Consider the following 142,233-nt stretch of genomic DNA (forward strand, 5'->3'; position numbering starts at 1 on the left):
CCAACGCATTCCGTTTCCTGAATACCCGGTTTTGCTATCTCCTGGTAGAGGAGAGAAAATTATGGTAGTATTAGCCCACTGCAGGTTTTGAGGGGGTTGGGTTCAGAGCACAGCTATTCTTTCTCACCTTCTAATGCAAACCCAGGTTCCCAAGGAGGCAATGGAAGAGCCCGCTCAGGGGCTCCTAATGCGTGTGGAGGCTCACGCATCCTACACACCGCTGTCACGCAGCTAGAACGTCCCTAGATGCCAACGAAACATTAAAGCCTAAACTGAGGTAATTCCTCACCAGCAGGGGGCTTCCTCGGTAGGCACTGCCTCCCCGCGCGCTGTCCAATCTCTGGGGGTGTCACACTAGGCGGTGGTGATGTCACACTGGCGGGGATGACATTTGAAAGCTGGACCGCCACACCGCCACCAAGCACCTTTCAGTCACCGCGGAGTCGGCCGTGAGGAGGGGGCGGGGAGCCGATCCCCGCACTCGATCCACGCTGGCTCCCCACGGAGGCCCACCCACTCCCACTCCCACTCCCCCTCCCCCTCCCACCAGTACTATGAAGTCATCCTAACCCGCCCGCTCTCCGACACTTCCGCCTCAGTAGGTGTCATGGCGCGGGGCTGGGGACTAGTTCCCGCGAGGAGGGGCCGGCCGGATGGGGGCGGCCGCTCGGCGCTCAGCTCGTCGAGTCTGGCGACAACGGCGGCTGCGGAGCCAGGGGCCCGGCGGTGGCCCCGGACGGCAGCGGGAGGCTGAGGCGGGAGCGCGCGGTGCTGAAGCGGCGGCGGTGGCGGCGGCGGCGAGAGGCCGGGCGGCGGAGCGGGGGGGAGGCTGAGGGGGCTCCCCCCGTGGGACGGGCGCGGGGACGGCTCCGGGGGGCGGGGGCCGGGGCCCGGGCCGGCTCGCGCGAGGGGTATGATGATCCGGCGGCGGGGCCCCGGATCTCGTCTCCTCCGCCGCCTCCTCACGGCAGCCCCAGCTCGCGGCTGAGAACCAGACACACCGGCGGTGAGTCGAGGCGGGGGGGCAGTGGCCTTGGCAGGGAGCGACCTCCCATCGGCTTACCGCGGCGGGGCCGGGCCGGCCACCGGCTCTCCGGGGCGCCCGGCCTGCGGGGGGCGCCTCCCTCAGCGGCCCCCACCCGGGACCCGGGGCCGAGCCCTGCGGCGCGGCCGGTGACGGCCGCGGAGGGGATAACGTTCCCAGGAAAGTGGGGAGGCTGCGGGCTTGTTTTCGGGGCAACTCCCCCGTGTCCTGCCACTTCTCTCCTGGGCGTGTTGTTGTCCTCAGATGACAGGGGGCCGCCTGGCGTCTTCTCACCCGGCCGGTTTTTTCTCGGCTGTCGTGGCCGGTTCCCAGTGTGTGGCTTGTGCGTGTGAATTTCACAGCTCTGCTTAGTGCCGTGGTTTGGGGTTGTTTGTGCTGTTGGGGACGTTTGTGCTGTTGGGGACCAGGAAGCGGTGTCTGGAACGGACGGCCGCGGGGAGGTGGGTGTGGGAGCCCTCCTATCCTCTCCGCTGCTGTTCTTTAATCGTTAGGTTGGTAAATTGTAATGATGGTGGAGACTGCGTGGGACCGGCCCACCTAATGTGTATCTGTGCAAGGCAGATCTGGATGTCTGGCTCAAAGGGAAACTTTTGCTGTGTGACGCCACTTTCCCAAAGCTTTCGTTTAAAAAAAAAAAAAGGGAGGGGGGCGGGGAAACAACCAAAACTCTTGGTAAGGCCCCCCCGCTGTTCACAGGTCTGTGGGAAAGAGGCCGTTTTTTGTGCCTAGCAACCAAGACCTGGGGCTCGGTCTCCAAGAGCGCTGGTCTAACCTCCAATTTGTTGTGGTGACAAACCGTGAGCTCTGGCCTGTGTTTACGCTCGGCGCGCTTTCTTTCCTGTTTAGGTGGGGGAAGGGAGGAGGGGCTAGAGAAGGGGAAAAAAAACCACCCCAAGCTCCAGTGTCTTTCCTCCACTTAACCCCCTGACTCAGTTGTAGATACTCTTTGAGGCAGCCCTAGATGTTTTTTCTTAGTGACACTTTGGGAATTTTCAGTCATTGCATCAAAATATTAATTTCAGCTATAGACTCTTCTGCCCAATCTGTCCTTTATCTTACTTGTTTCCTAGTAACTGATGAAAACAGCAGCATGGCTTCCTTCTTCTGATGAAGTGGGGTTAAATTAAGGGGCTGATGCCCTCAGCAGAACCTACAATTTTGCTCTTGTTTGTGTAAAGCTATTTTTGATTCCTGGTCTGTAGTGGGTTCTTTTTTTTTTTTTTTTAAGATTATAGAGAATGCAAATCTTTACTAGCTCTTTTTCATATGTAGGTCTAAAGCTTTCTGTAAAACATCTAAAAATCTACTAACGAGTCATATAATAGTTGTTAATTCAGCTGGTGATTTTGGAGATACCTGTAATCATCTCAGGGTTCTGTGTTATAAAACTGGTATGATGAAAGATATCATTGACTTTAAGACACTGTTCCAGGCTTGAAGGATATTTTGGTAAAGTACTTGTGGCTGGAACTGGAGGCAGCCACGCCAGTAAAACATCTTACCAGTAAAATGGTGAATGAGATGTTGTAAACATACTGAGTCTGATTAGTAAGTAGGACTTTTGAGGGCGATATCTTCATGAATAGTTTATCCTATCTTTGGACATTGTAGTTTTATGGATTGCAGAGCAAGTTGGTTGGTAACTTGAGATTGAAAACCAAGTCAGAATTCTCTCCTAAAAGAAAAAAAGATTATCTCAACATTCACAATTCTCTGGAAAATAGAATTCTTTTATTCTCTGGTTTTGTTTTCATAAGCACAGCTTAGTCAGTGGTTGTGTTGGTAGAAATCAGTGAGCCAAACCTGCCTTATAAACTTCTTACAGTTGGAACTTGTGCAGCTTGTTGTTAGTTATATATCGTAACTGGTTCTTTTGTAATTTGAAGTAATTTTGCAAACATGAACTTCCTGATCGGCCCTTTTATTTTCATTTTCATGACTATATAAAGCAATCCATTTTTTTAAAAGTTACAGTTATTAATTTCTCCCCAGTTTCTTCCCTTAAATTTTATGCCATTCTGAACACAAGTCATCAAAATAATTTTTCTCTCAAGTACAACTTCAATAATCACTGATTTGCTTTTCGCTTCCTTTTTTGTTTTTAATTTTTTGTTCCTAATCTCCCATCTCCCTAAATGCCTTATGTATTTTTGTAGAGCATAATTTGGCACTTAAAAAATTTTTACATCCTGTTGTTATATTTTTCTTTTTTATGTGTCATATCACCTAAGCAACATTTTAAGTTCTTTGAAGATAGGGAAACTTAGGTGTATTTCTTTGGATTTTTTAAGAGCGCCTTGTACAGTGCTTACCCACCATACTTAATGAAAAAGAATCAGAAAACCTGAATTCTTTGCCAGCATTGCTACTCATTAGCTCTGTGTAAAACTTGTTTGGCTTTCTTGGGTCTACTTTTTCTAATCTTGGAATTACAGGGTTTTAGAAAGTCTTTTAAGGTCCATTTTAGCCGTAAGAATCCCTGTACTTTTTTTGCCAGTGTCTTCTGCTCCAATCAAATGCATTACTCTAAATGGTTTTTCATTTTTCTATATCCCCTGGCATACTGGCAAAAGTTATCTCATTCATCTAAGACCTCCTTCTACCTTCTGTCTGCCAAACTGTCGTTACCTTAGTTGAGTACTATTTTCCTTAGGCCTTTTCTGGCTGATCTAAACAGGGTCGTGTTTATGTTTCATATTGATTTGCTAATTTGTCATTTTTGTTAATTTGTCATTTTTCTTATGATAGAAACTCCGAGGTATAGTTTTCTTTATTCTAAACTTTATAGACGTTATAGACTGTCCTGTGCACATACTAAGATAGTACCATTTTCCCAAATACGAAAAACACTTTTCTTTTGTTCTGTTGCTATAGATTCGTCATTCCAAATAAATCTAAGAGAGCAATTGAAATTCAGGAAAAAATATCCTGCCTAGAAGGAAAACGCCACTCAGCCAGTTTACCAAAATATTACAAAATTAGTTTAAATGGCTGTAAATTACATAGAATTGTAGAGCTCCTTCTTTGTCAGCTACCACCTTCCACACCCTATTTTTGCATACTAGTTGAGGAACTGGCTCTTTCACATGGTTCCATGTGAAGGAAGTGCTACAGGAAAGGGGGTGGGGAACTTTGATTCAAATGCTGTCCTCAGGGTTTCAAGCTTATTTTTTCCTTCTGTATCACTATACTTAGAATAAGTATTCTCTTGTAGACAACAGACTATAATTTCTATCTCATGTGAGTATTTCTCTAATTTAGTCAGAATGACTTCTGAGATCCTCTTACATTTATATATGGAGCAGTAATGTGATCTCTTTATAGTCATTCATTTAGCAAACATTTGACACACGCTGTATGCCAGCCATTGTGATTGATGCCGGTGGTACAAAAGAAGAAGATACCTACTCAGCTGTTGGGAATTGCCCTCATGGAACTTGCAGTTTAGAAGAGAAGTCAACTTTTAAATAAGTAGTTACAAATAGTCATACTTAGAATAAAAATCCAGAGTGACCGCAAGTCAGTATGTATTCTGGCCCTTGTCTGCCTTTTTTGGGTTCTGCTTCTACTATTTTTTCCCTTGTTCCGTTCCATCCATTCTGGTCTCTTCTTCAAATAGGCCAAGAATGTATCTTGGCACTAACTGTTCTCTCACTGGGATGGCTTCTTCTTGTCAATTAGGTCTCAGCTTTACGTGCCACCATCCTACAGTGCCTTCCCTGACCACCAAAGAGTATCTCTCCCCCTCCCACCATCTCTGTCATGTCATTGTGTTTGTTTTCATCATAACATTTATCACTAGCTGCCATTTTCTTGGGGGAGAGGTGTTTATCTCCCCAGTAGAAAGTAAACTCCAGGAGATAAGGGATCTTGTCCATCTGGAACCACTGTTATCCCTGGGATCTAGAACAGTGCCAGCAGACATACTAGATGCTCAAAATACGTTTGTTCAATGAATAAATGAAATAAATAAGTACAAGTGTGGTGAGTGCTACTACTTCTGTAGTAGAGGATGCTGTGGGAGCCTTTATCAGGAAATCTAACCTAGTGGTCTGGAGACGGCTATCCTGAATGTATTTGTCAGCGCGTAGGGCTGACTAAACAATCTTGCTGAAGGAAATTTGTTTTTCTCTCATGTAACAACCTAAAGTAAATGTTCCAGGTTGAAGTGAGCATTCCTGCTGGGCAGGTTGCTCTGCTCTACATGATCATTCAGGTACCCATGTTCTTTCCATCTTGCTGCTCTCCCAACCCTTGAGTGTTGTCTCAGGGCAGAAACTGGATCTCCATGGGTTCCTCCTGGTGGAAAGGGAATAGAACACTAAAGGCTCATACGTCACTTTTTATTGGAGGGAGGGACTGGTAAATGTAGTCTAGCCTTGTGCCTGGGATGAAGGAGAAAGTAGATTGTGGTCCAGACCAACAGCCTATGCCACATTGAAAAAGTGAGCTTTAAGTAAAGGCTAAAAGGATAAGTAGTAGTTAAAAGAAGAGAAGACAGGGTAAAATGAAGTTCAGAGAGAGAATGTTATGTATGAAGGAACTGGGGCAGGAGAAATAAAGGCCTACTCTAGACCCAGAAACATTTCGAATTACTGGAAAAGAGAGTGCCTGAGGGAAAGAGTCAGTGAAACGAGGCTACAAAAATAATCAGGGTCCAGATCTTATAAAGCCTGACGATCCAAAGTAGAGATTTTGGACTTTATCCTAAAGTTTTTATTTTATTTTGTTATTTTATTTTATTTTTTAATTTATTTTTGGCTGCGTCGGGTCTTCGTTGCTGCACGCGGGCTTTCTCTAGTTGCGGCGAGCGAGGGCTACTCTTTGTTGTGGTGCACGGGCTTCTCATCACGGTGGCTTCTCCTTGTTATGGAGCACGGGCTCTAGGTGTTGGGCTTCAGGAGTTGTGGCTCGTGGGCTCTAGAGCGCAGGCTCAGTAGTTGTGGTGCAGGGGCTTAGTTGCTCTGTGGCATGTCGGATCTTCCTGGACCAGGGCTCAAACCCGTGTCCCCTACATTGGCAGGCGGATTCTTAACCACTGCGCCACCAGGGAAGTCCCTATCCTAAAGTTTTAAATGAGGGATAGATATGCATTTTTAAAAGCTTCAGTTGTAAGGAGAATGAATTGAGAAGGGACCTTAAAAAGAGGGCTAGAGAGTACCATTTGGGGAAAGTTAGGCTGTTGAACTAAGTGGTGCAGGATTGTGCAGTAGGTGGGAGATACTTGGTGTTCCAGTGAAAGAGTTTTCTTCCCAATCTTATCTTTTTCCAGAACGTGTATTCTTATTTACCCACTTTAATGATATGAATACTCTTTATATATCAGTGTGCTGGAGGATATGTACATCTGTGTACATGTCAGCTGAGGACAAGTGCTAGAGGAAGAAATCAATATGCAGTACTGATGGTAGGTTATTTAGATCACCAATTGTTAAATTGTATCAAAAAGACAAAGATGACTCCAAGCAAAAGCATTAGGAATTTATTATTGGTATGTCTGGGAAAAGGTGGAAGTTAGTCAAGACTAAGGACAAAACACATAAATGATTACCTCCATTGTCATACTCAACTATTTCATTCATAGTTATAATATTTGAATTCTTTATGGTAAGATTATCTAACTGTAGTGCCCAGAGGGTGGGGCACCCAGTAAATGTTGTGAAATAGATGTGCCCATGGCAGGGAGTGGGGAAGCTGTTAATTTGACTGTTTTTGAAAGCCTTGGAGTCTAGCAAGACTCAGTTCTCTTTTTAGCAATAAGTACCAGTACCAGTAGCCTTTTGCCTTTTGTTCTAGTTTGGGATTAATGCAGTGGGGAAGTTTGTCATTATTTTTAGATGGTTAAATCCTTGGAAAGTCAGGTTTGAAATGAAAAGACTTGTTTATTGCTAGAGTCAAGAGGGGAAACATTTTCTGGAAGTTAGCTTTTAATTTATTGGGAGCTGTTCTCATGTGAATTGAAAATAGTGTAATGTGCTTAACGGAGTGTGGTACATTGTAAATTTTCCACAGATGTTAATTCTATTCCATGGTTTTGTTTGGGAAGTCTCAGCCTAGGGAGAAAACTGCCTCTCACCGCCCCCCACCACCCCCTGCAAAAAAAAAAAAAGAAAAGCAAATTTTGTGGGACATAGTATCTTTATTTTGTGTTTTAGAAATGGCTGTTTTTAGCTGAATTTCAGAGTGTTATATAAATGAGTATAGATTTTTCTAGGCAATTTTGATTCTGTATTTTGTTCTCACCTAGTGCTTGTTGAGGTCAGGCTGAGTCTCAGCCACACTGTAAGAGTCCTGGTGGCATGACATTGACTTCAGTACCACACACCCTTGCTGCGGGGAAGGCCAGTGAAATTCTGGGTTGTTACTTCGCTATGGGTGGACTTAAGTTTGTCTTACTGAGTAAGAATTATTATATTTATTTATATACTTAAACTGTTGGAACAATTTCCTAGAACTTGTGCTTTTTGCAGTGCTCAGTGTGAATTTGAAGCCATCAGTATCTGTTATTTTGTTCATTGGGTGAAAGGTTGTCATTAACATTCCTCTGGTAAACAGAGTACTTTTGAAAAGTGTCCAGTTATGATCATCATACTTTTAAAAACTTGGAGTTCCATTTCATGAATTCTTTTCAGTATTATTACTTTAAGCCCCCATATTCCTATACATAGCTACAAACTGCAAATTTTGTATAGTATTCAAATTTTTTACTAAATACTTTTAGGTACGTGAAGGTTGTGCTTATGTATTTTGATAGATTGTTAAAAGTAGGAACTCAACAAATATACGATGGAAAACAAATTTCAAAAATTTGCTTCCTTTTCGTTGTTCAGAAATTGGTTTGGTATTATGACAAGAAATATTTTTGCATATGTTAATACGTAAATTTTGTAAAGGCACTACTTGATTTCAGTTTTTCTCTTATTATAGTTTGGTATTATGTCAGTGATATAGGTAGAATAAGATGATTTGTAAATTTGTAACCTAGGAGTTAAATTGCAATGACATTCTTTTTTGTTTTTTTAATATTTATTTATTTATTTTGGTTGCTCCGGGTCTTAGTTGCGGCTCCAGAGCTCCTTAGTTGCGGCACGTGGGCTTCTTAGTTGTGGCATGTGAACTCTTAGTTGTGGCATGCATGTGGGATCTAGTTCCCTGACCAGGGATCGAACCCGGGTCCCCTGCATTGGGAGCGCTTCGTCTTATCCACTGCGCCACCAGTGAAGTCCCGCAATAACATTCTTTTAATTTATACTTTTTTTTCTCTTCAAGGTTCATATAAATTATAGAAACTCTTGTTTAAAGTAAATCCAGACAGCATTTTAGAAATTGAAGGTTGAGGGTTTGTTCTTCCTTCCAGCTATCTGGTCCAGTGCAGATGGTTTTTAGTTGCATTCAAGCACAAAGAAATGTATACTTTGTTTTTTTATGTTCTGTAACATCCCTTGTCATGTTTCCTTCCTTTCTAGTTGTGTGTGTTTATTCTCTTATGACTAATAAAATTACACTGTGAGTACTAGAGTGGAGACTTCCCCCATATCTCAAGGACTGCACAGATAAAAGAGAGGGACATCAAAAAACCAAAACAAAAGAAGCATTTGAGAATCCTGCAGTTTAACACGAGTAGTAGGGAGTAGAAATGAAGTTGGTAGGCAGTGGTCAAATCACCCAGCAAATACTGAGTGTCTGTATATTGCCAGAGTCTGTGGTAGGTTCTGGTGATATAAGCAAAAGAACAAGACAGATATGGTACCTGCTCTCATGGAACTTTTACAGTATCCGGGAATATAACATTAAATAAATAATGTTATAAGGTAGGTACAGGGTGTTGTGGGAATGCAGTGGTGGTGGTGATTGTGGGGAGTGTGTGTGTGTGTGTGAGTGTGTGAGTGTGAGAGAGAAGAAACAGTTTTCCTAGCAGAAAGTCTCCAACATAGAGGGCCTCCCAAGAACTGAAAGAAGGGGCAGTATGGCTGGAGTGGTGGAGGAATCGAGGTGGGGAGATTTTGGAAGACAGCAACCAGATTTTGGGGGAGCTTTTTAAGGCAAGTTGAGGATTTTGGATTTTATCCCTAAAGCAGTGAAAGACCCTGGAGGCAGAACGAGGGAGATGGTTAACAAAGAGCATTCTTCCAATATATAATACATAGTTTAAAAGCAAAGGTACCCTGAGTGCATTCAGGATGAGTTTGGAGGCCCCTGGCAATTTGAACTAGAAAGGTTCCAATAAGGGTAGAGAAAAAATGGCTGATCTGAAATATGCTTAGGAAGTAGATAAGATTTATTTTAGGTTAGATATGGGGATTAAGGGACGGAAACAAGGGAGGGGAATGAGTCAGGATAATAATATTAAGTGAGTTTTTGGCACTAAGCACGTTGTGTGTATTAAATCATTTAAATCACCATTTTATAGATGAGGAAACTGAGACTCATTGCCTCCCTGATTTTTTGGCTTGAGGTGTTAGATGCATGGTGGTGTCTCATAATTGAGGTAAAAAACTGGGCGTGGGGTGGAGGCCCAGAAGTTTAATTCTGGACATCTTGAATTTGAGATGTCTCTAAGACATCCAAGTTGAAGTGTGGAGTGGTTATTTGAAAATAAGGATTTGGAGTTCAAGAGAGAAGTCTGGGTTAGAGAGGGAAATTTGTTATTTTTTCGCAGATGACTAATGCTGGGAAGTAGTGAAAAGAGGGAATGCGGAGCAAGAGAAGCGGGATTAGTGTGGAGCCCCGAGGCATCTGAGGGTTATGTGATTCAGAAGGAAGAAGATAAATGTGAAATGGCTTGTATGCTAGGTCAAATGTTTGGACTTTATTCTGAAAATATTAGCTTTGGGATTAGTCTTTGGGCTTATTGAGCTTGAGGTGTCTATGGGACATTCAGGGACAGAAAGGTGGGCAGTTCTTATTACCTTTCCCCATATTTTTCTAAGGGTGACTTCCCGAGGTTCTTCAGGAGATCCCGTCTGGTCTTTGCCTCATCCTGATTACTTTCTTCTGGTCAGTTTCTGCTGGTCAGTTTACATTGTAAATGGTCCTTTTACAATGTAGTGGACAGAGCTAGACACTTTTGTGATCTGAGTAGAGTGGGTTGCCTTCACTTTGCCACATTCTGGACACTACTTTTTCTGTGAATATGGTTTAAGATTGAATTAGCTTTTGAGGGGAGGGGAACATTATTACATAGTGTTTCTCTTGCTAACAAAGTGTTTTTCATATATGATCCTGCGAAACCTTGTATCTCTTATCCTTGTGCTTTGTGCTAGCCAGATTTTGGACCTAAGTAGGAAGTCAATATTTGTGTTAAATGTCATCAGCTAGATTTACCTTATGGTTTCTGCTCTTTGTGATCTTTTTGGACCCGTTACTTAGCAATATTGAGTATCCTGCCCAAATTTGGTTCATCTATGAATTTTATAAGCATGTCATCTATGTCTACATTTAAATAATTGATTAAAAAGCTAAGCAGGGCAGGAATGAAGACAGCTGTGGAATGAACTCTGGGGCCAAAGAGCTTGGGTTTGAATTCTAGTGCTGCCACTTAAGAGCTTTGTTATTTTGGGCAAATTATTTTAACCAGTCTGTGTCTTAGTTTCCTCATCTGTAGAATGGAAATAATGATAGTATGTTTTTCAAAAGGTTGTGGTGAGAATTAAGCGAGTTATGTGTATGAAGTGCTTAGACTACCACTTGGCACATACTAAGTGATCAATCATCTAAACTATTGTTGTTGTTGTTTTTATTTTATAAACCATCTTAGATGTTCATACTCTTTTAACAATATGTCCTATTATTGCTGAGTCTCAAAAAAGTGATTCAGGATGTGTAATTAGACCAAAAAGTTTATCTTTCTATAATAGGAAACATGTTTTGGAAAATGTATAAAATAAAACCTCAGCCAGATACACGTTTACTTGTTTTTTCTAAACTGAAAGTTTTCCAATATACTAATTGAGGGGTTGTATAAAATTGAGGGCCTAATTCTTCCTCTTTCTTGATGTAGGTATGGCATCACAGCTGCAGGTGTTTTCCCCCCCATCAGTGTCGTCGAGTGCCTTCTGCAGTGCAAAGAAACTGAAAATAGAGCCTTCTGGTTGGGATGTTTCTGGACAGAGCAGCAACGACAAATACTATACCCACAGCAAAACCCTCCCAGCCACACAAGGGCAAGCCAACTCTTCTCACCAGGTAGCAAATTTCAACATCCCTGCTTACGACCAGGGCCTCCTCCTCCCAGCTCCTGCAGTGGAGCATATTGTTGTAACAGCTGCTGATAGCTCTGCCAGTGCTGCTACATCCACCTTCCAAAGCAGCCAGACCCTGACTCACAGAAGCAACGTTTCTTTGCTTGAGCCATATCAAAAATGTGGATTGAAAAGAAAAAGTGAGGAAGTTGACAGCAACGGTAGCGTGCAAATCATAGAAGAACATCCCCCTCTCATGCTGCAAAACAGGACTGTGGTGGGTGCCGCTGCCACGACCACCACTGTGACCACGAAGAGTAGCAGTTCCAGTGGAGAAGGGGATTACCAGCTGGTCCAGCATGAGATCCTTTGCTCTATGACAAACAGCTATGAAGTCTTGGAGTTCTTAGGCCGGGGAACATTTGGACAGGTGGCTAAATGCTGGAAGCGGAGCACCAAGGAAATTGTGGCTATTAAAATCTTGAAGAACCACCCCTCCTATGCCAGACAAGGACAGATTGAAGTGAGCATCCTTTCCCGCCTAAGCAGTGAAAATGCCGATGAGTATAATTTTGTTCGTTCTTATGAGTGCTTTCAGCATAAGAATCATACCTGCCTTGTGTTCGAGATGCTGGAGCAGAACTTATATGATTTTCTAAAGCAGAATAAGTTTAGCCCACTGCCACTCAAGTACATCAGACCAATCTTGCAGCAGGTGGCCACAGCCCTGATGAAGCTCAAGAGCCTTGGTCTAATTCACGCTGACCTTAAGCCTGAAAACATAATGCTGGTCGATCCAGTGCGCCAACCCTACCGAGTGAAGGTCATTGACTTTGGTTCTGCTAGTCACGTTTCCAAAGCTGTGTGCTCAACCTACTTACAGTCACGTTACTACAGGCAAGTGGCAAATGCTAAAAAGCATGTCTTCGACTAGAGATCTGTCTTTATATTTAACATACATTACAAAGGGCTACGTATAACAATGAATTTATTTACAGATTTCAACACAGAATAGGATAATATATTTTAGTATTATCCTAAATATATTTAGTATTTAATATTCCATGTGTGTGGCATTCCTATATGTAACATTATTTTATTTCTGAAATATTAACTCTAGAAAGATTAATTCAGTCTGATTCTGAAGGTTGTTCCTAGTTGAATTATAGTAGCATCTGGTTCCTTCTTTACTACCATTATACCTAATTTTCCCATTTTAAAGTGTTTTAAATATATAAGATGTTTACTTATATATGAGGAATTTGGGCATATGCTGCTATTTTTCCCAGGTTCCTATCTTGGCAGGTAAGATGCCTTGGGAATAATTCCAAGTTTAACTCTAGCAACGTTTTATTATTTTACATTTTCTTTCTTGCATAATAGAGAGAATTGGATTAGATGATTGCTAAGGTCTCTTCTCGTTTTAATATTCTCCATAGTCCTTTGAACTTATTTGCATATGAACTTATTTGGTTATCCTAAAATGGCCTTGACCCAAACACCTTATACTTTAGTGATTTATATTTCCATATTGATACTTCTAATAAAGCTATCTTTTCAATATATAATAATTATTGGGACAGAACTTAAATGCTGGTATATAGAATTTTGTCTGTACTGTAACCAAGGAACATTACTGAAAGAGAGAAGACGGGAAAGTCTTTAAATGAGCTTTTATTTCTCAGTATGTCATTTATCTGTCTAGTTATTAATTTTAAGGAATCTTATATTTATTTTAATGGTCATGCATTAAACACAGATTGTACACTCACCCAATCACGAAGTGAAACAATAAAAAAAGATAACCCACAAAATAAGTTTTATCAAGAGATGTGTCCAACATACCAAATGCCTATAATAAATTTTGAGGAAATAGAAATTCTGAACTAAGAATTTTATATTATGTGTGAAAATAATGTAAGGACATTTTAACCTGTATAGGGACTCAGAAAATATGCCATCTACATATTTTTGTTTTTCTAATTGTGATAAAACCTACCTAACATGAAGTTTACCATTTTAACATGTACCATTCAGTGTCGTGAAGTATCTTCATAGTGTTGTATAGCCTTCACCACTATCTATTTCCAAATTTTTTTTATCACCCAAAACAGAAACTCTGTAACCATTAAGCAGTAACTACTCCACCCTCCTACCCCCTACCCCTGTTACCTCTATTTGACTTTCTGTCTTTATGAAATTGCCTGTTCTAGATATTGCATATAAGTGGAGTCATACAATATTTCTCCTTTTGGGTCTGACTTACTTCACTTAGCATGATGTTTTCAAGGTTAATCTCTGAAATTCTGTAGCATGTATCAGAATTTCATTCCTTTTCAGGACTGAATAATATTCTATTGCATGTATATACCACATTTTATTTATCTGTTCATCTGTTGATGGACACTTGGGTTGTTTCCACATTTTTGGCTATTGTGAATAATGATGTAATGAACATTGGCATTCAAGTGTTTGAGTCCCTGTTTTCAATTCTTTTGGGTATAAAACTAGAAGTAGAGTTTCTGGGTCATATGGTAATTCTTTAACTTTTTGAGGAACCACCAAACTGTTTTTCTCAGCCACTGCACGACTTTATATTCCCACCAGCAATGCATGAGGATTCCAATTTCTCCATATCCTCACCAATACACCAACACTTGTTATTTTCTTTCTCTCTCTCTCTCTCTCTTTTTTTTTTGGATAATAGCCATCCTTATGTATGTGAAATGATATATAGTTTTGATTTGCATTTCCCTAATGATTAGTGATGGTGAGCATCATTTCATGTGCTTATTGGCTATCTGTATGTCTTCTCTGGAGAAATGTCTTAAGTCCTTTGTCCATCTTTGAATTGGATTGTTTTTTGTTGTTGCTGAGTTGTAGGAGTTATTTATATATTCTGAGTATTAATCCCTGGTCAGATATATGATTTGCAGATATTTTCTCCCATTCCGTGGGGTTGTCTTTTCACTATATTGATAGTGTTGTTTGCACAAAAGTTTTAAATTTTCATGAAGTCTTATTTGTCTTTTTTGTTGTTGCTTATACTTTTGGTATATTCAAGAAATCGTCAAACCAATGTCATGAAGCTTTCCCCCATGTTTTCTTCAAATAGCTTTAGCTCTTATATTTAGGTTTTTGATCCATTTTGAGTTAATTTTTGTATGGTATAAAGTATGGGTCCAATTTCATTCTTTTGCATGTGGATATTCAGTTTTCCCAGCACCATTTGCTGAAAAGACTGTCCTTTCTCCATTGAATGGTCTTGACACTCTTGTCAGAACCCTTTGGCCATATATATGAGGGTTCATTTCTGGGCTCTCCCTTCTGTTCCATTGTTCTAAATGTCTGTCTTTATGCCAGTGCCATGCTTTTTTGATTACTTGTAGCTTTGTAATAAGTTTTGAAATCAGGAAGTGTGAGACCTCTAGTTTTATTTTCTTTCAAGATTGTTTTGGCTTTTTTGGAGTCTCCTGAAATTCTATATGAGTTTTAGGATGGACTTTTCTATTTCTGAAAAAAACCTCATTGGTGTTTATAGGGATTGCACTGAGTCTGCAAATCACTTTGCGCAGTATTGACGTCTTAACAACATTGTCTTCCAATCCACCCTAATCTATTTTTATCTTTTCTTTTTATAGTTTTCTAAAACTCTGTCACAGTAATACTTGATGATGAGCCTAAGGCAAGTGGAATAGCAGCTCAGGCATTACTTCTTTATATAAATTTTATCCACAGTGGTCCTGTGCATGTTGCATTGTTGCTTTATTAGAGTCCATTAAATCCTCACCCTCTTGTCTTTCAGAAAACCTTTCTGAAATCCTTTTGACCATTGCAGCGTTCTGGCTCCAGAGCCAGCCTTCCTCTTACCCTCCTTTTTACATTGCATTGTTTACATTGCTTCATCTTGCTGATAACATGCCAAAGTACTATCAGTTGACATAAATTTTTGCCACCATGCTGTCTCTGTTGGCCATGGGCATGGCTAAATGACTCAGGCAGTAAAAATAAAGTACTTTATTTCCTAGCCCACTGTAAATGTAAATGTAGACTAATTCCAAGAAAAGTTGCTGTCTTTGGGGCTTGAGTTTTAGGCACAAAGATTTGTCGTGCTTATAAGCTCAGTGCTTTTCCATTCTGAACAGGCTAGCTGGCCTTAAAGCTGAGATCACTTTGTTATGTACGGAAGGACAAGATCTAGATAAGGAAAACATATTTTCAGTTTATCCTAGACAAACAAACAATCCAGTTTCATCTGACACTGAAACCACAGTTAACACCTAAGCCGCAGATGTAGGAAGTTAGACTTTATGTAACATCTCTTATTTGGTTTGATGCCTCTGAGATGGATGGGAAGAAACAAGAGTGTTCATGAAGATGAGAAGAGAATGATTTGTGCTATTAAGTGATTCCAACCTCAGCTTGCTCTGGGTTCCAGTGAAATAGAGCTTTATGACTTAGGTGGAATTTTTCAATTTAAAGGAGTTTGAAGTTGGGAAATCAAAACGCAAGGATTGCTATTTCTACCTCCTGGTTATAGCAATGAAAGCCTGTTTAGCATTTGTTCTCGAAGGATGGGATGTATCTTCAAAGAGGAGAGTCACCATGTCCAAAGTACAATTAATGCCATTTTCCTACTAAAGGGAAGACTGCTAGTTCTGTTTTCCTTTTTCCTGTGCTTTAATAGGTAATCTTTTTTACTGCCCAGTTGTTAGGATGTCAGAGCTGGAAAGGGACCTAGAAGAGTAATTAACTTATTATATAGATGAAGTAGAACAAGAATTTCAGTGTATAGTTTATATTGAGGGATTGAGAAATATTGGAGGCCAAGGGGAAAGATGATATAGTAATGAAAATATTATCAAGAATTTTGATCTGAATTCAGAGGTTAAAACATTCAGTCTTTAGAGGTGAACCTGCTCTAAATGATGTTCAGTAAAAGAAGATAACTTAAGTCTTTTTGCTTCCTGGAGTTTACGTAAGTCTAACATTTTTAGGCTCTAATGAAAGTGAGAAGTCCTCAATAGACTGAGCAGCCTTATTTTATTTTACTTTATTTTTACTGCTTACCTTTTTTTCTTTTGATACTTAACCTTTTTGCATGGTAGATGTGGTAGAGTTAACTGTTTTGGGTGAGCTTTTACTTGAAATACTTAGCTGCTTTTGTTACTCCAGAAGCTGAGCAAGACCAAATGGAAAAACTGATTGCAGTCAGTCTTCAGGGCTTTTTTGTTTAGTGGGGCTTGGGGGATGGAATTGGTGTTTTTCTTAATTTCCCTTAAACTTTCAGCCTTAGAAGCCTAACAGTTATCACATCTTATGGCTACCTTTTTAAAGAAGTAAGTTATTGGGTGGCCTGGCCCCTCCCTGTGACCTGCCTTTTGGATTTTAAAATGTATTCCTGGTATAGTGGGAATGGCAAAATCAATCTGCTGCTCTTCAGTTGATGTTTAGGAATGTTCTAAGCCCAGTTTTTATTTTGGCACAAAGCCATTTGCATTCTCCCTGCCAGCTATTTTTGGCACTGTCATGAACTTAGAAATTAATCAGTCTGCTCAGTGAAAGTAAAAATTTTGTTCCGTTTCAATTTTAGAAAGGCTTTTATGTTTCTGGGTACTCTTACCCTCTAGTTTATTAATGCTATCAAACATGCCACAGTGGTTGTATTTAATTGAACTCTGAAATTCCATCAGTAATATGGGGCTCTAGTCACCTGCAACAGGAATATCACTTTTTTGTTTTCTTTGGCTAACAAAACCACAGTTCACATCAAATAGCCCAAAAACTGATGGTATTAGTGGTTCCACCCTTAGCTGTCAAATAGTGTTAAGTCCCAGCAGGCCTGGATCTTCTGCTGTTTTTGTGCAAGGATCAGGGAAGTTTTTAGACCCTATGGAGTCCTCTAATTTACCATTTTCTAGGGGCTACTTAGAAAATTACTCTGGGAGGATATTCTTATTTAGGGAAATATCTTTATACCCTCCCCACTCAGCCTTTGTCTGCCCCCCCCTCCCCCATACACACAATGCAACAATAAGCACATACTGCTTAAGAATAAAATTTGGGAAACCTAGGCACTTCGTGAGGAGACATGGCCTATTAGATGGTTCCTAATGGAGAGATCTGCTTTTCCATTTAGCTCCTGATTAATGAGGGATCTGGATCTGGAGTGTCCTTACAGATTCAAATTCTGTGACTTGTAAGAAGGAAAGGAAATTATTTGGAGATGATAAAGTGTTTCAGAGCTCAGACCTTGGATCCAGACTGCCTGGGCTCCAGCCTTGGGCAAGTTACTTAACCTGCCAGTGCCCAGTTTCTCCATCTGTAAAATGGAAATAATACTTTCTTACGTAGAATCTAAGGTGCCATTGATTATAAGATGAAATATAATATTATTTATGTACCAATAAGAAAGTAAAGACACTGCCATTAAACTAAAATATACCATTATTTGCAGGAATCTTCTTAATTTCAGAGATGTTAAAATGTGAAAAATGTGTATCTTATAATTGATTACTTAGTAGTGATAATATCTGCTTTCATAGGATTGTTGTAAAAATTAAGTGAACCCCATATTTATAAAGAACTCAGTGCATGACACATACTAAGTACTATGTAATTGTCATCTATTATTATCAATATATTACCTATTATTATCATCCCCCTTTTGAATCCATTTATCTCTTAATTTTAGTTACAATTTGAAAAATACCATGTATACCACCATGCCAAATAGATGAGTATAGATGGGTATGTATTTAACTTTTACTTATTTAGAGACAGTATAATGTACTCAACTTCAGAGGTAGGCTACCAGGATTCAAATTCTAGCTCTGCCACTTATTAACTGTGTGATTTTGGGCAAATTACTTAATCTATTTGCCTCTGTTTCCTCCTCTATAAGTATAATATAGAGGGGATAATAATTTTGCCTTGGATATATTCATATATAGAGAGCTCTTAGGTTATAGTATTACCATAGTTTTCTCTTTAAGGTTTCGTAGGGTTGGGTTTCTCACGTGGAGCATTAGTGGAAATGAATATTTCTGAAAGCACACAGAGAGTTCAAAGTTTTAAAAGAATGATGGTATAATAATAATAGTCATTGTTTTATCTAACACTTACATAATGCTAACCATGTGCCAAGCGCTGTTCAAGAGCTTTAATATTTGAATGACATCATTGTCATCATCATCATTATTTTTTACTTATTTATTTTAACCTTACCACAACGTTATGTAGTAGGAGGTACTCATCTCCATTTTATGAATGAAGAACCTGAGGCTCATAGTGGGAATCAGCCGCATAGCACAGGGAGATCAGCTCAGTGCTTTGTGACCACCTAGAGGGGTGGGATAGGGAGGGCGGGAGGGAGATGCAAGAGGGAGGAGATATGGGAATATATGTATATGTATAGCTGATTCACTTTGTTATACAGCAGAAACTAGCACATCATTGTAAAGCAATTATACTCCAATAAAGATGTTAAAAAAAAAAAAAGAACCTGAGGCTCAGAAAGATTAATTGCCTACAGCTGTTAAATAATGGAATTAGGATGTGAACCACTGTCTCTACAGAAGGCATTTCTGTCATAAAGGGGTATTTATTGATCAGGCCATTTAATTGATTTTTCTGTAATTAAAAAGTTTCTAAGAATAAAAAGAATAAGTCCATAATCCCTTATCTGTAATTTCTAAATTCAGAAAGCTTTCAAAGCTAAAAATCTTTTTCTAAGTTTGGTATAAACTTATTTATTGGCAAGACCTGACTTGAATCAATGTAAGGCTGTTTAAAGTATTTGTCTGGCTTAGTGTGATTGCTCATATGTTTTGTTGCAGAAGCATTAATGTGTTTGATTATGGGATGCTTCCCTAAACTCCATTGGGATTATTATGAAGTATGTAGTTTATGCATGGGTAGTACCTTTCTGAAATTAAAAAAGCTCTGAATTTCAAAACACATCTGGGGCCAAGAGTTTCGAATTATGGATTTTATACCAAAGGTTGTTTTCAGTTTCATTAAATCAATGTACCTTTACCTGATACTAAAACAAGACTTAATCGACATAGTTAGTTTCCCAAAATAATGTGTAATTTTTTTAATCTGCTATTTTTGTTTTTGCTAGAGCCCCTGAAATTATTCTCGGATTACCATTTTGTGAAGCTATTGATATGTGGTCATTGGGCTGTGTGATAGCTGAGCTGTTCCTGGGGTGGCCTCTTTATCCTGGTGCTTCAGAATATGATCAGGTAAGAGTGTTTATTTGGATGGCAATAGAAAGCAAGTAGTTCCTGGTGAAAGATTCTAGAGGAATAGAAGTACTAGTGAAGTATTTAGATTGTAGGGAAAGAATAGTCCAATTAAAAATAATTTTTTAAAGAATGGAATTTTCTCTACCTGCTTCTTAGTCTGAAGTTATATTTGCAATTCTAAACTTTAAAAAGGATTTTATTTTATATTACTTTAGATTGCTACTTTTCCAGATCTGTAATGATTTATTAGAGACTTAGCTTGTCAGCCAATGTGTCTTGTGAATTAGGATATGAAAGTAGAGTAAGGATGTGAAGTTGGAATTTTAAGAGCAAACTTTGGCTCATTCAGTGCTATTTATTCCTTTTTATACATGACACACACCGAAGTAATTATTCTCTGCATACTGAAACACATTGGACCCTAGAAGTTGTGATGTGTATTAGGTCTCTGTAACATAGGATTTAGGAGGGAAATCTTATGAGTTGAAAAGTACTGTAACAAATTATCTATGTTTCAAAACAGACAAGCTTTAGAAGATATGCTACCACTTCCTAAGAAACTGGTCCTAAGGAAAAAAGTTTTGCCATGGAAGTAAATTGTGAATTCTCATTTTTTGTTCTTTCAAAAAAATGGTTCTAACTACTATGCTGTAAGCTCTTTGAGGGCAGAGACTGTTTGATTCTACCAGTGTATCCTCAGCTACTGACATTGCATCTGGGACACAGTAGGTACATCAGGTTTTTTTTTTTAGTTTTTTTGAGAAATGAATGGTTATTTTGAACCATTAAAAGAGAAAAGAGCAAAATAGTGTTTTTCCCTATTCAACCTGGAATTTTGACTCCTCAGTCCATTTTAGAGTAGATGTAACATTTACCAACTTCCAAAAATTTGACTCTTTGGATTTGTCTCTGAGTGAGACATAAAAAATGATTTGTTCGTATGATAAGTAACCAGTTACATTGAGCTCTGTAATTTTTCAGTCTTTCATTCACCTTGTGAGACATGAACCACCTTCCTTATTTTAACAACAACCACAAAAAAGTGTGAGGGAGATTAAATGATGCAAAACCACAGTTACTTGAACCAATCCATTGATTCTCCTCTTTGGGTTTTAGACTCTTGAGAATCTGATGAAGCTATGGATCTTCTCAGAAAAATATGCTCACAATGTTTTATATACAAAGTTAGGGAATTCGTGGACCCCCTGATTAAGAAACCTTGCTCCGAGCAATTATAGCCTGTAAAGTGCCATTCCTAGGCCAACTGTTTTGTGGCATCTCTTCAACCTTAGAAAACAGATTGCATTGTAAATATTCCTAGGAAGTGGAACCAAATAAAATGAGATTTAGAAGCTAAGGTACAATGGGAGGTTACCTTGTAAAGAAATGATATGGTAGTTTTGAGAATTTTTGCCTGGTGCACAGATGCGAAACTGGGTTGTAGGAGAAAGTTGTTTTTTTCCCATGCTTAATAATGAATAAATAGGGTGTTGCTGTTGTAGAGCAGGATTGGGAATACTTTATCTTGATGCATCTTTGCTTATACAAAAAGATTCCTGTGGCAGGATCCTTGTTCTTACAGCTGAGTTTTTTAAAAACTTTATTGAGATATAATTCACATACCGTATAATTCAGCCATTTAAAGTGTGCAAATCAGTGGTCTTTAGTATGTTCACAGGGTTGTGAACCATAGCCACAATCAGTTTAGAACATTTTCATGACTCTAAAATGAAACCCAGTACTTACTAGCAGTCAGTACCCATTCTTCCCTAACCACCCCACCACCACGCTGGGAGCCAGTTATCTACTTTCTGTCTGTATAGATTTGCCTATTCTAGCATAGCATATTCATCACATACAATATGTGGTCTTTTGTGCTGGGCTTCTTTTACTTAGCATGATGTTTTTCATCCATGCTGTTGCCTGTATCACCACTTTTTATGGCTGATCAATGTTTCATTGTGTGTATGTATATATGTATACGTGTGTGTGTGTGTGTGTGTGTGTGTGTATATATGTATGCCACGTTTTTTTATGTGCTCATCTGTTGATGGACACTTGGGGTGTTACCACCTTTTGGCTGTCGTGAATAATGGTGCTATGAATATTGGTGTACCAGGGTTTAAGTCCCTGTTTTCCGTTCCTTTGGGTATAAAGCTAGAAGTAGAATTGCTGGGTCATATGCTAATTCTATGTTTAACTTTCTGAGGAACCAACAAACTGTTTTCCACAGTGGTTATACCATTTTACATTCCTACCAACAATGTACAAGGGTTGCAGTTTCCCTACATCCTTCATCCTTGCCAACGCTGGTTATTTTCTTTCTTTTTAAAAAAAAATGATAGCCATCCTTATGGATATGTAGTGATAGCTCATTGTGGTTTTGATTTGTATTTCTCTAATGATTAGTGATGTTGAGCATCGTTTTATGTGCTTATTGGGCATCTGTATATCTTCTTTGGAGAAGTCTATTCAAGTCCACTGCCTGTTTTTGAATTTTTTTGTTGTTGTTGTTGTTGTTGAGTTGTAGGAGTTCTTTCTGTATTCTTATTATTAATCCCTTATCAGGTAAGTGATTTGCAGATACTCTCTCCCATTCCATGGGGTTCCCTTTTCACTTGGTTTAGAGTATTTGCACAAAAGTTTTAAATTTTGATGAAGTCCAATTTGCTTATTTTTTCTTTTGTTGCTTATACTTGTATCATATCCAAGAAATCATTGCCAAATCAAGTGTCATGAAGCTTTTCTCCTATGTTTTCTTCTAAGAGTTTTATAGTTTTAGCTCTTACATTTAGGTTTTTGAGTCATTTTAAGTTAATTTTTGAATATGTTGTAAGGAAAGGGTCCAGTTTCTATCTTTTGCATGTGGGTATTTAGTTATCCCAGTACTATTTGCTAAAAGACTGTTCTTTCCCCAAGAATTGTCTTGGCATCCTTGTCAAAAATCAGTTGACCATAAGTAAGTATAATGATTTATGTCTGGATTGTCAATTCTGTCCCATTGATCTATATCCTATATCTATACTTATGCCAGTGCCACACTGTTTTGATTACTATAGTTTGGTAGTAAGTTTTTTTCTTTCTTTTTTTTTTCAATTGAAGTATAGTTGATTTACAGTGTTGTGTTAGTTTCAGGTATACAGCAAAGTGATTCCGGTGTGTGTGTGTGTGTGTGTATTCTTTTTTCAGATTCTTTTCCATTATAGGTTATTATAAGATAATGAATATAGTTACCTGTAGTGTGTATCTGTTAATCCCAGACTCCTAATTTATCCCTCCCCTCCCATTCCCCTTTGGTAACCATAAGTTTGTTTTCTATGTCAATGAGTCTATTTCTGTTTGTTTTTTTTTTTTTAATGTATTTATTTAATTTATTTATTTTTGGCTGTGTTGGGTCTTCATTGCTGCACACGGGCTTTCTCTAGTTGCAGTGAGCGGGGGCTACTCTTCGTTGTGGTGTGTGGGCTTCCCATTGCGGTGGCTTCTCTTGTTGCGGAGCATGGGCTCTAGGCACGCGGGTTCAGTAGTTGTGGTGCACGGGCTTAGTTGCTCCACGGCATGTGGGATCTTCCCGGACCAGGGCTCGAACCCGTGTCCCCTGTATTGGCAGGCGGATTCTTAACCACTGTGCCACCAGGGAAGCCCTCTATTTCTGTTTTGTAAATAAGTTTATTTGTATCATATTTTAGATTCCACATATAAGTGATATCATATGTATTTGTCTTTCTCTGGTGGTAGTCAGTTTTGAAACCAGGACTTTATTCTTTTTCAAGATTGTTCTGGCTATTTGGGGTCCCTTGAAATTCCATATAAATTTTAGGGATTTTTCTGTTTCTGCCCCCAAAAAGTTATTGATTTTTTTTTAATAGGGATTGCTTGAACCTGTAGATCACTTTAGGAAGTATTGCCATCTTAACAATATTGGCTTCTGATCCATAAACATGATCAGATTTATTTAGGTTTTCTTTAGCAGTGTTTTATAATTTTCAGAGTTCAAGTTTTATACTTCTTTTGTTAATTTTATTTCTAAGTATTTTTTTTTGATGCTATAGTGAGTAGAATTATTTTCTTAATTTTATTTTAAAGATCCTTCTTTTTAAAATTTATTTATTTATTTATCTCTGCAATGGGTCTTCGTTGCTGTGCATGGGCTTTCTCTAGTTGCGGCGAGTGGGGGCTACTCTTTGTTGCAGTGTGCGGGCTTCTCATTGTGGTGGCTTCTCTTGTTGCGGAGTACGAGCTCTAGGCATGCGGTCTTCAGTAGTTGTGGCACGCGGGCTCAGGAGTTGTGGCTTGCACGCTCTAGAGCACAGGCTCAGTAGTTGAGGTACACGGGCTTCGTTGCTCTGCGGCATGTGGGATCTTCCCGGACCACAGCTCAAACCCATGTCCCCTGCATTGGCAGGTGGATTCTTAACCACTGTGCCACCAGGGAAATCCCTTAATTTTACTTTCAGTTGTTCTTTACTAGTGTATAGAAATGCAGTGAGTTTTGTAATCTTGTATTCTGCACCCTTCTTGAACTCTTTTTCTGATAGTTTTCTAATTGAACTCTAGTTCTAATAGTTTTGGATTCCTTATAATTTTCTAACTACAAGATCATGTCATCTACAAATAAAGATAATTTTACATCTTCCTTTCCAATCTGGATTCCTTTTTTTCCCCTTGCCTAACTGCTTTGCATTGAACCATACTAGTACAGTGCTGGAAAGAAATAGCAAGAGTGGATGTTCTCGTCTTGCTTGTGATTTTAGGGGGAAAGCAGTCTTTCACTATTAAGTATGGTATCAGCTGTGGATTTTTTGTAGATGCGATAGCTGAGATTTTACAGCAGATGTTTGTGAGTCTTGAAGTCAAATGTGTATACCCTCTCTAGATATTAGTTAATGGCTTCAACTTTGTTGGAAACATTTCAATTGTTTAAAATAACAAATGACAATAATACTTTGTTTGCATAAAGGTGGGTCCTTTGTTGTTGCTTTATTTTAAGCTATGTGAAAAGCAGTATCTGTATGATAGTTCCAATTCTACTTTCACAGTTTAACTCTTTTCATTCTATAATATTAAAATTTTTTAATGTTTTAATTTTATAAGTGCATTATTGTAGAGAAATTAGAAAAGATGCAGTAAGCCAAGAGACAAAAATTTCAACCTTTAGTGGTTCTACCCCTCAAAGGTAACCTGTTATGTTTTGGTATATTTTGTATTTATTTATATATTTAATTTGTTAATTTTCTTTATGTATTTATTGACTACTGTCATAGGTACTCTGGTTACTGGGGATACAGTGCTGAATAAAACATTGTCCTTGTCCTCATGGAGGCTATAGTTTGGTGGTGGGAAATAGACATTAAGTAAATAATCACACAAATAATTATATAGTACAATTGAGATAAATTCTATGAAGGGAAATGTAGTTTTGCAGTGTGTGTGTGTGAGAGAGAGAGAGAGCGCACACACGCACGCAGATGCATGTATGGACATGCATGTATCTCCTGACCATGTATGTCCTAATGCCTCTTGATTATACTCATTTTTTCCTATTGCTATTACCCTCATCCAGGCTGTCTTCATCACTTACATGGGCTACTAGACAACCTCCCTTTTATCTACTCTGGCCTCCCTCTAGTATTTTTTCCAGAGCGATTTTTTTTCAGAACACAAATTTGATCATGCCACTCCCCTGCTCTTTAGTGGTTTCCCATGATTTAGAATTAAGGGCTAAATCCTTAATATGGCCTCTGAGCCTCTACCTGGGTTGTTCTCCTCTTCCTCTCTTCCTTTCTAGATTTGATCTTACACCATTTCTTCTTGCTTTTCTTGCACTAGCCCCACCGGCATCATTTCAGCCCTCGTTAAGAATGTTTCCTTCTAGCACAGGCCCTCACACATACTGTTCTCTTAATCTCGAATGCTTCTCTATCACCCATTCATTTCGTTTAGTCAGTCCCTACTCATTAATTAGCTAACGTGTCACTTCTTCAAGGATGTTTTCCTCACCAGTCCCCAGTCTAGGTCAGGTTCCTTTGTTATGTATTTGTATAGAAGCCTATTTATTTTCTTCAGGATGCCAATTCAGTTTGAATTATGCATTCAGTGTCTGTTTCCCTCACTTGACTGCAAGGTCTATGAGAGCAAGAACCATGTCTATTTTAACAATCACCACTGCCTGGCTCAATAAGTACTTACTGAAAGAATGAATGAATACGTGCTACATATAGTTATGTTTCATATATAAACTTACAGACATAGAGGAATACATATACTGTGTTTCATCAAATCTAAGGCACCGTTGATTGAGAGATGCACTACTTTTCTGTACCTCTAAGAAAGAATGCTTCCAATTAAACCATGATTTATCATGGCTATCAGTTTTAAGACATATCCTAATTTCAAAGATGTTAATGTGAAAAAATGTGCCTCTTAGAATCAGTGAAGTGTAATTTTTTTTAAGTGAGGTCATATTTAATTTGTAATCTGCTTTTTCACTTAGTATATTATGAAATATCTTTCTTTACAATGTCGATAAATATACTTTTACCCTATCATTTAAAATGTCTGCATAGTATTTCATTGTACAGATTTTATCCTGGATTTTAAATGTTTCACCCTTTGTGTATGGAAAAGAAGTTCACATTTAAAATGTTCTCATCCACAATTAATTTTTTTTTTCTATTCTGCCAATGCTGTATTTTGGCTTCCAGTTAGGTAGCTCCCACAGATTCAGAGTAATATCCTGCTATTTTCTAAAATTGTCTTGTGACGGCAGGCCAGATTTGGCCTGTAGGCCATAGTTTGCTGACCTCTGCTTTACACTTTTAAAAAATTGTTGAGGACCCCAAAGAGCCCTGTTTATATAGCTTATATCTATTAATATATATTGCATTAGAAATTAAAACTGAAATTTTTTGGGAGGAGAGGTGAGAAGTAAGATTTCCTTGCTTAAAAGTTTCTTTCTAATTTCGTCATTAAATATAGCCATTCTTATGTGGAGGGGGGATGGTTAAAAAAATTACCTCTTGTTTTACTTTCAGTAGGTCAGGAAAGAAGCAAATTGCTTTTTTGGATAGGGAGAATTGTGAAAGCAAACAAATGTGAACAATAAAACTGGGAAACTTATTTTTATTTTTTAAAATATTTATTTATTTATTTGGTTGTACTGGGTCTTGGTTGCGGCAGGCGGGCTCCTTAGTTGCGGCACGTGGGCTCCTTAGTTGCAGCAGGCGGGCTCCTTAGTTGTGGCACGCGGGCTCCTTAGTTGTGACACATGGGCTCCTTAGTTGTGGTATGCAAACTCTGAGTTGTGGCATGCATGTGGGATCTAGTTCCCTGACCAGGGGTCAAACCTGGGCCCCCTGCATTGGGAGTGCAGAGTATTATCCACTGTGCCACCAGGGAAGTCCCAAAACTGGGAAACTTTTAAAACACAAGAATATACAGGCACATGTCTCATTAGCCATCAGAGCAATGACATTATCACACATCACCTCTGGAAATCTCTATACCCATGAGAAAGAAATGAAAAAGGCAAATAACTTCTTAGTATTATTATGAAAATAGTTTATATTTCATAGACTCCCTAAAAGGATCTTGGGGACCCCTCAGTGTTCCCCAGACCACACTTTGAGAACTGCTGCTCTAGTTCAAAGTAGGTGTTCAATAAATATTGAATGGGGACTTCCCTGGTGGCACAGTGGTTAAGAATCGCCTGCCAATACAGGGGACACGGGTTCAATCCCTGGTCCGGGAAGGTCCCACATTTCTCTAGGCCACAGAGAAACTAAGCCCACGAGCCACAACTACTGAGCCTGCGTGCTACAGCTAGTGAAGTCTGTGTGCCTAGAGCCTGTGCTCCACAACAAGAGAAACCACCACAATGAGAAGCCCGTGCACCGCAGCAAAGAGTAGCCCCTGCTTGCCACAACTAGAGAAAGCCTGTGCACAGCAATGAAGACCTAATACAACTAAAAATAAAAATAAAAATTGAATGAATGAACATAGTACCTGCCCTTTATTGATGTGGGGATAGAGAAACTAAATTGCTTAATTTTATGGTATGAGCAATTTAGAGTGGGGACAATTGACAAGAGCTAGGGTAGCCAAGGAAGGAAGAGGTTTATGGAAATTTTTTCCTAATCTCTTAAATTTGATAATGTATCAACAAACAAACAAAACCTTGGTAATCCATGAAACAGTTTGTTGGAAACTATTCTGTCCTAGAAATCTCTTAAAGTTTTTTGAACTCTGTATCAGAAATCTACAAAAAACCAAAAAAGATCACATAGAAAATTTTCAAAACTGAGTTTTCCTTGTAAATAACAGGTATAGTAACAAGGAAGTTACTGAATAAATATTTGGGAATTATCTGTGAGTGGGTTAGCATATATATTTATCTAGATAAATTTCATTTGTATTGATCAAATAGTTAATTTCTTTGCAGTACCTTTCTTTTTTTTTGACTAGAGCTAATATTTATAATATTTTAGTGTAAAAGTTTTTAATAATTTACCTTTTCACTCCAAATCAATGTTTTGATGGTTTTGACATTTCAGATTCGTTACATTTCACAAACACAAGGCCTGCCAGCTGAATATCTTCTCAGTGCCGGAACAAAAACAACCAGGTTTTTCAACAGAGATCCTAATTTGGGGTACCCACTGTGGAGGCTTAAGGTCTGACTCCCTTGCTATACTATACTATTCATTCCTGTACTCCTTAATTCCAATTTGAATTCAAAGTTTAGTTATTAAATTCTTGAGGTGGAGGGGGGCAAAGGGAGGGACAGTGGGAATGTTCATTTGCAGGAGCAAATACTTTGAAAAATTATATCATTGTACCCATATGGCCTTATCCTTAGTTAAAAAAACAAAACATTAAATGCCAGTTCAATTGGCTGAGGTTATTTTATATATTTGAATCAGTAGCTAAGAAGGGGGTATGGAGAGTAGTGCTTATCATTAAGTGATAGGAAGAACTAGAGTAATTTAGTAGTGGCTGTTTTTTAGAGAATTCTCAGAAATATGACAAAACAACACAATTTTATAACTGCCCATATTAAGACCTTACATATTTTCTTAAAACAAATAGATGTCTGAGTAATTTGATTAACCCAGTGACTCTGTCTCTGAGCCTATTGAATAGTTAGTATTTGAAATATTGTTTCATTTGAAAGTAGCTTTTAGAGAAAAATGGTAATGTCTCTTCTTAACTGACATTCTTCAGGAACTGTGCTACATCATTGCTTGCACATTTATTTTATCATTGTTGAAAGGGTGGCCAGGTATCAAGGTCCCATCTCTCTACCGGAAGATTTTCTTGTTGTAAATTACTTTCACGTTTGTGATCTCTGGTTGGCAAGGTGACAACACTTGTATCTCTGTATTCTGACTTTAATTTAGAATAAAAGGTGAAAACATACAGATGGAATTTTTTAAAAATCTGTATTTTGTAGACACCTGAAGAACATGAATTGGAGACTGGGATCAAATCAAAAGAAGCTCGAAAGTACATTTTTAATTGTTTAGATGATATGGCTCAGGTAAGTATGGAAAGTTTCAGAAAGCCAGACATTTATGTATCTCTTTAATCAGAGATACACTTCCATTGGTTATATCAAGGATAGATTCAATTTGTTATCGTCTAATATATGTTTTCATTTTTTACATAAATACATTAATATTCTTCCACATATTAAAAGAATGTTTGAATCCTAGCAAAGGATATTTTTAGAATTATATATTTTTCCTTTGCTTTTGCTTAACTAGTCTTTTGCATGTCAGTATTTTGAAATATTATTTACGAAGGTTCCTTTCTTGTCCAGTTTTTCTACTAAATAAATACTTACATAAGAGCTAACATTTATTTAGTGCTTTTGTTCCAAACTCTGTTTAAACACATACTATGTCATTTAATCTTTTCAGCAATAGAAACTATATTTAAGTAATACCAATCATTTTTGCTTAACTTCTTTGATCTGGATTTTGAATGAAAAGAGCTTATTCAGCTTTATTCTACCAACAAATTGTACCAAATTGAAGATTTTAATTAGACAGTATAAGAAGAGCTTCCATTTGTGAAAAAATTTCCTCAGGTTTCTCTCTTGAGCTATATATATATATATATATATATATATATATATATATATACACACACACACACACACACACACACACACATATATATTATACATATGAATATTATATATATAAATATGTGTACATAGTGCACATGTTAAATGTCAACATTAAAGGTTGAGTGATGAAGTATATCATATTTCTAAATTTTCCTTATAAGGTGAACATGTCCACAGACTTAGAGGGGACAGATATGTTGGCAGAGAAGGCGGATCGAAGAGAATACATTGATCTGTTAAAAAAAATGCTAACAATTGATGCGGATAAGAGAATTACTCCTCTGAAAACTCTTAACCATCAGTTTGTGACAATGACTCATCTTCTGGATTTTCCACATAGCAATCAGTGAGTATAGTATGGTCTGGGGCATTTTGCCATGATGTGGTTTTCTGTTGAGTTACCATCTTACAGCTGAATGGAAGTATCACAAGAGCAGTGGCTTTGATACTTGCATATTTGGCTTAGTGATGCTTTTCCTTCTCATTGAAAAATCATGAGATTAAAAATTAGATGTGTAAAAAAAAAATTAGATGTGTATTTTTCCTTTTTATGGTTATAAAAACTCTTGGTTCATTTTCTCTGAAAGTACTCAGGGGGATAAAACCATTGATCTGTATTTATCTTGAGTTATTTGCTATCTGTTTAAATCTCAGCATTTATTTCATTGAATTTTTAATCTCTTTTTTCAGTGTTAAGTCTTGTTTTCAGAACATGGAGATCTGCAAACGGAGGGTTCACATGTATGATACAGTGAGTCAGATCAAGAGTCCCTTCACCACGCATGTTGCCCCAAATACAAGCACAAATCTAACCATGAGCTTCAGCAACCAACTTAATACAGTGCACAATCAGGTATTCAGTAAATGATTTTGGAAACTCAGACCTAAGTGGGATAAAAACTAGTAAGAGTACAGGGTGAGGTAAAGAAACCAGTCTTTGCTTTGGTGGTCTTGTTGCTTCGTAAGAATTTTCAGACTGATAATACCTACACATCATGTGCTGACAAAAATTAAATACAAAGGCCTAATCCATGCCGTCATAGTCTTAGCATAGCCAAATAAGTGGAACCTGGCTTCTGTACTACTTACTGCTGTTGATTGTACTGACTTCAGCCAAATGACTCTCTTTTTGTTAGATAGGTCTCATTACATGTATCGAAAGGTGTTTCCAATCATTTTTTTCTATGCTGTATATTAGGTCCTCAGAACTTACTCATCTGATAACTGGAAGTTTGTACCCTTTGACCACCTCCCCAGCCATCTCCTACCCTGCCCCACCAACTACTGATCTACTCTTTGTTTCTATGAATTCCAATAATTAACTTTAAGAGTGGTTTTGCATTTGTTTGCCAAACAGTGATATTTACATTTAAGTTTGTTTCTGAAGATGTAAGTTTCCTAATTTCTTAGCTAGGTCTACTTTCTAAATGGAAGATCATATGAGATTTGGTGGGATCTCACATCCTGTAACTTTTTGCAAAGAAAGAAGAGGTAGGGGTTTATTTATATAGCCTCAACCAGAGCAGGACTGTTTTTTTATTCTTTGTTTTCTTTTTCAGCTTTATAATCTACCTTAAATTTAAGAGATAGGAAGAATTTCTTAAGCAGAGAGTTATTTCAAAGACAGTTAACATTACATTTTAAAACTTAGTTCTTAGTTTTTCTGGATAGAATCTATGTATGTAAAAATGTTTATACCAGTATCCTTTTGTTTTTAGGCCAGTGTTCTAGCTTCCAGTTCTACTGCAGCAGCTGCTACTCTTTCTCTGGCTAATTCAGATGTCTCACTGCTAAACTACCAGTCGGCTTTGTACCCATCATCTGCAGCACCAGTTCCTGGAGTTGCCCAGCAGGGTGTTTCCTTGCAGCCTGGAACCACCCAGATTTGCACTCAGACAGATCCATTCCAACAAACATTTATAGTATGTCCACCTGCTTTTCAAAGTAAGTGGGGAAACTCCTATATCATATGGTATATATCAGATCTACCTGCTTTAGGCAGATCCTAAGTAAGTATCTAGTTGTTTAGTTTTGATCTTTGACAAGTTTAAACTCAGTCTTTGATTATGAAGATAACTGAAGTAGGTTGACCTTTTTTACGTTGGTTATTTGTCTAATTATGATGCTGTCTGACACATAGGCATTCAATTAATGTTTCCTTATTTGAACTGCTTGATAACCAGTTTTCTTGCCCATTGAGACCTTGTACTGATGTCCTATATCTAGCATAAACACGTATCTCTCAATGTGCAGAGTATATACATCTTGAAAAAACTTGTTGGAAACAGAACTGCTATATATTGAATATTATTCCCTGTATCATTCCATTATAAAATAAAATTAGTATTCCAAATAAAAGGTAATTTTATTAAAAAATGTAAAAATCATGTTTAAGAATGTAGAAACGTCTTAAGTTACATTCAAAAGTAAAGATCATTATTGAACTGAAAAATTCTACAAGCTGAGGTATTTGTGTGGGTGAGCCATTAAGATTATCTGCTTCAGCTTATGAATTATATTGTTCCTGCAAATTCCTATCAATAGAGGAATAGAATAGCTGAAGAAGGGGGCTCTCACCTGATGTGTTGCGATAAGATTTTAATTTTCACATTTCCTTCCTTCCTCATTTTCTCATTGTTGTTCCGTGTTTATTGATCTGGTGAGCTATTTAAAAGGTTAAATAAATTATTTTAAGGATATATTCTGATGACATCTTGACTTTCCCAATAGAAAGTCAATGTCAGTGCCCTCTGGGAATAAACCAGGATTCAGGCTTCTCATAGCAGTTCACATAGAAGCAGTTAGCATTTTTATCTTTTTACTTCAGTTACTTATTGACTGTGACTCTTTTGTTTCTTTGGTTTCTGACAGAGTCAGAGCAAGCAGAAGGAAAAGAGGGGCTTGGGGAGACTGAGAGATTACTGGGAGGACAGGAGAGCGATAGCAATGTAAATCAGGGAGAAACCACAGGGAGAGCGGAGGAGCAGATTCAAAACGCGTAAATGCAAATTTAGCCTAATTTACCCAATCATTTTTTGCGTATGCTTCATAATAGTAAATTCTATACTTTGGGTTGTCATATGTTGAGTGATTCTTCTACTGAACTTAGCAAATAGCCACCCCTCTCCCCTTCACCTTTCCCAAAGTGAGTTTCATTGGAACAGTTTTCAGATGTGCGACTGAAGTTTTCTGCTTCTTCTCAGATGATATTTAAGAGATGAGGCAGAAGAACTTTTAGTTCCTTTAACAAAACAAAATGTAAGGAGAAGAGGTAGAGGGAAAAAGTGGTTTAACCCCTTTTGATATAATTAGGTAAGTATAAGCTTTGGAAATTTTTTTCCTATTTAGGAAGTCTAAATAACCTGAGGAGCTAGATAGAGCAAATTTTAAAATTTACAAATGAAAGGGAGTTTTTAAAATTAAAGTGATGACAGTAATGAAAACTGATATGTATTACTTACTATATGCCAGATAATGTTCTAAGTGCTTTTACATGTATTAATTCATACTCACCAACAACCCTGGGAAGTGGGTAATGCCATTATGCCCAATTTATAGGTGAGAAAACTGATCGTGATTCCCTCATTTGCCCAGTTTTTATGCCCAGTCAGCGGTAGGGCCATGATTTGAACCCAGACAGTGGGCCCATAGCTTATACATCTTGAAGTGTTATACTCTGTACTGCCTTTCAGTGTCTAAACTCAAAGAGCTGTAGGGAGTTGTCAGTTCATTTGCCAACCACAGCCATATGCTGGTTTCTGCCCAGCAGGCCTCTGTACCAGGTTGCCTACTTTTCTTTCACCATCTGCTCTTTCACAAGATGCCTGCGCTTAGAGGAGAATAGACCCTCATCCATTTGACAGCTTTTACTCTTCTTGCCATACTTTCATGGTTTTTTTAATTTAAAGGGCTATGTTCAACAAAAACAAAACAAATAAAAACAAAACTTTAATCCTTTTAGTTCAGGGTTCAGGGAGAACCTTCCCAAAGTGTTGCCTTTTGTTAATTCTTTGTTTCCACTTGGGGTTCCCTGAAAAAGCTAGTTTTAAACTAGCTTGACTGCTGTGGCTTAGCCTAAATTACTATAGCAATCTAATACTTATTTAGAGTCACATTTGTGGGTCAGTATATAAATACTACTTTCTATAGTATTCCAGTTGAACAAAATAGATAGACATTTTGCTCAGTGGAAACTATAATTCTGTAATTTTGTCCTCTTTTATTTCATCATCCTGGGACACTAAGATGAGCTTCTGTAGTGAACATTTCTTCCTAAATTTTGCCGTAGGAGGCTATTGCAATAATGTTGTCTTGTAATTAGCCATGGAAATATAGACAAGAATCCTTGATGTTACTTAGCTTTCTGATTAGATAGCATTGCCTTAGGAAGAATGGCTGGCAATTTTTTTTTTTTTTTTTTAATCTGGATACCTGGATTTGTTTCCTTTTCTTTTTATGTAAGTAGCACTTTTAAAAAAGTTATTATTAGAGTGTTGTAATTCTGATTTTACTCGTCTCGTTTACTTTGTACATTTCTGGATTATGTTTTCCTATGTGACAATTAGTTACTAAATTACTTAAATTACTGAAATGCAAAATTGGAAGACTTAACTTGCTGAAAACAACAATATTAGAGTTTATGAGTTATGCTCATTTGATACCTCCATAGTAATATTCAGAGAAATTAGTTGGTGATAGCCTAGAAAGTGTCACTGAAGGAATATTCTAATTAAAATGGCTGTATCCTCACTTAACAAAACGCAGGCATCAGTGAATCAGAGGCATTATAGAAACTTAAATTCTTTACGTTGAAAGCTTTGATAGGGTAGGTTTAAACGAAAGCTTTGAAGGTTCTCTTCTCAAGTCTTGGCAAAAGGGAGAACTATCTTGAGCCCCTCTTTTCCCCAGAATGAGATTGTAGGAAACAATCTCCTGATTGTAGGAAACATTTATTCAACATTTGTGCCCAGAGGATAATGAATAAAATGATAAAGAGACGTGGTCACTGTTCTAAAGGCAGCAAAAAGTTCTTAATTTTCCTAGCTTTCCATTAGCTAGAGAAGAGTCTTAGAAAGCTGTCAGTGACGAGAGCAGATTTCTAAAATAAGTACAAAAAAGTGTTTCTGTAAACCACAATGTCTACTTTTAAAATATTTTTATCCTAGGTATAATTCCTTCAGTTCACATACTGGTTAAAGATAAAATATATGACTAATTTGTGAACTAGGTTATATATTTTTGAGGAGTTGGGTGAAAACATCCCCTTAAAATATTCTAAACAAAAGGGTAACTAAGATAATAAATTATTGAACTTTTCATAATGTTTCTTATCTAATTAACCAAAAGTTATAAAGTCTTTGCTTTTAATAGATTACACTTTTTAAATGCTTAAGGTTTTTTTTCCCCTCTAGGATTAAAAGCTGAACATAACTTACTAAGTGAAGGTTTTTTGTTTGTTTGTTTTTGCCTCTCCTGTTAATGGGAGTGGGATGAGTGTTGTGTTTTAAGCTTTGTTGGATAAAAAAAAAAAATTTTGAATTTCCTGAAGCCAGCCCTCCTTCTGTCAGGCATCTTTCCATTAATCCAACCTGAGGGGAATCAAGTCTCCCTTTTCTTAACTTCGCAGACTTCGGTGAAACGCCTTTGTCTTAAGTGTCTAGAACGAAAACCTTGGGTGGTGGATTTTTCGAACCGAAAAACTAAAACAAACCAAAAAACCCCCAAACAAGCAGTACCCCCAGACCTAGCAAAGCAATATAACTGTGATGTTACTTTTTACAGCTGGACTACAAGCAACAACAAAGCATTCTGGATTCCCTGTGAGGATGGATAATGCTGTGCCGATTGTACCCCAGGCACCAGCTGCTCAGCCACTACAGATACAGTCGGGAGTTCTTACACAGGTAAAAGACAGAGCAGCTTGGATACTCAATAGTGCTGAAGTTCTCTGAAGCACTGTTGAGAATCAGATATTTTGTCCTAGAAAATGGTATTTGCTTTGACTGTAAGATCTTTCTTGGTCACGATTCAGTGGACATAAAATGAAACATCTATAATGGAATGACATACTCATTCCTAACACTACTGCAACTCTGCCAGTGACTTCCTTAGACTTGGAGACATAAATATCCAGACTTTGAGAAATTGTCTACTGAGTAAATTTAATTTTGTGGGATGAAGTTAATTTTTTATCTTGATGCTCTTAAAGGTATAGTACACATATAACAACACTTTGATTCTAAAAGTAAAAGGTTCCCCTTTTGCTCTCTTAGTGTCCCCATTACTCACTCTTTGAGAATTTCATCACAGTTGAGAGGCTGGGTTATATCAGGATGCCTGTTCGAGTATTACATTCCTTCATTCCTTGTGTTTAACTAGGCTGTAGAAAGGTTTAAAACTTTATCCCTGCCATGCAAAATGCAGCTAAGATGGTCAAGAAACTCATGAAATATTCATATAAGCAACAAATACTATATTTTTAATTCTGTGTATAAATGTTTGTGGCCCATGACACACAGCAAATCTGAAATCCAAAACCCTGATTTTGTGAGTAGGAAGAGGAAGAATTCTTAATACATGCCTTTGTTAACTGAGTTTTTTAGAACTGATCCTCTGAATCCGGCCCAAGAAGGATTCCTATACTTTTTTGCTTTAGGCCATTGACATTTGACCTAGTGGGCCAGTGCTGTGCGGAGTTGAAGGGGAAAGTTGTGTTTGGTACATGCATTTTAAGTGATATGAAATTACTGCTTATTGTTGGTAATAACTTGGGGGGAATGAAAACCCTTCTGAATCCAGATAACCTGCCTCCGTGTTTGTTTCACTCACCTGCCTAATCTACATTTCAGGGAAGCTGTACACCACTAATGGTAGCAACTCTCCACCCTCAAGTAGCCACCATCACACCGCAGTATGCGGTGCCCTTTACTCTGAGCTGCGCAGCCGGCCGGCCGGCGCTGGTTGAACAGACTGCCGCTGTACTGGTAATTGCCCTCACTTGATTGTGTTACTAACGGAGTTTCTTTGGTTTCTTTCTTTTTTTTTACTTTTTCCTGTTTGTTTTTGTTCTGTTTTCTTCTGGTTTTCTCATTTTTTCAAAAAAAATTTTTTTAACTTAGTCTTTGCAGAGGGCATGGAAGCATGTGCCATCTTGTGGCTGTGTTCTTGCTACATCTTTAATGTCTCATTGTTTTCCTCCCCAACCTTTGCTGAAACACTGTTTGACTCTGATGTTCAGTGTGGCTCTGAAAGGGGTCAGACCCCTTGATTCTTCTTTGCCAGCCTAGTGTGATAAAAGCTCTTGGTGTAGCCTCAGAAGAGCTTCAACACTGTTATCTGTTTCTCTGCCCTGTCTTTTACCCTCTGAACCTTGAGAATGAAGGAAATGGCCTTTAGTTTGGCTCTGCTACAGGTACCGGATGGCCAAAATTGGAACTCCTTGGCAAGTTAGCTTCCTTCTTTACTGACTGTTTTAAGCTTCTAAAACTTTTGTGTATGTAGAAATGTTTAAGATGCTCTTACTTTATTTCCTTATTAGTTGACATTAACTTTCCCTCTATGAACACATGAAGATAACTCTTTGCCACTTATGATCAGTGGCAGCTAATATCTTCCATTTAAACATCTTCCCTTTAGAGCCTTTTTAGATCATATTTCATTTGTTGGTTGAAATCAAAGGTGAACTCGTTTATAGGGGTTTTGGAGAAATTAACTATTTTACAAATAGGTCTTTATACAAAGGTGAGAATATGACTGAAAAACTTTATGCAAGAATATCTTTGTTATCAAAAGTCATGGGGAAAATTTATTAAATATAGCAGCAAATGTAGTATGGATTTTAGAGATAGGAAAACAAACAAATAGGACTTTGAGGTATATTTCAGCATTTGTAACCTTAATAGTGATTTTTGGACGTGTTTGGTTTATTTGGGGGAGTTAGAATTATTTATTTGACATCCAGCATTTTATCATTTAAAATTTAAAATTAGATAAGCATTCGAAAACCTAATCGATACTGTTGACCCCTGATATTTCTCCATCTTTCAGAGTGGCTTTAAATTTATTTTGTTGTTTCTCAAGGACTCGTGTGAGTGAAAAACACTTTCAGAATACATACTTTAGTTGCTGGAATTTCTTTGGTTTTCAATTTAAGAGTCTTTGTCACCACCCAATTAATTACATCATAAGCATAAGCCCTGAGTGTGAGGGAGTCAGATATATTTCCAACTTGATTGTTCCAAGCCACTGGTTTTAACTTGCACACCTATAGTTTTGAGGTTGGGAATGTTAGTTGACACTTCTCCTTTGCTGCTTCTCTTAAGTTTGCACTAGCCATTTGCTAAGCTTTGCATATTTTTGTTCTTCCTCTGTCAAAACAGTTCGTCGCTTGGAACGCCAGATTTCTGCCTCACGTTGAAATGTTATTTCTTGCTTTGTATTAAACTACATGCTTTGTCTTGTGCAGGTGTTGGCTTATGGAAAGACGCATGGTGTGACTTAACATACTTCTCTTATTTTTTGTTTTGTTTTGTTTTGTTTTGTTTTGAATTCTGCTTATGGTAGCAGACATGTTTGCAGTTTCTCTGATTTGAAGGCTTCTTGTTTGGAACCGGTATTTGTAACAAGTGGATCTGTTACTTGCAGAAATATTTTTAAAACAGTGTGTTGATGGCCTTGCAGTTTGGAATTCAAGAAGCAGAACCATATGTACCCAAGCATTGTAGGTGATTGTACTGTGGAATTCAGGTTTAAAAAGCAGACTTTCAAATCTGTTCCCAGTTTTCTAGGAAATGCCACAATTTCCGTAAGAAGTACAGAAAACATATTTGTTGCTATTTATTGCAAGTGGCATGGCTTGTTAAAAACTACAAACAATGTATTTTCCTTTAGTGATTAGTTTTTATGTCGAGTTATGTTTCTACAAATGATGCATATTTAGGAAACTACTAAAAACAAAATATGGTACTCTCTGCATCTATTTCTTAAATATTTTTCTTATTGCATTTTTAAAAAATGCTATCATATGGCTATAAATGATGAAGTTAGCTTTCTCTTACTGGCATTAAGCTTGTTTGCCAAAGGATTTTGGCCTTTGGTCATCCACATCTGGCTCCATTTTCCAAGTACTACCCTTTTAAAAAGGAACAGTTCTCCTCTTTGTTTTACGGGTTGAATTGACCTGATGATGTCTTTTATCTGATTGGCACTCAAATTTTTAAATTCCTATTTTTAATCTCAAGGGAGTTGTCTTAACTCTTTCTTGGGATGTTTTAAGACTCTTTGCAAAAATGTTACTCCAGCATTTAACTAGAGCTTACTTCTGAACTTTCAGACTCCTTTACTCTGCAGTATAATAGAAACTCTTAACCACAGGGATCTTCTTTTCTTTAATACCCTGGTGGTCAGGTGATGGAGGTGGCCAAGAGAAAGCAACATGTTCTTTTTCCCTGTTCATAAGACTTGTAACCTTGAGCCCCTCTGACCTTTCTTTTTTTAATCTCTGCAAGTTAACAATCTACAAGAAACTTCTTTTAAGATATGAATTTTTCTTTCATCTAAAAAACAGAAGAAAAAGCCAAGAATGAGTCAAGTCTGGATCTTTTTGTGTTTGTTTCCTTACAGCAGGCTTGGCCTGGAGGAACCCAACAAATTCTCCTGCCTTCAACTTGGCAACAGTTGCCTGGGGTAGCTCTACACAACTCAGTCCAGCCCACTGCAGTGATTCCCGAGGCCATGGGCAGTGGCCAGCAGCTCACAGACTGGAGGCAAGTGCCCTGTGTTCCTCTCTGGGAGAATTTGCAAGGGCAGATCCCTTAGGGAAGGAGCACTTGAGGATTTGGTGAGACAGGAAGAAGGTCAAGGAAAGGAGAGATTTATCTCTGTGTGAAATCCTTAAAGAAAAGAATCCATATTGGGCTAGGAGACGGAGTTATAAGAAAACTTTGAATACAGGAAAACAGTAGGTTCTAAGTTCAGGAATTATTTACTTCAGATTTAAAGAAAGTCTTATGCAATAAGAAACTATACAGTGAAAACCCCTAAAGCCTTATAATCCAGGTGCCCAACTATAAAAATAAAACACAGCTTTATTTGGTTTTTTTTGTTTGTTTGTTTGTTTTAATTTATTTATTTTTATTTATTTATGGCTGTGTTGGTCTTCGTTTCTGTGCGAGGGCTTTCTCCAGTTGCGGCAAGCGGGGGCCACTCTTCATCGTGGTGTGGGGGCCTCCCACTATCGCAGCCTCTCCCGCTGCGGAGCACAGGCTCCAGACGCGCAGGCTCAGCAATTGTGGCTCGTGGGCCCAGTTGCTCCGCGGCATGTGGGATCCCCCCAGACCAGGGCTCGAACCCGCGCTCCCTGCACCGGCAGGCAGACTCCCAACCACTGCGCCACCAGGGAAGCCCCTGGTTGTTTTAATTGCTTTTATTATCTATTTGGTCCTGACTTCCCAGTGTTTTCAGCATTCGTGCTTCTCTTTCTGATGATACAGGAATGCCCACTCTCATGGCAACCAGTACAGCACTATTATGCAGCAGCCATCCTTGCTGACTAACCATGTGACATTGGCCACTGCTCAGCCCCTTAATGTTGGCGTTGCCCATGTTGTCAGACAACAACAATCCAGTTCCCTCCCTTCAAAGAAGAATAAGCAGTCTGCTCCAGTCTCTTCTAAGTAAGTCTCTGTTAGGGCTGATAATTAAAACTGCCGGTTTGAAAGGCATGTCACCTGGCATTTAGAGTGTTGGAGTATAGACACTTTTGGTATGAAGCAGCAAGAAGCTGCCAAATTGAAAAGAGCTAACCTTCGGGCATGCATACAGAGGTGTTCTGGTTATGCTAATCCTTTCTCTCTGCTGCCACTTTGAATCCAGCCTTCTTTTGGCTGATGTTTTTACTTTTCTGCCCACTTCACAGAGTGAAATTTAACCATGGGGTAAAGGGCATACAAAAATAAAATCTATATTCTAATTTTGGTGTTCTTGTCCTGGAAACCCTGGCTAGAGTGGTTAGTTTATTTTTTATTGGTACTTTTATAGTTAAGTGTATTGGCTTAATGATTCGGTAAGAAGGAATCAAAGAACAAATTGGAAAGAGTTCTGGGGAAAAGATACCTAGTTTTGGGGACCAAGCACTGAATGATCTTTCTTGTGACCTTTTCCTACAGGTCCTCTCTGGATGTTCTGCCTTCTCAAGTCTATTCTCTGGTTGGGAGCAGCCCCCTCCGTACCACATCTTCTTATAATTCCCTAGTCCCTGTACAAGATCAGCATCAGCCAATCATCATTCCAGATACTCCCAGCCCTCCTGTGAGTGTCATCACTATCCGCAGTGACACTGATGAGGAAGAGGACAACAAATATAAGCCCAATAGGTAAGACAGGTGAATGGTTCCCTAGCTCTGTGGCTCCTGCCCTTGGTCTTAGTCTGTTGGCTTCACACAAGTGGCTCAATTTTGGCTATGAAAGGAAGGACTAAAAAGGGGTATTTAGGAAGCATGGCCTTGGATGAGTGAGCCAGAACACTCAAGTTTCCATAACTGAGCATTGTCAAGTTTTCTGTAATATTATACATGTTCATCAGTTAAATTAGTCGTTCATACGTTGTCAGGCTATTCTGGCTTGGAATGCACATTATATACTACAGACATGATCCCCTGCCTTTAAGGAACTTCAGAGTCTGAAAACAGATACTGTAACGGAAGCATGTAAAAAACAATTAATTGGAACAAGTTGGTAGATATGAGATTATATGAAATTCATGTAATTTTTTAATCTGAACAGACCTCTTTGGAAGAGGTAGAACTTTAAGTAGGGCTACCTTCTTTTCCCCCCTCTGCTATATGGTCATTCAGCTTAAGAATTTAAGTACCAGATTATTTCCTCTTATCCCAGCACCTTAATCTAAGTCCTTAATTGGGCAGTTAACTAAGAGAGATTGGATACATTGAACAACTGTGATACACACCTCTCTTGGTGTGAACATAGTCAGTTGCCTTGATCATCCTGTGTTCATCTTCATTGCGTTTTTGGTGTTAGGCATATAGAAGAGGCAATAACTCTACTTTTACCTGAGGAGGAAGGATTCACGCATGAAAGTAACTTAGGAGACTTAACAGAGTCACATGTAAATGAAGTTTAAATGAACTTGAAAGAGTAAATTTAGAATGAAATACTTCAAAAGGGCTATTTACAAATGGTATTTACAAATGGCTATTTACAAATGGTAAATAGACTTGAAACTAAGTTTTGAAAGTGGTCATTGAACTGATTTGGGGAAGAAAAAAGTAAACTTTCCAGTGAAGAAAAGTGGCCTAGTACTGACAAAAATTATATAACCAGCAGGATTGCTTTGACCGGAGGCAAGCCTAGTAAAAATTAAGGAAAAGGTAAAGTTAGTAAGGTAGGGATCAGTTTGTGAAGAAACGTTTTTTGAAAACACCTATAGTGAGAAGTTTGATTAGATACAGTAAGGAACCATTTATAGTCTAGTAGGGTGATATGAAAATAAAGTGGTGTTTGAAGAATACTGTTGAAATAACTGCGAATGGGAATGGCTAAGAGGCAACATAGAATAGTTGCTAGAGGTGTGTACTTTGGAGTCATTCTGTCCTGGATCTGAATCCTGTCTTCACCACTTATCACTTGTGTGACCTTGGTCAAGTTTCTTAATCTCCATCTCCCTCTGCCTCAGTTGCCTTATCTGCAAAACAGGGATAAAGTACCTACTTCATGGAAGTGTTGTGAGGATTCAGTGAGATATGTGTAGAGTGTAAGAATAGTGCCTGATGCATAATAAGCACTCAGAAATTTGTTGCTGCTACTGTTGTTATTATTACTATCATCATGATTATCATCATTTTTATTATGGGAAGACCAGAGACCAGCAAAGAAACATTGCTAAAAGAGGGTTGAATTTTCATGTATTTTTTTCTCCTCAGCTCTGGCCTGAAGGCAAGGTCTAATGTCATCAGTTATGTCACTGTCAATGATTCTCCGGACTCTGACTCTTCCTTGAGCAGCCCATATTCCACTGATACCCTGAGTGCTCTCCGGGGCAATAGTGGACCCCTTCCGGAGGGTCCCGGCAGAGTCGTGGGGGATGGCACTGGCACCCGCACCATCATTGTACCTCCACTGAAAACTCAGCTTGGTGACTGCACTGTAGCAACCCAGGCCTCAGGTGAGTTTCTTCACAGCTGGAGTTGAATTCTCCTTTGATGTGTGTATCTTTAGTATTTTGCTATAATCTACTTTTGCCAATGGTACAGACCAGTGGCGTAGATTTTCCTAAAAATTACCTAGTTCAGAAATCAGTTCCTTGTGATGTGAAATTATTTTTGGCCATCAGTTTATCTTCCTGTGTTTATTTTGCTTGGATCAATATAAAAGTGAGTTTGTAGTCTCAGTAATACACTCACTGTTGATGGGAGAAGGTAGATACGACTTACGTTAGATGACAGGGAGAATTAACAGGCAGGTTTTTTTTGCCACAGGTGATTCAGCTTTGACAATCCAGAAATGAACGGGAACTGATAATGTTAAAAGTGATTGCAAACGTTTTTTTGGAAAACAATATGTACTTTAGATCTTTTCTCGCCCAGTGGCAAAGCAGTGATGCTTTTGTGGGTTGTATTATCAACCAAATTACCTCCATCTGTTTTGCTCTGTGAGCTGCTGGGTTTAGGTTCCCTGGTTCAGTTATTGGGTAATGAAATGCTAACTGCAGTAACAAGCCCCAGTTTTCGTGGCTAAACATAATAGAAATTTATTTCTGAGTCACATGAGTTCCCAGTGCAAGTGCTCTCGGTTGGTAGGCCTGGCAGCGAGGTTAGGATCAGAGCCTTGGAATCCTCGGCATCCAGTCGGAAGGAGAAGTAAAGTATGGAGGAGGCGCACACAGTTTTTAACCTCTTTAGCCCGGGAAATAGTGAAAACTCATCACATGGCCCCACCTAGAGGCAAGGGGGCCCAGAAAAACGTAGCCCCTGTCTAGGCAGCTCTTTTCCAGTGGCAACTCTATACACCAAAGGCGAGGACTGTGCAATTTTGGCATCGATATAGCCATCTCTTCGTACTTTTATAAATTAGTGTTTTACCATGAATTATAATACTGCTGAAGACATAAACAGTGTTCTAGTTTGAGGGTGACGTGTGGTTCTCCTCCTGAGAAGTAGACAACTGTCCATTGCAGACAGGGCAAAACTTCCTGATGCCAGGCTACTGAGAAAGATTATTAGGAGCTCTGTCCACTATTGGGTCCAAAGAAAATAGGTTGCTCCACAAGTCACTGAATAAATGCTCCAGTTTTCCTAGTGGGACCACAGAAGGAAGCAAAATTTTGAAAATTGATCGTGCTTATATTCAGCTGCACTTTCTGCAGTTTCTTAGAATTTGAAGACAGTGAATGCCCAACAAGATATAATCTTGTCTTTCTTTAAACCCCTTGGACACCTAAATGTTCCTAAATATTACCAAGATCTTACTGAGCTTCACATTGTCATTTCTGTACTTGTTTAATCCCTTCCTACGTAAACTCTAGGCTCCTTGAGAGCAGGGACTGTGTCTTACTTGTGTTTATATTTCTAATAGTACCTTTCACATTACTGGAGATTAGATAATATTTACTGAAGTGAACCTTTTGAAGATCCTTTATGGAGCTTTGTAGAAAGACAGAAAAGAAATGGATAATACAGTTTTTGTTCTTCTAGTGTAAATGTAATTGAGGAAATAAGATACACATGAAACCTTAACTCTTGGAAACCTCATACAAACATGGACTGATTAAGATGATGCCATCTGAGGTTTAGCTCAGTGATACTGAGTCCATGTCTGCTCGTAACTAGAGCCTGACCCTTTCTTAGGTCTCCTGAGCAGTAAGAGCAAGCCGGTGGCTTCAGTGAGCGGGCAGTCGTCTGGATGCTGTGCCACCCCCACAGGATATCGGGCTCAGCGCGGGGGGGCCAGCGCAGCACAGCCACTCAACCTTAGCCAGGTAAGCACGAGGCGCTGCTGCCTTCTGTTTGGGGCCCCCGCTGTTGTTACTCTCTGGAGAACCCTGCTTCTGGCTGGACTGCTGAATAAAGCCAAATGAAGCCCCTTCTGTGTCAAACAATTTGGTGTCCGTGGCCTGTGTCATATCTGTATGTGCTGTGTCTCTTCATTCCCTCTGTAAATGGGTTCAGAATGTACGTTCCACGTTTTCCATCAGACCTCCCTAGTCTATCCTGGAAGATAAGAGAAATGTGTGGAATTTAGAAAGTGCCTAGGATGCTTTAGTTCTTGCCTGGTTCTGCACCACCACATGCATTGAGACCAGATTCTCTTCCTTTATCTCCTGGGTCATAAATAACCTGAGCCTTATTACACTGTTTACTTGAAGCAAGAGACAGTGAAAAAGCTTTCTGGATACTTAATCAACTGGTTCTAGTCTTACATGGTGCTTGAGTCTGGGATTTGGGGCTTTTTTCTCCCCATCTGATCCTCTGATGGGGTGGGGAGGGTCACTATTCTCTTTGTGTTCACTTTTTCCTCAGCTGAAATTCTGGTGCTTGTATGATGTCTACTAGTAGTGAGAAAGTGTAAATATGAGGGTGTAACTGTGGTTGTGTGTGTAGAGAGAGAGAGAGCACATGCAAGTGCAAATGTAAGTTCGAGTTAGTGCATGTGTCTTGGGCTCCACAATTCAAGAGGGATAGGAAGAACTTAGAGGAGAGCAAAAGAAAACAATGGCAAGGAAGAAAGGTTAGGAAAAATTCAAAGTCACTGACGCCAGAATAGGGTGAGTTGAGTCGACAGTTATTTACTTGCAGGAGTGAGTAACCCTATGAACTCTTGATTTCCCCCTTTCCTCTGTCATACTTGAGAGCAAACTGCTGCTGTCTGGGCTGGGTTAGGATCTGTTCTGCCAGGAGGCAGAGGGATGGATGGCTGACTTCTGACAGCATTGCCAGTCTGGGAGATTCTGTGCTATGGCAGCCCAGAAGCAGTATGCGTTAGAACCTCAACTCTCAAATTGGCCTTTGGTGCCCTGAACCAGAGTGACCTCAAGATTCCTCACTCCCTTCTTCCTCCTTCCAGAACCAGCAGTCATCGTCAGCTCCAACCTCGCAGGAGAGAAGCAGCAACCCTGCCCCCCGCAGGCAGCAGGCGTTTGTGGCCCCGCTCTCCCAAGCCTCTTACGCCTTCCAGCATGGCAGCCCACTACATTCGACCGGGCACCCACACCTGGCCCCAGCCCCTGCTCACCTGCCAAGCCAGCCTCACCTGTATACGTATGCTGCCCCCACTTCTGCTGCTGCATTGGGCTCCACCAGCTCCATCGCTCATCTCTTCTCCCCGCAGGGCTCCTCAAGGCATGCTGCAGCGTATACCACCCACCCTAGCACTCTGGTGCACCAGGTCCCTGTCAGTGTTGGGCCCAGTCTCCTCACTTCTGCCAGCGTGGCCCCTGCTCAGTACCAACACCAATTTGCCACCCAGTCTTACATTGGGTCTTCCCGAGGCTCAACCATTTACACTGGATACCCACTGAGCCCTACCAAGATCAGCCAGTATTCTTACTTGTAGTTGGTGAGTATGAGGGAGGAGGGGTCAGCGTTCTTAATGGGCTGTGATGAGCTCCTCCCTCACCCTCTCCTGAAACTCCTTAGCCAGCAACTTGCTCTGCAGGGGCCCACTGAAGCAGAAGGCTTTTCTCTGGGGAACCTGTCTCAGTGTTGACTGCATTGTTGTAGTCTCCCAAAGTCTGCCCTATTTTTTAATTCTTTATTTTTGTGACAGCATTTTTGGTATTTGGAAGAGTTCAGATGCCCATCGTCTGCAGTTACCAAGGAAGAGAGATCATTCTGAAGTTAACCTTTGAAAAATATTTTCTCTCTCTGACTTGATTTCTATAAATGCTTTTAAAAACACATGAAGTTCCTCTTTATTTAACTTTATTTTATTGTAATTGCTGGTCAGAGGAAAAATGCTGATAGAAGGACTTGAAATCTGGTAACAAGAAAAGAAAAATCATTACTTTCTGCTTGTTTAAAAACCAAGACTTAATTAATTGCTTATCTTAAGAGCAGCTTGCACAAGTCTGTATTTTACTATCTCGCATTTCTCCTCAAAATTTTACCTTTGCTAATGGGACATTTAAGCTTACAGTGTTTTAATTTTGTTTTCATGTCATGTTATATTTAGTGGGAAATTGTTATTTTTGCAAAGCTGGTTACATACTACTCTCTGTTACTGTTGGGATTCTCTCAGTTGCTCCTGTGTTTATTATTAAAGTAGTGTTAAAAAGGCAGCTCACCATTTGCTGGTAACTTAGTGTGAGAGAATCCATACCTACCGTGAAAGCACCAGGTATTCTTTCTAAATGAAGCCCTGTGCATTCTTTTTAAATTATTTTTAAAAAGTCCTTCTCTCTCTGATTTAGCTTAAATTTTATTATTGGAAAAGCCATTAAGGTGGTTATTATTGTATGGTGGTAGTTGTTTTATTATATGCAAAATCTCTTTGTATTATGCGATACTGGCATTGATGAGCTTTGCCTAAAGGTTGTTGGCATTGATGAGCTTTGCCTGAGTATTAGTATGAATTTTCAGTAATACACCTCTTTCTCTCTTTGCCTCAGCTCTCCCTTCATTCTATGTGATTTATTTGGGGAGAAAGCTAAAGGATCTGAAACCAGATAAGAAACGTTGTGTATAGCTTTTATACTTTAAAGTAGCTTTCTTTGTATGCCAGCAGCAAATTGAATGCTCTCTTATTAAGACTTATATAATAAGTGCATGTAGGAATTGCAAAAAATATTTTAAAAATTTATTACTGAATTTAAAAATATTTTAGAAGTTTTGTAATGGTGGTGTTTTAATATTTTGCATAATTAAATATGTACATATTGATTAGAAGAATATAACAAGCAATTTTTCCTGCTAACCCAAAATGTTATTTGTAATCAGATGTGTAGTGATTACACTTGAATTGTGTATTTAGTGTGTTTCTGATCCTCCAGTGTTACCCCGGAGATAGAATTGATGTCTCCATTGTATTTAAACCAAAATGAACTGATACTTGTTGGAATGTATGTGAACTAATTGCAATTATATTAGAGCATATTACTGTAGTGCTGAGTGAGCAGGGGCATTGCCTGCAAGGAGAGGAGACCCTTGGAATTGTTTTGCACAGGTGTGTCTGGTGAGGAGTTGTTCAGTGTGTGTCTCTTCCTTCCCTTTCTCCTCCTTCCCTTATTGTAGTGCCTTATATGATAATGTAGTGGTTAATAGAGTTTACAGTGAGCTTGCCTTAGGACGGACCAGCAAGCCCCCGTGGACCCTAAGCTGTTCACTGGGATTTATCAGAACAGGATTAATAGCTGTGTTGTGTATATGCATTGTTCTCAGTTTCCCTGCCGACACTGAAAAATAAAAACAGCAGCTTCTCTTTTTTACCGCCACCTCTACCCCTTTCCATTTTGGATTCTCAGCCGAGTTCTCACAGAAGCATTTTCCCCATGTGGCTCTCTCACTGTGCATTGCTACCTTGCTTCTGTGAGAATTCGGGAAGCAGGTGAGAGGAGTCAAGCCAATATTAAATATGCATTTTTTTTCTTTTTTCTTTCTTTTTTTTTTTTTAAGTATGTGCAATCACTTTTAGATGAGATTTATTTTTTCCTTTTCCCATGTGGCAGTCCTTCCTGCAAATAGTTGATATTCCTAGTAAAATGTTTGCTTGTTGAAAAAAACATGTAACAGATGTGTTTATACCAAAGAGCCTGTTGTATTGCTTCCCGCGTCCCCAATACTACGAGGAGGAGTTTTGTGAAGCCGCTGGTGACAGGGAACTCAAAGAAAGGTTTCTTAGCCGGTGAAGAATATTTAGAAGGAACCAAAGCCTGTTGAGCCATCGGCCTTTTGAGGTTTCTTTTTAACAACTTATTCTTGGGGCCCTTCAAACTGTGAAATTGTCCTTGTACTCTCAGCTCCTACACGGATCTGGGTCAAGTAGAGAGTACTGGGGATGGCAAAGTTCCTGCCCATTAAAGATTTGCGGGAAGAAGGATAACCCTAAGATGTAGACATGTTCCATCTGAACTGAAGCTTACGTATTTGAGGGATAAGTCTAGGACTGGTTCTTTGTAGAGATGGTGTCAAGGAGGTGCAGGATGGAGATGGGAGATTTCATGGAGCCTGGTCGGCAAGCTCTGTACCAGGTTGAACACCGAGGAGCTGTCAGGGTATTTGGAATTTCTTCATTGTAAGGAGGAAGGGCTTTCAGGATGGGGCAGATAGTCAGTACAGCCTACCAGGAACATGTTGGTGTTTTCTACTTTTTTTTTTTTTTATCATTATTTTGTGTTTTCAGCACTGTATTGATCAAGATACCCAAGCAGTTTGTATAGTTTCTGTCACTAGTGTTATACAGTTTTCTGGTCACTGCGTGCAATCTTTGTGTCTCTTTTTGCCAAGCGCATTCTCATTTTCTTGCTCAAAGGCAGATCTAGTTTCTAATGGAAATATTTTTTGTTCCTTATCTTTACAAGGGATAAGATTTGTTGTTTTTGTAAGAAATGAGATGCAGGAAAAAAACACTCCACTCCTGCGCACCCTACCCCCCACCCCCAGTCCAGTAAGTGGATACCACTTAAGATAGGAGTCTTCACGGGGAGAAGACAATACCAAGAGCTTATACTGTTAACCATAATCACCTTACTAGCAGTGTGTGGCTTTAAGAATTTTAGAGATCTTCAGTCTTAGTTTTGCAAATTGGCATTTCAGATTTACCAAGATAAAAATCCACCTGTGTCTGCTGAATGTGTATGTGCTCAGTGTGGCTTTAGATTCTGTCTCTGGGGCTTAACATTGCTGGCCCTGACAGGATGGGGGAAGCTCCAGGAATAAAGTGAGCAGCTGGCCCAGGTCACAGTGGCCTGACCTCAGACCAGCTTAAGGCTTTAAGTCCTCTCAGAACTTGTATTTCCAGCTTCTCCCCTTCAGGGTGAGAGAGAAAATGGGAAGGGTTAGGTATAGCCACTCTAGGCTCATCAGGACACTTGATCACTCCAGAGTTTTAAATATCTTCCAGGAAGTGATACTATGGTCAGTGCTCAGCTAAAATCCCAGCCCCAGGAATGAGAACTCCATTTAAACAGTTCTGACCATCCATCGTCCTCCACTAGAGGGGCTAAACTTGACTGCCCTTAGCCAGGCAAGCGCAGTAGTGTGTGTTTTATTCAGCATTATTATGCAAAAACCCACTGGTTAGGATGGTTTGTTTTAGGATAGGAAATGAAATTGCCTCTCAGTGACAGGAATGACCCAAGCCTGCTTCCTGTTTCAATTTTTTTTTTTTTTTAACTGATGGATGGTGCAGCATGTCTACATGGTTGTTTGTTGCTAAACTTTATATAATATGTGGTTTTGATTCAGCTTGAAAAATAATCTCACTACATGTAGCAGTACATTTTATGTACATTATATGTAACGTTAGTATTTCTGCTTTGAATCCTTGATATTGCAATGGAATTCCAAGTTTATTAAATGTATTTGATATGCTAGTTATTGTGTGCGATTTAAACTTTTTTTGCTTTCTCCCTTTTCTGGTTGTGCGCTTCCTTTTATGACAAGCCTCTAGAAACAGTTTCTGAGAATTACTGAGCTATGTTTGTAATGCAGATGTACTTAGGGAGTATGTAAAATAATCATTTTAACAAAAAGAAATAGATATTTAAAATTTAATACTAACTACGGGAAAAGGGTCCATTGTGTAAAACATAGTTTATCTTTGGATTCAATGTTTGTCTTTGGTTTTACAAAGTAGCTTGTATTTTCAGTATTTTCTACATAATATGGTAAAATGTAGAGCAATTGCAATGCATCAATAAAATGGGTAAATTTTCTGATTCATGTGGCTGTTTTTGACTTCTCTTATAGGGGTACAAAGGGGATCAACAATTGGCATCTTTGGAGTGGCTAAATACATTGCATCTGAATGCCAGTAGAGTGTTAGAGACAACTTCATTCTTCATACAAGTCTCCACACCAGAAATAAATAGGGGTCGGTAGGGAATACTTCCCAAGAATGGAGTGTCCAGGGCCCTAACTTAAGATCATCTGGATCTGGCCCTTTGAAAGATGCAGAAACTTCTGACACAGGCTAATTAAACCTTGCTTCCTAGCATGTTCCACCAAACATCTAAAGTACCAGAATGCAAATAAGGATAACCACAAGATGATGCTATTTTCCCCTCCTTTCAGAAAGCTGCACTGTTAGAAGAATCTTTTTTTTTTCTTTTTATAACATCTTTATTGGAATATAATTGCTTTACAATGGTGTGTTAGTTTCTGCTTTATAACAAAGTGAATCAGCTATACATATACATATATCCCCATATCTCCTCCCTCTTGCGTCTCCCTCCTACCCTTCCTATCCCACCCCTCTAGGTGGTCACATCTCCCTGTGCTATGCGGCTGCTTCCCACTAGCTAGCTATTTTACATTTGGTAGTGTATATGTCCACGCCACTCTCGCACTTCATCCCAGCTTACCCTTCCCCCTCCCCATGTCCTCAAGTCGAAGGAATAGTTTTTTTTGTTTTTTGTTTTTTTAGAGCAGGACTTTGGCTCAGATTTCTCTTAAGTGAGTGATTAGAGTAAAATTTCTCCTGATAAAGAATTAGAGATTTGTCTAGATTCATCACTGCGGGGCTCTGAATAAATGCTATGCTCATTTGACTCCTTTTGACGCATGTGTTTCAGGACAAGTCTATCTTACAGTGGCCATTAATTCATTTTGGGCCCCTGTAGTCATAGTTGGGATATGGAAATGAGAAACATTTAGAAACACCCTTTTGGGCCATAACCAAGAGAAGTTATCAATAGTCTGTTCTCTCCCATCAGTAGGGAAGTCAGAGTACATTTATTTTGATTTAGACTGCAACATATATATTTTTCAGATTTTTTTTTTCCTAAATAAATGAATGTAAAATTAGTGTGAACACTCCCCAGTTTGGGTAAGAGAATATGCCTAGAAGCTTTCAGGCCAAGGAAGACTGTATATAGAAAGACTGCAGTCAGTCTCACTTCCAGATAATCAAGAATTAATTTACTAATTTCTCAATGACCTGTTCTGGGTTTTTTGGTTTTTGTTTTTTAGTTTTAATCTCAGATACATTCTCTTTCTTAGGCTAAATCGTAGAGAGATTGGGATAGCCCCATAAGTAATTGGATAGTCCGTGGGGAAAGCTGCATTTTAATCATGAAAACCCCTGTAAACTCAACCTACTTGGCTTGCTTTGCGGCACATTTTCCACTGGAGGTGAACTTGGTTTCCCTGTTAATTCTGAGATGACACCAGGTGCTTAGCACAAGATGGCGCCAGTGAGCCGCAGAAGAAGGTACTACAGACTTGACCCCTGGGGCCTTTTTTCCCACCCCTTCCCCTCAAACCTCATCTCCCCTGCTTCCAGCTTCCACTAAAGGCAGAAAACAATCCATGCTGTTATTGCTGGGAAAGGAAAGGATTAACGAAGGATGGTTCTTAAGTCAGCATTAGAAGCATTCTAAAGCAGAAAATAGAGTTTGCTGAGTTTCCTCCGGGGCCTCTGCCTCCCCCTGCTAGCTCCTTTTCCTGAGTGACTGCCCAGAAGGCCTTTGCCCTAGGGTTTCCAATCTCCTTCTCCTCTCCTGGCGAGCCCACGGCCTAGGCGGGAGGTGGTTAAGCCTTCTGGCTGCTCTGCACTAGGACCATCTGTGTTTGATCAATCCAGGCGGAAAGGAGGGGGTGGGGCCCGTAAAGAGACTGTGAAAGCATTCCAGAGTAGTGAGAGAGCCCCCGAGATCCTGCAAGAGAGAAGGCACCGCCCCCAGCCCGGCCTCCAAAGCTAACCCGCCAGCTTGAGTGGAAGAGGCCGTGTGCACACGACTACACACTTGGTCTACCCTGGCCCTACTCTCCCGCAGCCATGGGGCCCCGCACCCCGCTCCTTATCTTGTTCCTTTTGTCTTGGTCGGGACCCCTTCAAGGACAGCAGCACCACCTTGTGGAGTACATGGAACGCCGACTAGCTGCCTTAGAGGTAGGTGTCTCCTTTCTCTTCTGGCCCAGCCTGGAAGGATTCCACATCTCCTGTTGATTCACCCAGTTTGTCAGGGATGTGGGGATGACAAATTAGGGCTCTTGTAAGAACCTACAGAAAACTCCGTCTTTTAATAAGAGGATCCTCAAAATTGCAAGTCCTCCTCTTTTCCCACATACATAAAGCAATTCCAAAGCAAAGAGACCTTTGTGTTTCACCCCTGGGATTAGATGGGATAAGGGAAGAGAGTGGAAATGAGAGCTAGAATTGTGGGGATGCATCTCAGGACGAGCTGATGATTCTATTGAAAGTTGGAAGTTCTCAGAGGATCTGCAACTTTCTGCCTTTTTAACAGCTTGGAGTCTGTAACATCCTAATTCCCAAGAGGAGGATCGTATAATGGAGCAGAGATCCCTTCTCACCCTCATGCACTTAGACTGCCCTAGAGGCTCGGAGAACTCAGTGGCACTGCTCACAGCACGGCTGGAGGATGCAAAGTCGGGACTGGGGCCTAGATGGATCTTAGCTGAGCTCTTTGCACATTCAGCATCTTGAACATTTGGTTTTCTCTCTGTGGAGGTTGAAGGGGACGCTGATGCCTGGCTGAGTTTTGCTTTTTCCCATTCCTAACTCCCTGGTTGGGCCTCTCCCTGCCTGGGAGTTGTAACCCTTCGGCCCTCCTTCCTGCTGCCCCATCCCTTTAGGAACGGCTGGCCCAGTGCCAGGACCAGAGTAGTCGGCACGCTGCTGAGCTGCGGGATTTCAAGAACAAGATGCTGCCGCTGTTGGAGGTGGCCGAGAAGGAGCGGGAGGCACTCAGAACTGAGGCTGACACCATGTCGGGGAGAGTGGACCGTCTGGAGCGGGAGGTGGACTATCTAGAGACCCAGAACCCAGCCCTACCCTGTGTAGAGGTTGATGAGAAGGTGACTGGAGGCCCTGGGGCCAAAGGCAAGGGCAGAAGAAACGAGAAGTACGATATGGTGACAGGTAAGTGATCTGAAACAGACCCCTGTATTCTTCCTTGGTTCTTTCCCTTTTTTCTCCTTATTCCAGTCCATTTGGCTCTATCTTCTAGAATCTGTTTTAGGGAAATCACTGTAATATCAGGTTCATTGAGGAGAGTTTCTGGGGACCCAGGCCTCTGTGGTGCTCTTTTTCCCAATCCTCCATAAGAGTGGAGGCGTCCACTGGGCAAAGGCCCACTGTTCTCCAAATAGCCCACCCTGGGGGGTTCCTGCAGTGAGCATCTAACTCTCGCCTGTTTTTCCTTGTCCTGTGCTTTTCTCCTTTCCCACCAGACTGTGGCTACACAATCTCTCAGGTGAGATCAATGAAGATCCTGAAGCGGTTTGGTGGCCCAGCTGGTCTGTGGACCAAGGATCCACTGGGGCCAGCAGAGAAGATCTACGTGTTAGATGGGACCCAGAATGACACAGCCTTTGTCTTCCCAAGGCTGCGTGACTTCACTCTTGCCATGGCTGCCCGGAAAGCTTCCCGAGTCCGGGTGCCCTTCCCCTGGGTAGGCACGGGCCAGCTGGTATATGGTGGCTTTCTTTACTATGCCCGGAGGCCCCCTGGGAGACCTGGAGGGGGCGGTGAGTTGGAGAACACTTTGCAGCTCATCAAGTTCCACCTGGCAAACCGAACAGTGGTGGACAGTTCAGTATTCCCAGCAGAGGGTTTGATCCCCCCGTACGGGCTGACGGCAGACACGTACATAGACCTGGCGGCTGATGAGGAGGGCCTTTGGGCTGTCTATGCCACCCAGGAGGACGAGAGGCACTTGTGTCTGGCCAAGTTAGACCCACAGACGCTGGACACAGAGCAGCAGTGGGACACACCATGTCCCAGAGAGAACGCTGAGGCTGCCTTTGTCATCTGTGGGACGCTATACGTTGTTTATAATACCCGCCCTGCCAGTCGGGCCCGCATCCAGTGCTCCTTTGATGCCAGTGGCACCCTGACCCCCGAAAGGGCAGCACTCCCTTATTTCCCCCGTCGATATGGTGCCCACGCCAGCCTCCGCTATAACCCCCGCGAGCGCCAGCTTTACGCCTGGGATGATGGCTACCAGATTGTCTATAAGCTGGAGATGAGGAAGAAAGAGGAAGAAGTTTGAGGGAGCTAGTCTTGTTTTCTGAATCTCTTTCACCTCCATACATTTATATCCCGACTAAATTTCCTGCTCCTCATTCCGGGCAAGTTGTGATTCACATCTCATATTTTCAGCCAATGGAAGCCAAATTCTCATTGCCCCTTCATTTCACATGGGACTCCAGATCTCGAGGAATCCTTTTAGAGATAAAAGAGAGACAGCCCTAAATGTTCATTCCTCTCTTGCCCCATGTCAACAGATTTCAGGCCGGTGAAAGATGAGCCAGCTCCAGAGCTCTGACCCTTATACGTATGGGGGCGACCCCAGTGAACAGGCAACAGAATATTTCTTGCCTCAGTGCGAGTCAGGGGAGAGAGGGCTAGGAGGACATGACGTTAGACTCTGCCCTCTCTCCCTTCTCCCTTCAGTGCCCTAGAGGATGGGACTCGTTCTGTACTGCAGCGTTTTGCATTAAAAGGAAAATCCACTGCTCCTTGCCTGTGTTTGTTTGGGGTAGCCCTCAGATCAGATTTCTCCCCGTGATCGTCCATCTTCTCCTCTGCCCCATCCCCGCTCCTTAAGCCGCATTAGGGACTTGTCTGGGCTCCCTTGCCGAGCGAGAGGGGCTTCTCCAGTTACAGACTTCACTGGGAGGTGCCTGGGGAGGCGGCAGAATCCCAGCACTTCCAGAGGCTGGGCAAAAGCCCCCGGGGTGCCCACCGTCCTCCGCAGCAGCCCTCCCAGAACCACCAGCGGCACCGCGCCTCCGGCCGCGAGACTGGGGCCCAGGGGCACAGCTTCCAATTCCAATTCTCCGAGGTTTTGATGCAGACAATGGGTTTTAGTCACACTGAAGTCGAATGCGGAAACCAGAGCCCTGAATGAGTGTGGGTTCTGTAAGAACTTTAAGTCTCACCTCTGAAGTGGCCTCTGCCCCCAGGACCGAACCCCACTCCCATCTCCAGCATCAAGCTCATCGCCAGGACCAGGTTGCACAATCGCGCTTGGTCTGAACCGCTCTGATTTTCCTGCTGCCACGGCGTCTGCGGTTGGGGCGAGGAGGAGGGGCAGTGACCACGTCCCAGATGTTAGTCTTCCCAGTTTCCCAACACATCTCTCTCGCCACCCTCCTCACCCCCACGTACCTACCCCAGTCCTGGAACCTGGCTGAAGTCTGTCCAGAAGTCCCGGAAACTTAACCCTTTCCTGCCTAGCACTCTGGCCTCTGGGCTGCAATTGCAGAAGGCCATCTGGGGAAGGGAGAAGGGAGAAAGGACAGGAGGAGGGGACCCCGGTTTTGGACTCCAGTCTCTAGGCATCTGCTGAGCTCTGTACCAGGCCCCGCTCCAGCCTCATCCTCATGTCCAACACTCTGGAGCAAGGCCATCTGAGGGACAAGATCCACTGCTTGGACTGTGAAGTTGACCTCAAGCAGCCCTGGGAGTCCTCCTGGTTATTTACCCCTTGGCAGGGAGAGGAAAGGGACCCGGTCTTCTCCCCCCACCCTCTCCCCCACCCCCAGGGTAGGGTGGACCAGTCAGGGCCCTGTGATCCTCCTTTTGTCTTCTTTTCTTCCCTCCCCAGGCGGAGCTGCTCCTGACGTAGGTTGGCGAGGCAGGGGAAATGAAAGGCAGTGAAGCACCTCACAAAGGCGCTATTGTGGGGAGCCTGGGCGGGTGGAGGCTCGCTCCCATTCAGTTCTCTCTAATATGGGGCTGGCAGCAGTAATCACCGCCTGTCAGCCCACAGAGGGGTCTGCCCACGGAACATCTGGCTCTAGCAGCGCGTGGTTCGCTGAGGAGGGCGTGGAGGAGGGAGGGAGCTCTCGGTGGAGGCCCGGGCAAGAGGGGGCCAGGCCCCGAGGAGGGGTGTGTGGGCGCGTGCACACATGGGGGGAGCTCGTCTCCTTAGTGTGACACCACTGGGTGAGAGGGTGAGGGCCCGTCTGTAGAGGCATCTTGATCCAGCACCAGTTGCCAGAAACGGCTTTTTGACGACCCTGAGGAGGGAATAGCTCCGGAGACTCTGTGTGTAGATGACATCAGTGTGAGGAGTGAGTGCTAACACCGGGTCCTTCCACCTCACAACGTGTGTGCCTGTCTTTGTGGCATCTTTTTTTCCCTGGTTCCTCAATGAGGGAAAACGCAGGTTTTTTTTGTTTTGTTTTTGTTTTTTTCTTGCTTAAAATTTCTTTGGAAAAGTTCACTCAGACTTTTCTGAAAGGGCAGAAATCTCTGAGGCCTTGTCACTTACTACTTTTTCCTTTTTGTTTTTCTTTTTGGCTTGTGTACAATAGCTAGTGCTATTTTGGAAGCGTTTTAGAAGGTGAGTGGAACTGTGTGGGCAGATCCAGTGAACTGTCCAAATTCATTAAGCTTAATTATCTGCTGCTCAAGGAGAGAGCCTCCGTGGCTGAATCCTATCATCAAAAAGCAGCCTCACTGCTCCTTCTCAGACCCTCCATAACATGTCACTTGACAGAAACAGGTTATGACCTCTGGTTTGAGTTGACAGTGGTCGGACAGTGGGAAGCAGAGGCCCTATGGGGTAAAAAGGCGCTAAGAGTCCAAAGAGAAGTTCCACGTCTGCCCGCAACACCCGGCCCTAAGACAGTAAACAGCCAGGGATGGGGTTGTAGGGAATAGCGTCAAGAAGCAGGAAGGGCCGCTGCTGTGGGGACAGCTGTCTGCCAGATCTTTGGTCCAGGCATTGCCTCTCTAGCACAAGGCAGGGTTCAGAGGGCTCCCTTTACTCTGCCCTCAGAATTTCCCACCCTAACTTCCCAGCTCTCCTCCTTGTTCTCAATAGCCTTTCCTCCCTGGTGCTGGCCTTTGTGTCTGCCCATGAGAGAAACGAACGTGTTCACCTTGTCATTTTCATCAAGGAACCTGAGCCAAGGTTGTCAGAGCCCCAGATGGTGGTGGAGGGAGAGGGCAGAGATATATAAGGAATGAAGTTGTTGATTCAGCTGTCAGTGCTTCCTCTGGAATCAGGCTCTGAGCTAAACAGGAACCAGAGGCCTTTCCCTCTTCCTCCTCCTCCAGTCTCAGATTTTCTGGATTGCATCTCATCCCTCTCCTTGTGCAGGCGCCCTTCCCCGAGACGCCTGGAAGCATCCCCTTCCACTGCTCCTCATTTTTCTCCCTGCTGTAGGTCAAAACACGCCCATTTTGAGAGCTCTTGAGACTGTTCTGGTATTTCTCCCAGCCTGCAGGATCGGTCTCTTTAGCCTCTCTGAGGCTGCCTCGGCAATGCGGTCTCTGCTCCAGGAGGGCCTCTTTCGTCCTTCAGCCAGAGGGCAGGGGCCGTCCTTCCGCCCTTAGCCCCTCTCTGCAGCTGCAGCCTCTCCTGCTCCTCTGCCCCAGCAGCTTGGACGTGTCTTCCTCTGCTACCCCCGGCCACCAAGGCTGGTAAGCTTTCCTCTGCCTTCCCTTTAACTTCTGCTCTCAACAATGCAGAGCTTAAAAGATTAAATCTTTATTTATGGATTTAATAACTCCACAGAAGAATTATAAATGTGGAAGCCAGTGTGTTACTTTAAAGGGCAGAAGGAGGAAGTAAAAACGAAGACCTCTCAGTACCGTCTCTCCACAACATGGTCTGACGATATCTGGAGTTGGACACATCTCCAGAACACTCCAGCCTGACCTCTGGGGTCATGACCTCCAGCCTCCCCAGCTCCACCTTCTCTGAGAATGGACACCCTTCCTTCCCATCCATAGCCGTGTGGCCCAAGGGGAACAAATCAGATTCTCTCTCCTGGGGATTTAGAATTGCAGATCAGAGATGTTAGGTCTGAGAGAGTGTCTGGAAGCATCTTTTGCCCTGCTACGGAGACAGAGTGAGAGCCAGACTGCAGAGGGAAAAGGATGAGGAGACACCAGACAGAAGCAGAGACAGGAGAGGAGTGAGGGGTGACTGATCAGGGCCAGTGTGCATGTCTGATCTCAAACCAGCTCTCCTGTGGTCCCAATACATTGCTAGCCCTTGGGTTCTACAAAATGCCTGAATCCTTAAACTAAATACTTCCTTTTCTTGTTTGTGTTTATTTTTTTGCTCAAGTTAATATGAGTAGGTTTCTGTTTCCTACAACCCAAATGCAACTCCTCATCTACACCTTACCTTCCCACCAAAAAAATCACCCCATCCGCTGGACGGTTGGGCACATGGCCTTCAGCCTTTAGAGTGTTCCTCCCTGCCCATGACCTAGAGGACTCACTAGAATAATGAAGTATCTGTGCAGGCCTGTCCTGAATCATTGTAACACGGCCCGCCACACCATTCATCCTCCACGACACCTCACAGACGGCAGCTCGGTTACCCTCTCCTGTTCTGGCCCCTCGTGGTGTGGTGTTTCTTTCTCCATTGCAGCTTGTAGCACACTGTTCTCTGAGGCAACCTGACATAACTTTAGGGTCTGGCAAGCTTGGAGTCAGAGCTCCTGGGGTGAGAGTCTGCCTCTGCTACTTACTGCTCTGATACCTTGAGCAAGTTACTTAATACCTTATCTATAAGGTAATAATATCTGCCAAACAGGATTGTTGCTGTGAGGATTAGAGATGGTATATGCCAACTCTTTAGCAGTGCAGACAATCAGAATGTAGCTCTCAAGCCCCACTCCCTTTGGGAGGCTTTTCTGGCTGTTCTCAATCCCACCTGGCAGGGTCAGGGGCCTTTCCTCTGGGCCCTGATTTACCCTGTGTGCATCCCAGTTGGAGCCGGTACCACAGTGTGTTGTGTCTTGCTCATCTGTGTGTCCCCAGAGCCTAACCCAGAGCCTGGCTCAGAGACGGGACTCAATAAATACTTGTATCGTGCTCCCCCAGGAGACTGTGAGCCCTTGGAACTCTGGGCAGATTTGTCTCCTAACTCAGGGCCTAATTCAGACCAGCAAGCAGTAAATGTTCTTGGTGGCATTTTTCAATTCAGCTGGACAAAGACAAGCTACAGATAAAAACAGAAAGCAGTCTCTCTTCAACTGCAGAACGTGTTGGCCTTCCCACAGTGACCATTTCTAGCTCTTACATCTAAGGGGAACGTCTCAAAGTAGGCCAGCACAGCTAAGCCCTGTGGCCATGGGGGAGGAAGGCAATAAAACTATGGAAGGAAGGCAGTGGGAAGACATTTGTTGTTCAGCATCTGGTTCACAGCAGGGGTTGTGGAGTAGTTAAGTCTGTTCCCACCCTGGCCCTGCCACTTGCTACCAAGTTACTTCTCTGTGAGCCTCGGTTTCTTCATCTATGTATGATGTAGAGAATACCAATTCCACAGATTGCTGTGAGAATTAAGCGAGGTAATCCCTGTAAAGCAGTAAACTGGTGTCTGGCACATAGTAGGTGCTCAGTAAGTATTATTATTGTTATTGTTATCAATATCATCTTGATTGTAGGAGTCTTTTCAGATTAAGAAATGCTCATGCTTTTTTTCTCCTCGGATCCTTACAACAATTCTGTGAGACAGGCAATTCTCAGGAACCCGAGGATTATAAGAGATTTAATGATTCGTCTAAGGTTGCAGAGCTAATAAGTGTAGTGGGGCCAGAACCTAGTCTTGGAGGCTGTGTGGAGGAGCGGGAAGAGCTGGAGCTCTGAACACAAGCTGAGTTCACATCGTTGCTCAGCCACTCGCTGGCCAGGTAATCCCGGGCAAACCAATTCTCTGAGAGTCTGAGCGTCAAAGACTTGTTGTGAGGGATGGGTGCACTAGTGTGTATAAAATACCTAGCAGAGCATCCAGAGCAATAAAGTTGCTCACTACACGCTCACTCCCAGGACTGTGATTGCTGTCTCCTACTGGACAGTACGCTGCTGATCATCTCTGTTTGGTGATCAACCCTCTGTCTTGATCCACTGGCTCTCTGGCAGCCTTCTCTCTCCACTTGTACATTGTCTACAAGAAGGCAGGACACCTGTTTCCCACCATAATCTGTATATTATCAGTAACGGCGGGGTTGACAGGTGTCCTGTGCCGGGGGTGAGGGAAGAAAGCAGGCTGGGTGGGAACATCCCCACCTTTTCTCTGTGCCTGTACCAACTCCACCAGCAGTGATGTGTATGTTTGGTGTTTGGTTTCCTTTCTTTCCTTTTTTTTTTTAAAATATAGTGCTCCCAAGCTGCCTTTTTCCTTCTACCACGTTTTCTCTCTCAGAGATATTCTAGTTGCTCAGCATGTGTCCCTAGTAGCCATCGCTACTGGCTTTTTGGATTTATCTTGCTGTTGATCTTGCTGTTGACTTTGCCAGATCCTTCGATGCTGTTTTGGTTGCACTTGGTCTTACAGATATTTATTACTGTCCAATTGCACATGATTTTTGTTTTGTGGCTTCTGAATATTGTATTCCAGGCCTGTACATCCAGGCAGCTGTCAAGTGCATGAGCTGTTCTCCATCTAGTCTGCTTGCCCTTTTGGAGGAAGGAAGACAGTATGGAGAGAGCACAGGGGTGGGAGGAAGAAGACCTTTCTATTTCAGTGTGAGTGGTTCATGTGGCTGAGTGTCCCGGCTTTGCTCCTCATTAACTGTGTGACTTTGAGTCAGAGGCTAACCTCTCTGAGCCTCAGTGCTCATTTGCAACATAGGATTATGTCACCTGGATTACCATCTCGTAGGACTGTGGAAGTTCAAGTCGTAATGCATAAAGCTTTTAGGACCTCCAGGAAGGAATCTGAGGAGTCACTGAGTTTAGCTCCCTCATTTTACAATTGAAGAAAGTGAAGTCCAGAGAGCCTTTTGAGGGCAGGGGCCATACCTTATTCATCTTTCTATCCTGGGGATACAGACAGAGTTAGGCACATACTGGGTGTCCAACAGATATTTTGTGAATGAGCTGAGCAGTCAGCTCGCAGTGACATGTCTTTGATTTAACCTCTCGATGACTCAGGGTTATCAACATCAATTACTGTACTGTGCCTCTGTGCCCTGATGCCTTCAGAACCAATTATGCCGTGTAGGATGTGGCTATGGTGCTTTTCTTCTTCGTGTGTCTCCTCTCTCCTCCCGCACTGTCACCTGTCAGTTTACCTTGTAGCCTTTGGATCCACTCTGAGAAATCTCCCTCACTGTTTCTAATTGGCTGTCCACTCAGGCTGGGACAGAACAAGAGTTAAAGGGCTTTGAAAGATGTAAAGCTGGCACACAGGCCAGGTGCCTTTACTGGCATCACAAAGAGTGTGGCAGAGTATTCCACAGACTAGAAGCATAGCCTATTTTAATCTGGAAGAGGCCTTAATGTCATCTGGTCTAGGACCCTCAAGTCATGCAAGTATTTTCTAACTCACCGTACACTTCCAGAGCCTTCTAGCATGGTGTGATCAGTTTACTCAGTGACTTGTGAAGCAGGTGCATGTTTTATGCTGGCAGTGACTGAGGATTCAATGCTTTCTACCCCCTGGAATCTCTACCCAATGACTTGGATTCTTGAGCATTTTTCCCTCCCAGCAGAGGGGAGGTAAACACACAGATGTAGATTTCTCCTCTCATTCCTGATTATGACCTAGAAATTCCCTTCTCTTCCTCTCTTTGTCCTTTCCAGCCCTCCTTAGTCCTGATGGAGGTGAAATACTTTTTACTGTTGTATACTGTTTAGCTATCTAGGGGAAGCTTTAAAGATGTAAACTAGAAACACTAGCTTAATAATTAGGTAGGGGGAGACATAGGGGAAATGTTTGTTTTATCAGTGGATTTTTTTTTTTTTTTTTTTGGCCGCACCTCGCAGCTTGCAGAATCTTAGTTCCCGATCAGGGATTGAACTTGGGCCCACAGCAGCGAAAGCGCAGAGTCCTAACCACTGGACCGCCAGGAAAGGCCCTATCACTGGATTTTTTTTTTTTTTTTTTAAAGGATTTTCTTATTTATTTATTTATTTATTTATTTATTTTTGGCTGTGTTGGGTCTTCGGTTCGTGCGAGGGCTTTCTCCAGTTGCGGCAAGCGGGGGCCACTCTTCATCGCGGTGCGGGGACTGCTCTTCATCGCGGTGCGCGGGCCTTTCTCTATCGCGGCCCCTCCCGTCGCGGGGCACAGGCTCCAGACGCGCAGGCTCAGCAATTGTGGCTCACGGGCCCAGCTGCTCCGTGGCATGTGGGATCTTCCCAGACCAGGGCTCGAACCCGTGTCCCCTGCATTAGCAGGCAGATTCTCAACCACTGCGCCACCAGGGAAGCCCCTATCACTGGATTTTAAATTGAGGTAGGAGTAATCTCATTTAAACAGACTTCAGTATTCATTTGAAAGCCTGTAAACTGCAGACAAATTATCAGCCACAAATTGGGATTTTATGTTCTGTGAGGTTTTTTTTTTTTTTTTTTTAAATAAATTTATTTATTTATTATTTATTTTTGGTTGTGTTGGGTCTTCGTTTCTGTGCGAGGGCTTTCTCTAGTTGCGGCAAGTGGGGGCCACTCTTCATCGCGGGGCGCGGGCCTCTCACCATCGCGGCCTCTCTTGTTGCGGAGCACAGGCTCCAGACACGCAGGCTCAGTAGTTGTGGCTCACGGGCCCAGTTGCTCCGCGGCATGTGGGATCTTCCCAGACCAGGGCTCGAACCCGTGTCCCCTGCATTGGCAGGCAGATTCTCAACCACTGCACCACAAGGGAAGCCCGTTCTGTGAGTTTTTAACGAGGGCAAGGGAGGCAGCTCCACACTTACTGATTCATGGTCTGGAAAAGATCAGCCTGGCTTACCCGCTCCCTGAGGACAGGGCAGTGGCAGGGCACAGAGCAGACATCTGAGGTTCAAGTTGTAGTTCAGCTCTTTTCTGCCTGTGTGATCTCAGTTTCCTCATCTGTAAGAGAACAACAATATTCATATCTTCCTCACAGGGGCAGTGTGATGACTAAAATGAGATAATGCACGTGAAAGTGTTTTGTAAATCACAAAGCCACACAAGTACTCACTGCTCAGATCACTCAGTTAAGAGTCAATGTAGAGCGTCTTGTGTATGTGCTGGGTTTCGGGCAGCCAAGGAATGGGACAGGCTGAGGAGCCCGTCCAACAAGAAGGAGCAAAGCGATGCTGCACAAATGAAAAGTCATCATTAGGAAAGTAGATGATTACAAACAAAAGGAACTTGTAGGTATATCAGACTCAAAAAGGGGATATGACGCCTATGGAACCTGGACCCTGTTATGGGATTGAATCGCTGTGATGGTCATCAGCAGGCAGAAAATGCAAAGTCAGAGATGGTGTTCAGACTGCAAAGTCAGAACACCATGACTGTGTAGAATGAGACCCAATGCCTAGTTATAGAGCAGGAAGCACATCTGGGGGTGAGACGCACATCCGCGTCTGGGAAGGTCACTGAGGGATGTTGAAGTCTGAAAGGAGCCCATGTGAGAGGCAGCATCTGTGGGGACCCTTCAATGTCAAAGCCAACTTGGACAGACAATTGATTAATGAAAAATATAATGGATATTGGTGAAGTATTTACTATGTGCTAAGTGTTTCTTCACAACAGTGAATAAGACAGTCATGCACATGTCTTCACAGCTCCTGGACTGGTGGTTTAAAAAGATGAATCAATAGGAACCACACTGCAGTGCAGTAGGGCTTGTGCTATAGGAGGACCTTCTACCCAAGCCTTTCCTGCAGTGGGGGATGATCAACTTCTGGAGGGTCCTCAGCCTGGCTGGAGGGACACCCATCAGGACCGCTCTGCACACCATTGCCACCGCTGTCATCATCACTCAGCTGGACCACTGCAGGAGGCTCCCAACTGACCTCCTTGCCCCAGGGTCTCTCCCGGCTCCAGCACCCATGTCATTATGTCTCGCTCTATGTCATTGTTTGTTAATGGACCCATCTCCCCAGACTAGATTGTGAAACTCTCCCTTTCTGGGGGGATTCAGCCCCTTGAGAACGGAGACAGTGACTTCCTCTTTATAGCTTTGGTACCTACTTCTCGGGTTCAGTGGATGTTTGAGGAGAACAGGGAGAGGTAAAGGCAGGAAGGCACAAAGGGAGGAAGGAGGGTCCAGGGCTGTCCTCTCCTTCCAAGCTCGTTCTCCATGAGCTTGAGAGGCGAGTGCCCCGGACACTGGGAGTTTGCACAGGTGTAAGCTCTCCCCGAAGCAGCAGCTTCCCTCATGGGACGGCCAGCCACCAGAACCCAGGTCAGTTCTCCTTTTTTTTGCACACAGTTTTCTTTGCAAGTCTCCTGGGCACAGGACCTTGTTGCCAGCTTTGCGTGCCCTGGAGCAAGTCTCACTGGATTCTCCCTCGAATTCACCTTCGCCTTGGGCTGCAGCCTCTGCAGGGCACTCACCTCCGGGCCCTGCTACCCACAGAAATAATAAACAGCAGCACTGTTTACGGAGCCTTTGGCACTCACCCTACACGGCACAAATGCAGCAGTTTCAGCCTTCAAAACAATGATTCCCAACGCATTTAATGAGAGCCAGGCTTTGTGCTGGGGGCTGAGAAGACATGGTAATGACTTCTGTGCCTCAGAAACTGGCTACTTAGTTGGGGTGGGGCAGTGGAAGGCGGCCAAGGGTAGGGTGATAAGACAGGCATGCGTTTCCCTCTACTACCCACTGCCTGAGGAGTTTAGGATAAGTGCCTTAAGAGAGGGGTGCTTCATGAGAATTCCAAGGAGGAAGCGGTCATACTCCAAGGAGGGGGCTTTGAAGAGGCACCATCAAGTGGTAGCATTTGAGGTGGCCTCAGAGGAAGGGCTGGACTGAGAGGGTGCTCCAGGAGGGGGACTGGCACGACCCCAGGTGTGGAGATGGTCAGGTACAAGTGCATTCAGGAAAGAGATACTAGGTTAGTTTCATGAGAATATAAATTGCTTCTAAGGGTGCACAGGGAAATAAAAGTTAAAAAACCCCGATCAGGCCATATTGCTGAGGGAGCTCTTTTGAGTCGAGGTAAACTTGTTGAAGCTGTGCAAGTAATTGCTAACATTTATTGAGCTAACAGGACAACAACCCTGCAGATTAGGACTGATGTCTCCATTTTACAGATGAGGAAACTGAGGTTGAAATACACAATTTGTCCAAGGTCACACACCTAGAAAGCGGTAGAGCCAGAACTTGTACCAAAGTCTGTCTGGCTCTTGTACCAAAGGTCATGCCCTTGACCTTTGTCACTGAGGTGATGGCATGAAAGTGGATGAGCCTGATGAGGGAGACAGCACAGATGGAAAAGGTCTGAGGTTCAAGGCGGCATCACCGCACACTCAGGGGCTGGGAGAATGAAGAGAAGCCAGTGTAGGAGAGAGACTGAGTAGAACTAGGAAAAGTCCTCGTCTCTAAATCCAAGAGAGGAGGATGGACCAAGAAGGAGGGGGTAGGCAGGACCCTCAAACATGCAGAGAGGTCAGGAAGAGGAGGGAAAGAGCTGGAGCGGGGCTGGGAGGCTTTCGCCGTGGAGCACAAGTCAGCGAGGGGAGGGGAGGCCATGAAACAAAGCTGCTCACTGAAGAAACTGGGTGCTCAACAGGCAGCCGGGGTGGGCAGGAGGCGGGAGGGAGAAAGAAGCAGGGTGGAGGGAAGGTTTTTTTTTTTTAATGTATTTTTAATTATGAAATATTTTGAATGTACAGAAAATAATATAATTGGCAACCATGAACCACTGCTCAGACTTAAAATGTTAACATCTCTGATGCTTGCTGTAGATCTTTCTTTCTTTCTTTAAAGAAAAAAAAAAGAGGACATATAAGCTTACAGATTTGGCTAACCCTCCCCTTTCCCATCCTCACTGGCCTCTTTCCCTCCTCACAGGTAATTACCATCCTTCAGTAGGATCATCCCCTTGCGTTTAAAACAACATGTTTATTGCACATATCTGTACCAATGCAGCTTGTAGAATTCTTCTGTATGGTTTAAAATTCACCTAAAAGGTATCTCCTATAAATACATGTATGCAATCTTTTTAAACCCCAGCATTATTTTGGAGACTGCCCAGGATGATCATAGAGCTCTGGTTCCTTCATTTTAACTACCGCTGGATTCATAAGCCATGACCCTCCCCTCCTGCGGGTTGTTTCCACTTCTCACTCTTACAGCGTGGGGGCATCCTTGCTCAGGCCTCCCTGTGCCCACGCGCGAGGGTCCTCGACAGAGCCCGGAAGCGGGGCAAGCTGTGCGTCACGGTACGTCCGTCTTCAGCTTCACCGGGCGCTAGGACTCCTCAAAGTGAGCAGTGTGTGTGGTGTAGCTGCTCCATTCCTCATTCTCCTCAGTGTTTGTTTCCAGAAGGGGAAAGATAGGCGTCCTGGCAGAGGCTGACGGTGTGATGGAGAGAGAGAACCAGCCTATTTAGGATGAGGACAGAAGTGTGGGGAGGAGAAGGGACAAGGCTTCTCGGAGAGGAGCAAGGAGACGAGATACCGAGTGACATGGAGAGAGTTGGCTTTAGAAAGGATCCCCGTCTTGTTGGGAAGGTGAGGGTGACGGGCTGGGAAGCAGCCCCGAGTTTGAGAAGGAAGAAGAGGGGAAACAGCCAGCGCTAAAGGGAATTTGGCATGAAGGCAGCAAGAGATGGCGGAGATCTATGGCTGGGAAGTGAGGGCCAGCTGAAACCGCCGGGGTCCACAGCGGGTCGCCTCATGGCCGGCATTCCCTTATCCTCCTCCTCCTGGACGATGTTTGTCCACTGATAACAGCTCACAGCTCCTCACTTTTTTTGACCCCTTACTATGTGCACTTGACAGGCATCTTCCTATTTCATACCACCTTTTTAAAAAATAATTAATTAATTAATTAATTAATTTTTGGCTGTGTTGGGTCTTCGTTTCTGTGCGAGGGCTTTCTCCAGTTGCGGCGAGCGGGGGCCACTCTTCATCGTGGTGCGCGGGCCTCTCACTATCACGGCCTCTCTTGTTGCGGAGCACAGGCTCCAGACGCGCAGGCTCAGTAGTTGTGGCTCACGGGCCCAGTTGCTCTGTGGCATGTGGGATCTTCCCAGACCAGGGCTCGAACCCGTGTGCCCTGCATTGGCAGGCAGATTCTCAACCACTGCGCCACCAGGGAAGCCCCACAACCACCTTTAATTGCATGATAGGCTTAAAGCAAAAAGACTTCAGGGTTTTGGTTGATATAAGGTTTATGTTAGTAGGTGCTGTGTGTATGGTATGGCTGCCCATGAAGATGATACTCCTTAGGCCGAATGAATAGAAGCACAGCGTTAGCAGGAGAGGAGAGGAAACAGTCCGGCCGCTCTGCTGTGGTCAGGTCCGAGAAGCAATGTTCTTTTCGGTCCTAGGTGAAGAGGATAATTAGAGCTGCTACTATTAGGCACTTACTGTGTGCTAGCCTCCTGTGAGATGCTTTGCATGCATTCTTTTTTAATCCCAACCACAATCCTGAAAAGTTGATGTTATTATCTCCATTTTACAAGCAAAAAAATTGAGCCTCCAAGAGGCTGTCACAGGCCAAGATCAGTGGGAACTGGTGTAGTTAACACCCACGGAAAAGAAGACCTATGGGAAGTAAGAACACTCTCTTCAAATATCAGAAAGGTCATCATAATAGTTGTTTTATCTGGCCCAAAAATGTAGAACAAGGCTCTCAATAGAGGTGAGGTAAGTTACACAAAGAGAGGGAGCTCCACTTAACAAAGGGAAGAACAGTCAGCCCTGTGCCAAAATGTTTTGCGTTACCTGTGATGGTAGTGAGCTCCCCGTTTATGTAGGTGTTCAAGCAAAGTCTGGATGAATGCTGGGTGGGGTTTTACAGAGGATGCAAGTGTTAGAGGAGTGGAATACATGCCCCTCATAATATTTTCCAACATTCAGATTTTGTTCCAGTTTTCAGCAAGATAAAAAAGAAGAAAAGTTATGAGGGAAGAGGTTCAAAGGCCTTGGAATGGCTGGCCATGGGTCAAAGCTCCACGTGCCATATCTTAGAAAATGAGAGGGGTTCTTCTGGCCGCTGGGGCGAGGGGTAGAACTGAAGCCCTGCCCCACCCACCTCTGACCTGGTGAAGTTTTCTGGAGAAGTTAGAGGAAGAAGTTAGTGTGTGCTTTTCTGCCTGAGCAGCTCCCCATCCATTTTTCACAAGCTCTGTCTCAGGCAGGTGTCTGGTTGTGGTTTGAATCTGATTTGTTTGCATTTCTGCAGCAGGCGGCTGCTGCAACTGACTGCAGAGGGAGAGATTTGCTTTGCACGTAATTTAATCCAATGAGTTTGCCCGCCGCCCGCCCCCCCACACCCCCCCGCCCCAGAAGGGGAATCAACATGCTTTCTTCCAACCTTGCCTTCGCTTGGTCATTAGCAGGGATGCTGCTCTGTGCACCTCGTTAGATTCATGGGATCACAACTCAGGGGTGATTTACTGTAACTCCTGTTATTAGAAACCTCTGAGTGAGACATGTGGAATGAATAATGCTCTGTAGTGAATTTGTTAATGAATTTCCTCTCTGCTCTCAAAATAAAGGGTTGGGAAAAAAAAGGGGGGGACTTGGACCAGAAAAAGACCATGAAACTGTGCAAATAGGGGTTCTTGATGATTCTGGAGAGAAAACAATCAAAAATTGCTGTTTTAAAAAATTCCACTTTCGGGCTTCCCTGGTGGCGCAGTGGTTGAGAATCTGCCTGCTAATGCAGGGGACACGGGTTCGAGCCCTGGTCTGGGAAGATCCCACATGCCACGGAGCGGCTGGGCCCGTGAGCCACAATTGCTGAGCCTGCGCGTCTGGAGCCTGTGCCCCGCGACGGGAGGGGCCGCGATGGAGAGAGGCCCGCGCACCGCGATGAAGAGCGGTCCCCGCACCGCGATGAAGAGTGGCCCCCGCTTGCCGCAACTGGAGAAAGCCCTCGCACGAACCGAAGACCCAACACAGCCAAAAATAAATAAATAAATAAATAAATAAATAAGAAAATCCTTTAAAAAAAAAAAATGCTATAAAAAATTCCACTTTCTATTCTCAGTAGGGACTGTCATTAATTTCAGGGTAGAAGACGGCTTGGCATCTTTCTGGTATGCTTTTTTTTTTAAATGAATTTATTTATTTATATTTTATTTTTGACTGCGTTGGGTCTTCGTTGCTGTGCGGGTCTTTCTCTAGTTGAGGTGAGCGAGGGCTGCTCTCTGTTGTGGTGTGCAGGCTTCTCGTTGTGGTGGCTTCTCATTGTGTTGGCTTCTCTTGTTGCGGAGCACAGGCACTAGGTGCGCTGGCTTCAGTAGTTGTGGCACGTGGGCTCAGTAGTTGTGGCACACAGCCTCCGTAGTTGTGGCTCACGGGCTTTAGAGCGCAGGCTCAGTAGTTGTGGCGCATGCGCTTAGTTGCCCTGTGGCATGTGGAATCTTTCCGGACCAGGGCTCGAACCTGTGTCCCCTGCATTGGCAGTCGGATTCTTAACCGGATTCTTAACCACTGTGCCACCAGGGAAGTCCCTCTGGTATCCTTAAAATGGAATAAATAAGCAGTTACCTTCAAAAAAAAAAAAAAAAAAAGAAGAAGAAGAGGTTATGATCCAGGGTTCAAGTCATCTTCGCTGGCTTCTGATTTGCATGTATGTGATGAAGTATGCCACTGTTCCAGAGGTTGATCGCTGAGAAGCTGGACTCATGAAGAATGAAATCCGTTCAGCAACAGGTGAGGAAGCAGTGGGACCTTCTGGCAACTCCTCCTGGCTTGCTGCCCACCTGCAAGCCCTCACCTGCTGGGCCATTGTGTCCTGCTCCAGGCTAATGACTGGGGCCAGTTTCCTGGGCGTGTGACCCCTGCAGTCACACAGGGCCCCATGTTTGCTTTAAGGCTCTGCTATTGCTGTCTTGAAATTCTTAATTTTGAAAAAGGAGCCCCCTCGCTTTCATTTTGTACTGGGCCCTACAAATTATGTAGCCAGACCGACCGACCAGTAATTCTTTCATTGATCCATCACCTGCCCTGTGTCTTCTGCCCTTTCCAACTCTGGCTTTTCTCAGAGGACAAAACGATAAGATGTTTGCTCTACAAATATGTGTATTAGGTAAAACTATGTGTCTGTGTTTTAGAAAGATGGACAATTTATTGCTTTTTACTCCTGATTAAAATATAATACATGTTAATTGTGGAGAAATTGAGAAGTACAAAGAAGAAAAAAAAATTATCTATATACCTACCACACGACAACATAACTCTCCAGTCCTCTTTTGTACATATTTTTGTTTTCCTCTATCTTTATATCATTGACAATATGTGGAAATAATGTTTTGGAAAATGCTTTTAAAAAATTCCCAACATAGCAGGGGTTTTCCCCATATTTTTTCCCCCAGATTTTATGGTACTCTAGTGTACAAGGATACTGTCATTTACTCAGTCCCTTACTGTTGGGTCATTTTATGTTTATTATAAATAACACTCCAAAGAGAACACACAGATATAAACAAAACAAAACAGATCATTTTCTTGGGATAGTTCCTAGAAATCAGACTTCGACCTCTGGCACACATCACAAATAGGCCTCTGGAAAACTGTTCTAATTTCCAGTGGGGAAGGGAGGAGGGAGAGGGTTAAAGGAGGGGTAGAAGAAAATAGAAGGCAAGGGAACTCTGCTTGGGCCTTTGGGCTCTGGGCCAACAGTGGAGTTTCTCTTTCAGGTTCAGATGGTGGTCTACACTACAGTGATTTGGAACAGAGCTAGTTTTCCACTAATCCAGAACATTGCCAGCGTTCTGATCCTGGTATTTCCTGCCTCTGCCAGTGCTGTCACGGGCGATCTGACAGCTGGCGGAAGGAGGGCTCCCAGGATCTGTGTCACATTCGGTTGCTGTAGGACAAGGGCACCGTCTGCCCCTGCAGGGTTGCTACTGGGGACGTTTTAGGGAGCTAGGCTTGGCTTCACCTCTGTACTCCTTCCAAAGTCTCCTGAGCGGAGGAAAAAAGCATTCCAAACTTGATAGCCTCTTCTGATTGAGAAAAGAGAGCCTGGAGAGGCCTCGGCCCTCTGCAGATTCATTCCGAATGTAAAATGATCTCTGTTTGCATTCGCAGAATGAGTCTGCCAGTCGCTGTCTTGATCATTTAGACTTTTATTTAGGTTTTGGGGAGGGGGAATGGTGCGTGGTTGGTCTGTTTACTACAGAGGCCGAGGCCTGTCTGACTGTGTGGGAGAAGCTGCCATAGGTTGCTGGTGGGGAGGGAGCTCTTGAGATCTCTTTGAAATGCAAGTTGAGAATCTCTCGATGTTTCCACGCTGGGTCTGTGGCCAGGGTAAGTCCCGGAAACCGGCTTCTGCTCGGGGAGGGGGGAGGGAAGGAGTGTGTCCTGGGCGGCGTGGGGTTGAGAAGTGCCTTTAGCGACCAGCAGTGCAGCAGACCCTAAAAGCTCCTCAGCCCCTGCCTGGTCTGGGGCCAGGAAGGAGTGGGGACAGGGGTCTGGCTTTATATTTAGTTGCCGTGGTTCTTCTTGGCTTGGATGACCCTCTATTGACTAGGTGATTTTTCCCATCTGCTGCAGATAAAAGATTTCTGAGTTAAATCATTTTCCCTGGACTTTCTGACTCTGTCCACAGTTCATCTCCACTCAGTCTTCTGCAAGGTGCTGCTGGCTCCAGGGCTCTGGTGGGAGGTCACTCACTCCCACTGGCCAGCCCCACAGCCGGCTACAGTCGCCAAGGACAAACCACTGGCCTTTTGGCTCCTCCTCCCTAGTCTCCCCCCTCCCCCCACGGGAAGAACAAAGGGCTCCCAGCTCTGCAGACCAACAGGATGAATGCCTTCTGGAGGGAAACTGCTCCGCCTGCCTCTGCCTTTGGTTCTGCCCCAAGGCCACTTAGTAAACAAAGGCTCCTCCATTAGAGTCTGTGGACACAGTCTGAGCTTCTGCAAGTTCTCCAACAATTGCTTGAATTTTGACTTTTCAATCGTATGGTAAGCTTTACAAAAGTTCTGACACCATTTATAAAGATACAACTTATTTTTAAGTCGATGTCTTTGCACATGTGTTCTAAGGGATCTTAGGAAAAATTTTGTCCTTTAAAAGGGACAGAACTTCACACAAATTTGAGAAATTCTGCACAGGGCCTCTAATGATCACAGCTGCTTTTTGTTGAGCCCTTGATCAGCGGCAAGCCCTGTGCTCATTTAACTCCTTCAATAGCGCTATGAAACAGGCATCCCTATCCTCATCCCCGTTTTCCAAAAAAGGAGAAAAAAGCTTAGAGGTAAAATGGCTGGACGAGGCCACACAGGCCTGGAAGCCAAGAATCAAATGCCAGTCCGATCCCAAAGCCTGTGCTCTTAATTCTATTAGAATCTCCCTGTGAGAGGCATCATTCTAGGTAGTGTGGGGATGAGGGTGGAATGTTTAATTAATTAAACAAAAATTAGTTCCAGTGTTCCTGAACAGTTAGTTTATAACCCAGGAGGGGCTATAACAGCTGTACACATATAACTAATGAAGGTTGGATTGTGATAACAGCTAAAAATCAAATGCAAGAAAGTGGTGACGAGCAGAGGAAAGATTAATTCTAGCTTAATGGGTTGGGATTGAAGAGGGTAGGAAAGAGATCACTCATTTTAAAACTAAAATTTAATTGAGCCGCTACTACGTGCAAGGAATTGTACCAAGAACTAGAGACACTGAGTTGAAAAAGACACTGTTTAGTCTTCAGAGCATCTCTAGGGCAGACAGATGAATGACCAATGAGAAAACAATGGAACAGCGCTACTGTAGAGATACACACAAGATGGGAACCTACTGGCCCCTCCCCACCCCGAGGCTGGTTAGGGAGGCACTTGGTGGGTAGAGAAGGAAGGGAAAGGGGTTGAACACTTCAAGCAGAGGGAGCAGCTGGAACAAATACAGGGTGAGAGGCTCGGCCCACACAGGGAATTAGAATAGGTTTCATATTGTTGAGGGCAGGGCATGCTCCTTGGGCAGCGATGAGTCACAAAGTTTTAAATTTCCTCAATGAGGAAATTGACATTTTCTGGCAACAACAGGGACCTGTTGAAGGTGTTAAGAATGGGAGTGATGAGAGACCTTCAAGATGGCAGAGGAGTAAGACGTGGAGGTCAGATCCCAGGGAGAGGACTGAGGTTGGCTGTGTGAACACAGCCTGAAGGGGGCTAGTGCACCACAGGTAGCCGGGAGGAAGTCCGGGAAAATGTCTCGACCTGCCTAAGAGGCAAGAGACCATTGTTTTGGGGTGCGTGAGGAGAGGGGATTCCTTCCCTGTCTGCCACAGAAGGCAGAGCACCGCCTAAATGAGCTCCAGAGACGGGCGTGAGCTGCGGCTATCAGCTCGGACCCCAGAGATGGGCATGAAACGCTAAGGCTGCTGCTGCAGCCAAGAAGCCTGTGTGCAAGCACAGGTCACTATCCACACCTCCCCTCCCAGGAGCCTCTACAGCCCACCACTGCCAGGGTCCCGTGATCCAGGGACAACTTCCCCGGGAGAACACACGGCGCCCCTCAGGCTGGTGCAACGTCACGCCGGCCTCTGCCGCCACAGGCTCACCCTGCATTCCAATTATAACTACCGTATCCTTCCCTCCCCCGGGCCTGAGTGAGCCAGAGCCCCCTAATCAGCTGCTGCTTTAAGCCCATCCTGTCTGGGCGGGAACACATGCCTGAGGGTGACATACATGCAGAGGCGGGGCCAAAACCAAAGCTGAACCCCAGGAGCTGTGCGAACAAACAAGAGAAGGGAAATTTCTCCCAGTAGCCTCAGGAGCAGCAGATTAAATCCCCACAATCAACTTGATGTACCCTGCATCTGTGGAATACTGGAATAGACAATGAATCATCCCAAAATTGAGGTGGTGGACTTTGGGAGCAACTGTAGACTTGGGGTTTTTACTGCTTGTTATCATTGGTGGATTTGTTTATTGGTTTGGTTGCTCTCTCCTTTTTTTTTTACTATTATTATTTTATTTAATTTTAATAATTTAATTTATTTTTTATTATTATTATTTTTCTTTCTTTTTTTCTCCCTTTTCTTCTGAGCCGTGTGGCTGACAGGGTCTTTGTGCTCTGGCCTGGTGTCAGGCCTGAGCCTCTGAGGTGGGAGAGCTGAGTTCAGGATATTGGACCACCAGAGACTTCCCGGCCCCATGTAATATCAATCAGCAAGAACTCTTCCAGAGATCTCCATCTCAATGCTAAGACCCAGCTCCACCCAATGGCCAGCAAGCTCCAGTGCTGGACGGCCCATGCCAAACAACTAGTAAGACAAGAACACAACCCCACCCATTAGCAGAGAGGCTGCCTAAAATCATAATAAGGTCACAGACACCCCAAAACACACCACCAGATGCGGCCCTGCCCACCAGAAAGACAAGATCCAGTCCCACCCACCAGAACACGGGCACAGTCCCCTCCACCAGGAAGCCTACAAAAGCCACTGAACCAACCTCACCCACTGGGGGCAGACACCAAAAACAATGGGAACTACAAACCTGCAGCCTGTGAAAAGGAGACCCCAAACACAGTAAGTTAAACAAAATGACAAGACAGAGAAATATGCAACAGATGAAGGAGCAAGGTAAAAACCCACCAGACCAAACAAATGAAGAGGAAATAGGCAGTCTACCTGAAAAAGAATTCAGAGTAATGATAGTAAAGATGATCCCAAATCTTGGAAATATAATGGAGAAATTACAAGAAATGTTTAACAAGGACCTAGAAGAACTAAAGAGCAAACAAACAATGATGAACAACACGATAAATGAAATTAAAAATTCACTAGAAGGGATAATAGCAGAATAACTGAGGCATAATAATGGATAAGTGACCTGGAAGATAAAGAGTGGAAATAACTACCACAGAGCAGACTGAAGAAAAAAAATGAAAAGAATTAAAGACAATCTCAGAGACCCCTGGGACAACATTAAACACACCAACATTTGAATTATAGGGGTCCCGGAAGAGAAAGAGTGTCTGAGAAAATATATGAAGAGATTATAGTTGAAAACTTTCCTAACATGGGAAAGGAAATAGTCAATCAAGTCCAGGAGGCACAGAGAGTCCCATACAGGATAAATCCAAGGAGAAACATGCCAAGACACATATTAATCAAACTGTCAAAAATTAAACACAAAGAAAAAATATTAAAAGCAGCAAGGGAAAAGCAACAACTAATCCACAAAGGAATCCCCATAAGGTTAACAGCTGATCTTTCAGCAGAAACTCTGCAAGTGAGAAGAGAGTGGCAGGACATATTTAAAGTGGTGAAAGGGGAAAACCTGCAACCAAGATTACCCGACTCAGCAAAAATCTCATTCAGATTCGACAGAGAAATTAAAACCTTTACAGAGCGAAAGTTAAGAGAATTCAGCCCACCAAATCAGCTTTACAACTAATGCTAAAGGAACTTCTCTAGGCAGGAAATACAAGAGAAGGAAAAGACCTACAATAACCAACCCAAAACAATCAAGAAAAAAGTAATAGGAACATACATATTGAAAATTACCTTAAATGTAAGTGAATTAAATGCTCCAACCAAAAGACATAAACTGGCTGAATGGACACAAAAACAAGACCCATATATATGCTGTCTACAAGAGACCCACTTCAGACCTAGGGACACATACAAACTGAAAATGAGAGGATGGAAAAAGATATTCCATGCAAATGGAAACCAAAAGAAAGCGGGAGTAGCAATTCTCATATCAGACAAAATAGACTTTAAAATAAACACTATTACAAGGAACAAAGAAGGACACTACACAATGATCAAGGGATCAATCCAAGAAGAAGAAATAACAGTTGTAAATATTTATGCACCCAACATAGGAGCACCTCAATACATAAGGCAAATGCTAACAGCCATAAAAGGGGAAATTGACAGTAACACAATCATAGTAGGGGACTTTAACAACTCACTTTCACCAATGGACATATCATCCAAAATGAAAATAAATGAGGAAACACAAGCTTTAAATGACACTTTAGACAAGATGGACTTAATTGATATTTATAGGACATTCCATCCAAAAACAACAGAATACACTTTCTTCTCAAGTGCTCATGGAACATCCTCCAGGATAGATCATATCTTGGGTCACAAATCAAGCCTTGGTAAATTTAAGAAAATTGAAATCTTATCAAGTAAATTTTCTGACCACAATGCTATGAGACTAGATATCAATTACAGGAAAAAAAAGTGTAAAAAATACAGACACATGGAGACTAAATAATACATTACTAAATAACCAAGAGATCACTGAAGAAATCAAAGAGGAAATCAAAAAAATACCTAGAAACAAATGACAATGAAAACACGACGACCCAAAACCTATGGAATGCAGCAAAAACAGTTCTAAGAGGGAAGTTTATAGCAATACAATCCTACCTCAAGAAACAAAAAAAATCTCAAATAAACAACCTAACTTACACCTACAACAATTAGAGAAAGAAGAACAAAAAGCCCCCAAAGTTAGCAGAAGGAAAGAAATCATAAAGATCAGATCAGAAATAAATGAAAAAGAAATGAAGGAAACAATAGCAAAGATCAATAAAACTAAAAGGAAGATAAACAAAATTGATAAACCATTAGCCAGACTCATCAAGAAAAAAAGGGAGAAGACTCAAATCAATAGAATTAGAAATGAAAAAGGAGAAGTAACAACTGACACTGCAGAAATACAAAGGATCATGAGAGACTACTACAACCAACTATATGCCAATAAAATGGACAACCTGGAAGTAATGGACAAATTCTTAGAAAAGCACAACCTTCCGAGACTGAACCAGGAAGAAATAGAAAATATAAACAGAACAATCACAAGCACTGAAATTGAAACTGTGATTAAAAATCTTCCAACAAACAAAAGCCCAGGACCAGATGGCTTCACAGGCGAATTCTATCAAACATTTAGAGAAGAGCTAACACCTATCCTTCTCAAACTCTTCCAAAATACAGCAGAAGGAGGAACACTCGCAAACTTATTCTACGAGGCCACCATCAACAACCTGATACCAAAACCAGATAAAGATGTCACACAAAAAAAGAAAACTGCAGGCCCATTTCACTGATGAACATAGATGCAAAAATCTTGAACAAAATATTAGCAAGCAGAAACCAACAGCACATTAAAAGGATCATACACCATGATCAAGTGGGGTTTATCCCAGGAATGCAAGGATTCTTCAATATACACAAATCAAACAATGTGATACACCATATTAACAAATTGAAGGATAAAAACCATATGATAATCTCAATAGATGCAGAAAAAGCTTTTGACAAAATTCAACACCCATTTATGATAAAAACTCTCCAGAAAGTAGGCATAAACATAATAAAGGCCATATATGACAAACCTACAGCCAACATTGTTCTCAATGGTGAAAAACTGAAACCATTTCCACTAAGATTAGGAAGAAGACAAGGTTGCTCACTCTCATCACTATTATTCAACATAGTTTTGGACATTTGTTTTAGCCACAGCAATCAGAGAAGAAAAAGAAATAAAAGGAATCCAAATCGGAAAAGAAGTAAAACTGCCACTGTTTGTAGATGACATGATACTATACATAGAGAATCCTAAAAATGCTACCAGAAAACCACAAGAGCTAACCAATGAATTTGGTAAAGTAGCAGGATACAAAATTAATGCACAGAAATCTCTTGCATTCCTATACACTAATGATGAAAAACCTGAATGAGAAAGTAAGGTAATACTCCCATTTACCACTGCAACAAAAAGAATAAAATACCTAGGTATAAACCTACCTAAGGAGACAAAGACCTGCATGCAGAAAACTATAAGACACTGATGAAAGAAATTAAAGATGATACCAACAGATGGAGAGATATACCATGTTCTTGGATTGGAAGAATCAACATTGTGAAAATGACTATACTACCCAAAGCAATCTACAGATTCAATGCAATCCCTATCAAATTACCAATGGCATTTTTCACAGAACTAGATCAAAAAATTTCACAATTTGTATGGAAACACAAAAGACTCCGAATAGCCCAAGCAATCTTGAGAAGGAAAAATGGAGCTGGAGGAATCAGGCTCCCTGACTTCAGACTATACTACAAAGCTACAGTAATCAAGACAGTATGGTACTGGCACAAAAACAGAAATATAGATCAATGGAACAGGATAGAAGCCCAGAGATAAACCTACGCACATATGGTCACCTTATTTTTGATAAAGGAGTCAAGAATATACAGTGGAGAAAAGACAGCCTCTTCAATAAGCGGTGCTGGGAAAACTGGACAGCTACATGTAAAAGAATGAAATTAGAACAATTCCTAACACCGTACACAAAAATAAACTCAAAATAGATTAAAGACCTAAATGTAAGGCCAGACATTATGAAACTCTTAGAGGAAAACATAGGAAGAACACTCTATGACATAAATCACGGCAAGATCCTTTTTGACCCACCTCCTAGAGAAATGGAAAAAATAATTTAAAAAATGGGACCTAATGAAACTTAAAAGCTTTTGCACAGCAAAGGAAACCATAAACCAGACGAAAACACAACACTCAGAATGGGAGAAAATATTTGCAAACAAAGCAACTGTCAAAGGATTTATCTCCAAAATATACAAGCAGCCCACGCAGCTCAATATCAGAAAAACAAACAACCCCATCCAAAAATGGGCAGAAGACCAAAATAGACATTTCTCCAAAGAAGGTATACAGATTGCCAACAAACACATGAAAGGTTGCTCAACATCACTAATCATTAGAGAAATGCAAATCAAAACTACAATGAGGTATCACCTCACACCAGTCAGAATGGCCATCAGCCAAACATCTACAAACAATAAATGCTGGAGAGGGTGTGGAGAAAAGGGGAACCCTCTTTCACTGTTGGTGGGAATGTAAAGTGATACAGCCACTATGGAGAACAGTATGGAGGTTCCTTAAATAACTAAAAATAGAACTACCATATGACCCAGCAATCCCACTACTGGGCATATACCCCGAGAAAACCATTACTCAAAAAGAGTCACGTACCACAATGTTCATTGCAGCACTATTTACAATAGACAGGACATGGAAGCAACCTAAGTGTCCATCGACAGATGAATGTATAAAGAAGATGTGGTACATACATACAATGGAATATTATTCAGCCATAAAAAGAAATGAAATTGAGTTATTTGTAGTGAGGTGGATGGACCTAGAGTCTGTCATACATAGTGAAGTAAGTCAGAAAGAGAAAAATAAATACTGTATGCTAACACATATATATGGAATCTAAAAAAAAAAAAAGGTTCTGAAGAACCTAAGGGCAGGACAGGAATAAAGACACAGACGTAGAGAATGGACTTGAGGACGTGGGGAGGGGGAAGGGTAAGCTGGGACGAAGTGAGAGAGTGGTATGGACATATATACACTACCAAATGTAATTTAGATAGCTAGTGGGAAGCAGCCGCATAGCACAGGGAGATCAGCTCGGTGCTTTGTGACCACCTAGAGGGGTGGGATAGGGAGGGTGGGAGGGAGACGCAAGAGGGAGGAGATATGGGGATATATGTATACGTATAGCTGATACACTTTGTTATACAGCAGAAACTAACACACCATTGTAAAATAATTATACTCCAATAAAGATGGTTTAAAAAAAAAAGAATGGTAGTGATGAGTCTTAGAACGCTGACCCTGGCAGCACTGACCGGTGGGGCAGACGGGGTGAAGACTGGAGTCAGGGAGGCCAGACAGGAAGCCATTGCAGTAATGCAGGTGAAAAATGGGGAGTCTCAGTTAAGGTTTCCCATTGCACTCTGAGTAAAGACCAAAACCATTACAATGAAGCACCAGTCCCCCCAGACTGACCTGTTATCTCTGTGACCTCATCTCCCACTCAGTCTTTCCTGGCTCAGCCACACCGACCACTCAAGCTGATCCTTGAACATGCCTGTCACACTGACCTCAGGGCATTGCCACCTTCTCTTTCCTCTCTCTGGAATGGTCTTCCTCCAGATGTTCACATGGTTCACTCCCTTATCTCCTCAAGCCTTTGGTTAAAGTCTCCTTTTCAATGAAACCTTCCTAGTCAGTTTACTTAAGGTAGTACTCCCACCCTCAACTCCATGTCCCACTTCCATGGTTGTTTGTTTCTTTCCATCCACCACACTATATCTTTTACTTACCTGCTTATGTTTTGTCTTCTTCCAGGAGAATGGAAGTACCTTGAGGGCAGGGATGTGCCTGTTTTGATCACTGCTATATCCATAGTATTTACTGCAGTGCCTAGCATATAGTAGGTATCAATAAGTATTTGCTAGGACTTCCCTGGTGGCACAGTGGTAAAGAATCCACCTGCTAATGCATGGGACATGGGTTCAAGCCCTGGTCTGGGAAGATCCCACATGCTGCAGAGCAACTAAGCCTGTGAGCCACAACTACTGAGCCTGTGTGCCACAACTACTGAAGCCCGTGTGCCTAGAGCCCGTGCTCTGCAACAGGAGAAGCCACCGCAATGAGAAGCCTGCGCACCGCAACAAAGAGTAGTCCCCACTCACCGCAACTAGAGAAAGCCCATGTGCCGCCAAAAATAAATAAATAAATTTATTAAAAAGAAAAAAGTATTTGCTAAATGGGTGAATTATTGAGTTAATGGATGAAAGAAAATTCATGAAGACAGGGGTAGTAGCAGTGTGGTTGAGAAAAGGAGAGAGGTGGGGGGAAATTTAGGAGGGATTGCCAACAGGACCTGACATTGCTGAATTTGGGGAGTAGGGGAGAAAGGAATCTAGGGCAACTTTCAGGTGTCTGACTCCAGCGCTAGGTTGGTGGAGAGCATTCAAGCAGCTGGAAAAATCTTTTTTTTTTTTTAAGGGCTTTGCAAAAAAAATTTTTCTTTTGCTCTAAGTACATTTTTTTATTGAAGTATAGTTGATTTACAATGTTGTGTTAACTTCTGCTGTATAGCAAAGTGACTCAGTTATACGTATATATATATACTTTCTTTTTCATATTCTTTTCCATTATGGTTTATCCAGGACATTGAATGTAGTTCCTTGTGCTATATAGTACGACCTTGTTGTCCATCCATTCTATATGTAATAGTTTGCACTTACTAACCCCGAATTCCCAGTCCATCCCTCCCCCACACCCCTCCCCTTTGGCAACCACGAGTCTGTTCTCTATGTCTGTGAATCTCTTTCCACTTTGTAGATAGGTTCATTTGTGTCATATTTTAGATCCCACATATAAGTGATATCATATGGTATTTGTCTTTCTATTTCTGACTTACTTCACTTAGCATGATAATCCCTAGTTGCATCCATGTTGCTGTAAATGGCATTATTTTATTCTTTTTTATGGCTGAGTAGTATTCCACTGTACAATATACCCAATATATACGTACCACATCTTCTTTATCCATTCATTCATCAATGGATAATAGGTTGTTTCCATGTCTTGGCTATTGTGAATAGTGCTGCTATGAACATAGGGGTGCATATATTTTTATGAATTATAGTTTTGTGTGGATATATGCGCAGGAGTGGGATTGCTAGATAATACAGTAATTCTATTTTTAGTTTTCTGAGGAAGCTCCATACTGTTTTCCATAGTGGCTGCACGAACTTACATTCCCACCAACAGTGTAGGAGGGTTCCCTTTTCTACACACACTCTGAGCATTTGTTATTTGTAGACTTACTTTTTTTCTTGAATTTTTGAATTTTATTTTATTTATTTTTTTATACAGCAGGTTCTTATTAGTTATCAATTTTATACACATCAGTGTATACATGTCAATCCCAATCACCCAATTCATCATACCACCACCCCCACCCCTCTGCAGCTTTCCCCCCTTGGTGTCCATACGTTTGTTCTCTACATCTGTGTCTCTATTTCTGACCTGCAAACCAGTTCATCTGTACCATTTTTCTAGGTTCCACATATATGTGTTAATATACGTATTTGTTTTTCTCTTTCTGACTTACTTCACTCTGTATGACAGTCTCTAGATCCATCTACGTCTTAACAAATGACCCAATTTCGTTCCTTTTTATGGCTGAGTAATATTCCATTGTATATATGTACCACATCTTCTTTATCCATTCGTCTGTCGATGGGCATTTAGGTTGTTTCCATGACCTGGCTATTGTAAATAGTGCTGCAATGAACATTGGGGTGCATGCGTCTTTTTCAATTATGGTTTTCTCTGGGTATATGCCCAGTAGTGGGATTGCTGGATCATATGGTAATTCTATTTTTAATTCTTTAAGGAACCTCCATACTGTTCTCCATACTGGCTGTATCAATTTACATTTCCACCAACAGTGCAAGAGGGTTCCCCTTTTCTCCACACCCTCTCCAGCATTTGTTGTTTGTAGATTTTTCTGATGATGCCCATTCTAACTGGTGTGAGGAGATACCTCATTGTAGTTTTGATTTGCATTTCTCTAATAATTAGTGATGTTGAGCAGCTTTTCATGTGTTTCTTGGCCATCTGTATGTCTTCTTTGGAGAAATGTCTATTTAGGTCTTCTGCCCATTTTTGGATTGGGGTGTTTGTTTTTTTAATATTGAGCTGCATGAGCTGTTTATATAGTTTGGAGATTAATCCTTTGTCTGTTGATTCATTTGCAAATATTTTCTCCCATTCTGAGGGTTGTTTTTTTGGTTTTGTTTATGGTTCCCTTTGCTGTGCAAAAGCTTTTAAGTTTCATTAGGTCCCATTTGTTTATTTTTGTTTTTATATCCATTACTCTAGGAGGTGGATCAAAAAAGATCTTGCTGTGATTTATGTCAAAGAGTGTTCTTCCTATGTTTTCCTCTAAGAGTTTTATAGTGTCTGGTCTTATATTTAGGTCTCTAATCCATTTTGAGTTTATTTTTGTGTATGGTGTTAGGGAGTGTTCTAATTTCATTCTTTTACCTGTAGCTGTCCAGTTTTCCCAGCACCACTTATTGAAGAGACTGTCTTTTCTCCATTGTATATTCTTGCCTCCTTTGTCATAGATTAGTTGACCATAGGTGCGTCGGTTTATCTCTGGACTTTCTGTCTTGTTCCATTGATCTATGTTTCTGTTTTTGTGCCAGTACCATATTGTCTTGATTACTGTAGCTTTGTAGTATAGTCTGAAGTCAGGGAGTCTGATTCCTCCAGCTCCGTTTTTTCCCCCTCAAGACTGCTTTGGCTATTTGGGGTCTTTTGTGTCTCCATACAAATTTTAAGATTTTTTGTTCTAGTTCTGTAAAAAATGCCATTGGTAATTTGATAGGGATTGCATTGAATCTGTAGATTGCTTTGGGTAGTATAGTCATTTTCACAATATTGATTCTTCCAATCCAAGAACATGGTATATCTCTCCATTTGCTTGTATCATCTTTGATTTCTTTCATCAGTGTTTTATAGTTTTCTGCATGCAGATCTTTGTCCAGGTCTCTTGTCTCCCTAGGTAGGTTTATTCCTAGGTATTTTATTCTTTTTGTTGCAATGGTAAATGGGAGTGTTTCGTTAATTTCTCTTTCAGATTTTTCATCATTAGTGTATAGGAATGCAAGAGATTTCTGTGCATTAATTTTGTATCCTGCAACTTTACCAAATTCATTGATTAGCTCTAGTAGTTTTCTGGTGGCATCTTTAGGATTCTCTATGTATAGTATCATGTCATCTGCAAACAGTGACAGTTTTACTTCTTCTTTTCCGATTTGGATTCCTTTTATTTCTTTTTCTTCTCTGATTGCCGTGGCTAGGACTTCCAAAACTGTGTTGAATAATAGTGGTGAGAGTGGACATCCTTGTCTTGTTCCTGATCTAAGAGGAAATGCTTTCAGTTTTTCACCATTGAGAATGATGTTTGCTGTGGGTTTGTTGTATATGGCCTTTATTATGTTGAGGTAGGTTCCCTCTATGCCCACTTTCTGGAGAGTTTTTATCAGAAATGGGTGTTGAATTTTGTCAAAAGGTTTTTCTGCATCTATTGAGATGATCATATGGTTTTTCTTCTTCAATTTGTTAATATGGTGTATCACATTGATTGATTTGCATATACTGAATAATCCTTGCATCCCTGGGATAAATCCCACTTGATCATGGTGTATGATCCTTTTAATGTGTTGTTGGATTCTGTTTGCTAGTATTTTGTTGAGGATTTTTGCATCTATATTCATCAGTGATATTGGTCTGTAATTTTCTTTTTTTGTAGTATCTTTATCTGCTTTTGGTATCAGGGTGATGGTGGCCTCATAGAATGAGTTTGGGAGTGTTCCTTCCTCCGTAATTTTTTGGAAGAGTTTGAGAAGGATAGGTGTTAGCTCTTCTCTAAATATTTGATAGAATTCACCTGTGAAGCCATCTGGTCCTGGACTTTTGTTTGTTGGAAGATTTTTAATCACAGTTTCAATTTCATTACTTGTGATTGGTCTGTTCATAGTTTCTATTTCTTCCTGGTTCAGTCTTGGAAGGTTATACCTTTCTAAGCATTTATCCATTTCTTCCAGGTTGTCCATTTTATTGGCATAGAGTTGCTTGTAGTAGTCTCTTAGGATGCTTTGTATTTCTGCGGTGTCTGTTGTAACTTCTCCTTTTTCATTTCTACTTTTATTGATTTGAGTCCTCTCCCTTTTCTTCTTGATGAGTCTGGCTAATGGTTTATCAATTTTGTTTATCTTCTCAAAGAACCAGCTTTTAGTTTTATTGATTTTTGCTATTGTTTTCTTTGTTTCTATTTCATTTATTTCTGCTCTGATCTTTATGATTTCTTTCCTTCTGCTAACTTTGGCTTTTGTTTGTTCTTCTTTCTCTATTTGTTTTAGGTGTAAGGTTAGATTGTTTATTTGAGATTTTTCTTGTTTCTTTAGGTAGGATTGTATTGCTATAAACTTCCCTCTTAGAACTGCTTTTGCTGCATCCCATAGGTTTTGGATCATCGTGTTTTCATTGTCATTTGTCGCTAGGTATTTTTTGATTTCCTCTTTGATTTCTTCAGTGATCTCTTGGTTATTTAGTAACATATTGTTTAGCTTCTATGTGTTCGTGTTTTTTACGTCTTTTCCCCTGTAATTCATTTGTATTCTCATAGGGTTGTGGTCAGAAAAGATGCTTGATATGATTTCAGTTTTCTTGAATTTACTGAGGCTTGATTTGTGACCCAAGACATGATCTATCCTGGAGAGTGTTCCGTGCGCACTTGAGAAGAAAGTGTAATCTTCTGTTCCTGGATGGAATGTCCTATAAATATCAATTAAATCTATCTGGTCTATTGTGTCATTTAAAGCTTCTGTTTCCTTATTAATTTTCTGTTTGGATGATTTGTCCATTGGTGTAAGTGAGGTGTTAAAGTCCCCCACTATTATTTTGTTACAGTCGATTTCCTCTTTCATAGCTGTTAGCAGTTGCCTTATGTATTGAGGTGCTCCTATGTTGGGTGCATATATATTTATCATTGTTATATCTTCTTCTTGGATTGATCTCTTGATCATTATGTAGTGTCCTTCCTTGTCTCTTGTAACATTCTTTATTTTAAAGTCTATTTTATCCAATATGAGTATTGCTACTCCAGCTTTCTTTTGATTTCCATTTGCATGGAATATCTTTTTCCATCCCCTCACTTTCAGTCTGTGTGTGTCCCTAGGTCTGAAGTGGGTCTCTTGTAGACAGCATATATATGGGTCTTGTTTTTGTATCCATTCAGCAAGCCTGTGTCTTTTGGTTGGAGCATGTAATCCATTCACGTTTAAGGTAATTATCGATATGAATGTTCCTATGACCATTTTCTTAATTGTTTTGGGTTTTTTTTTTTAATTATTTATTTATTTATTTATTTTTTTGGTTGTGTTTGGTTGGGTCTTCGTTTCTGTGCGAGGGCTCTCTCCAGCTGTGGCAAGCGGGGGCCACTCTTCATCGCGGTGCGCGGGCCTCTCACTATCGCGGCCTCTCCTGTTGCGGAGCACAGGCTCCAGACGCGCAGGCTCAGCAGTTGTGGCTCATGGGCCCCGTTGCTCCGCGGCATGTGGGATCTTCCCAGACCAGGGCTCGAACCCGTGTCCCCTGCATTGGCAGGCAGACTCTCAACCACTGCGCCACCAGGGAAGCCCTTGGGTTTGTTTTTGTAGGTCCTTTTCTTCTCTTGTCTTTCCCACTTAGAGAAGTTCCTTTAGCATTTGTTGTAGAGCTGGTTTGGTGGTGCTGAATTCCCTTAGCTTTTGCTTGTCTGTAAAGTTTTTTATTTCTCCACCAAATCTGAATGAGATCCTTGCCAGGTAGAGTAATCTTGATTGTAGGTTCTTCCCTTTCATCACTTTAAGTATATCATGCCACTCCCTTCTGGCTTGTAGAGTTTCTGCTGAGAAATCAGCTGTTACCCTTATGGGAGTTCCCTTGTATGTTATTTGTCGTCTTTCCCTTGCTGCTTTCAATAATTTTTCTCTGTCTTTAATTTTTGCCAAATTGATTACTATCTCAGCATGTTTCTCCTTCAGTTTATACTGTATGGGACTCTCTGTGTTTCCTGGACTTGGGTGGCTATCTCCTTTCCCACGTTAGGGAAGTTTTCAACTATAATCTCTTCAAATATTTTCTCAGGTCCCTTCTCTCTCTCTTCTCCTTCTGGGACCCCTATAATGTGAATGTTGTTGTGTTTAATGTTGTCCCAGAGGTCTCTTTGTAGACTTTTTAATGATGGCCATTCTGACTATTGTGAGGCGATACCTCATTGTAGTTTTCATTTGCATTTCTCTAATAATTAGCAATGTTGAGCATTTTTCATGTGTCTATTTGCCGTCTATATGTCTTCTTTGGAGAAATGTCTACTTAGGTTTTCTGCCCTTTTTTTTTTTTTTTTAATTTTTATTTATTTATTTATTTATTCATTCATTCATTTATGGCTGTGTTGGGTCTTCGTTTCTGTGCGAGGGCTCTCTCTAGTTGTGGCAAGCGGGGGCCACTCTTCATCGCCGTGCGTGGGCCTCTCACTATCACGGCCTCTCTTGTTGCGGAGCACAGGCTCCAGATGCGCAGGCTCAGCAACTGTGGCTCACGGGCCTAGTTGCTCCGCGGCATGTGGGATCTTCCCAGACCAGGGCTCGAACCCGTGTCCCCTGCATTGGCAGGCAGATTCCCAACCACTGCGCCACCAGGGAAGCCCTGCCCTTTTTTTTTTTAAATTTTTTACTTTATTTTTGGCTATGTTGGTTCTTTGTTGCTGTGCGTGGGCTTTCTCTAGTTGCGGCGAGCGGGGCCTACTCTTCGTTTTGGAGTACGGGCTTCTCATTGCAGTGGCTTCTCTTGTTGCACAGCACGGGCTCTAGGCGTGTGGGCTTCAGTACTTGTGGCTCACGTGCTGTAGAGCGCAGGCTCAGTAGTGGTGCATGGGCTTAGTAGCTCTGCGGCATGTGGGATCTTCCCGGACCAGGGCTTGAACCTGTGTCCCCTCCATTGGCAGGCAGATTCTTAACCACTGCACCATCAGGGAAGCCCTCTGCCCATTTTTTGATTGGGTTGTTTGTTTTTTTTTGTTGTTGAGTGAGCTATTTGTATATTTTGGAAATGAAGACCTTGTTGGTCGTAAATATTTTCTTGCATTCCATAGGTTGTCTTTTTGTTTTGTTTATGGTTTCCTTTGCTGTGCAAAAGCTTATAAGTTTGATTAGGTCCCATCTGTTTATTTTTGTTTTTATTTCTATTGCCTTAGGATACTGACCTAAGAAAACATCAGTACGACTTACTTCAGAGAATGCTTTGCCTGTGTTCTCTTCTAGGAGTTTTTGGTGTCTTGTCTTAAAGTCTTTAAGCCATTTTGAGTTTATTATTGTGTATTGTGTGAGGGTGTGTTCTGACTTCATTGATTTACATGTGGCTGTCCAAATTTCCCAGCACCACTAGCTGAAAAGACTGTGCCCTTTTATTTTATATTTTTACGTCCTTTGTTGAGGATTGTAGGTATATGTAGGTATATGGGTTTATATCTGGGCTCTCTATTCTTTTTTACAATTAATTAATTAATTAATTTTTGGCTGTGTTGGGTCTTCGTTGCTACACATGGGCTTTCTTTAGTTGCGGCGAGCGGGGACTACTTCTTTTTGTGGTGCATGGGATTCTCATTGTGGTAGCTTCTCTTGTTGTGAAGCATGGGCTCTAGGCACATGGGCTTCAGTAGTTGCAACACATGGGCTCAGTGGTTGTGGCTCTTGGGCTCTAGAGCGCAGGCTCAGTAGTTGTGGTGCATGGGCTTAGTTGCTCTGTGGCATGTGGGATCTTCCCGGACCAGTGTTCGAACCCATTTTCTCTGCATTGGCAGGTGGATTCTTAAACACTGTGCCATCAGGAAAGCCCGAATTATTTTAATTTTAAAACAAGTGATGGCAGGTGCTAATGGTGCAGTATTATCCTAAATTATACTCTACTTCTAGAATCTTGGGCTGTTCCAGAAACACAGTCACACTCCTCTTTTCTGCAGAGTCCACCATTCTCAGAGCTTCTATTCCTACATCTCTCTTCCAAAGTGAGGAATAAGCACAGGTGTGGTCCTTCTTCAAGAAGGTGGCAGCTGGCCTGCAGGTAGCCCAGACTGCCACTGCCACGGTCGCAGGCACTCCAGTCTTCCTCTCTCTTCCCTCCTCCTCCTCTGCCTCCTCCTTGCAGACTTCTCCTGCTGCATCCCTCCAAGTCCGTGCGGGAGTGCGGGGTCCCGGCCCACCCTGTGCTGCCACCCCGGCGCCCCACCACCCAGCCCGAGGTGGCAAGCTGTGTGTGGTCTCCCACAGCAGCTGCAGGCAGGTGCCCAACGCCAGACAGTGGAGTGCCTTCTGAGCTCTCTATTCTGTTCCATTGATCTGTATGTCTGTTTTTGTGCCCATACCACACTGTTTTGATTACTGTAGCTTTGTAGTACAGTCGGAAGAAGAAAAGTGGTTTTAAACTAAGTTTGGAGGACCCCTGAGGGTGAATCCCTTGGGATTTCCTGGAATCACTTCAGAGGCCATTGAAAGGAGGAAGGGGAGTGCTCCAACCAGAGAAAATCTACATTTCTCTATTTTGTTTTTGGTTTTCTTGTTTTTGTTTGGTTTAATTTTTAAGTCATGAGATCAGAAATTATAATAGATTACAGTTACTGAGTTCTTACTATGTTCTGAATATTAGGCTAAGTAGGCATTAAAAACTGGATTATCTCATGTAGTCTTCACAACACCTCAATGAGGGTGACACTAGTCTTATCCTCTTTCTACAGACCAGGAAACTGAGGGAGAAGAGAGATTAAGTGATTTGCCCAAGGTCACGGAGCTAGTAAGTATAGAGCAGTGTGATTCCTGAATCCATGGTCTAAAGAGAAAATAGACAACTGTGTAGACTGATGGAGAACAAAGTATCACCTTTATTAACGATTAAACTTCTCATATCTAGAGCAAAATGGGGTCGTTAACATTCTTCCCTCTGACATATGTCCACAAGGCCGGAAGACACCCAAGCAAACATTCGCTTGGTAGGTGGGAGGTTTGGGCCAGAGGAGAAGGAGGAAGGACCGCATCGCCAGGTTTCTCCCAGCCTGCCCTCCAATCAGGAATGGGGAGTGGAGTCAGGCAGGAGGGTCCGCTCAAGTAGGTCCCTTCCTGGGTAAGGAAATGTCAGCAATGGGAAGAAGAGCATGCATGAGGGTGAGCTCCCTTGTGAGAGGGGGCGCTGGGTGGAGAGAGTTCCTAAAATGGCAAGCAGTGGCCTGAAACCAGTAAAACCAACTGCTGGCAGAGAAGCATTCACCAGTTTTTGAAGGTCTAAAACAAAGAACCTAAACCAGGGTCAAGAAGGCAGAATCATCAAAAAGAAATTGGTCTTGTGGGGACTGTGGGGAGCCTGTGCTCCATCTGAAGGGCTGCTGATGCCCCAGTCAAGCCAATTCTTGCCAACAGGGAGTGTGGGCTTGGGGTTGCCTCATTTTCCTTTTTTTTTTTTTTAAAGCTAGAAATCTTTATTTTTGTATAAAATGCTCTGACCTTTAAATATTGCAACCCTCCCTCCCCCAAACTCTGTGTGGTCCAAACCAATAACCTTAGAAGGCTGCATCTGGCCTGCATGCCCTGATTTGTGTCTTCTGACAAGGATTCTTAACCTCTTTGGGCCTTGAGAATCTGATGAAAACTGGTCTTTTCCTTAGGGGGAAAAAAAATGTCTGAACAAACACACAAAATCGTGGATGTCCTTTGTGGGCGTCCCTGTGCCCCTGGAATCATCCTGTTCTAAAGGCACACTTTGTAGATGCAAAAGTGACAAGGGCTTCTTGTGAACAGACCTGAGGTCTAGGAAGGTACAAGCCTGGATGTAGTGCGTCATGTACCTGAATGAGACAGTGGAGTTTATTGGGGTCACTACGTCCACCCTGTTAACCATACTTTGTACAGGGAAAGGTCCAAGAGGCCTGGACACTGGTCTGGAGGAAGTAGAAGAGCAGGTATGGAGGGAGTGAAGGAGCCTTGATGGGCAGGGAGATTTTGAGCTGGACTTTGAGGGTCGACAGAACTATAAAAGAGGGAATTTTAGAAGATGGAATGAATCCTTTTTTCTGCTCTTGGGCAAAAAGGAAGGGTGTGGATTTAAAGTTGGGATGCCCTAAATGTCATGGCTGTCTGCAAGGAGGACAGGTATTACATGCAAGAGGCTGTCCTTCCAACCATGCATGTGTCCTAGCCAGGCTCCTGAACTTTCCCGGGTGGATGACAGCCCATCTCCTGCTCAGCCTATTAAAGAATGTGGATCTGCCCTTAATTGGTAGCAGGGAGGAGCTGAACTCCATGTACTTGTCAGATAGCATAACACTGAGCTCCCTGCAGCTCAACACTTACCAAATGCTCGGTTGCAAAAAATAGCATCAATGGAGGCAAAAGACAAGCATTCCCACCATTCCTCTAGATTCCCCGTCTTAACCACATGTAAGTCAGAACTACAGAGACCTTCAGAGAGCTGGGTGCCGGAACATATCATTTTGGCCTCTGGTTGGCTACCTTTTTAGAACAGGGCTTCTCTGCTATGCCACTGGCCTAACGATGTCCTTATCATAAGAATGTTAAGGATGAGGTTCACTTTATTAGGCAAGTTTCTACTTTTTGAATACTTGTGTAGCAGCCTTCAGTAATTCATGTCTTTCTGTAGTCACTGCCCTCACTGAGTAGGGCTGTCCCATGTGACCAGTAGGATATACCTGAAATGATGGCGGGTGACTTCTGAAGCTAGATCATAAGGTACTGTGGCTTCCACCATGTTCTTTCTCATCTTGCCACTCTGGGGGAATTTGACTGCTTGTCATGAGGACACTCAAGCAACCCTATGGAGAGGTCTGTGTGGTGAGGAACTGAGGCCTCCTGACTACAGTCAGCAAGAACTTGCCTGCCGTGTGAATGAGCCATCTTAGAAGCGGATCTCCAGCCCCAAATTTTGTAAGCTAATTTTTTGTTACAAACTTTCATGTCTCTAAATAACAAGCTTGAACTGCTACTTCCTGATTTCTTTGTTTGTTTGTTTTAGGCATTATCAATTTCCCACTTTTTCATTTTTATAGTGAGAAATACACCAAAACTCAGCAGATTAAAACAATAAACATTATCTCTCATAATCACTTTCTTCTCCTCTCAATATATTATAGAATAAATTTGATCAACATTATATTGATATTTCATGATTACATAATTAGGACCACAGAAATGATATTTGTAGCAGAGCTATTAGTTTTTCTTTCTTACACTATTTTATTTTTTTATGCTTGGGATAATTATTATCTTGTCTTTATGCTTAATTTCTAAGTATTTATCATTATTTCATGCCAAGCATTCCCCTAATTGTCTAAACTCTTTAATACTTCCAAACAAATCAGGTATTCCATCAATTTCCTCTGATGGAGACAGCTCCTAGAACGTTCTGGTGATCTCTAATGACTAGTACCCTGGGATTTTCCTTACTCTCATCCTGGAGAGTTCCCTTTGCCCCTCTTTCATTTTGGATTCCCTTTTTCTTGTATTTCAGTACATTTGTTTTTATTTAAAAGCACAGTGAATTGCATACCTCCTCCTGTTTCCTCTTTACACTGGTTGCTAGGAGGCACAGAAAATCTATAACCATTTAGAGTAAGGTTTACAGAGACTTATGGAATGTATTTTTGGCATTTTCACCTTACCCTTGAATTTATCCTATTTCTTCTAACTTTGCTTTTCCTTTTGATTCATGATCTAATTTTAAAAACATTTGCTATATTCAATATATCTTTGTTAACCATCTCAAATCCCTTTACCCAAGATGGACAAAAGCTGGATTGTCAAAATATTGAATACAAGGCAAAACTCTGGAGGCAGAGCGAAGCATCAGGATCCAGCAATGAAAGAACACCAAAGACCAAAGGAGCAGGGGGAAGTTAAACACTGACAGGTGGATCCTGGAGTTGGGAGGTGGGGGAAGTGAGAACAGGTTTAAACAGTGGGGAAGCCAGGACAGTTTCCCCATAAATTAGTGAGAGTTCTCAGCCTGCCTTATGGTTCAGCGGAGGCACTGAGTTAGGGATTATGAGGGATGTCAACACCTTTCTATGTCCCATTACAGTCTGCTTCCCTTTCCCATCCCCACCTCTACTGGCTCCTGGCCCTTCTTCCTGCTTCTCAGGTACCTCAGTGTTCTTGTCATTAACAGATACCAGTCTTATTTTACAGGGAGCAGAAAGCTGTGTACACAGCATTATTTTAGGAAAGCTGGAAAATTCATTGCATCCAGGGGAAGAGGTGTCCCTTCTTCAGTCCATGTGAACCCTTTCAGCTGTGCCCTTGAACTCTGCCCTCATTACCTTCTCCAGGATCCCCTACCATCAGTTTTCCCATCTCTCTTTATCTTCAATCTCTTCCTCTTTTCCCAAACCTTTCCTCTATGGATACCCAAGTTGTTCTCATCCTTTAAAAAAATTTTTAATTGAAGTATAGATAATTTACAATGTTTCAGGTATACAGCAAAGTGGTTCAGATATATATAATATATATTCTTTTTCAGATTCTTTTCCATTATAGGTTATTACAAGGTAGTGAATACAGCTCCGTGTGCTGTATGTTCTCATTCTTTAAAAATTCGTTCCTTGATTCCCTCTAGTCACAGCTCTATCTCTCTCTTTCCCTTCCCAGTCAGATTTCTTGAAAAAGTTTTCTGCACCTGCTGCTTCTATTTTCTCTGTTTCTCAGTCCACTCCCTGTTGTTACCAGTGGCCTTTTGGATGCTGTTCTCATCTCAGGCTTGATGTTATTTGACTGGTTTGCATTATCTGCTGACCCCGACTTCCTCCTTCTTGAAACCTCCCTCCTTAACTTCCATGACTCACTTTTAATCTCTTCTCCTCTGGTCTCTTCTTTCTACAGTTTCCAATTCCTCCATTCACCCCTTAAACGAATGGTCCATTCTTGGCCCTCTTCTCTTTTCACCTCTAAGTTCTCCCTGATGTGTCATCTCCTCCAGTGGCTTCACATTTCACTGCTGCCAGATGTGGAAATTTCCAACCCAGGGCCCTCTCCTGAGTTGCATACCTGCATGTACAACCACCTTCTGCAATTTAAACTCAGTCTCTCCAAAACCAAATTCATTGTCTTGACCAAGCCTGCCTCCGCCTGGATTTCCTGTTCTGGAGAAGGGCATGGTCAGCTGACCTTGGTGTCCGAAAAGAAACTTGGAACTAAAGAGGTGGCCATGGGGATGGAGAAGGGAGACCAAGGACATGAGATAGGAAGAGGGAGGCAGAATCCAGGATCACATTGATTTGTGTCTGACTGGATGTGGTGTAGAGAAGCGGTCAGAGGTGGTCAGAGATGACTGGTCTCTTTTCTCCATCCCACGGCCACTGCCTTAGTTCAGGCTCCCAGTGTTCCTACAACCCCCTAAATGGTCTCCTCACCTTCAAGCTTCCCTCCCAGAACCCAGTCTCCACGCTGTGTCCAGAGAGGATATTAAAATGCATGTTTGGGTGTGATGTTCTCCTGTGTAAAGCCGCATTGGCACCCATGAGTTTAGGGAAAATCCAGACTCCCCATCTTGGTCTTAAAGGCTCTTCAGAGCGGGGTCCTGCCTGGGTCTCGAGCCTCAGCTCTCCGGGGCCCTGCCTTGGTACAGGGCCTTGGTGCTAACCTGTCCTCACTCCTTTAAGCTTCAATGCCACTGAACTTGCCATTTCCTATACCTGAAGTCTCTATCCCCACCTTCTATCCTTCCAGCACAGCTCAAGCACCCCTCTCCCAGCTTTTGCTGCCCTCGCCCCCTCCCTTGGCCCAGGCTGGATGAGGGCCCTCTCTCTGGGTCCCCTTGTCCTCACCTCTGTCAGACACCATCACACATACTGTAATCATTTGTTTCCTTTTCTGTAAAGAAGGGGTGTGAGGGCAGGACCAATTTTTTTTAAGCTCTATAATCCTAGTACCTGGCACAGTTTGGCCTGTTGTAGATATTTAACAAATGTTAACTGAAAGAATGAATGAATGAATGAATGAATGAAAGACCACATTGCAGAAGAAAGTATTGTCAGTACTCCTCTCTTACTTCACAAACTTGACACTTAATAATAAGTTTTTTTTTTCTTGAATTTCAAGGGCACAGGATTGGATTAATCTACTCCTCAGCTCATGAAATACTGTCACCATTGGTCCATGCAAAACCCCATTCATTCATTCATTTTATCCCTAATCCTTAGTCTTATCACTGCTCTAATTTGTTTAATGCTGAATCTTTTTTAAAAATATTTATTTATTTATTTTGGCTACACTGGGTCTTAGTTGCGGCACATGGGCTCTTAGTGGCAGCATGCAAACACTTAGTTGTGGCATGCGGGATCTGGGTCCATGACCAGGGATACAACCCGGGCCCCCTGCACTGGGAGCGCAGAGTCTTACCCACTGGACCACCAGAGAAGTCCCTAATGCTGAATCTTTGAAAAATGTGTATGACTGTTTTGTGACCAAATATTTTAAATTTATATGACTAGTATTGTGTTATAGAGCTCATTATGTTTCTTGAATTTTCTATTCAGGCCAAGATTTTTAAGATCCAACTGTGTTGACATGTGTACACCTAGCCTATTGCCTTTAACTGCTTCATTTTTCTCCTAAAAAGAAACATTTAAACAGACTTTTTTGTTCCCATGATTTCTTTGTTTTGTTTTTTAATTTGATCCTCATCTCAGCAATGTGAGGAAGTCAGGACAAATATTAATATCTCCGTTTGACTGAGGAGACAGCTAAAAGATTAAGTGAACTGCCAAAGTCGCAGCATTTTTGGGGCAGAAGCCAAATGCTTCCCTGTCCTCTAACACCAAGTTCAGTTTGTGGTCAAGGGTCACGCTCCTTTCTCAGTGGGGGTGTGACCACTGCTCTCTCTAAGGATGTGGTAGATCTGAGCTTGCTCTGACGGTCAGGGGCAAGAGAGTCCCAGGGCAAACCTTACTAGATGTCCTCTTCCTCTAGCATCCCTGCCTCCTCAAAGTCAGGCTAGAAGGAGTGTCTGGGCAGCTGGGGCTGGAGGTAGGGAGGAGGACACCGCATAAAGGCAACAGCTTTGGGGGTGTCAGAACCCACAAGGGCCAGGGATGGGGGGTCATTGCTAACTGTGTATAATGGACACTTGCCTCTCCCTCACTTACTCCCCTGAGCCATTGTTGAGTCACCTGCAGGAAATGGCCCCATCCCCACAAAGCCCAGTCCCCTGGAATTTACCCCACCTGCCCACCCGCATCACTGCCTCTGTCTCAGGTGCAGGTGTCCACGCTGCAAGTTCTGATAAGAGACACCTGCACTTGTTTTTATAAATAATAAAAATTATAAAGGACTATAAGTGCCAGGTGAACCCTCTACAGAACCTACCCATGAGGGAGAGTTTCAGGCCACTACCTTTCACCCTGTCCTCTCCTCATTGCTGGATAAATACATAATTATAATCACAACTAACTTGTGATTAATCACAAGCACACTGTTTACAAAGTATCTGTTACCTCATTTTATACACACATTTCCAACACATGTTGTTACCACTAGCCTCTTTTCAGAGTTGAGAAAATTGAGGCTCAGAGAGGTTAAATAACTTCCTCAAGGTTACACAGCGAAAAAGTAGCACAATTGGGACTCAGATCTAAATCTTCTGATCACAGATGCTATGCCTTATCCACTACAGCCTATCGAGAGCAGATGTCCAATTTCCTCTAGGAGAATTCCAGGTTGGTGCCTGAGACTCAGCATGAAGATGATATTATAAAAGGCAACTGCTCATATCTCTCCAGGGAGTACCCTAACCGGAGCAAGAGTCATCTGTCATGTAGCAACTCTGCCCTGAGCCACTGCTGGGTGTGCAACCAGCTCTCAACTCTCCTTCTGTCTTCAGAGTAACAAAGCCGTCTCCAGGTAAATCACAGGCGACTAATTAAAATGCACGCTCTCCCGGGCTCCCTGGTTAATGCTTTCCCAAATGAGGCAGGGGTGGGAAGGGTGGTGAAGTTGTTGCAAGATCGAAAGAAAACGGAGGAAGAACAAAAGAGGGATGAAAGGAATGGAAGGGGAGAAAGAGAGAAAAAGAGGGAGGGGAAGAAGGAAGGAAGGAAGGAAGGAGGGAAGGAAGGAAGGGAGGGAGGGAGGGAGGGAGGTTTGCCTATGTTTCTCAAGGAAAACAGGTAAGCTTTATGAGTCTAACAAATTTACATTTTCTAGCATTTTACAAAGTGCTCTCAGATGTGTGACCCTATGACCCTCATGAAGACCTTGTGATTGAAGTAAAATACTATCATCCCACTTTACAAACAAGGAAGCTGAGGTTCTTGGCGATTAGAGATCTTGGAGACAGCCTAGAACAGGAAAGACCTTAAGTTTTGATGTCCAGCAGACCTGGATTCAAATCCAGACTAGCTGTGAATTATCAACATGGTCTTTGTCAAATTACTTAGCATCTCTGAGCTTTGGTTTCCTCTTCTAGAAAACTGAGGACAATGACAGCCCCAGTCCCTTAGGGTTATTCAGAGGATTAAATATTATATTGCTTGGCACAAGAGCTCAAAATACACTAGCTATCTTATTTCTATTGCTTCTGTATTGTCATTACTTACTACTGTTACTAGAGTATGAGACAGCATTATTACTCATAATGGTGTACACTCAACAAGTGTTAGCTTCCTTCTACACGACCCCAAACCCTCACTTCCCTGAGGTATCATAGCTAGTCATTGTTGGACCCAGGCTGGCCATGGCTTTGACTTTAGTACTAGTATCCTTGCACAGTATCTTGTTGCCCACCCTCTATTTAGCGCCTTAAAAATACAACTAGAATATACTGTATATCTCCATGACACTAATATTCTTTCCATTTCCAAAGGGATATCCAGATATCTTAAGATTAATTCTTCAAAATATCCAACTATCCTCCGCTGCTTGGGAAGGACCCGTACGTGTGCCGTCTATATTACAGCCTAGTATCATGATGTTTCCTCTAATTATTTTTAAGTTTGAGTAGACAATTCCGTACAAACAATAAACTAGGAAGCCTGAAAATAATGGGCAGAGTTTAAAGTTGAGATTAATCTTAAAGCAAAGTTAATTAACACATAATCATCTTTGTGCTACATGGTGATTAGGTATAAATCAAAGCTATTTGTGTAAATGAAAATAGTAATATTTTGTGCAATTAAACCAAGCACTTGCTGGGGGAGAGCAGCAGTGCTGATTGTGGGTGGGTAATATAGTTAGAGCTCCCAGTGTCTCTAACTTGCTTGAGGAAAGGATTGGCCACCGGGTCCCTAAGATGCCTATTACAATGCCTGGCAGTCATAAGTGTTCGATACATGTTCGCTCCTCTGCTTCCACATCTATTTCTTCTCCTTTACTTCCCTCTTCCATAATGATTATTGTTACTATTATTCCTTAGCCTTAACTATCATGGTCCCAGTACCACTACCTTAGTTCCCAGTGTTAGAATTGTGAGCTAGGGGTTTGAAAACCGTTGTTCAGACATTCAAAAAGAAGGAAAAAACTACTTGGGAAAAAAATGATCTTAGGATTCATTAGGAAAATAACCAACAATCCTCTCTCAGATAAAAAAGCAATAAATGAAGAGTCAGATTATAGTCATTTTTAATACTTCAAGGTTGCTGGAATTAAAGGAACAGAATGGCAACAATGAAAAAGTGGTTCTCTGTCCCTGCAGGGTAATAATACAGTATAGGTATTTGGGGGATTGCTGCCTAGCCCTCAGGGGCCCCGTCCACTTGTGGGATGGTTTCCCAGTATGTGTTAGTTTATGTCCCCTTGGCTGAAATTGGATTGGATCAGGATTGAGTACTCGACTCGGCTGAGCCAATCAGACTCTTCCTCCTGAGAACCTGGAGCTGTGATTCAAGGACAAGGAGTTCCTGAGTGTGGCTTGAACTGAGAACTTATAAACTTGAGAGTTGAATGATGGCTCTCAGGTAGAGAGAAGCAGAAAAAAACAGTCTACAGAGAGAGAGAAGAATCAAATAGAGGTACAGAAAGAAGCAGAGATGAGTGTCTATGTGATCCTAAAGTAAAAGAAAAACAGAAAATGGCTGATTAGTTTCCCGTGGACTTTCCAGCTCCTACGTTAGATTTGTCCCGAGACCCATATCCACTCCCTGATCCTCGGTTCTGTGAGATACTCTTGTACCCATATGATCCATTTTCCTATTTTATTTAAGCTAGCTCAAATGGGTATTTGTTATTTGCAACCAAAAGAGCCTTAACCAAAACACATTGCTTAGTCAGCTTGGTTTCCCAAGACCTTTTACAAAAGGTAGAGGAATTTGGATAATTTTGTTGAGAAATGATATTACCCAAAATAGACACAGCTGCTTCCTTCTTTGAGGCTAATGCCAAGCCTACTTAACTTGCTTTAAATCATTTTCTTCCTCTTCCTTCCTGGCCTGGAGTCATTAGGCCGGAATGGGGATGGATGAATATGGTGACAGGGGGCAGGGACAGGATACAAACAGCTGTACTGGAGACTTTCTGTCCTGTGTGATCTCATGTTCTCGGAAGAGCAGCAACTGCCCAGGACTCATCAGCTAAAGCTCAGAGTTTCCCTCATCAGACTCTGCTTCCTGCAGACTTTTCAAGGGTCTCAAGGAACTTGCTGCCACAGTTCTAGCTGCTGGACCTGGTCACCCCTCCACCACTACCCCACCTCCCCACAGTGGATTTGGAGTTCAGAACAGCTTTCCGAGGGGCTTTAGGGTCAGCGGACCAGCAAATACAGAGTACTAAGGGGAATGGAGAAATCAATTTCCAAGAATACAAGTCCACTTCCATTTGTTACAGACAGATGCAATGTACCTGAGAAGAGCACCAAATATGGACTTCATTAAAAAAAAAAAAAGGGCCTTAGTTTTCTTCTATGTCCCCTGTGGCAGAAAAACTCATTTCCCCAAGCAGTTTGGAGTGGTAAGAGATGCAGAATGACTGGCAAGGGCTTCCGAATGATGTGTCCTCTGTGTTGGAAGTAATTAAAAATCCAGAAAATATTTACATATGTGAGCCTAGTTAGAACAGCAATGTCCCAAGTTTGGGGCAGGTCAAGCCTATCTGTGTGTAGAGGATGAAACTGTCTCACTGAACAGAGACGTCCTCTAGGGAAGAAATGAGGACAACTTTCTGAGTCTCATCTAGGCACACTGTGTGAAGGATTTCTGAATGTGAAATCCTGGTACCACCCAGAGAATGCTCTACTATTTGAGATCAGAAATTCTAGAAGAAAAGTTTCTCTGCTCATCCAACTAGCAAGCATTTGGTGGACACCTGCTTGTGTAAACCAGCAGGACCTTATGGGGCCTTCTCAGGACAGATCCCTCCCCCACATCCTCTGCTTTAGCTCCTCTAGGTACCTAGATAATAGTATCTGATGCACATTTCCTGAGTTGTTTTACAGATGCTAAAACCCCCACCAAATGGAAGAAATTAACTGCTTGATGTCCATGAGCGCATAGCTCCCAGGCCTACTGAAGCGTAAAGGTTGGTAATGTTAACCCTGTGACTCTGCCCTGTTACCTCACCAGCAACCAATCAGAGAACTGTGTGCAGGCTGATCACGTACCCTGGGATGCCCCTTCCCTCACCTGGCCTTTAAAAATGCTTTGCTGAAACCCATCAGGGAGTTCAGGATTTTAGAGCACGAGCAGCCCATCCTCCTTGTATTGGCGCTTTTATAATAAATGCTGCACTTTCCTTCACCACAACTGCAGCGTCAGTAGATTGGCTTTACTGCGCGCGGGTGAGCGGACCCAAGTTTGGTTTGGTAACACTTGGACCACAAAACTGAACTGGGAGCAACAAAAGACATAAGAGAGTCACCAGAAGCACATATCCTACTTTGAGAACCTTAGCATTTCATTCACGCATTCATGCAGCATTTATGAAGCACCTAGACACATTCTAGGCATTGGAATAAGATAGTGAACCTGAGTAGATGAGGTCCCTGGTCCCATGGAGTTTAAATTCTAATGAAGAGAGACGAAAACAAGAAAGAAAGTTAATGAAAAATAAATACATATGTTAATTTTCAGAGACTAAAGGAAATAAAACGGGGTAATGGGATGAAATGGGGTTGGGCAAAGAGGCAATTTTAAATATGGTGATCAGGGAAGTCTCTGGGGCCTGAATAATGAGAAGGAAGCAAGCAGTCAACTGAAGCCCGGGGAGAGCATTTTAGGTGAAGAAAACAACAAAGCCAAGGAATATTTGAGGACCACAAAAACGAGCAGCGCAGCTAGAAAGGTGATAATTGTTGGGGTTACAGAGGGGCCAAAGGCCGGATCATCTGAGCCTCGCAGACCACAGAAAGAGTTGGATTTTATTCTAGGTGGAATGAGAAGGCTTTGGAGGGTTTTAATCAGGAGAGTAGTATGATCTGATTTGTTTTAAACTGTGAAAGGCCATTTTGTGGAGAGTGGACTCCAGGAGAGCAGGAGTGGAAGCTACTAGTAGGGAGACTAGATAGCTCAGAGCGGTGAGCTCAGAGGGGGGATGTTGGTGGTTAGGACCGGGGTGGTGGGCGGTGGGGACAGTGAGACGAGAGGGGACAGGACCTGCTGGAGGTTCCTATATTGGGGATGAGTGGAAGAATTGAGGATGACTCAGGATTTTGGCCTGAGCACAGAGCCCCCACTAAGACTGGGGAAGCGTGGGAAGGAGATGTTTTAGTGGGACATTGAAGGAGAAGTTTGGAGGGGAAGACAATGAGTATCATTTTGGACATGTTAAATTTGAGGTGCTTTACTATACAACTTGGCTGGACAAACATACACAGGCAAAACAATTCAAGTAGTATAGAAGCTTGGTATTCACAAGAGGCCTCGGATATATAAAATCCCTAACACTGAAGATCCTACAACAAAGGATCCTCAAAGCTCCAAACTCACCATTTACCTAATGATTGCGTCTGTGTCCTTAACTCCTAAAATCTTATATTCCCCACCAGTAAAACATGGATTAAATATAGCATCAACTTCACAAAGTTGTGTAGAAGATTAAAAGAGATTCTGCACATAGAGTCCTTAGCACAGCTCTTGGTATGTGGTAAGCATTCAGTAAATAGTTGCTATTGGTAATTGCATTAGTTTCCTAGGGCTGTCAAAACAAAGTACCACCAACTGGGTGGCTTCAAGCAACAGAAATTTATTATCTCACAGTTCTGGAGGATAGAAGTCTGAAATCAAGGTATCATCAGGGCTATGCTCCCTCTGAAACCTGTAGGGGAGAATCCTTCCTTGCCCCTTTCTAGCTTCTAGTGTTTGCCGGCGATCCTTGGCCGGTAGATACATCGCTCCAGACTCTGCCTCTGTTGTCACTGGCTGCCTTCTTCCTGTGTGTCTCTGTGTCTCCATACAGTGTTCCCTCTGTGGGTCTCTCTCTCCTCTTCTTATGCAGACACCAGTCATTGGACTGAGGGCTTGCCCTGCTTCAGTACAATCTCAGCTTAACTAATCACATCTGCAAGGACCTTACTTTCAAGTAAGGTTACATTCTGAGGTGCTCTGGGTTGGGGAGAGGGACACAGTGCAGCCCATAACAGTAGTCTTAATAATACCACTGATAAGTTATTTCCTTGTCTGGGTAGAGGGCCCTGCCAAACAGAAACACTTACAACCGATTCTTTCAATTCACGGAAGAGTCTTGGTCTCTAATAAAGAACTTGGTGGTATGTGACAGGCATTTTAACAGAGAGTTGAGATGATCTATCTGTACTTAGAATCATGGCATTTTTGGAGTTTGAAGTGACCAGGAATAACTTAGTCCAACTCCTTCATTTTGTCATTGAGGAAACCCACGTCTAGAAATGTGATGTGACTGGCAGAGGGCACATATCTGGACAGCAGCCAGGCCGACTCTAGGAAGCTTGTTTTCTCCCTTCTAAGATAACATTTCTCCCATTATACTTATTTGATCCTGCAGTCAAATGGCAATCGAATTTCACTGCCTTTGCCCCTTCCTAATCAAGTCTCCCCCTCCAACCAACCACCTACCTAAAGTCCAAACCTCTTTCCGAGAGGAAACATCACACAAGAAGATCTGGGAATCAGAAGAGGGAAAAGATACCTCCTTCCTTTTCCAGCTGGATTCAGAACACTTATTTTTCACTCCCTGTTTGACTCTGGGGAGGGTAAGCAGCAACTGAGAGGCTGTAATATATAAAACTCTAAACAAATGTAATAAGTTGTTATGACTTCATCTATACTTCCTGCAACTCGGGAATGATGTTATTTCAAGCAACTCATTCTTTAAAAAGCAATTCTAGTGTAACAAAACAGTTGGAGTTAGAATTTTTACCTTTAGAGTAAAGTGATGGCTTAAATGCCATATGAGTTAGGATGCTTTCGTCTGCAAGTAACATGATAGCTGAATCAAAGTGGCTGAAGCAGTAAGGGATTTATCTCCCATAATGAGAATATCAGAGCAATGCAATTAAAGGTTGCTTAACTCAGCAGTTCAAAAAGGTCAGGGGGCTTGAAGTGGCTTTTCTGGGATCCGGCTGGCTTTTTCCTCTGCTCACAAGATGGCTGCCACAGCTTCAAGTCTAACTGTATAATCATGCTCCTCTGTTTTTCGTATTTTTGATGCGTTGACCTCTTGGACTCTTGCTGACCGTAGAGAAACTGCCCCTCCCAGGGCTGGCTAATTTCCTAGAGATAGTAAACTGCTGGCCTCCTTTCGTATGCAAACCAACCAATCCAGATCCCATACCTCATACCTCAACCACCTCCTTTATCAGGCTCTCACAGGGCTCTCACTCTCTGGGCCACCTGCCCTAATCATCCCAGGGCCAGGTACCAGGCAAGTAGGAACATCCCCAATGCCCCAGAGCCAGAAATTATTCACCTAGCCAATCCTAAGCCTGCTTACCCTACCTCACTTGTTCTGCCTGTAGAAACTGCAGTAAACTCTCTTGCCCACATTTCCCCCAGTTCCTTCTCCCTCCAGATTTGCCCCAGTGCTTCACTATGTGTCCCCCCCCCATCTCCCACCCCCTGCCCCAGTGTGGTGTGGCATGCTCCCTCCTCTTGGAAGCTGTAATTATCAATGGCAATTGACTCCTGATGTACTGGCTTCACCATACCTGAAAAATAATAAAACTCACATTTTAAAAACAATAATGTCTTCACATGATGAGTTCAAAACATGAAGGGGCTGGGGAAGGAACACCTTCCTTGAGTACCTGGGGAGGGTGAGTTTCAGAACCAAATCTGAGTTCTGATGAAGGGCAGCTGGGGGAGCCTTGGCTGTTGGGTAGGCCATCCACACTTTCTGTCACAAGCCCTATGAGAACACAAGCAAGAGAAAAGATAAAAATTGGGTGGAACTAATCAAGGAAGGCTTTCTGAGTGCACAAGCTTCCAGTGAGAGCTGGGAGTCCTAGAGGACTTGGCGTGTGTGGTGTGTGGAAGTGAGCAGGCGGTAGAGGCAAAGGAGAAACAGAAAGCAGATGAGTCACCCCTGGCCGTGATGGTAAACAGGTGTACTTGATGTGAGGGGAAATGTAGCTTTGGCCACGGACGTCTGTTTGAAGCTCCTGGTCCTTCTTGACTTTAAGTCACTTGCCTTTGGCATGGGAGAGGACAGGCATCTCATCAAATGAACCAACCTGGCTGCAAGGAGCAGCCAAATCCATCCCCACTCAGGAGTCCTGGTTAAAGATGCTCCAAGATGTCTGTGACAAGGAACAGCGGGTCATAAGATCTATTTCTGCCTCCTGCCTCTGACTCATGGGATGACTCAAGGTGAATCTCTCTCTACACATCTCCGAGTCCCCGGCCCCCAGCCATGAGCAACAGAACACCACAGCCATGTTTCCCTCCCGGCAAGGTTGTCTGTCCCTGCAGGGACCCCGCAAAGACTCCCAGACTGGCCCATCTTCCCGCCGCTGACTCTTTTCAGTTTTTCCGGCTCTTTCTCCCCCTCCCAGTTCCCCAGTTTATTTTTCCAAATAGCACTGCTCCAAAGCACCCAGACACTTGTCCTGGGGACGGCTCTGCCGGCTGCCCCTGAGCTGCGGGAACGGCCCTGAGATTGCTTCTCCCTCTTAAGCGACTCCGTTTGCAGGATAAATAATGTCATCCCGAGGGCGGACTCCCGTGGGCCGGGGCAGATTTCCATTTTGCAGCAGGTCAGCTTACGTTCCACTAGGGGGCTTTTGAACGTTAATAGGCATCTCTCTTCAGGTGCCCTTCTCTGTTCTTTACAGAGAACCAGTCCAGCGGGAACTTCCATTGGAATCCTACAGAGAGACGATTACTCTTCTCATTGTTTTCCTTACAAAGTAGTTTCTGGATTTAATGGCTCTGGTTGCCGAGCAGACTTAGAATATTGGGGTGGAGGGAGCGCCCATTATGGGCGCCTGGTTATCAGCAGCCTCCGGGAGTGTGGGGCTTGAGATTTAGGTGGAATTAACTCTTGGAGGCTAGGGGTGGGCCTTCTCCTCCCCTGGAAGGAATCATATTTGTCGTTGTTGTATGTTTAGGAAATGTAGAGATTGTAGCATTAGAATACAATGGATGGAAAGCGAGGATCTCAGCGGGCAGGTGGCAAGGGGTATGTTGCTCAGCTGTGGAAGGATCTGGAGTCAGAACTGAAGATTGAGCATTACCTCAAGACTGTCTTGTGACTGGCACAGGCATAAAGGACAAAATCCAGGGATGACTTGCCCAGGGTCACTCCACCAGCAAGTGGTAGGAGTAGGATCCATCTTGGGCTGTGAGAGTCTGGACCTCAGCCCTCAAACCCCGCACTGAACTTGTACGAGGAGGTGGAAGCAAAATGGCCGCAACCCCCGTGCTTGGGGTCTTCCCAGCCTTGGATGCCTTTGGTAAAGAACTGCTTCAACTGCCATCAGAAATGTGACTCTACAGCCTGGCAAAGACTGGCCAGGAAAAGGAGAATCCATACTCAGTGGTCATCTGACACCCCAGGCAACAGCTCTGATTACCCAGGCAGAGAGGATGACCAGATGGCCGGCAGTTCCCCTGCCACTTGGAGATCTGGAGGGACCTGTTGCATGGATTACAGGGCCAGACCTAAGCTGATGATGGTGATGCCAGTCTGCCACATCACATGGCAGCTAATGGGACAGCTGTGATAGTGGCCCAGGGCAGCAGAGGTCACAGGAGAGCTGAGCTCACCTTAGCACCCATCTGTCTATGTACTAAGTCAGAGCTCTCCAGGCAGCTGCGTGTGGCAGGAACAGGCCAGGGCTGCGGAGGCAGGCCTTCCAGAGACCAGAGCCACAGACGCCTGGAGGAGAGCAGTGAGGGGCCTCTGTTCATTCATTCATTCATTCATTCAATCAGAAATGTTCATTGAGTAAGTACTATGAGCTAGGAACTGTGGTCGGTGGTAAAGATTCAGGACTTGATTTCTGCCTTCAAGGTTTTAACAGTACAGATGGACAAACAAGCAAAATTCAATTGAGTGTGAAAAGTGGGAGCATAGCTTGAAGCATATGCTCCCGAAGAGGTGGTATTCAAGCTGACACCTGAAGGTGGGCAGGAGTGAGGCAGGCCTGGGTGCGGGGTGGGGTGAGGTGGGGGCAGAGGCAGGGGAGGCAAACTTCCCAGATGGAGTAAACAGCACGTGTCAAGGTCCATAGGTGAGACAGAACTTGGACAACCTAGTAATCTCTGGTTGAAAGCTGATGGCAGGAGAGCTGAGTGAAAGCCATATCATGAATGGTCTTGTAGACTTTGTCAGAGTGTGGACTTGCTCCTGGGGCCATGAAGAGACTTTGAAGCATCTCCAGAAAAGAAGCAGGGAGATCAGATCTGTACTTAGCAAGGTCACTCTAGTGATGGTGTGGAGGGTAGTTTGGAGGAGGACCAGTTAAGGGGCTACTGAAGTTTTCCAGGCAAGAGATGATGGTGCTGTGACCCTCAGTTCTGTGTAGGACACCCCAAAACCAGGGGAGAAAATATCTGTGAGTGTGGTTCGGCCTTCTTTTCCTGGTGTCCAGGGATCAGGGCACAGTCCACAAGTGCCAACATGGGCAGCTGCAGAGTTTACAAGCAGAACAGCTCAAGGTGCCCAGAGTGAGTGAGGAGATTTGGAAGAAGGTTCCGGAAGAGACCAAAAATTCCATCACATGTAGAAGAGGTATCAAAACAGATATTCTTGGGCTAAAGCTAAGTAGCTTAGTCTGCCATCCAACAAAACACGAAGGGCAGACCAATCCCCAGGATGAGGACTGACTCCCCTGTGGGACCATCTAAGGGCAGGAGGGGTCTGAGAGCCATGGAACTGAGGGTGTGGTGGTTTCGGGGAATCCCAGGGAAAATAACCTCTCTCTCTTCTATGTGAGGATATAGTGAAAAGGTGGCCATCTGTAAGCCAGGCAGAGAGGTCTCATTAGGAACTGAGTCAGCTGGCACCTTGGTCTGGGACTTCTTAGTTTCAAGAAGTATGAGAAATAAATTTCTATTTTTCAAGCCACCCATTCTATGGTACTTTGTTATAAGAGCCTGTGTTGACTAAGACAGGATGGGTGTCTGTCCTTGGTCCCATCAGCTGGGACACAGGGAGGCAGGCAGAGCTGTGAAGTACAAAAGAGCCCACAGAGTCTGATGGCAGGAAAACTCAGAGGACCGATGTCAGGCGAAAGGTTTTGGATCTTGCAGCAGACAGCGTTTGGTGCCTTGCATCACATCCCCTTGGGCCACTTCTGATTTCAGTTGCTGCAGGGGTGGGTGGTTCTGAAACCCAGCTCCTTCTTGGGTGGGACTTAAACCCACCTGTACCTCAGATTGGGACTTGAACTCACAATCCCTGCCTTAGGAGGGGACTTGAACCCACTGTCTTTTAATTGAAACCGCTCACCTGGCGTCAGGACTTACTGAAGCTCAGGTCCTTTTGCCTCGGCACAGAAAGAATTGGGCGAGAGGCAAAGTGGCAGGCAGAGAGTTTATTAGCATAGGACGCTTATGAGAGATACAAGTGGGCTGGCAAGGGAGTGCAGCAGCCCCGAGAACAAAGAGTGCTACATTTTTATAATCAAAGAAGAAGTGGGGAGGGGAGAACACCACCTTCTTCCTCATTCTTGGGCGGACGTCAAGGCTTACATTATCAGTTCCTCCTTTGGCCCTATGTGGTTTAACTCGGATGGTCATGGGTCTATTTAAATCACATGTATATTAGCAAAAGGGTGGTAACATATACTAAAATATGGTAATTTATCTCAGGTTTCACTATAATGTCCCCTTTCACCTAGTTTCTTTCCCATTTCTGTCTTGGTTACGTGCAGAAATGCTGCTCTTCAGGGACTATGAACTCCCTGACTTCATGTAACAAGATTCAGACCCCATATCTATTGTCTTGTGTTTTAACTCTCAGGGTTTGTGGCTTGAGTGTGTCCCGCACTTGGATGCACCTGACCTTCTACAAGGTAGTGTAGATTGTTGCTAGGTTACTGGATTCTTTTCTTGAGTCATCATTAGCTTACAACAGTCTCCCAAACTCCCTTAAAATTCCCTTTCTGTCCTCAATCCCCTAGTGGGATTTCTAAACTGACTATTTCATTATCCTACTCTATTCCTATCAGTTCTGTGCAAGCTCAGGCTCACGGCTCCATGATGGGTTCCACCCAGGCCCACTCCATCTGCTGCCTCTGAGTATTTCTGAGGCCACAGGAGCTGCTCCACTTGGGGAGGGATAGGTGGTGAATACAATTCGGGACAACCTCATGCAGTGGAGGGGCTAGAGCCCGGGTGGATAAGTGTTCTAGCCTCCTTTTAGGTGGATAATTCTGGGAGCGACCCAGTAAGCATCTCAGGGGTCTCTGCAGAACTGAGCCCCATAGGCTTCAGCAGTGGTGTCCCTATCATACCACACATTGGTTTGTTCCCTTTGTCTCTTTCTTCCTGCTCCCTCACTCCTTCTTTCTGGACAATTTTATAAACTATCTGCACCCAAGCCTCAATCTTCAACTCTGTTCTCAGAGAACCCAACTGAGATTTATTCTGAAGGCAATAGGGAGCCCTCAATGCGTTTTTTTCTTTTCTGATAGTAATCCTGTAATGAACTCTAGGCACTCTGCTGGGCAGGGAGGATACAAATATAATATGTCACAGTCCTTGAACTTGGGGAGCTTATGACCTCCTCTTCCTTCTGTAAACTTTTCAGTGTTTTTACTTCCATGATCTCACTTGGCCCTCTCAGCAGCCTTTCCAACAAAGTTGTGCAAGCATCATTATTCCCACCTGATAGAAAAAGCAAAAGGAGACATAGAAAGGTTAAAGCAGTTTACAAGGTCACACAGCTAGCGAGTAGCTTTTAAGCAGTTAAAATCTTTGGCTGGGTATATAAATGATCATAGTTACTCTGAGAAAATAACATTAAAAGTGACACATTTGCTGTAATTTAATTATTTGCTTGCCTTCATTATATTTTCTTCGGGTTTTCTGTTCCTCCTCCACTTTCCAAATATTGTACTGGCTTTTAATCAGCGCTATATAATTTCTTCTGTGAAAGTAGGTCAACATACAACGTGTTAATATAACTTTCCTTTTACAGTTTAAACAACCTTTTAGTAAAATTGAAACAAAAGAAGAAAAAAAAACCCCTTTGACTGCCATTGCATAATTTTAAGCAGAACAACAAGATCTGATTTGCATTTTAGAAAGACGAATATGAGGGCAGGAGGGAGGAGAAACTGGAAGGGCAGGATTTTACATTCCCTCCCCTGGTGGTTCTATCCCTTTCCATGGCTTTAAATAACATCTTTATGCTGATGACTCATACATTTATATCTCCAGCCCCGACTTCTCTTCTGAGTTCCAGATTGGCATACCCAGCCCTCTAACTGACATCTCTACTTGGATGCCTCACAGGCACTCAAACTTAACATGTCCAGAATGAAACTCTTAGATTTCCACTTTTTCCCTCAAACTGTCCCTCTTCCAGCATTTCCTACTTGGTTAGTGGCCCCAGCTGTTCAAGCCAGAAACCTAGAAGTCGTCCCGATTCCCCTCTCTCTCATCTTCTGTAACCAGTCAATTAGCAACTCTGGCAATTTACATATTTTCCAAATATGTCTCAGATCCATTTAATTCTCCCCATCCTGGCCGCCATCATCTCTTGCCTGGACTATGGTTGTAGCCTCCTAACAGTTCTCTCTCTTTCCACTCTTTTTCCTATTGGGACAGGGGTCGGGGGGGAGGGAGGGGAAAGTTTTCCTTCTCGTTGGTTTCATGTTTCCATGTGGTGGCACCTCCATTAGATGAACGGTCCTGGCCTCTCTCAGGGATAATGTGAGTTATTCCACTTGCATGGCTTAGCTTTCTTGCAGAATAATCTGCCTGCTTCAGAGAGGCTGTATTGGTTTTCTAATGCTGAGTAAGAAATTACCACAAACTTAGCAGCTTAAAATAACACACATGTATTATGGCTGTTCCAATTAATTTCCTTTCCATTTAAAGCATTTTGGATTTTCTTTCACTTGTAACATTGACACCAACTTTTTCAGGGACCATCTTGGTGGAAGTGTTGGGTGTCAACTGGATGACATACATGGGTCAGAAACTCGGGACAATCTGAGCTAGAGACAAAGACTTAGGTGCCAACGGCATGTGGGTAGGAGTTGAAGCCAGTGAAGTGGACGTGCGCCTAGGAAGGGGGCGCACCCAGGAAGAATGACACAGTGGCAGGAGAGAAAAGTGACAGAGTGAGTCTGAGGAGCACCAGCACTTGTGAGCTGGGTGAGTAAGAAGAACCTGTGGCGGATTATAAGAAGCGCCAGCCGTAGAGGTAGGAGGAAAACCAGTGGTGGGTGAGGGGGGTGGAGGGATTAGGGAGATCAAGTGAGGAGAAAATATCTGGCAAGACAACAGCCTCAGATGCTGGAAAGATTTCAGGGAGGGTAAGAATGGAAAAGAGTCCACGTACTTAGCAACTAGGATGTTGCAGGAGATTTGGGCAAAGATAATTTCAGCGGAATGTGAGGGCAGAGGGTCAAGGGGAGGAAAGCAGTAGAGACAGTCAAGGTAGACCTATTTCGCCAAAAGTTTGGTCGTGAAGTGAAGGAGGGGGCTGGTAAGAGAGGCTCACAGGAGTTGTTTCGAAGTCACACACCTTTGGATCTGACTTTCCGGTGCTCCCAAGATAGTATGAGTTACCTAATCATATCTGATAATATTTTTTTCTAGTTAACTACTAAGGTGGGTTCTGCCACCTAAAATTAAGATTCCTTGATGAAACAGAGGGCTTGAGGAAAATGCCAGAGGTCTGAAGTAGTAATCATGGAGGAAGGGAGAGGGCTTGAAAAAATATAGCAGCGGAAGATACATAAGCAGGGTTCGTTGTTGAAGGGACAAAACCAATATGGAGAGGAGGCTGAAGATAAAGGGCTGAGAAGGACCGGCTGATGGAATGATATTTTTGAGGGGGAGGAGGAAAGAGAAGTGGGACCTGAGGTGGAAGCGGCAGGGCTGGCCTGGATGGGGGAGGGAGGTCGCTTTCACTGACCCAGAGCGAAGGCAGCGAGGATGGATGCGAAGGAAGGTACGTTGCCTGGCTGTTGAGCGCGGGTGGAGGAAGTCAGTCCCGACTCTCCCTTGAGGAGGAAGTAAGGTCGTTGCTGAATGGAGAGAGAAAAGTGGTGTGGTGACGCAGGGTGTGGAGTACACATCTGTCATGTTACGGTTCCCGGGTTCCTTTTTAAAATTTTCTTTTTTATTTTGAAACAATTTCACACTTACAGGAGATTTGCAAGCACAGTTTGATGAACTTTTTTTCTGATTCACTTGAGAGGAAGTTGCCAACATGGTACCTCATTACCCTCAAATCCTTTACTGCATATTTTCTACAAAAAAGAATATTCTCCCACATAACCAAAACGTAACCTTCAAAACAGAGAAATGCAGGCAGATACATTACTACCATCTAATTCTTAGACCCTATTCCAGTTTCACTGATTGTTCCGTTAGTGTTAGAGCAAAAGGGTTCAACTGAGGGTCACATGTTGTGTTATTTGTCTTGTCTCTTTAGTGTATTTTTAATCTGGAAGACTTTCCTCAATCTTTCCTCGATTTTCATGATCTTAGCACTTTTGAAGATCACAGGCCAGTTATTTTGTAGACTGTTCTTCAGCTGGGTTTGTCTGCTGTTTCTTCATGATTGTATTTAGGTTATGAACCTTTGGTACATATAATACAGGAGTGATGTTCTTTATTTTCATTGCATCTTACCAGGTGGCACAGGAGTTCTGTTTGTTCCACTGCTGATGGCATTAACTTTGATCCCTTAATTTAAGGTGATGTTTACCAGCCCTCATTCCTCTCAAGCTCAAATACTCTTGCTGGGATGACCCCACCCCTATGTGAATATCCTTCTTACTCTTCTCAGCTCAAACACTCTGCCCCAGGTCACCTTCTTATGCAAAAGCCCCCTTTATCCTGCTCAGGTTTTGACACCCTGTACTGGTTGTACCGCACATGCTTGCCATCCTCACCCTCTTGGACTCTGACATTCTCTCCTGTGTGGACACCTCCTCCCTTACCCTGCTCAGGCTCCGTTATCCTGTGTTACTCACCCTCCCTCGCTGATGTTCTCCTCACCCCACTCAGGCCCTTATACCCTGCACTGGACACCCACTTCCTACCCAGTGTAGACAACTTCACCTTAATTAGGCTCTGACATCCCACTCTGAGACACCACTACTTCGCCTCCTCTAGTGCAGATGCCAAATTTTTCTGGCCCATCTAATGGCTTTGGATTGAATTGTTCTGGAGGGAAGAGGAGTGGAAAGAGAAAAAAGAATCCCTTATCAGTGGATGTGATTGTATGTCTGTGGGAATAAACCAAGAGGTTGTCTATAACGTGGGAATGAAGAATTTGGGAACACCCCAAACTCCACTCAGGGTGTTATGGGAGGAATCCCAGGGAAGTAGGATTAAAATGTGACTGTAATTTCGTGGATAGTAATCCAGCGATGAGACACCCATTTTAAGAAAAATCTGTGTACGCTGAAGGGGATTGGTCACGCTCAAACCTGAATACCGCTGGCCACTTTTGGGTGGTCTCTGCACACAGCAAAACTTCCTAAAAATCCTCATATCTCCCCACTCATTATGGCAGCTGTTCTTTGCAAAGCTCTTCTCACTCTCCTTCCAGAATCTTCCAACCCATCTGGCTTCTTCTTAATTCTTCTCTTTTCCAACCCCCTTCCTCTTGCCTTCTGAGTCTCTCTCTCTCTTTTATTTTTTTCTGGTGTCATGCCTCTTGTAACATAAATCTGATTAGTTTTTACCTTCTCCATTCCACCCATACCCTAAAAAAAGGTAGAGGAATTTTCCTTAGAACGTAGAGGGAGGAGGAATGATTGTGAATTCACTAATATTTATGTCCTTATCTAAAATATGATGACTTTATTAATTAAGGTTTTTTGGATAAAAGTTAGCAAAACCAACTCAAGCCAGTTTAAGTCAAAAGGAGAACTTATTACATACATTCATGGAATCAAAAGAGGAGCTGACTCATGAGGTTCCTGAAGAGGTAAGAAAAAGGGCAGCTCCAGGGGCTTAATGTCAGATATTTGTGGTTTTTCCTCCACTGTGACTCAATGAAGAGGAGGAAAACCATGAAACCTTTCAATTACTCCCAATTTCAAGAGGATAACAGTATTACATGAATTATTACTGCACTAATAAAATTGCAGGGGGGAAAATGCATGCATATGCATATATAGGGGTGTGACAATGTTAATCGAATTATAATGTATAGTTTTAAGGCCTAATTATTGAAAAATGATAGGTCTAAAAAATCACTACACAACAACCACAATAAACTAAACTGATATTTATAAAGCTAAACAATCAAGAAGCCAAATCTACAGTAATTTATAATGAATGCAATTTATAATTAATGATCAATATAATTAAGCTATCAGAACCCACAGTCAATTCAAAATAACACTGATGAGGCACTGACAGTGAAGTGTCATTACCCCGCATTGCAGGAACTCCAGTTCTCTGTGCGCCTGTGCTGTGAGAGCATCTCCTCATTGCCAGCTGGGCCCGGCAGACAGCTTCCTCAGCAGAACATCAATTTAGAGTTCTCTTGTGCAACAGTCACTTTAGTTTGTGGACCTATATTTTAGTGATCCACAATGACCCGTTCAGTAGAGTATTAGCAAATAGTCACTCATTATATATAAAATTTATGGCATTATATAGAAATGTCATTTGCACAGAAGAACAGAAGCAAGGCCTTGCGTTTTGGGAAGGTTTGAGGCTCACCATATACTTTGGGAGTCACTGTTCTGGAAATCTACCATGATTTCCAGCAGCTAACAGCTCACTCATCTTCCTCGGATCAAAATTTCCAAATTCCAAGGCAGAGATTGCAATTGACCCAGATTGAGCCAGCTTGAGCCCGGTGTCCATCCTGGACCAGTTATCCATGAGGTTGGAATTGGGGGGCGGGAGGAGGTGGAGCAGGACCTCTTTATGGGAAGATGTTTCGTTTGTCCACCCTGTGGATGTGGAGGGCAGTTCCCACAGAAGCGGGGCTCCACGGATGATAGCATCCACTAAACAACAATCCTGACAATGAATGTTGGATTAGGGTCATGAGACTTTTACCATATCTTGTACGTCCAGAGGGAATTGGAATCTTTATTTTGTCTCCAGCCTTTGTGTAGCTGGAAGAAAAATGTAGATTCAGTTCAATCCAGGCAACAATGTAAACAATACCTCTGGGGAATAATCTCTCTGTGAAAATGCTCAGTCTCCCAGTTTCTGGAGTCTTTTGTCCACTCACCCCCACCCCACTGCCCCCTTGGAATCATGTGGTGGTGCCCCTGGTTCCTGAGTCTCCAGGGCTCTATCTCTGTCCCTGGTCCTGGTCACTGTTTGCTCTGCTAAAGCTGGCAGCTAGAGGGATTTGTGATTTGGTCCCTCTCAGCTTAGGCAAAGCCCTACATTACTCCCTGGTTAACTCAGCCTCCCTTAGGGTTCCTGGCTGGGAGGAGGTTCCTCTGAGTTTCCATCGTGTCCCTCACTTGGCTCCCCTACACTGGTGGTCTGTTCATGGTCTTCTCTAGACCCTCATTCTGCCTGACATGGCTACTCGGTCCTCATTGTCTATGCTTTGCCTCATGAGGTCTTTATGTCCTTAGTGCTTTTCACTTTCTGGGTGTCTGAGAAGGTCAGTCCCAACAGTGGTGTGTGTGTGTGTGTGTGTGTGTGTGTGTGTGTGTGTGTGTGGTGTGTGATGTGTGTACATGTGTGGCGGCATGTGTGTGTGATGAGAGGGGGGAAGTTATCTCCTTTCTCTCTCACTTTCTCACCTCCTCTCCCCATAATCCCTCAGGACTGAAAGGAAAGGTTTTCATCACTTTCTCTATGTCATGTCCCTCATCTATCACAGAGAGAGCTTCACAGCTTCACTGGCACTCTAAGAGCTGGTTCCTGATACACTAAAGAGGAAGATTAAGGAATTTTGAAAGTAGTACCCTATGTTTATTGAATACTCATTGTATTCCAGACACTTTCTAACTACTTCCATGTATTTCAGAGTTTGTTATCTGAAAGGAATCCAGTTTGTTGAATGTGTGCTTTATGTGTATTAGCTTGTTAAATTCTTATAACAAACTTCTGAGGAAGGTACCATAATCACTCCCATTTTACAGATAAGGAGGCCGAGTCATAGAGAAATTCAGTAACTTCTCTTAACGTCACACAACTGGCAAATGGTAGAACCTGGATTTGAATACAGATATTATGCCTCTGAGTCTGTCATTTTAGCCAATTGGCAATTCTAACTCTTTCAAGATAATAGCCTGGATTGAAAGATTAGTGTCTTGTTGAGAAACCTCATTTTAAATGTCCATAGCAGAATATTAATTCTTTATTTCTTTTTGTTTTCTTCTGCAACAATTTAATCTCTCCAGGCAGATGATGCTTGGGGCTAAGTAAAGGGAAAGTCATAACCTCTGAAAGGCAAAAGAGAAAAACACATCAATAATTTTTCAAAGCACTGACTTCATCATCATTATCATAACAATAATAACAATATAGATGCATAGAAATAGGAATGTAACAGAAGCAATTATGGATGGTGCCAATCTAAGCACTGTTTAGGGAAAGGAGCTCTTGCCCAAGTAGACTAACTGCTAAGATCTTCTTGAAAAGGCTACTTCTGATGTCTTGAGAGGTCCTCAAGCTGCTTAGCTGAGTGATATGCCCCAAGGTGATGAGATCTCCTAGAACTGCTAGGGATTCACTGCTCACTAAGAACTTTCTGGTCATGTGGCCTCTCATGTTTCTCATCCACGGAGAGAAGAGGCACTGCTTAGGTACACTCCAGTCTCTGGCCTGTTTGACAGTTGTGTTTTGTATGGTAATTAAATAGATGGGTATTCTATCCTGGTGAGGTTGGGTAACAAAAGCTTCCCCTGGGAGAGATTCTCTATCTGATTATGGAAAAACCAAATTTCTGAGCCGAGAAGGTTGAGGACAAGACATGGAGATTGGTGAATTAACCAAGATCAGTGCCCTCTCATGGAACCCACCCGTGCAGCCAGGCGGGTCACCTTTCCTGTCTCTGAGTCACCTCTCCTTGGGGTCACCTTTCCTGTCTCTGTCTGAGCCTGGGATATCCGGAAAGAAGAGCCTGAGACAAAGGCTTAGATGTGAGATTTTATTGGTGAGTGGGAACAAGAGAGCATGAGTGAGAATCAGAGGGCATGCAGCAGGGATGGAGAGAGCTAATTCAAAGATGCGTTATCAAGTGGGCCACTTCCTGGTTGCCTGATTGTGTGGGACTGTCTGAGAACATCTGTCTGAAGGAAAGAAAGAGAAAGCATTTCTCCATGGGTTCCCATCCCTCTCTGGTCAGAGGTTTGTCCCTCTACCAATTGTCCAAGTGTTGACTCCCCAGCTTTTTTAGTTTCCCCTCCTTGTAGCTGAGCAGTCCTGGCTGGGGAGCAAGCAGTAGCGACTATCAGGCTTAACAGCATGCAGGTGGTCCCAGCCCACAGAGGCCTGACTACTGCATAAAGAGAGAGCGGTAAGGCCAAGAGGGTCTGAAGATGTGTGTATGCAGTGCCTCCTTCTTCAAATGGCCACAACCAGCAGTATGATCTCAGGTGGGTCATTTCAGCCCTTCAGGCTTTAGTTTCCTCATCTGTGAGGTAGGATGGCAGGAAGATGGGGAAGTAAACTCAGTCATTAAGGCCCCTTTTGATTTCAACATTCCGCATAGAACAAAACTTCCAAATGGGACCTGAGGAGAAAGGATGGGTCAGGTATCAGACTAGTGGGAAGGAGGAGGCTTCCTGGGGAAGGTGTGACTTGGGAGTCAAGTGGAGGAGGTGCAGCTGAGGTAGAAGATGTGGAAAGGCTTCCATGACATGGGGATAAGGAAAGCTCAGTTTGGGTAGAATAGTAGGTGATTTGGGGATTGAGTAGAGATGAAGATTTGAAGGTGTGTGGTGTGATGGAAAGAGTGGATGGGGGATAAACAACAAGGTCCTACTGTATAGCATAGGGAACTATATGCAATATCCTGTGATAAGTCATAATGGAAAAGAATATGAAAAAGAATGCATCTATATGTATAACTGAATCATTTTACTGCACAGCAGAAATGAACACTTTGTAAATCAACTATACTTCAATAAAATATATTTTTAAAAAAGTTCTTATTCACCAACTGCAGTGTGAGCTCCAAGTCAGAAGATCAAGTAATAAATTAATTGAGGAAACAAACAAAAAGAGTGGATGCGGGTCCGGGGTCTGATTCCAGCTGTGCCTCTGACCAGCTATGACCTTGGGCAAGTCAAGTGCCAGGTCCAGGTTCTTCTTCTGTAAAGTGAGGGAGGTATTTAAGGGCTCTCAGAGGCTTGGGTTACTCACAGCAGGATGGGTCAGAGTGGAGGGCCTTTAGTAGGTGAAACTAGCACCTGGCAGCTGACCCAGCTGTGGGGGGAAAATGTGGCCTTTCTAGCCCCACAGAATAAGGAGTGGACACCTTTACTGATATAGCAGGCAGACATTCAGTCTGAAACCCCTAATGAAATAGCAGGGTTTCTAAATAGTAAAGACCCTGAGGGGAAGCTGGAGTAAGTAACAGGCACCAGAGAGGTGAGTCTGGGATTAGTTCGGCCCAGATATCTGGCTGGGGTCATCACCTGGGCACCATTCTGCTGGGAAGAGGACTTATTTATGCAAGCAAGACAGGCTTTTGTCAGTCTTTCAGGTGGCTACCATGACAGCGGTGGTAGCTGTATCTCCATCTGGAGATACAATGTTAGGATGACAAAGTCCACAGTCTTGTGAGGTTTAAACGCCAGCAGAGGGAGACAGGTAGCAAGCGGGCACGTTAAGTGCATGACTTATAGGAGCAAAGTAAATTCAGTGGTGGTGATCTTTTCTGCAATGGAAATGTGGGCAGATCTGAGGATTGGTCTGCTCACTCTTGGGTTGTAGACAATCCTTTGGTCACTTTAAGTTGTAAAAACAGCCTCAATTTGAAAACCAGAATGTCTGGTGCAAGATAATGATTAAATGCTCCAATTTCATCCAAAGCTGGCTTCTTGACTCTAGGAAAAAGGAGGGATGTGGCCAGCTTCTGCTTTCTCTTATTACATCACCTTCCCCACCTCACCTTCTCACCTCTTCCTGGCTAGTATTTTGCTCCTTTCCGGGTGGGGACTGTGTATGTGAGGGGGAGAGGGAATGTGTGTTAAGGGGATGGGGCAGTTCTTACTAGACAGGGAGATTCTGTGTTCTTTGGCTCAGGCAGATGCTTAAAGCTGACTCTTTCTTTGGAGATTACAGTCACTGCAGTTTCTTTGGCCTAGGTAGATGCATCTTCATTGTGAGGGGTTATTTGCTTTTCTTCCTTGGTCCCTAGAAACCTGGTCTTCTCTTCCAGCTTCTTGCTGCTGGGATTTCTGCATCCTCTGGGGGCCTCACTGGGCAGAAGAACCCAAGACAACACTTCTCTGATTTTTCTCACATGTTCACATTGGTCCAAAGGAAATACTCAAGCATCTCATATTCCAGCAGTCTCTGGAAGCACAGACTGAGCCCAGTACAGCACTCGCCATCCTGTTTTCCCAGGCTGACCACTTTGGTTTTCTCGAGGGGAGTTGGGCACCAGTCCAATATCTAACACTCCTCCTCCTCTCTTGCCAACCTGAGAGAACACACAGTAAGCGCTCTAAGTGGTCCTCTAACGCCCTCTCTCCAGGCTTGAAGGAGGTAGCACTCCCCACCCTACCCCTTCCCCTTGGGTGGAAGGAGTTGGCTCTCTCAGGACAGAGATAATTCCTTCCCAAAAAATCCTCTATAAATCCCTCCTTCTTCATTTTCTTACCTCTCTTTTTATATACGTGAACTGGCTCAGGGGATCAACAATCATGGAAACATTCTTGCCCATTTTCTTTGTAGATTTTGCATATGGTTATCTAGCTTTGAAATTTCACATCTATTGTTCCTTGGTGTTTTGGTGGAAACTTCCATTTTAATGTCCTATTACACAGGTAAACAAAGAGAAGATAATTTCAGATTTTAATAAGCTGCATGAAGAAATGGAAATGGGGTGATGTGACAGAGGGTGGCCTGGGGGGAAGAAGAGCTAATTTAGAAAGTGTGATCTGGGAAGGCATCCATCTTGGAGGACGTGGCAACCTGAGCTGTGACCTGAAAGACAAGGAGCCAGGTCTGCCAAGATCAGCAAGTTCTGCCGGTGTGTCGGGGGTGAGGGAGGATAAAGCATTTCAGGCAGTGGGAACAGCAGTCACAGAATCCCGGGGGCAACAGGTGTGGTGTGATCAAGGAAGGCCGCAGGCTGGATTGAATGGAACATGTGATGAGAGGACATTGGAGAGGCGGGCAGGGACTGGATCATGCAAGACCGTGGGCTTGGTGAGGGTTTCGGATTTGTTCTAACTGCGTGGGGAAGTTGTTGGACGGTTTTGAGCAGAAAACGACCTGATCTGATTTATATTTTAAACAGATCAATCAATGACACAGAAAGAAAGAAGGAGAGGGAATTATTATAGAAGAAAAGAACCTTAAAGACATAACGAAATACAATGTATAGACCTGCTTTGAATCCTTATCTAAACAGATTGTGAAAAGAGATCTTTGAGACAACCTAGGAAATTTGAATACAGACTTGGTGTCAGATGATATTAATTAAGTATTGTTAGTTTTGTTAAGTGGGATAATAGCATGATTCTTAAAAGAAATTCTGTATTAGTTTGAGACACATAATACACAGGTGTTTATGGGTGATATACCATGATATCTAAGATTTCCTTTGACATATTACACACACACACACACACACACACACACACACACACAAACTCACAAACAAAACAACAGAAAACTGGGGCTTCATTATGCTATGTTCTCTACTTAGGTATCTTTTTTTTTAGAATTTTAAAAAAATTTATTTATTTTATTTATTTATTTTTGACTGCATTGGGTCTTCATTGCTGCGAGGGCTTTCTCTAGTTGCGGCGAGTGAGGGCTACTCTTTGTTGCGGTGCGCGGGCTTCTCATTGCGGTGGCTTCTCTTGTTGCGGAGCACGGGCTCTAGGCGCGCGGGCTTCAGTAGTTGTGGCGTGCGGGCTCAGTAGTTGTGGTGCACAGGCTTAGTTGCTCCGCGGCATGTGGGATCCTCCCAGACCAGGGCTCAAACCTGCGTCCCCTGCACTGGCAGGCAGACTCTCAACCACTGAGCCACCAGGGAAGCCCCTCTACTTAGGTATCTTTTTAAAAATGCATATGATATAACTTATATGTGGAATCTAAAAAAATGATACAAAGGAACTTATTTACAAAACAGACTCACAGACATAGAAAACAAATTTATGGTTACCAAAGGGGAAGGGGGCAGGGACAAATTAGGGATTTGGGATTGACAGATACAGACTGCTATATATAAAATAGATTAAAAAGGTCCTACCGTATAGCACAGGGAACTATATTCAATATCTTGTAATAACCTATAATGGAAGAGAATTTGAAACAGAATATACATATATCTCTGAATCACTTTGCTGTATACCTGAAACATTGTAAACCAACTATACTTCAAAAAAATTGGGGGAAAATGCATATTAAAAGTTACAAAGAAAAGAATTTGGCTGTTGTGTGGAGAATGGATTGCAGGGGGCAAGAGTGGAAGCAAAGAGACCAGTCAGGAGGCCTTTGCAGTCATCCAAAAAGAGGACAGAGGCGATGGTGACTTAGAGTAGCGTGGTAGGGTTGGGGGTAGAGATGAGAATAAAGATAGAGATTTCAGAGATAGACCCAACACAGCTTGCAGGTTGGATGTGAAGGATAGGTAGCAGCCTGGGTAAGACTAATAAGAAAGTGACACTGGGGACATTGAGGGAGCTCATTTTTCCACCCCAGGGCTTTCATTCTCAAACTAATCCCCACTAGATTAGGGATGGAGAAATGGGGAACTAAGGCTCTTTCGATTATTCATGTCACAGGTCAATTTTATGTTCTTGGCTTTGGGGTTGGGATGAGCCCAAGTTAGCAATACAACCGTAGGGAGCTAGCAAAGAGGCAGGGAGAACTGGAAGACTGGCTGAAAAGTTTGGAATAGCTGCAAATTCTGTAATTCTATAAGGTAATTGGAAGAAATCACTCCCCATTAGGAGTTGTGGTTCTAAACTTCTGGGAAAATCCTTGGTTTACCTTCTCCTGGATGAAATGGTTCTTTCCATACTAGGCCATTCCATAATGCATTTCAGCAGTGGAACCCAGAAACACAGACCTCAGATTTACTCTTGGTGAGATCAACTGTGCAAACACCCGTTTAGCCGCTAGAACCACTGTGTCAGCATTTAGGGAGCTTTAATACAGCCACAAGTACTGGTGCCAGTAAAGGGACTCCTGACTGCCTGTGATCTGCTCAGAGGCAAAGCTATTTGTTGGTAGCTCTTTGTTTTTGGTGTCACCATTTTCTTTTTCCTTTCTGTACAACTGGTAAGACAAACGGAGATGTGCGTCTGTCACTGTGGATCTATCAATGGCTTGGATTTTCTGGATATAATCTTGTTTAATGGAGCCAGGTCTTTTTCTGCCTGAGTTTTTTTCCCTATGTGTAAAGCATTTTTTGTTGTTGTTGTCGCTAAAGTGCTCTGATGTCCTGGTGCTAAAACACAAAACATACACACACACACACACACACACACACACACAGAGTGCTTTTATTGCTCGTCAAGAATGGAGGCTCTGAATGGTGCTTGGAATGCAGCTGGGACAGTACCGTGTGAGACGAGCAGACCTCATCCCTCATAGGCGGCTGCTGCTTAGCCTGTTTTCTATTCTGTCATCCTCCCTGATCCTGCTTCTGCTCGGTCTACCCTGTCATGTTGTTCTCTAGAAAATCAGGTCACCCTGTACCTAACGTTCCCCTGGTCAGTGATTTTTAGCCACTTATTGGGCTTGTTGTGCTGTATCTAATCCTTGCTCAGCCCAGCCATGTGCGCTGCCATTAGAGAACACTACAAATCATCACTTAAGGACCATAATATCCACTCTAATGGTTAGAACACAAGGCCGCCCTCTCCCTTGTGTCCAAGCGGCAGTTGTAAGCTCTTGGAATAGGTCCGTCATTGCCTTCTTAACAAATACAGTGTCTTCTGAGTTGGGGTCTCAAATCTCACTCCTCAGAGCATAGTTTTCTTTATTTTTTTAATTTTTATATTTTTTAAACTAATTAATTAATTTTTTTTTTTTTTGGCTGAGTTGGGTCTTCATTGCTGTGCATGGACTTTCTCTTTGATGCGGTGCGCGGGCTTCTCATTGCGGTGGCTTCTCTTGTTGCGGAGCACAGGCTCTAGGGATGTGGGCTTCAGAAGCTGTGGTACACGGGCTCAGTAGTTGTGGCTCACAGGCTCTAGAGCTCAGGCTCAGTAGTTGTGGCTCATGGGCTTAGTTGCTCTGTGGCATGTGGGATCTTCCCGGACCAGGGCTCAAACCTGTGTCCCCTGCATTGGCAGGAGAATTCTTAACCACTGAGCCACCAGGGAAGTCTCAGCATAGTTTTCTTTAGAACATGCTCATTCATGTGCTTTCTCTGCTACCAGAGTTTGGCACCTGCTCCCCAGCTGTCACTTATGGATTTCCCCAGTAGGAACCATCCCTAACCACTTGCCATCAGGCAAGTCACTTAGTATATTTGAATCATATATCCTTCTTAGGTAAATAAGAGTAACATTCCTCCCGTCTTTCTTTCTTGGCATTGTGCCAGGGCTGGGGGCGGGGGTGCTGGGATTATCCAATGAGACACAACTTGTGAATATCCTTTACAAAATATAAGACGCTGGATGGAAGTTAGCAGTCATTGTAATAACCAAGAAGCGTCTCTAGGAGGTGGGAGGTATATATACAGCAATAGCTAAGCGTGTCTTTTTTAATCAACAAACCTGTATTGAGTATGTGCCAAGCACCGTGGTCAATAAGACACAGTCCCTGCATTAGGAACTTAAAGTCTTGTGTTATGGACAGACAAGAAAACAGATGCTTACAATTCAGAGAGATGAGAACTATGGTAATGCTAAGTCCCGTATGGGAGTGCACAGAAAACACATCTAACCTAGACTAAGAGACCTCCGAGAAGACCTCCTGGAAGAGGTGTGGGGCATGAGCAAAGCTGAGCCAAAAGAGAGACTGGAAGATAGAGGCTTCTGGGGACTGTAAATTGTTCAGTATGGCTCTAAGAGTGAAGTCCAGCAGTAAGGCTGGAGAGGCAGGCAGAACTAGATTATGGGGTGGGGGGGGGTTTGGAACATTGGGGCACTACTGAAAAGTTTTAAGAGTGACACTCAGATATGTCTAAAAGCCACATGAGGAATATTTTGGAAAGAGGGAAGACTGAATGGGGAAGATCAGTTAAAAGGCTACAGGGATAAACTAGTTAAGAGATCACAGTAGCATTCTCTAAGCTAATGCTGGAGGGTTGAAAAGAAGTAGATGGATTCAAGCGATATTTGGGAGGTAAAAATCAATAAAATTTGATGTTTAATTAGATATGAGGCTTGGAGTCAGGGACTCCAAGGATTCATTGGATTTCTGCTTACTTTAAATCCCGAGAGGTAGCGAAGGGTAACACCCTTATTTCTAGCTGGAAGAGCTGTATGGATGAATGGTGCCACTTACTCAGGTCAAGATCATGGAAGGGGGAGGATGGCCATATAGAAACACGGTCATTTCAGCTTGGGCTGTGACTCATTTTCAGGGCTTATGGAGTCCATGCAGAGACAGACATAGTATTTGGCTATTCTGATATTTATTTCATGATGCTTGGCTGCTCATAACCCCAGGAAGGGACAGAATTACAGAGTACATGGTTCTTACGTGACTGCCGACGCTGGCTCGACATAGAACTGATGGCAGACACTGGCTGACCAGCAACTGTTTGTGTGTGGTCTGGCTCAGACAAATGAGTGATGCCAATCAGATTTCGTCTCTGGAGAGTTTCAACCAAGCCACCGAATACTGCCAGTCATTAATGGACATTGGTGTTGGAAGGTCTTATAGAATCAGGGGCTGTGGTAGCAGTCACTGGGGCCATAAGTATGTTGCTGAGAGGGCAGCAGATTGGTCCCCCGTTGTCTTCCTGAAAGGCCTGAAAAGAGAGGAGGATGGAAGAGACGCAGATTGATGAAAAACTGGGTGACCATGTCACCACCCCTGAGAGAGGAAGACAGAGACAGAGAAAGAGAAGGTGTCTGGTTTATTTTCTAATTTTTACTTCCAGTTTCCTTGAGCCTGGCTGTCCTTGTTCTTTCTCTCCCTTAATATCTCTCTCTCTCTCTCTCTCTCTCTCTCATATATATGGATATATATACACACATACATACACATACTCATATATATACACACACACATGTACCCACACATACATACACACATACATACACATATATATGTTTAAGTGTTACATAAACATATTCAAAAAATTTTACTTTAGTTCTTTTAAAAGTGTGCAACCAGAAAAGTTGTAATTAGGATGGAAATTGGTACCAGGCGTGGGGTTTCAAGTGCTAGAGCCTTAAGACTTGAGACTTGAGACCAGCTATGGTATCATTGGAATGAGACATAATAAAAGACTTTCATTATAGGATAGGAAGTTTGCAGTCTGTGATTTTTGGTGGAAAAACACGAATTAAGTTGTCACCTGCTATCCCTTGAGACCCAGACCATAGGCACACCAAAGGTGAAACTTTGGGAGGCTTGATGCCTGAATGTAAGGATAATGAAGCAGATTACTTATTGCTTGAAACCTTAGATAAGGGTCAACAGCAAAGAGACAGGTTTCTGTCCAGAATGCCGGTCTATGAGCAAATAAGAAAAACAGGGTGATTATGTAATTCTGGTGCAGGAAGCCCATTTTGCCTGTAGCTGGAGCTGTCTGATTACTTAGAACCAAGTCCAAAAACCAGTGGGCCCTGCCAAAGTTTGGTCTGGTTCTAATTTTCTGTCTCATTGTGTTTCTAGTGCCAAAGTTAAAAACTCTGATAGACAAAGATGGATGTTCAGGCCATGGGGAAACAATTATTTGGGAGGAGAAAGAGTTGCTGGAGAAGATGACACACCCCACAAGCTCTTCCTAGGTATTTCTCACTCTGCCTTCCCCAAGAAGAACCCTCCCACCGAGAGGCAAGTCTCACAGCCAGAGTTGGAATTTGGATAAGGAAAGACAGGTTAGGAAAGACGAATCAAGTGTTTCTCAGCTACATCCCTTGTATACCATGTGGCATCAGCCATTAAGAGAAGGACAGTCAGACTGAAGAAGCTAATCCTGGGTTCTAAACAACAGATTTGTGGGCCTGGTCCTCAGGATTCATTTGGGCTGTGAAGGATAGGCAGCCTCGCAAGGACATTGGCCTTTCTGTGCCAGCTAGGGGTTCCCTGTTGCTTTGGGATCTGATATACGCTTGGACCAGGAGCCACTGTATGATTCTTGTCCTAGAGATTTCTTTCTTTCCTCTATTTGTCAAAGTGAATGATTTTCCCCCCTGCCGTCATCCTGTTTTTTTCTCCATTGTTGGATATCAGGGGAATGGCAGAGGTTGCATTTACCATTTAGTTCGCAGATTGTAAGAAAGCGAGCAGTCATATTTGGACAGGATCTCACAGAAATAGAAGAGGAATAGAGAGAGACTGAATGTTGTGGATTCTGGGGCAAGCAAGCAATCTTTGAGATGGCCTTAGGGTACTCACCAACTCTGGACGAGGAGCGGAACATGACTTCATGGTGTTTCTGTTGGGGAGATGTATGATTTGTAGCTGTAAATGTGATCAAGTTAGGCGAGAGTGTCTTTGGAAATGTTTGAATAGGGAAAAGTTCTGTGTGCCAGGCAGGGAAGCAGAAGAATGAAATTGACAAGCCTTTATTACTTGTCCTGTCCAGTGATGCTAGAAGGGACAACTCTATCTGTCACATGATTCCCTCCCTCTATAGTGTCACAGCTGTTGGACCCGTGATGGGCACCTAACCCCGGGCAGCCACTCCTATGACTTCTGTTGCCTGGGTTGAGTGGATAGACTCATCCAAGCAGACTCTTTCTCCCAACACTTGCACAAGGATTCATGGAATCTATTGCCATTTGGAGTGGGCTCTGGAGTTGGGTCCTATGCACTTGGGGGTTAATGAGTAGGCAGAAGAAGGTGATGGGGTGTGAGATGAAAACAGAGCAGACCCTGGAGGGTGGGGAGACAGAATTGCTGCTTCTGTTCCTAATGGGTTTCTCCTGATTTCAATTCCAGATCCTCTCATATCTGACAATGTTTTATTTTCTGTCATTGGAGTTCATTGGATTTCTGCTCACTTTAAATCCCAAACTGTAGCAGAAATCTAGAGTTCAGGAGAGAGATCTGGGTGGAGATATGGTTTTTGGGCCCATCCACATTTCCATGGAATCAAGACCCTGCGAGTAGATGAAATCACCTAAGGAAGGTATAGAGGGAAACAGAAAATGTTGCCTTTTTGATCATTTTAAATACTTTACATGCTTTAAAAGACACTAAGTGCCTGTGTATATGATTTTACTTTCCCATCTAAATAACTCTGTGAAGTAGCTATTATTATTAACCTATTTTTACAAATAAGGAAAGGTGATAATGAGGGTTGAATCACTTTGCCCAGACCACACAGCCTATAGCAATAGCAGCGATGGGCCCTGTCTTCTGACTGATCCATTTTTTTTTTTTTTTTGTTCTGTTTCACTCCTTTATTTTCTTCTTTTTTTTTTTTTTAAATTTTATTTATTTTATTTATTTATTTTTGGCTGTGGTGGGTCTTCGTTTCTGTGCGAGGGCTTTCTCTAGTTGCGGCAAGCGGGGACCACTCTTCATCGCGGTGCGCGGGCCTCTCACCGTCGCGGCCTCTCTTGTTGCGGAGCACAGGCTCCAGACGCGCAGGCTCAGTAGTTGTGGCTCACGGGCCTAGTTGCTCCGCGGCATGTGGGATCCTCCCGGACCAGGGCTCGAACCCGTGTGCCCTGCATTGGCAGGCAGATTCTCAACCACTGCGCCACCAGGGAAACCCCTGACTGATCCATTTTTAATCCCCCGATAGGAACAGATAGAGATCCACGGAGCCAAGCTATTTGCTCTGGGCAGGAATCTGGGGGGATCATTCTCCCCTTGAGGTGGGCCACCACTTTGTAACTCTAAGAACCAGCATTGCCTGCTATTTGCAGAGAACTTGTCAAGAGAGTAAATGAAATGAGGGACGTTTCCTCCTCCCTGATCCCCATGATGAGCCTGCTGGTCTCCAGAGCCTTTAAGGAAGACCACTGGTGCCCCATCATTGGAGCAAGGAGGGACCTGTGCTCCAGAGTTATCCCTCCCTGGGACTTCGCTGGCGGGCCAGTGGTTAAGACTGCGTGCTCCCACTGCAGGGGGCACTGTTTGGCTCCCTGGTCGGGGAAATAAGATCCCACACACACACAAAAATGACAAACTTATCCCTCCCAAGGTCAATTCCCAGTCCCTCCGAGATGCGTTTAATGCCCCCACATTTTACTAGTTGGGGGTGGGTAGTGGGGGGAGATGGTAAATGGTATTTTTTGGACAGAGGGTTAGTTTGGGAAATGCTGAGTTAAATAAACATAGAGATTTCTTTACCACACTTCTCAGAGCGTTAGATGTGTTAGTGTGCATCTCCCCAAGGAGCATATTATGGAAAGAATTTCCTAAAGCTACTTGACCACAGAACACTTCCGAATGTGGTTGTGTTCTGATGGGGGAGGGAGGGATATTGCGGAGGTGGGAGGCTGGAGGCTCACAGGACACCTCAAACCCACCTGCAGGGTAAGCAACCACACCTCTCTATTTGCAAGCTACTGGCCTGGACCAGAAATCTCCCGACTGATAAGTGTATGTGTGTGTGTTTAGCAAGTGTGTATTTGTGTCTATGCACCCACGCAAGTAGACAGAATTCCTGGCTATCAGCTCAAAGGCAGGAACCAGATTGATTTTTATCACTTAGCCCTTAAGGTCTTTCATCTCCTAATATTTGCTCAGGTCCCTTTGAGCTTTGAGGACTCCCTGTTAAATAAGGCACAGCCTGCCTCACATGGTGTGTGTGTGTGTGTGTGTGTGTGTGTGTGTGTGTGTGTGTGTGTGTGTGTGTGTGTGTGTGTGTGTGTGTGTGTGTGTGTGTGTGTGTGTGTGTGTGTGTGTGTGTGTGTGTGTGTGTGTGTGTGTGTGTGTGTCTCCGGTTGGTTGGAACGGGGCAGGGCAGGGTGGGAGAGCTCATTATCATTCTTAAAAGTCCAGGAAGGAGAAAAGGCAAGGTAAGAGGACACTTGGGCCCTTGCTGCTGGCCCTGACCCCTTGGGGGCCCGCTCTTTGGCCTGCCCTACCTACCGAGGATGTGTTGGAGGAGCCTTGCAGGGAACTTCTCTCAAATTGACACCTTCTGTTTATTTTTGCACCCCTAATTACCCTTTCAACTTGCCTTGGTTTATTTTTAGAGGTTTCCCATCCACCTCATTAACAGTTCGTAAAAGCTCCTGTCTCATATTTCTACCATTTATACCCTTAATTAAACACCGTGGCCTTTGTTATCTCTGAATACTCGCCTTGTTAGAATTTAAATGGAATGACTCCCAGCTTTGGCCTTACTGATTTTAAGCATTCCCTTCCCTTCCTACAACCCTTTTGTGAGCCCTGGGGTTGTCTAGAGCGCTGTCTCCCCAGGGTTTTCTCTGTTGCCTTTTGGTTATTCTTTTTCATAATTGAGGACTGAGCTTGTAGAAGAAGAAGGTTTGAGACTCTGGCTGCTCTGTTTTGGGTTTTGGTTTTGTTTGGTTGATTTTTTTTTTTTTTTTTTGGCACCCTTGGCCTCCTTCCTCTACCCCCGCCTGAAATTATGAGGAAAGAGGTTGGTTGGGATTTTTTCAAGCTTTGCCATCCAGTGTGTAAACAGAACAGCGATGCTTAATTAAATGCACACCAGGACTCAGATCCCTGATCTCACACCTGTTGATCCTCCCATCTCATCAGGAAAGTGCTGCCTAATTACCTTTTCCTGCTGGCCCAGTTTATATTCAAACCCTCTTAGTGGGAAGGGCCAAAGTATTGAAAGCAGCTATCATCAGAGACATAGATTCCAGGTACCACTTTGCAGAGGAAAGAAGGCTGGCGTGGGGCAGGAGGAGCACGTTCAGTCTGGTGACACTCGGTGGCACGGGTCCAGGTTTCTAGGGCAGAAAAGAAGATGCTTCCTGGGCAGTGTCTGGGGGCCTGTGGAGGAACCAGCACTTTGGGCAAGCAGCCAGTGGCCTGTCCTTCATGGCTTGGGCCCAATTTGCCTTGTGGAGCTCACAGCCTCCCCGGCAAGAGATAAACCTGTTGTCCATGCTGATGACTCAGGGGTGCAGGCTGTGACGGTGCCCCCGCCCGCTAGAAGCAGGACAGAGTACTTAGGGTCAGACTTTTCCAGGTTTTATTCTCAGCTCTTCCCCTTGGCCTTGGGCAAGTGACTTTACGTCTCTTACTTGTTTCCTCATCTGTATAATGAGATACTACTAATTGTACCTGCCTCCTTGTATTGATGTCAGAATTAATCAGGTAATGCAGGTAAAGAAACTGGCATGGCGACTGGCACATTGTAACTATTTAACAGATAATAGCTGCTAGCATTAGTATTAGTATTGTTGGAAGGTAGTGGCCATGTGGTCCTTAGTGGCCATTCTGGACCACAGGGGCAGTGGGAGTACTTAGAGAACCTTCCAAAGATGTATTCTCTTTAGCCTATTTCTCCCAGAACTTATCCTGTGTTCTGTGGATGGTGTAGGATAACTCTGGGTCATGGTGATGACGTTGATTTTAGTCTGTAGGAGAAGTTATCTACTCATTTATTCACATGCCAACTTAGCCAACAGACATTTATCAAGCATCTACTATGCAAGGTGCAGTGGGGACATCAGCTCTCAAGCAGGCTCTACTCTGATGGGAAGACCCTAACTATGACATACATCAGAATGAAATGTATTCTAGGAAGGAGATACAAAAGTTGGACTTAGAGGCACAGAGAAAAAGAAGCTGTTAATTTTGACCTGGGAGGTGCAGAACTCAGGGATGACGGAGGAAGGACATTTGAGCAACAACCTGAAGGACAAGAAAGGTTTCAAGGCAAAGGAGGAATGGAAGAACACTCCAGGATGAGGGAACAGCATTAGCAAAGTCATGGAGAAGTGGAGATCCATAGTTGTTTGGGAAATGCAGCCTGTGTGGAGAGAGGGGAACATGGCACTGGACTTGAATGCTCCGGTAGGGAGTCTGAAGGAATGGGAGTGGGTGGCCAAAGAGACGTGACGTCAGATCTTTGTTTCAGAGAGATAGCTAACTGGGACTGTGTGAAGGTAGGTTTGCTCCCAACATTTCACCACGAGGAGACCCCTTTCATTAATTTACCTCCATAGATCTCACAGTTTGATTTGGGCCATTTAACAAATTCTATTTATTAACATCTGTGAGGCTGTATTGAGGTAAATGTACAGTTTCTAGTAGTTCCTTTAAATATTGAAGATCCACAGATAATCTGAAAGTGCCAGGTTGGGAACCAAGGGCATCGAGAGAGGTCAAAGAGCAGAGATCTGCAGGCCCCTTAGTAAACGCCCGCAGTCTCCTGGGCCAAAGTCGGCGGACTGAGCTCAGGCAGGGCTGTGCTTTCCAAAAGGCAGGGATAGGTGGGAGACAGTCTGTGGGTGCAATGGACAGGACTTGTGAGTGAGTGGGGCAGAGGAGAGGGAGGAAAAGAAAGAAGGTGATTCAGAGGCCCTGGGCCTGGGGGTGAGACTATCAGTGGTGCATTCACCAAGAGAGGGGGGCGCGGGAGCACTGGTGGCTGGGAGGGGGAAGAGTCAGCAGAGAGTGGGATACAGAGTTTGAGGTCCCTACAGTCATCCACGTGGAGTTCTCCAGCAGGAGGTTGGGAGCTTGCGAGGCATCTCAAGACATTTTCTCATGGGCAGAAAAACTGGGGCTCTGTTGACCTTCTATCCTCAGGCTCAATGCATAGGATCAGTGGGTGGGACTAGTGATCCTAGGCCTCCACCTTATCTTTTTTTTTTTGAACATCTTTACTAGAGTATAATTGCTTTACAATGGTGTGTTAGTTTATACTGTATAACAAAGTGAATCAGCTATACATATACATATATCCCCATATCCCCTCCCTCTTGCATCTCCCTCCCACCCTCCCTATCCCACCCCTCTAGGGGGACACAGAGCACCGAGCTGATCTCCCTGTGCTATGCAGCTGCTTCCCACTAGCTAGCTATTATACATTTGGTAGTGTATATATGTCCGTGCCACTCCCTCACTTTGTCCCAGCTTACCCTTCCCCCTCCCCGTGTCCTCAAGTCCATTCTCTACATCTGCATCTTTATTACTGTCCTGTCCCTAGGTTCTTCAGAACCTTTTTTTTTTTTTTAGATTCCATATATATGTGTTAACATACCGTATTTGTTTTTCTCTTTCTGACTTACTTCACTCTGTATGACAGACTCTAGGTCCATCCACCTCACTACAAATAACTCCATTTCATTTCTCTTTATGGCTGAGTAATATTCCATTGTATATATGTGCCACATCTTCTTTATCCATTCATCTGTCGGTGGACATTTAGGTTGCTTCCATGTCCTGCCTATTGTAAATAGAGCTGCAATGAACATTGTGGTACATGAGTCTTTTTGAAGTATTCCACCTTATATTTTACCTTATGCTCCAATCAGTCCCTGATCACATAGAGTCTACTTCCTAAAACACTCCTGTATCTGTCCCTTGGAGCCTAGGCAATGCTTGTTGACTCTCAGAAGGCAAAGATTGGGTTAGGAAGCGGGGTGGATGGAGGGGCTCTGGATGGCACTCTGTCACCACCTCCTGTGTCCGTGCCCACCCTGCGGTCAGCCTGATTTAGAGCAGATGCTCTCAGTGATGATCAACCTGTCTGCCTCTGCTCTTGCTCTGTGGTGACAGAGCAAGGGTGTGGAATGGGAAGCAGATGGCTTGCCCTGCTGTACTTGGGACTGAATTGCAATATCGGTGGTGGGGGCACTGGGCAGAGTTTCCAGAGTGGGTACTTCTGCTGCTAACACCCCTTCCTGTTCAGGTTGACAGTGTGCTGCCCTTGGGGCTGCCAGACAGACACCTGGTGGGGGGCATAATCCCACCCCAAGACTTTGCATGGATGCAGCCCTCCGTGACTGCCCACTGCATGGAATTCAGGAATTCAGAGCACAATCACCCTGGGAGCTGGGTCTGGGTCAGGGTCTTCTTGATTAGGAACAGCTGTCCCACACCAGGTAAAGCCAATCTCTAATTCTGGGACCAAATGGTCCTCCATGCATGGGCTTGGACTTTACCAGCATCAGAATCATCTGCCAGCTTGTTGGAATACAGATTCCTAGGCTCCACCCCAGGTCTGGTGCATCCGAATCTCTGTGATAGTGATTTACATTTTTAGCAAGGTTTCCAGGTGGCTCGAATGCACAGTAAAGTTTGAGAGCCACTGCTGGAGACCATCCGTGTTACCATTATGCTTGGTTTTCTAGAAACTGTTTCCTGAACCACATGCTTGTGTTCTGAATCTGGGTACTTGACTCTGGTCTAGGCTCGTGTGTCCTCTTGCTTCTGGTAGTAGGTGCTTCCTCTCTTTCAGGCCCACCATGATGGGGCACCTGGACATGCAGGGCAGCAGGGGGAGCTGGACAATAGAAAGGGTCCGATCGTGTTCACTGATGTGGGGAGAGCTGGGAGTCGAGGATCAAACCAGCGGGATAATGCTGAAGTTCACAGACAGCCGAGGGAAAAGTTTGCTTTGGGAAATCCTGGGTTTATGCTGCAGCAGGAGGTCCAAGGGCCTTGTCTGTGGCAGGTGGCAGTTTGGGTCTGGTGCTCCAAGGGTCATGGGCTCTGGGATGTGGACCAGCATCGGCACGGAGGTGGTAGGTGATGTGGAGTTGGCGGTGGGTGAAATTGTCCAGGGAGAGGGTGGAGAGGTGGGGAGACGCCAAGCACTGGGCCTGGGGGCCTTCTCACTTCTAGGGATGTCGGCATAAGAGTTGGGATGGATGCAAAACAGGATCCTATGAAGGAGACCAGAGTCAGGTAAGGTGAGAACCTCAAGGAGGGAGGGCTGATGGTGCAGGAGGCACTCCATCCGGGAGCCACGGAGATGGAGTGGGAACACTTGCTTTAACAAGCCATTGGCTCTGCGTACTGGCGAGGAGACAGTGGAGGTGAGTGTTCACGAGCTTTGGCTCTGCTCTAAGTGGGGTACGCTTGGGCGGTGGCGCACCTGTGCGTTTGGCTTCCCTGAGGGGCTGGCATGGACTCTCGCACAACCGGGCTGCAAACAGGGCAGTAGAAGGGGAGCCCCTCCTCTGACATGTCACCGTGTCCTCCCTGTGCAACTGGGCTTGGCCAAGGCTAAGCTATTACCGCCTGCCCTGCACTGGCTTCCCATGCCCTGCTCCCCAGGCAGCCTAGAACACCATGGCCTTTCTCTGCTCCTCGAGCCAGAAACTGCACTCTGCTAAATGAGCTGGAGTTGCTGGAACTTTCTCGTCCGCCTAGGCCACTTAAACTTCCAAGTTGGTTGAACACCAGCTGGTTTTCCGTTTGGGTTTGAGTTGCCCCTCCTCCTTGCACCTCTGCGGCAGCCGGTGAGGTCGAAGAGACTGGCCGCTCAGCTGTGGCTGAATGTGGGGAAGCTCACTCCGGGGGGGCAGGCATGGAGTTGGGGATGAAAACTGATCCGTGCCACTTGGCTTCACGTTTTTCTCCCCAAAGTGAAAATCCAGCTGTCTCGTTCCCCCTGGTTTGCTTCTGAAGCTGTATCCGGTATTTATAGAGGACTGAACCAAGGGCCAATCAGCTCGGAATGGAAATTCCTGAGCCTGGAGTTCTCTGGAGCAATGGGCTCTTGGCTTTCTCCCTCCCTGGAGTTCAGCTAAGGTTTTCTCTTGAAAACTTTCAAGTTCTGAGAAGTTTGAGGAGGCACAAATGGAGGATGGACATGACAACACACTGACTGTCTTCTCTTGGTGTGGACACCCTGTGTGTTTTTTTGGGTTGATGGCCACAGATGGGTGAAGGGCCAGGAGAATGATCAGTGGGGGACCCCGGGGAAGCAGCTGCGATGCCCAGCTCTCTGGGGGTGACGGGCATTATCTACTGTTCCTGAAGCCTCTAGGACCTCCCACTTCTGAAATTATGTGCCCGTGCTGACCTACTGGGTATCAACCAGAACTGGTGGTGGTTGTTAGCACGAGCCTTCCAGCTGCAAGGAAAAGGGATTGTGAGAGATTTGACATTTGAAAAGACAGCTGGAATGAGTGAGATATCGACTGACACATTCACTAACTGTCACCACTTTTGTTTCTTTTCAATGTTCAGTGCTTAAGTTATTCTAAATTAATTACATAGCCACTTGATTTATTCCTTACATTCCCCCTCCCTGCTCCCTCCCACCCTCTCCAAGCTTAAGAGCAGCACATTGGCTTATCCCTTTTGTTCTCAGGTTACTCAGTTGTGAAAGTGACAGGTCTTCAAGGAAAAAGGAGAGGGTCCAGGCCGCTGTGCTGCAATAAGCTCTCAGGATGCAGATCCGAGGTGGAACCTGACCGCTGCCATCAAAGCAACTACACCCCTGTTTTACAGATGAAGGAAATGAGGCTCAGAGAGGTTACGTGATCCGCCCAGGGTAGCCTGGAGAAGCTTGAGAAGGCAGGACTTAACCCAGATCTTCTGGTTCTAGGCTCTTGAGTTTTCCAGATATACTGGGGTCAGAGAGTTGAATCCACCCTCACAAGGCAAACCTGGCAGGAAACAGGTAGCTGCTGGGATTGAAAGACTGGCGAATATAGTTCTACCCCCTGCTTCATTGCCAGGGTGAGAGCCCCTGGGAGCATCAGGGCAGCTCCAGGTTCGAGACCAGGGGTTACAGGAAGAACTTCTCTGCATAGCATGTCACGTATATTTGGATCATTTGGGAAAGAAAGTTCCTGGTAATTGAAGGATGACAGTGTCTGAAGCTCGTCTGGCCCTTTGATTTCACAATCCATTTTAACTGCAGTGTGTCATTGTCAGTAATTTCTCCAGGGAGATGAAAGACCATGGTATAAAGGGCCATAGCCCTTTCAACCATGATTAGCAAGTCCTCTGTCATCTCAGGGACTCACGTTTCCAAAAACACTTAGAATTTCTAGCCACGAGTTTTCATTCCTTATTGCTCCAGCCTGAAGGGGCCTCACAAAGCTGACTCAGGCACAGATTGCAAGGTGAAGCCACAGAGAAAAGAACTGCTACATGTCTCAGTGTGCCTGAGGCTCCTGCCCAAGTTGGCGCTCTGTGTCTCTCTGGATAATTCCTGATGTGTCACCAAACTTCCCCAATCTGTGCAGAAAAAAGAGTCACCTGGGGAAAAGAGTCACATACCTCCCCGCTCCTACCCCCAGGACTAATTTACCACGAGTTACTCGTCCTCAGCTGAGATCCCTGGAGGAGGAGACTCACCAGTCTGGTTCTGAAAGGAAAGAGATGCAAGAAGACAGAGCTAGCCTGTGTGAATTTCTGAGTTTCCAGGCTTCCTCTGAACCCTCTGAATTCTTCTGTCTGTCCTCTCCCATGGCAGCTCATCATCAGTTTCCCTTTTCATCCCGTCTAATGGCACGGGCTTTGTTCGAAGCTGCCCGTCGTAGAGTGATGAGCCCTTGACTGTGCTCAACACTGCTTTCCAGTAGAGCTGCTGAATTACAGCCTTCACTCTTCCTTGTATTGTCCAACATAGAACACATTTATGGGCTGACTGGCTGGGGCTGGGTGTGATGGGCAGACTCCCCAAGTCTTTAGCTGTTCCTAGAGGAGTAACTGATGTAGGGAATCAAGTTAGTAGGCGTGACTGAGGGTTCACAAAGAGGTCGTTGTAGGGCTGTCTCCAGGAAGGGATGAGGCTGGGCTCTCAGAGGGTGCATTTGGGGTATGCCATGAAGGGGATATGCATAGATGGCTGGGGTAGGCAATCCTTCTCTAGGATGCCTTAAATCTCTGGTATATCTCTAGCATTGCCCTTACCATATTGTAGAATAATTTTCTATTTTTGTGTCTATCTCCTCCTCTGAATTGTGAGCTCCTTGAAGAGCTATGTTTTGTTAGAAGGCAGCTTGGCATTGTGCTTCAGCATGTGAGCTCTGGGATTTAGATATCTGGGTTCAGCTGTGTGACCTTGGGCAAGTTTCTTAACCTCTTAGGGCTAGAGGAAGAACTAAGCGATATAATGGATGTAAAGAACTTAAAACAGTGTCTGGCATATAGGAGATGTTTTGTGTTTGTTAGTTATTATTAATTTGTGTGCCCTCAGCCCTAGCATGTTACCTGATATATACTAGCTGCTCAACACATGTTTGTTGAGTGAATACCTATGTGCATGCAGAAGGAGATGAGCCTTCATTCATGGGAATGAGTCCAACTGAAGTTCTTGAGTGTTCTGGAACTGAGTGGGCAGGAAAGAGAGATTGGGCTATAGGGTTGAGTTTGGTCAGCAGGTTGGGAGTTGTGCCAGGACACTTGCAGTTGTGGGAGATGACTTCTACAGAAACTTGGCAAGAGTTGAGTTTAGTGTAAAAGGTCTAGTTAGCTGGTTTGAACTCCATGACTTGGTCCTGCACCAAGGATCACAACATGTGCTTAGAAGTAGGAACCCCAGAGGTGAGGATGAATTTGTGGACAGATTGTCAGCAAATGGCATTAGTGGGTGATTACAGTGTCCTTAAGAGTTGGATCTCTATCAGTACTACCCAAAGCAATCTACAAATTCAATGTAATCCCCATCAAAGTCCCAATGATTTTTTTTTTTTTGGAAATAGATTCATCCTAAAATTCATATGGAATCTCAAGGGACCCCAAAGAGACAAAAATAATTTTGAAAAAGGACACAGTTGGAGAATTTACACTGCCTGATTTCAAAACTTACTACAAAGCTATAGTAATCAAAACAGTGTGATACTCACATAAAGACAGACCTATAGACCAATGAAACAGAATAGAGAGCCCAGAAATAAACCCTCACATATATTGTCAAATGATTTTCAACAAGGGTGCCAAGATCATTCAATGGGGAAAAGACAGTCTTGGCAACAAATGATGTAGGAAAAAACTGGATATCCACATGATAAAAGAATGAAGTTGAACCCTTACCTCACAGCCTATACAAAATTTAACTGAAAATGGATCAAAGACCTATGTATGAGAGGTAAAACTATAAAACTCTTAGAAGAAAACACTGGGGGAAATCATCATGGTATTGGATTTGGCAATGATTTCTTGAGTATGACACCAAAAGCACAGGTAACAAAAGAAAAAATAGACAAATTGGATGACATCAAAATTAAAAACTTTTGTTCATCAAAGGACATGATCAACAGAGTAAAATGGCAGCCCACAAAATGGGAGACAATATTTGCAAATCATAAATCTGATAAGGGATTAATATCTAGAATACATAAAGAACTCTTAAAACTTAATAAGGACAACAGCAAAAATTCAAAAATTCAAAAATAAGCAAAGGACTTGAATAGACATTTTTCCAATGAAGATATACAGAGGGCCAATAAGCACATGAAAAGATACTCAGTGTTACTTATCATTAGGAAAATGCAAATCAAAACCACAACAAGATACCACTTCATACCTATTAGGATGCCTACCATCAAAAAATCAAAAAATAACAATTATTGGTGAGGATATAGAGAAATTAGAATCTTTATACACTGCTTGTGGGAATGCAAAATGGTGCAGCTGCTATGGAAAACAGTATGATGGTTCCTCAAAGTATTAAAAATAGAATTACCATGATACAGTAATTCCACTTCTGGGTATATGCCCTCTCAAAATTGAAATCAAATCAAGGACACGAAGAGACACTTGTGCACCTACGTTCATAGCAGCATTATACCAAGAGCCAAAAGGTGAAATGTCCACTGTGGATGAATAGAAAGCAAAATATGGTACATACATACAATGGACTATTAGCCTTAAAAAGGAAGGAAATTCTGACACGTATTATAACATGGATGAACCTTCAGAACATTCTGCTAAGCGAAATAATCCAGGACGAAGAATAAATGTCATGGGAATTCCCTGGCAGTCCAGTGGTTAGGGTCCCACACTTCCACTGCAGGGGGCACAGGTTCAATCCCTGGTCAGGGAACTAAGATTGAGCAAGCTGTGCAGTGCAGCCAAAAAATAAATAAAATAAAAATGAATAAACATCATATGATTCCACTCTTACGAGGTACCTAGAGTAGTCAAATTTACAGACAGAAAACAGAATTATGGCTGCCAGCGGCTGGAGAGAGGGAGTGGTGGGGCTGCTAAATAATGGGTGTAGAATTTCAGTTTTGCAAGATGAAAAAATTTCTGTGGATGGATGGCAGCGATAGTTGCACAAAAATGTGAATATGTTTAAAGTCACTGAGCTGTACACTTAAAGATGGTTAAAATGGTAAATTTTATGATATGTATATTTTACTACGATTTTTTAAAAAAAGGCAAGAGCATAGCTGAAGTGGAATAAAAAGAGGTGGGTCCCTGCAAATGTGGGTGAAAATAGACTAGTGAGTCAAGTTATGTTTAAGCACTTTGGATTAACTTGTTATGAAGAAGCATTTTATGAAACCCTTGATTGATATTTTTGTTCATTAGCATTTTCATCGATCAGCTTCACTTGGGGATACCTCCATTATTATTCACATCACTTCTGTTCTCCTTGACCTCTAAATGTTGATAGGTCCTGAAGAACATCTCTTTGAGACTCTCCTTGTATTGGCCTGGCAGCGTCAGCCTCCTGTCTTCACATCTCATTTTGGTGTGTAAGCTTTCTATAAGTTAACATCTCATGCCTGACCTCTCAGCCAAGCTGCATGTTGGACTGCAGCTGCCTGCTAGACATCCCTCCAGCATCTCAAACTCAGCTGGGCCCAAACTGGACTCATCAGTTTTTTTCTTGTTCTGCTGAGTTTCTGGTTTCCATGGAAGGCACCATCATTCTTCTGGTGCCTCAAGTGTAAAGCCAACAACTTTGAATCCCGTTTCCCTCTCCGTTCTTCCAGATTTCCTCAGCTGTCAGCTCTGTGGTGTTTTCCACCTGTGATCACCACATCCTGTGCATGTGCCCTTGTTTCCCTGTGCACTGCCTATGCTAGCCCAGCCCTTGGTCCACTCTCGACTGGACCGCTGCAACTGCCTGCTGGTCTCTTCGTCTCCAGTCTCTCCCAATGGGCTTGCCACAGCTGTGCAGGGGGTGCAGCTGTGAACCAGCCAGAGGAAAGCCAGGGAGAGGCCAGTCCTGTTCCCTGAGCTAGAAGATCAGACAGCAGAATAGGACTTACTTCAAAGAGGAGCAGAGCAGGACAGGAAAAATCATAAAGTCCCAAGTGGCTTGTCGCTGAGAAATAGCCTGAGGAGGTGAGACTGGGTAAGTGGATGAGGTGTGGCAGCTGGACTAAGTCTCAGATTCAGGCAAGTCTTGAAGTTCCAGGTGATCAGCCCTTTTGGGAGCAGAAGCCAAGCCTCCAATGAGGGGTGGGCAGCAAGTCTGTTTCCCAGTGGAGGCAGCTGGCAAGAAGTAGGCGGGGGCCAGGGTAGGGGAAAGGAGCGCTTCTCGGGCAGAAGTCCAGCACTCTGTCTGGGAAGACCAGTGTAAGCAAGGGGCGGTGGTTCTCAGGGGCCTCCTTGTCTCCCCTGGATGCAGGCGGCTTGGCGGCCCTGGGAATTCCTCAGCTCCGGGTCTTCACGTGTATGGACCCCTCAGCCTGGAATGTGCCCCCTCCTCGCAACTTCCACATCCCCAAGTCCTACCCATCCTTAAAAGGTCTAGATCAGGGGCCCTTCTTCCTTGAGCTGTCACTCAATCTACAGAGCTGTGGTATTCTTTCTTGGACTTCTGTAGCCTTTTATTTCACCTCCCTTCCTGCATTTACCACTTTCTACCTTGGACTAGAGTTACTTATGTTACCAAGTTACTAGACTAAAAAGCTTTTTGTGGGCAAGATTCAAGTCTGAGGCTAGCACAGGTGTGTGGCCCAATATATAGCTGTGTGACTCAATGTACGGTCCTTGATTTCATTCGAAAATGAATAGACCACAGTTTCGCTTTATTAGTTTCTCGGAATCAGCCCTTCAGTAGCTGTCACCCTTCACGGGTCTGTGAAGTTCACTGTGGTCCTACCAAGTCCTGATGACCAGATATTTCTACTTCTTCTTCCTCTGGGACCTTGAACCCCTTATGTTTTGGAGGCCACATGAGTAGTTCTGGGCAATGAACTGTGAAGGAAAGTGACATATGTTCCTTCTGGGCCAGAGCACTGAGGCCAGGATGAGACCCTTCCGAGTGCTCTTTACCCACCCTCGGGCGTGGCAACTGGCAATGTCTGAGATGTTGGCTGCTCTGTCATCCTGAGTTCCCCTGAATCAATCCGATGAGCAGAGCCCCCCCTTGCTGACCTGTGATGAACACCTAGCATGAATGATAAATAAGCCTTTGTTGTTTTCAGTCGCTGAGATCTGAATGTTGTTACTGCTGTATAACCCAGTGCAGCCAGCCAGACGCATTTACCCTGATGGCTGATCTGCTCTAGATGTGACTAGCACATCATCAGATCCTGGCGGCTGGTGGGTGACCTGATGGGAAGTCAGAAGCAAGAGGAAGCTGCATCTTTGGGCAACAGAGTGCTTCTCTCAGCAGTTTGGCTCCCTTGGTGTCATCTCACTGTGGAGTGTCAGTAATTTAGATGCAGATGTGCAGGAAGAGATAGTACCTTCCACTCTCTACTCTATGGGTTGCTTTCTAAATTAATTAAAAGCTGGGGGTGAGCAGAGAGGATATTCTATTAAGTTAGAATGTTTTTGTTTTTGTTTTAATTTTCGAGTCTGCAAAAGGATTTTCTCAAGCTGTGTTTTATGAGAATTAGCAGGATTCCTCTCCCGGTAGGCAAAAGCATTGCACTTTCCCAGTATGAGTGTGTGACCCCTTCCCTAGAGAAGCTTCAGCATCTGGAGTGGCTGCTTGTTGAGCTGAACAGCTGAGAAAACAGCAGAGCGCCATGTACCAAATGCTCTGTGAGCTACAAACCTGACAAAACACAGGTGGATTCCAGCCTTCCGGGGTACACAGGTATTCCTTGGGCAGAATAAAATATGAATAAGCCCTTCCGCTGTACCTTGATTGAAGGGAAGTGGTTATCTATGTGAAACACAGATTAAAAATAAAAGCTTTCCAGTGCCCTGTGTGTGTGCTGACTGCTAAACCTCAGGAATGTACGATGGTAAGAGAAATGGGCAAGAGGAGATTTAATTGAATAAAAACTCCAGGCTGTGACAAGGGTGGGAAGACACAAAGCAGTGATTAACAACATACTTTTTAAAATGACGATGCAATTAATTGCATCCTGAGTGTAAGGGGAGGGGAGGAGAGAAGCATTCTTCAGCCTAGAAACACTGCTCCATAAAGGGAACTTTGCACTTTTAAAAAACATCGATGTACAAAAGGCCCTGGTTATCATGACTTCAGCGAAGCTCACATCACCAACCCAAGAAAGAGGTTACTCGTGGCAGAGGAAGCTGACAAATGACTCAGCCTTGTAT

General features: G+C 43.1%; 2 protein-coding genes across 3 annotated transcripts; both read left to right on the plus strand.

Annotated features, from left to right (window-relative positions):
• Positions 1 to 706: 706 nt before the first annotated feature.
• HIPK1 (homeodomain interacting protein kinase 1) lies at positions 707 to 50,499 on the plus strand. 2 transcript variants are annotated; one of them, XM_057542090.1, is made up of 16 exons: positions 707 to 1,006; positions 11,046 to 12,123; positions 19,352 to 19,475; positions 28,031 to 28,150; positions 28,930 to 29,016; positions 29,772 to 29,956; positions 30,301 to 30,463; positions 31,329 to 31,554; positions 35,392 to 35,513; positions 36,459 to 36,593; positions 39,235 to 39,374; positions 40,101 to 40,283; positions 40,776 to 40,982; positions 42,549 to 42,790; positions 44,472 to 44,602; positions 45,688 to 50,499. In XM_057542090.1, the coding sequence occupies exons 2-16, from the start codon at positions 11,048 to 11,050 to the stop codon at positions 46,174 to 46,176; spliced, it is 3,630 nt and encodes a 1,209-aa protein (XP_057398073.1). In that variant the 5' UTR covers positions 707 to 1,006; positions 11,046 to 11,047; the 3' UTR covers positions 46,177 to 50,499. The 2 variants fall into 2 exon arrangements, with proteins under 2 accessions (XP_057398073.1, XP_057398014.1); XM_057542031.1 differs by having other exon boundaries at positions 708 to 1,006; positions 39,232 to 39,374.
• Positions 50,500 to 52,453: 1,954 nt separating this feature from the next.
• OLFML3 (olfactomedin like 3) lies at positions 52,454 to 55,261 on the plus strand. Its single transcript, XM_007169358.2, has 3 exons — positions 52,454 to 52,671; positions 53,376 to 53,661; positions 53,973 to 55,261. The coding sequence occupies exons 1-3, from the start codon at positions 52,558 to 52,560 to the stop codon at positions 54,791 to 54,793; spliced, it is 1,221 nt and encodes a 406-aa protein (XP_007169420.1). The 5' UTR covers positions 52,454 to 52,557; the 3' UTR covers positions 54,794 to 55,261.
• The last annotated feature ends 86,972 nt before the right edge of the window (positions 55,262 to 142,233 follow it).

Source organism: Balaenoptera acutorostrata, chromosome 1 (genome assembly GCF_949987535.1).
Source record: "Balaenoptera acutorostrata chromosome 1, mBalAcu1.1, whole genome shotgun sequence".
Lineage (NCBI taxonomy): Eukaryota > Metazoa > Chordata > Mammalia > Artiodactyla > Balaenopteridae > Balaenoptera > Balaenoptera acutorostrata.

Bases quoted from the DNA above. Each gene is read 5' to 3' on its own strand.
- HIPK1 (XM_057542031.1), top strand. From the start codon at position 11,048: ATGGCATCACAGCTGCAGGTGTTTTCCCCCCCATCAGTGTCGTCGAGT. The intron at 31,555-35,391 runs GTAAGTGGGGAA...TACTTTTTACAG, and splicing joins ATGTCCACCTGCTTTTCAAA to CTGGACTACAAGCAACAACA. The intron at 42,791-44,471 runs GTGAGTTTCTTC...ACCCTTTCTTAG, and splicing joins TGTAGCAACCCAGGCCTCAG to GTCTCCTGAGCAGTAAGAGC.
- OLFML3 (XM_007169358.2), top strand. From the start codon at position 52,558: ATGGGGCCCCGCACCCCGCTCCTTATCTTGTTCCTTTTGTCTTGGTCG. The intron at 52,672-53,375 runs GTAGGTGTCTCC...CCATCCCTTTAG, and splicing joins GCCGACTAGCTGCCTTAGAG to GAACGGCTGGCCCAGTGCCA. The intron at 53,662-53,972 runs GTAAGTGATCTG...CTTTCCCACCAG, and splicing joins GAAGTACGATATGGTGACAG to ACTGTGGCTACACAATCTCT.